Here is a 121,896-nt window from a genome sequence, read left to right on the forward strand (position 1 = left end):
GCTTCTCTTCATCCCAAGTCCCCACTCCTCACCTTGAGCTGGTTTAGCTTTAGCAGATCACTGTCCATGATGGCTGAGGTGCCAATGGCACTCAGCAGCCGTCGCTGCTCAGACCGGCGTTCCGAAAGCACACGGTTAGTCCCCTGTGAGAAGCAGGACAGAGAGAAAGTAAGTGACAGGAAAAATGATGGGAAGAGGATACCAGTGGGACATATGTCAGGGAAGAGCCTCACCTGAGTGTCCACCCCTTCCAACTGCCGGGCTGAGACGGGGCACACATCCAGGTACCTGTCTTTTTCCTTCTTACTGATGGGGTAATAGCCTTCGCTGCGAGCGGAGCCCGTCTGGTGCTCACGGGGCCCATCCTGGGGCCGCCGCTTGCGTTTTGGAGTGCTCAGGTTGGTGAGTGCAGGATGTGTTAAGGAAGAGAATGGGTTCCTCACTGGGCAGATCCCTGTGGCCCTACCCCGCTCTGTCCTTCTTGTCCCAGCCCAAGGAAAGGGTAACTGACTTCAAGGAGGTCCCAATCCTACTTGGTGTGAGGACAGAAAAATGCACAGGAATAAGTCTCACATCACCTTTTCTGCCAGAAAAACTCTGCGAGGCAGAGAAGCAGCAGGAGTCACAGATAAAAGGGCAGCATGGCAGCCTGAGAAATACCCAGGCTGAACATGGCAAAAAGAACTGGACTGGGAGAGAAAGAAGTGCAGACACCAGGAGTGATCTGAGGAGGACACTGCCGAGCTGTGTGACCTCAAGAAGTCCACCCCCACTCCCTGGGCCTGGGGCCTGTCTTTCTATCCTGAGAAGGCCACCCTCTGGGGTTCAGGATATTGGTGTGATGGACCCAGTGGGTGTCGTTTAGCCAGTCGGCCCCACTCGTCTGCTGCAGCAGCCGTTCATACGTGAGTCGTAGGTAGCCCATGTCCTCCAAATCCAGGCCCGAGTTCCAAATGTCATACAGGATGGTCATCTGCTCAAACTCACTGCGGGGCTCAAAGGCAGGGGGTGGTGGGGGTGGCGGGGGTGGCCGCCGACGCCGGGTGTGGGAGCGGAGGCTGCGCCGCCGGACGGCCCCCTCCCCATCACTGCTGCTGCTGCTGCTGCTGCTCTCAGATGACTCAGATTCCTCCTCTTCCTCCTCCTCCTCACCTTCTTCTCGCTGCTGCTGCTGCTTCTGCTTTGGCTCCTCTGCCTCAGCCACCACCACCTCAGGGGCCTCCAGGACCTCATCCACTGGGGAGCTGAAGAGGGCTGCAGGGGCAGGAACTGGTTCCGGGGGTCGAGGGGCCAGCGTGGAGGGTGGGGGCTTAATGGCCAGGGCATAGTTGTGCTCCAACAGGATATGACTGAGCAGGGGGCCCGGGCGGTCTGCCTCATCCGACGTCTCTGTGGCCTCGGAGTCATCGCCAGTAGGCAGTGCACCCAGCCCACGCCGGGCTGGTGTCAGGGCCAGGTCGGCCAGCACTGTCAGGTCCACTTCTGTCCCTGGCTCAGCCTCTTCTTCTTCAGTGGAGCGTCCTCGGCCAACAGCCCGGGTCCGACCTCCTCGGGCCGCCTCCTCGGGCCAGCTCTTGACCAGAGATGCATGGTCCAGGGGCAAATTGCGAATGGTCCGCTCTACGCCCCGGGGGACTTTGCGCGAGATGGGGCCAGGAGATTTGACCTGTGGTGGGATAGCTGGGGAAGGCTCTGGGGCTGGCACCTCCTCCATGGCAGAGAAGGAGACGGTTTTCCGGCGTTTCTTGGGTGGGGGCAGGAGGAGGATAGGAGAGGAGGGGCGCTCGTAGGGGCGGAGGGCAGGGGCTGGAGGCCCAGCTGGTGGCTCTGCGGGAGGCTGGGGCACACTGGGAACTGGCTCTTCAGTGGAAACTGGAGAAGGAAGCACACAAGGAAAGGGAGGTCAGCTTCTCGGCTCAGTATCATCAGACTGAGATTTGGTATGGGCAGGAGACTGGCCAGCCTCACCAGGGAATCTACACCCCAGCTGCCTTTCAACAAGTTCTACACTCATTCTGTCCTCAGTTTCCGACAGACACTCCTCTTCGCTCAGGGAGCACAGTTCCTGCCTCTCACACCTGCAATGTCCTCAGCACTATGGGCTCCTTTGACAGGATGGAGTTTTGTACCTGCTCATTCATACATTCCACATTTAGAGAGAACCAGTTATGCATCAGGTACAGAAAAAGCACACTGAGCAGACACTTCTGAAACCCTCACAGAGCTTACGGTCCAACAGAGACAGTTATACAAAACAAATGTACAGCTCGAACTGTGGAGAGTGGGAGCTCTAAAGAAATAAACATTTGGACTCTAGCCTTTTTACCAAGACTGGTGGTGACAGAACTAGTCAACGACTAGGCACATAGACCAAGACAATTTTTGCCAGCAGCATTTAGGATGTGATGAGCTAGATCTGAATTACAGTATCCATTATTTCAACCACAATCAACATTATCTTTTTAGTGTGGTAAAAAAGATACAATGTTAAGAAGCTGAATTTTGTATTAAAATATTTTATAAAATTTGCCTTCTTCTCCCCTGCTCCCCGCCTCACCCCAAACTGTACTGAAAGTGAAGCTGAGATCTAAAGATGAGGAGTGGGTTGGGGAGGGGATATACTATCTTTGAGAAGGCCATACTGTCTTTCCCCAGCTAACCGCCCCCAGGACAAGGAGTGCATCCTCTCTCTGTTGGGACCTTCCAAGTCTGCTGCTAGGTGGGGGGCTCTGAACACTGGTCATGATACAAATTAGTCCTTTCCCTGAGGAAGACCCAGTCCTGCAGACCTGACCAATCAGACAATCCCTGTGAAGCCAGTCCACACCTCACCCTCTCACCCTAGGTTCTGGCCACCCAAATAGGCATGGCTTTTCAGGCCCCTGGGCCTTTACTTACATGGTTCCCTTTGTTTGAAGTGCCTCTCTCTCCTTACCCATTGGGAAAGCTAACATACAGCTTTTAGACCCAGTTTAATGCCACTTTCTTTGTGAAGGCTTCCCTGACTTCTTCAGAAATTGGTAATTGCTAGTCTTCAGGTTGGCTGCAGCATATTAATGGCTAATATTTTATGCTAAGCACTAATTCAAGTCTTTTACATGTATTAACTACTTATTTAATTCTTACAACGACCCTAGGAGGAAAATACTATTATTAACCCGATGTGACAGATAAGGAAACTGAGGCAGACAGAGGTAAATAACCTGCCCAAGGTCATACAGCTAGCAAATGACAGAACAAGACCTGCACTCTGGGAAGCTTGAGTTGAATCAGTGCTCTTACCTACTGCCCTATACTGCTCTGGACATCTTGCAGTGGAACTCTGTGGTTGCACATCTGGCTCTACCACTCAGAGTTAGAGGGCAGCCAGAACTAGGCCTGGTCCAAGAAGGCAGTGATCAACATGTGTCCACTGCCTTAACAGATGTTCCCCAAACCAGCACCCTGGGCAAGGCCCTCAGCCTGTGTTTCCTCAGGATCTGGATACCATGTGAGATCTACTCTGAAGCTAGCAAGGTCCCAGGGTGTTTGTCCCAGGCTCTCCAGTTTCTGTTGAGTCCTCTCACCAACTCTCCTCAGCATCTTGGGGCAGCCTCCCCATCTGACCCATCCTCCCAACCCAGCTCACTGTGCCCTCTGGAAGCCTGGCTCTTAACAAATTCCCCTCTTGGCTCAGCTTCTTCACACAAATTTCCTTGTCCTAAAGGAAACCTGGCCATCCCTTTCATTTAGGGAGACAATCTGGGGGGTACCCTCCCAAGACACACAAGTAGCAGAAACAACTGTTTCTACAACATGACCTGCCTCGCTCTCTGCCCCCCTCATTAACTGATGGCTACTTGACACAAGTCAGCCCAATAAGAAACTTCCTTGAGAATAAAGATCTAGGACAGTATATCTGTCTGTGGGGGGCAAGCACTCTCTGCTAGAATGGAAAAGCAGAGGAAGCCCATTTGCAGGAGAAAAGAATGAACCGGATCAGAAGACAGAAGAAAACCAAGTCCTAAAGGCATCCAGGTCCCTATCTTTGCCCACCAGACAAGCCCTTTCTCCCAGGCTCCTGCCATTAAGCCACACAGCCCTCTGCCAGTTACAACTTTGGTAACTTGGATTTTCCCATCATTCTCTAAAACCAAGGACCTGCCTTAATGGTTCTCTCCTCTCCCACCTCTGCCATCTATCTTGGGGACTTTGATATCCCACCTGTTTACCCAATTTCACATATCCAGTGACCTTCATTTTCAGTTACCCTCCATCGGTCACACACTTGACCCTGTCACCCTCTAGAATAGCTCCACTTTGGACCCTTACACTCTGATCTCCTACACCCTGACCACAATTCCCCAGGTCCTTTCAGTTCACTCCACTGCACCTTTTCAATTTCCCATCCTTCTACCTCTCTCCATCCCATCACCCTCTTCCTAAATTAACTTCTTTCTTTCTTATGCCCAAACTGCAGGGATCCTTACTTTGTTCTCCTTTCATAGCACGTTCCACACCTTTCTACCACCTCCACCCTGTAGATCCCCAACCTTGAATCTACCCAACCACCTATCTTCTCTCCTCCTTTACCCTAGCTCCCAGCAGGGCTTCTGAGTTGCCAAGAAACTTAGTCAGCTTTCATCCTCACTCCCCACTCTTCTCACTTTCCAAGGCTTCTCCTTCACCTAGCCCCCTCAGGCTCAGAAAATGTCCCATTTTCCTGCCGCAGAGTGAAAAAGGACACCTTCAAGCATGAAAGCCCACATCTCCCCACCTCCCCATTTACAGACAGATTTGCATCAGACCTAGAGTCCATCTCCCACATCTCCCCAGGTATGCGAATCCAGCAAGTATCTATCTCCTAGTTCATCCCTCTTCCTTCACTGTACAATCATGCTCAAGTCTCACCTACTTTGAAAAGCTAACCCTCCATCAACCCTGCATTCTTTTCTTGCTGTTTCTCCAATCCCAGCTGAGTGACCTTGATTATCTCACTAAACATCAAAGTCCTCATCTGTGAAATGGTAGTAAGGATGTTGTGAAGACTGAATGAGAAAATTAAACTGCAATGTACTAGGCCTAGAGCCTGGCACAAAGGCTCTCAATAAATGTTAAACTGTTAACTATAACCTCTAAACTCCTTCTTTCTCTTTCATAACAAGAATAGTCTTCCCTTCCAGAAAACTGGTTACCTCTGTTGCCTGTCCTCAATCCTTAACATCCCTCAACTTGGCTTCAGTCTGATCCATTCTACTGAAATTGATAAGGTTACCAGTGACCTCCTAACAGACAAATCCAACACTTTTCCTATCTTACAACTACTCTTACAGCTGCTGATACAAACCACTCCCTCCTTTTGAGACTCCGAGCTCCCTTCCCGTATTTCTGATCACCTCTTTTCAGCCTCTTCTGGCTCCCCTTTGCCCATCTATCTCATAAAACTGTAAGGCTCTGGCACCCTTCTCTCATTCTGTACATCCTTCTAAGGTACGTAAGTACATTCACATCCATACTTTCAGTACTCTCAAATATCTATCTCATTTCCAGTCTATCATTCTTTAAGAGCTTCGGATCTATCGATCCAACTGCCTTCTGAATGTTTCTACCTGGAGGTTCCAGAGGCATGTCAGATTCAAGCTCAACTAAACACATCAGCTTTCTTCCTACTTCTGGTTCTCCCTGACTTTCCTTTCCTGGTAAGCAGTTTAACTAAGTAGCTCTATCTCCTAAATTTCTCTTGAATCCTCACTCCCACTTCTAATCCCTTGCACCTCAATGAAACGCCCATGCTTTAGTTTATGACCTTCGCTTACGTGCATCCCTTCAAACGTTCTCATGGGTCACTCTACTGCTTTGCTAACTTGCCAAATCCCTCGCCCTCCTGCCAGAATGATCTTTCTAAAATACAAATTTGATACGTCCCACACTTTCTTCCTACCCTAATGAGAATGAAAGAGCACTAGATTGCTGCTCTCTGACCTGTGACTCCATCAGCTCTTCTGCTACTAATGGGTTCAGGAGAGGCTCCTCAGAATTAATGAGAGCCTCAACTCCTCCTCTCAAGAAGTCCGAACTAGAATGGAGTGCACTAGTGAGAGATTTCTTCATGTGGTCACTACCTATCTCAGACCACAGATTCTCAATAATGTTCAAGAGTTCTCTGGAAGGCCATGTGCATCTTTTAAGTGTATCTTGAAAACTGAGTTATTAATTCCACCATAAGAACACCCTACTTCAACTTACCACCACTGCTTGCTTTATTTACTCACGGCAACAGCCTTAATCTTCCTCTATCAACTCTGGTCCTTTTCGAAGTTTTTTCTGCACTACCTCTTTTCAGAACACAAATATAATCATGTCTTTCCACTACCTTTAAGATAAAGAGTAGAGTCCTACCATGGCCTACTCACTTTGCGTGGCTCAGCCCTTGCTTGCCTCTCCAGTTTCAGCCACTCCAGCTTCCCATCCTTTCAATCCTCCAGGTTAGCTTTCTTTTATGTCTTCCAACATGCTATTTCCTCTGCCTTAGGGCCTCTGCACATGCTAATCACACCCTCCTGCCTGCTTTACCTGGATTTCAGGGCCAATGATGCTTCAGCAGAAAACATTTCCCCACAGATGTGCTCAGGTTCTCAGAGCACCTTGTACTTTTCTTTCACGGTGCTTATCGGTTGGTAATCACAGATTCTGAAGTATTTATTACTCAACTGTCTCTCTCTATAGACTGTAAGCTTCATGAGGGCAAGAACAGTGCCTATTGTCCATAGACCATGTATCCTTTGCACCTACTATAAGTACTCAATAAATGTCAACTGCTTGACCAAACAGTTCACTCAGCAGGAAAAATTACGTATACATGATACAAAATAACAACTGAATGTACAAATCTGCAAAGGAAAGTAAAGCTAGAATTAAGGTCTGGGTTAATGTTTTTAATAGTTGTTTTCTATCTATTTGTCCATTTAATCAAAGTATACATTACACATTAAGAAATGGGCTTAAGAAAAATTATAGGAGCAATTTGTTAAATTGGGAATTTTCTCCTTAACTTACTTGGGAAGAGACCATTCTGTTTTACTTTAGTAGCCAACCACCCTGGTGTGGCTCTGTAAACCACTTATGGCAGTGCAGCTGGAGTACATTAGACCATAAATGTCTCCTGGGGAGAAGTGACAGGAGATAGTGACTTTTGTCCAACTTTGCATGTTTTCCAATAAAGTCACATACTTGCATGCAACTAATAAATGCTGACCCCACTGTTCTCACGGACACACACACGCACAGATCAAATCAACAGCTCCACACCACCTACCTGCAGGTATTGCTGGAGACTTCTCCTGTTCGGGGAGTGGTGTGACTGGGGAGCCTGCCACTCTTTCTGGCTTGGACTCCTCCACAGGTGCTGGCAGGGGCACAAGGGCATCTCTAGGGGGTGGTGATGCCGAGGGTATGGTTCCTGGTTGCTCTTCTTCCTCTTCTTCAGAGGAGGATTCAGATGAGGAGGAGGATGGCGATGAGGAGGAAGATGAAGAGGATGACGAAGATGAGGAGCTGGACGAGCTGCCACTCTCGGAGTCCGAGGTGCTATCATTTTCACCATCTGAGTCAGCATACAGAGAACATTTGGAGGACGAATCGCTTTCCTCGTCCTCGCCTGGAAATCCAGAAGGGGTAATCAGGCGAAGTGGGAAGGTCCCTCACTTGGTCAAGCCGTGGGTTCATTCACTGACTCAGTACTATGGATGTGTTAGGCTCTGTGCTAGGTCCTGGAAGTCCTACCCTTAAGGAGTTGGGTAAGCACACGATTTGTTCATAGTGAGATAAATGTCAGTGTAAAGGGCTGGGGAGCATGGTCAGGGAAGGCATCCCCATGAAGGAGATACTGAAGTCAAAAAAGAGAAGTAGGAGTTCATCAGGCAGGCCTGGCGGCTAAGCAGGGATGTGAAAGGTTAAGTGAAGAGCGGCACTGGGAGACTGGCAAGCAATCTGCTGTAACTACCAAAGCTTTTCTCAAAGTGGGTCTTATAGACACTGACTGGATGACTAACTCTGTAAAAGAACTCTAGGGTAAAATAAGCTTAGGAAATGTTACAAGCTCTTTGTGCCTTTAGGAGATAGTACACTGGAAAGAGTCTAAGAAATTAAGAGGTTTTGTAGTCTTTAAGAAACATAATTGGGTAAATTAAAATAGAAAGTAGTGATGGCCATGGAGGGATCTGGAGAATGACAAGATGGAACCAAACAGATAAGCAGGAGCTAGATTATAAGCAGCCTAAAGTGTCAGGCTGAGGCCACTTTCACCTTGTGGAAAACGGGGAGCCACGAAAATACTTTACAGAGGAAGTAACAGGGTCCAGTGTGTATTTTAGGAATGATAATTCCATCAGCAGGCTGGAAAATGGATTGGAACGGAGAAGGATGAAAACAGACAGGAAAATCAGTCAAAATTGCTGCAGCCTGTACATGATTAAGGCAGGAGAGCAAGAACAAAGGAAGTTGACAATTTAAGAAAAATGGAAGTGGTGAAACTGACAGGAGTTGGTGACCAAGTGATGTGTAGGGGTCTGCACACCCTCATTCTCAGCACATGACCTTGCCCTCTGCTTTACTGAAGAGGCTCTAGGATCATCATTCTCACCATTCTGGATTCTGCAGAAATGGCACCTCTCAGAGGCATTCTTTCATCATTAGATATAAAAGTTAATTTTTCTGCAGTTCCCCTACCTTTGTCACTCTCTACCCTTGTTAATCTATTTTATCTTCTTTAAAGCACATATCTATTTCAAATGTTATTTATTTGTCCACTTGTTTGTCAAGTCTCTTCTTCCCTGCCAACTGATCACAAGCTCTGCAAAAGCAGCAATCACATCTGTCTTGGACACGAATGTGTTCCCAGCACCTAAAACTGTGCCTGGCTCAGAAGAGGAACTCAATATATATTCCCAAACAAATGAATGAAAAGAAAGACTAAACCATGTCCCCAAGCCTCAATGTGGAGAAACAAATGGGTGTTCGACTGAGAACAGAAATCATATCTGGTGACGGCAGCTACAGGGAGGGGAAGAGAGAGGCACAGTTCAGTGGCTGAGCCTTACTTAAAGATGTACAGTACTTAAAGATGGGAAGGCACAGTCTGGTAGCATAAAGAAAGGAAAAGCAGGAGAATGCAACCCCTTATCTCGAGGACTTGGGAAAACAGGCTCTGTTGGGTAGTCTTCAGGGGAGAGCCTTGTTTCAGTAGAAGAGGTAAGGAAGGGGTAGCATTCTGGGTATTGATGTTGTTGTTTACAATGGGCCAAGGGTTCCAAAGGATAGGGCTAAGAAGTTGCTTTGGGGGAGGGCAAAGATGGCCAATAAATCCAGCAGGAAGGTTATGTGAGCTCAGGAAAGGGCTAGACAGGTGGCTGAATCCCTTCTTCCCCAAGCCAGAAACCTACTCTATTTTATCTCTACTTACCATCTGATGCCTCTGCCTCCTTCTTTGCAGTATCAATGGCTTCCTCATGCTCTTCGTCTTCCTCATCTTCCTCATCATCATCTTCATCCTTAAGGAAAAGGAACAAATAGAGACTAACAGGAAAAGGATAACTGGTCCTCTAGAAGGCATAGCTACCTGCACTGCAGCCCAAAGGGAAGTTGGCTATGGGGACAGGAACTCAGGAAGCAGGCTTCTGGCAGGGACCAAGTGCCTTGTCTCCTTACCTTTTCTGAGGAGGACTCCTGTGATGCCTCCTCCCCCTCACTGTCCAGAGCAAAGGACTTGCGGTGTTTGCCCTGGGTCTTGCTTCGCTCTTCATCTCGCTTAGGGGGCTTGGTCCCTGGACGTCCTGGCTCTCCAGCCTCCTTCTCTCGCTCAGGGTCTAAGCCAAGGTGAGTGGTAGTTAAAGCAATTTACCAACAGCAGTAACAGTTACTGCTGTTGATCTTCCTGACAGTCCCACAGATGTTTTATAAACAAGAACTTGAAGCTCAGCAGAAAAACATGAAAATCTCAGAGCTAACCAATGTTTTATACAGCTTTAAATATATCACATCCATTTTATTTCTCATCATTTTCTGGGTTGGGTGGAAGGGGCAGATGATTTGTTATACCTGGCCCAAGAAAATACTACTTAGGCAAACGGGTTGCCAGGCAAGCAGATCGGACTCAGTAAGAAGGTTTCCCAGCCATATAAGCTGTCAACCAATAGTTCAGTCTTAGACAAAATGGTAAGAAGGTTACAGGAAAGCTTAAGCATTAAATGGTAAACATGGGTAGATGACCTATTTAACCTCAAAATTCTGTGATTTTAGATGTTAAAGTTATTATTTCTACTTTACAGGAGAAAACTGAAATACAGAAAACTTAAATCAGCTTATCAGCCTAAGAACCATAACTAAAATCTAGGGACTACCCTATCTGAAGCTTCACATAATCAGAACTGCTTTATAACCCTATAGTCAAATCTCCACTTGTCTCCTTGCCTTTAAGACACCTTTACCCCTTCATCCCTGCTTCTTACTTTCCTATCAGAATTAAGCAGCCTCTACCTTTTCTCCTTCCACCTGACCTCTCACTCACCATCTTCATCTTCCTCCACGGGAGTGGAAGGCCGGGGCCTCTTTTCCTCACTGGCTTCTGAAATTTCTGAAGGCTCTTTTCGCTTTACCTGTGGGGTGGAAAGAGATGGAGCCGTTTTAGAACTCGAACACTCATGGTTCCCAACGACTCCTACCCCAAGGACATACTAGGCAAGACCACAGTTCTGAGTACCTTGAAAGAAGGCAGCCGCAGGGCCCCTCGCAGCCCTGACCCAAAGGCGAAGGCCTCGATGCCTGTGGTACCTCCGCTCTTTGCCCAGTCTACAAGGGACAGCAGGCCTGGCTCTTTGAGCTTTGTCTTCTCTTTATCTTCCTCCTTGGCTTGCTGTTTGGCTGCATTCTGGAATGGCTGCAGGCAGTAGGGGGACTGAGCCCCAGAACCTAGGTGCTCCCTCCTACCTGAGAACTACTCCCAGGCCCCAGAATATAGAAATGTATCTACTCACTCCTCCATTTGATGCACATCTATGCCACACTTCCCTTGCACCAGCCCCTGCATTTCCTTAAGTCTGCTTGTTTACAGTCCATCAACCTTAGGAAGCAGCTACTATTCTCCCCACTCTACAAATGGAGACACTGAAGATTAAAGCCCAGAGACATTTAAGGGCCTTGTCCACCACAAACACTGGACTCAGGACAAAGCTTTTCAGACTCTCAGGCTCACGCTTTTCTACTGTTGTGTGTGCCCCCAACTCCCTGGCCCAACTAGTATCCCACCACATGCCCACAGTCTCTCTCCACTTGCCTTGATCATCCCTCTTCTCTTTTGAGCTGTGTAGCCTGGAGGAGCAAGAGATCTATTTCCACCAATGGAGCCCCAGGTTTCCCCACTGCCAGGCACTGGCCCTCACCTTGGCCTTCTCTTCCTTGCTCTCCCACCACTGGTCAAAAGCTCCAAAGGCCACATTTTCCACCATCTTGCGGTTGAGGTCTCGCTGCATAATGCTCTTCATTTCCTGGACTAGGGTGGCCAGCACACGGCCCACAGTGCCTGCTGACGGCAGGGCTTTGCCCTCTGCTAGCTCTGCTTCCTCCCTGGGAGGCAGCCGGGCCTCCTCTCCTGAGACTGAGGAGGAGGGCAGGGGCTCGGCTGCCATGGGCAAAGGCAGGTGGTAGGCCTCCCGGGAGTATGCCCCTCGGCCTTCTTGCCCTTGTGTGTATAGGGCATAGGGTAAGCCATAGGCTGCCTCTTGAGGGGGTGGGAATGGGAGGAAGGCCTCCCCAAAGGCTCCACCAGGGGGACCAGCTGAGGCAGCAGTCAATCCCTTGCCTTGTCGCAACTGGTGGAGCCGAGTTAACATCTGGGTCTGCATCTGGAAGGACATGGGCATTCCTCCCCACTGAGCCCCAAGTCGATCCATGAGCTCCAGGGAGTTCACAAAATCATAGATGTGGGGAGGTGGTGGTGGAGGTGGCGGGTATTCAGGGGAGTGGTCCTGGATGGTGGGAGGAGGTAGGCAGGCTGGTGGGGAGGATAACAACAGAGAGGAGGAAGCCAGGTAGGGAGGGGTGGAGGAGGGTGGAGGAGGAGGGGGTGGAGGCTGTTGAGGGGGTGTTGGGGCTGGAGGAGGTGAGCCACCCCTGTCATCATCGGAGATCTCCATGTCCTCTCCAGAAGAGCATGGAGAAGCCTGTAGGGGTGCAGAGGAAGGTCACAGAAAGCTTCTGCCTGTTCCCTGGGCTTTTCCTCAAATCCCTGTTTTGTCTACTTCCCTTTCCTCTCCCCCTGGGCCCGACCCTGCCTCCCTGATCCCAGGCACCTCTGCTGGCTGACCCCAACCTCACCTGGTTCTGTCCGTTGGCCTTGGGAGACTCCCGAGTAGCCCCTGGTTCCCCACTCCCTGTAGGTGCCACATCCTCGAAATTAGCTGGGGCTGGAGGGGGCGTGCAGGGACCATGACTTGACCCAGAAGGCACCTCGATCCCTGTGTCTCTAGCCCCAGGGCCTGTGGTGCTGTTCTCTTCCTCTTCCTCTGTGTCAGAGGCCAGGAAAGAAAACTTGGAGCGCTGCTCCTTCAGCAACATCTCAATGCGAGAATCCAGGCTGCTGTGTTGAGCGAAGGGCACACTCTCATTGGTGGTCTCTGGGGCTGGGGAGCCAGAACGAGCAGGTGAGGCTGGGCGGGGGGAAGTCCTAGCTTCTTCTCTCTCAGGGCTGGGCCCCCCAGCACTGCCACCTCCACCAGGTTCTGGAGGCTCTGGGGGTGGAGCCTCTGAGGCAGGAGGCCGATAGTCCTGGTCAGTGGGCCTGTTGGGCTCAGGGGGCAAGTAGGAGGTGTAGGAAGGTGGGAAGCGCTCAGCTGTATTTTCAGCAAAAGGCGCCCCAGGGGGGTCCTCCCGAGTTGCCCGGCGGGGTGGGTAGGAAGGATGGCGTTGGTAGCGATTCCAGCTTTCGTAATATGCTGGGTAATTTGAGTCAGAACCACGAAAATGAGAGGATGAGGAAGAAGAGGACGATGAGGACGACGAGGACAACGAGGAGGAAGAAGTGGAGGATGTGGCAGTGGCTGCAGTGGTGACAGAGATGGCTGCAGAGGTGGTCGTGGGAGCCGAAGATGCAGAGAAATGGCGGCGGGAAAAGGAATCTTGGTAGCTGTTCTCTGACCGCCGGGGCTTGAAGGAAGTTGAAGTGGTGCTGGAGAAAAAGTGCGTGAGTTAGCTGGGTTCAGCTCTGTGTCACCAAACCCTAGAATCCCAGTTCTCAGTATCCAAAGCTACTCTACACTGTCCTGCAAAAAAGATCTAAATGGTATTGGGTACTTAGCTGGAGTGAGTTCCCTGAGAATGGGGATTTGTTGGCTGAATCCACAGAGAAACCAGAACAAATTATTCCCGACTTCCTCTTAGAGGGACTCTGGGTTTCTTCTTCCCAGCGACAGCTCTCACAATCTGGGGGTCCCAGAGAGTATTTACTCTATACCTGCTGGAGTAGGCAGAGTCCTGAGAGTAGGGGGTGCTCCCCCGAGATGTGTAGGGGGTTCCCTGGGAGGACTGAGGGGTGAACTGGCCAAAAGAAGATGGGGTGTCTTGTCGGCTGCTGGAGAAGCTTGTGTCCTGGGAGCAGGGGGTGCCATTGCCAGGCGTGCCCACCACAGCAGTGCCTGCTGGGTAGGTAGCAGTGTCGGAGGAGGAGCGGCGGCGGGATTCAGTCTAGAGGGAGAGAATGGAGCACTGAGAAAGGAAAAGAAATCAAGTACCACTTAACAACTCACCTTTCTCCAAATGAAGAATCCCAGTTCCCTGTCTTTTGAAAGCATCTAGGAATCTTTTCTTGGCTCTTCCTATACTTAACAGTGAAGTCCAGAACCTCCCAAAGACTGGTCCTGGCACTCAAGTACCATGCTCACATGGCTAGGGCTATGGCAACCACAAGCTTCTCACCGTCTCGGTGGCTGCACCAGAACCCTGGAACTTCTCACTCAGGGCCTTGCCCCCAGTGGGCACCGTCTGAGGGGTATAGGAGCCATTGACTATCAGTTCATAGTACTTCATTCGTTGTTGTCCTGGAGGAAGAAAGGGAACCAACAGAGTAAGATGGAGAAACAACTCCTTCCTAATTTGGTATTCCCACATCTTCCTCAGGCCTCAATTTGAGTCTTGGGTTTGGGGATTTCAATTCTTCTACTTTCTATCTTTTTAGGGACCTTCTACCTCAACTCCATTTAACGTCTACTACAAATAACATATAGTATGACACTTCGCAGTTTTTTCCATAAGTGTTACTACACTGGATAATCACCGGGAGGGAAAAGCATCAGTACCCCTACTTTATAAGCTTAGAGAAAACTGACCTGCACAAAGTTGGTCAGTGGCAAAACTAGAATCCAAACCCAGGTCATCTGATACTAAATCCTTTCATGCTCTTCATCCTATAAAACTAATGTTACAAAATGGCAACCTGAGGGCTAAATCCAGCCTACAGTTGTATTTTATTTGCCCTACACAATCACTTAAAAAAAAAAAAAAAAAAAAAAAAAACTGGGAGGGTGCAGGGGGAGGGGAATGCAACATTTTAAAACCATGAGATTCCACATGAAAACCTAGATTTCTGCCTTTAAAAAACCCAGATTATTCAGCAATATTAGTTCTCAATCTCACTTGCAAATTGGCTAATGCCAATTGACAGCCACCTCCTTTAGATGGCACTGCTACAATATCCCACAATCTCCACCCCTTCCTATTGCTCCTGACGCAAAAACCGAGAGTGCTTCCTTCACTCACCTATACAGGTCCCTAATTCAAATTTAAAAACCCCAAACTCAAAACCCAGTATCTTTGGGAATTCAGTATCAAAACCTGACCTGAGATGAGGCCATTTACTATAGTTTTTATTCTTCCTATCTAGTGTGATCCTTCACAAATTTTCTTACAAAAATAGTCATATGCTAGACTATAGGGTGCTGCCCAACCCTATCGAAAATACATATATGTACCATAATCCCTTCATAAAATTCTGATTTTATAAACTCATCTCACTCCAAGAGTTACAGATGAGGAATCATGAACCTGATCACTTGCCTGGCCCCAACAGGCATTTGCGTGTACAGTCTCCGCTGAAGCCCAACTTTGACAGCAGGCAAGAGAACCCTCACCTTTGATGTCGAGTTGCGCATGGATGATGTTGCCCATGACAGAGGTAAGGTGGAGGTTTTTGACTGTTTCCTTGGCTCCCCGAGTGCTGGTAAAGAGCACACGGGCCAGGCCCAGGTGCTTGCGAGTACGGGGGTGAAGAAGAATCTCCACCTCTTCCACCTCGCCATACTTTCGGCACATGTCCTTTAGGAAGGTCTCCCGCACGTTGTCATTCAGCCTTGCAAAAGTCACTTCCTTTAGTGGGATCTGTCCGATATAGAACTCATCCAGCTGTGGAGAGCAAGAGAGTTAAGTCACGGATCTTAATACTGACCACTGTTCCTTTGTCCTTGGGGAAATTTTAGAGCAATCCATGAAATCAAGAGAAATAGGACTGGGTAACTGAGAGGTAATGGAATGGGGAATGGGACCCAACAAGAGATATATATCGGTTTTGACCCTTCTCTTTCCTGAATTCTTCTCTCCACCGAATAATGGCAAGAACCAGGTAAAGAAATGTACAAACTGAGAAATAAGTACACATGGAAGGAACTAGCTGTAGAGAAATAATTCACTAACTCAGCTTTTACTACATGATTACCATGGACTAGGCACTAGGAATACAAAAATGGACAAAAACAGACAGGACAGAAAGACATACACGATCGTAACATGACACAGTAAGTGATGCAGGGTGTTTGGGAGCCCAGAGAAGGAAATCCTTGTTCAGAGTAGAGATAGGGAAGAATTCACATACATGGTGTCATTTGTACTGGGCTCTTTGAAAAACAGAAATTCACCAATATGACAAGGACTCATTAGAGCACAAAACTATTAAATAACTTAGCATTTCCTAGAAATTGCAAAGCATATGGTATGATGAAACACAGGTGTGTGATATCAAGGCAAAAGATGAAGCTTGATCAGATCAGTAATCATACATGTCGATGCACAAAATCATGGACATGGCAACAAAAGTAAAATAAGAGAACAGTAAAACCAAAAAGACAAATAACAATAGGTTTGAAAATGAAATAGAGGAAAATGGAAGCAAGGAAACCAAGTGAAATGAATATAACAGTATGCATTAAAGAAATGGAAATGGAAACAGAATTAAGATAAAAAATGTATTTAAGAAAAAGGGTCAGAACTTTGTGACAAATAAAGGGTAGGAGCCTCATAGGATGATTCCTAGGCTCCTAGCTTGTGCAGCAGATGGAAGGGAAAGCAGAATTAAAGGGGTAAAGAATAATTTGTTTTAGATCTCCTGAGTTTGAGATGTCTGTGGGGCTCCGGATGGAGCTGTCCCACTACCAGGCATATAAGTCTGGAGCTCAAGAGACTAATCTTATCTGGAAACAGATTTGGAAGTCATCAACATTTTGGAATAGTCAAAGTCGTGGGTATGAAAGAAGCTGTCCAGGGAAAGTGTACAAAGTGAAAAGAGGGATGAGAGAACCCAGCAAATGACTTAAAAATGAAGAATAAAGAATTACTGAAGGAAACTAAGCACCATCAGTTTTCTAGCCTCAACCCAGGGTCTGACAAGTATCCTGCCTAGCCAGGGAAATGGGAATACTCTGAAGAAACAAGATAGAGAATGAAATGGCCAAATGAGAGGTGAGAAATAGAGGACTCCAGGGATGGAGTCCCTGGCCTTGTCACTCCCTTTGTTGAGAAACTGGGGCATCACACCAGGGCACTGTCAAGCCAGGCACTGTCCAGGAATACATAGTGATAGGTATACCAGCTAAACCTGAATTTATGTTGTCCTTCAAGAAGTCAACACCCCTGCTTGGGATACCTCATCTACACCTTTTTAGAACATAAACATACCTCCTATCCAGAACAACTCAGTCTCACAGCCTCAGAGATTGTTAGATCTGGCTGTGATCCTTTCACTCGGCTACATTAAGATTAGACTGCCAGGACAGATCCTCCACACCCTCCAAGGGCCACCATACCAGACTAGCAGACACATACCTTAAACTTAGGGACTGGGAGGGAAAAGTCTCTGTTTTTGGACCTGACATGGCAACGGGGGTCTTGGAGGTCTTCGACTGGTATATACTTTGAGTCCTAGGAAGGAAAGCAAGAACAGAAAGATAGCTCAAGGTGAAACCACATTATTGAGCTCTAAGAAGCCCATTTGGAGACCCATATACAAAAGAGTTTGGGTTTGGTTGCCTACTTTTTAGAAGGCAGGCTAAGGGTATGGAAGTTCTAGATACTGAACAGAGCTAACAGGAGAATGGGACCTGGAGTTCCCTAGATGGCAAGGAAAGGCTTGGGGCACTCACGTTGACACTGAAGTGGATTCCATCGTAGCGGTACACCTTTTGAGAAGGCCTGCGCAAAGCAGGGTCCAAGGCAGGATCCACGATGAGCTTGTAGTTCCGCCACTGGAAGCTCGGGGCCTTCTGCCCATCTCCCCCACCTTCCTGATCCATCTTTGCTCATTTACACTGTTAGGAGAGAAATCCGCAAGGAGGTTCAGGTCTTAGGCCTGACTCTCTTGTTGCCCCTCACCGACTAGCTCGGACTCCAGGTTCATCATCCCAGTTTCCACACCTCATCGTGACCCGTGGCTCCCCCAAGTACACTCTTTCACCACAACATCTCATTCTCTCCCCACCTCCCAACTCTCCCCTCAGACCCACAGGCCCATCTCGTGCCCCCGCTCTCCCTAGCGCGCGCCCCACTTGGCCTCAGCACAAGACCCCTCCCCCGCCCCCTGGCAGGCCCCGCCCCCTCCCGCCTCCTCACCGGCCAGCGGCCCGGGCCAAGCCCGGCTCCCGCTCCCACACACCCGCTCGCGTCCCCGCGCCCCGATCTCCGGCCAAGAGGCGGCACCTATGCGGGGCGTTGGAAACACCGCGAGACCGAGCCCGAGACCCAGCTTCGGCCCCGAATCCGGGCAAGGAGGTGGGGGGAACGCGCGCCGCTGCCCTCTCCTCCCGCCCCGGCGCGTTCTGCCCCCCCAACTCCGCGCACGCGCGGCGCGGCCCCACTCACCCGCTCGTGTAGAGCGGCTCCCCCTCCCCCCACCCCGCGCGGCACCTTAGTGGCGCGAGGCGGCGGCTGCGGCGGCAGAGTGAGACCCGGCCCCGCAGCGGTGGCGGCGGCGGCGGCGGCGGCGGCGCCCCCCCACCACCACCTCCCCGGCGCGCGCACCAAACACCACCGCCACCTGCGCGAGGCCCAGCGGGCAGAGCGTCGACATTCGCACTTTCGTCACGGGCGCCACCAGGAGACCCACGGGGCCGAGGATAGCGGTTTCGCCTCGGCCGACGCCCTATAAGGCTCGAGGGTTGCGGCCCAGGTTGCCTGGAGATGGGCCGCATTCCCCGGAGAGTGGGCTTCACCACGACTATCCAGCTGCTCTGGCCTGGGGTCGTTGACGAATCGGCGGCAACGAAAGCAGCAACTAATCCCTGAGGAAAAGGGGGCGGGGCGGAGGGGAGGAGGCCTGCCAGAGCTGGAGAGATTTGAGTGGTGCGTTGAACGGGCGCAGATTCGTCAGGCGGGCGGGGCGAATGGGTGGACCGGACCTCCGGTCCTTTGCTCCTCTTGCCTGTCCCTTTCTTACACAACTAGAAATATAAGAGGCTGCAAATTCGCCACAGGTCCTGGACCTAGCCGTTGCTTCCCCTTACCCGCCTTGGTTGGGGTCAAGAAAATAACTCCTGGGTAGCCAAACCCTGTTGGCAGAGTCGGCCACTTTTACTGGATATTTATTACTAGCACAACTCAGGGGACTGCCTCATTCTGACCCAGGGAAATTGACTACAGCTCAAAGCTCTTCTCGGAGTCCGATGAGAATTTTCGGCTAAGCATACGGGCCTGAGCAATTTTGAGAAGCTGGCCTCGCGAATCTGCGAATACGTCTGTGGGTGGAGCCAAGGCGGCGTGCGCAGAGGGGCAGAGGGCGTGGTCAGAGCGTGCGGAGCCCGGCGTCGCGGGGACACTTCCTGTAGAGCCCACCGAAACCCAGGCGGGTTGGGAGGGTTGTCCCGAGGTGGAAAAGTACAACCACAGGCGGTAACTCAGGTCGTTTCCCTGGCGCTATACATAATGTAGGAAGCGTTTTCCTTTCGTTTTCCCCCTTGGGCCGCTAGCTGTTTAAGATGCCCACCAGACAGATGGGGAAACTGAGGCCTCCAGAAGCTGCCGCATTTTGGTTGTACTCGGCCCACTATTAACGATTGATTAAATCCGAAGCTGTCTTAAAAGTTCTATAATAAACCTGGTAGAGCCTAAAGGCCATTGAATGGGTCTTGTAAAAACCGAACTACGTTTTACAGGAACTAGGGTGGAGTGGTCTGTTCTCCAGGCATCATGATTCAGTGCCCGCCCTTTTCAGCCGGGTCAGTAGAGGGGGCTATGCTTACCCAGTCCTGCCACTCGAGGGCAGCACCAGTTCAGGCTTAACACCTGGGACCCTGGGACCAAGGTCGCCCCGTCGCTGGGCATCCTTTATCTTCGTCTTGGTCGCAGGGTATCTTGGTCTCTGGGTAATGGCATTCTCAGGAGGCTCCTCTGCCAGAGCTGAAGATGCCTGTAGGTTTCAGATAACTATTTACAGCTCTTGCTGTATGACCTTGGGCAAGTCATTGACCTCTCAACGTTTCAGATTCTTCCTCTGAAAGGGGTATTAACTCCTGTCACACGGAACTATTGTAGCCATCAAATAACATAGGAAAAGCCCTTGGAGCCTGGTTCATGCAAATTCACCATTTTAAGTAATAGGAAAAGAGAAAAGGAAGACTTCAAGATCTCACACCATAAGAATAGAAGAGAGAGGACTGGGACCCTTTAAATGGATGATGAGATCGTATTCCTTTCTCTTGTCCCAGTTTAAAGGTACTGGCTTCTTAAGTCAAACAGATTTCCTATGTGATGGTAAAGGTAGTTGTTTTCACTGAGTAGTTGTGTGGCTCTGGGCAAGATCCTCAGCCTTCCTGGGCCTCAGCTTTCTTGCCTCTGAAAGGGAATGAGAAAGACTTGTCTCTTGAGGTGGCTGTGAGGATTAAATGAGATAACCTATGAAAAGCCTATTAGTATGTAGTAGTCACTCAAAAAAAGAAAAAAAGTAAAACATGCTAAATCCTTAATGAAAGAGATAGAGACCCTGAGCTCAGGAACAACAGTGCAAAAGCCTTTTTTTGCCTTGTTGTAACATTCTACATTCAGAAGCTACTGGCCCCTGTTAGCACCAGAAAGAGGTCAATACCTGGAACCCACTCTCCCACACCCCTGCCCCACCCCCAGGTACACATGCCTCTACTCAGCTCTTAGGAACAAGTCACCTGATCCCAAGGAGGCCTCCCTTTCACCCTATTCACAGCCACAGGGACATCTGTGAAAGAATTTATTATACAAAACAAGGTGCATCAAAAATTCAGTGTCGGAATAACTCTGTATTTCAAGGGCTAGGACAGGACCTTTTAAAACCTCACCCCAACACTGGCCAGGCAGTTGGGCTGGGCGCACAGGCCCTAAGTCTCTAAAGACCCCCAACCCGGCAGAGAAGAATGAGAACCAGATATAGAAGCATTAAGTGTGGGTCTAGAGAAGTTGGACAGGCACTTGAACCTCCAAAAATAGGGAGGCTCCTCCTAGGAAAGACTAGACCTATGCTGGGGGAAGAAACACGCAAATCCTTCTCTATAGCAATTAAGAGTATGGAACCCTTCAAAATCAGGATGAGGAAAAAGCTTCCCAACAAATGCCAACCATAAAATAGATTCTACAAAAATAAAGCAAGAGTTGGCTGCCTTTTGGGGCAGTTGGATGGGTATGTAACCTGACCTCAACATCCTATATAGGTGCAAGTGGCTAAGGATCAGCACCAAAGGTCTGACCGGGGTCTCTCTGCCTCCCCTCCACCTACCACATGAGCCTTAGACTGAGGACCTTCCATTTTCTCCCTTGCTCCTCCAAGCCCTGGTATACAGAATTTACAAAACCCATGGGACAGGCTGACAGGGAGAATCTCTTGGAATGTGGGAGCTGCCCCAAGGCCCAGCCCAAAAGACCCTGAGGGCAGGAATCTGGTCTCTACCTGAGAGTAGCCACAGGAAATGGCTCTAGGCAGGGTCAGGGAAGTGGTCTGGAGACCTGGGGTCTGTGGCTGACCCCTGAGGGAGGCAGTGCTTTTCCGCGGTGGCTAACACAAGTCTCACACAGCCTGCAGCTCCCCCTGCAGGCGACTCAGCTCCTCTAGCTCCTGCTTGTGGCGGTCTGTCTTGTGTGCCACCAAGGAGCGGTAGAAATGCAGAGCAAAGGCCACGAACACAAGTCCCACGGGTACCATAATTGCTGTGGAGGCCATGGCTGCTTGCCAGCCTGGTCCATGGGCCCCACCACCACCACATGCTTGCCAGGATGAGCAGGCCTCAGGTGGCTCAGCCTGTGGAGGGGCTACAGAAGAAGAGGGTGGCTTAGAAGCTGGACTAAGGGAGGTAGCCACTGGTGACAGAGTCCCAGGCACCTGGGAGGCAGGTACCATGGGGGCTGGCGTGCCTAAAGGGGCTCCAATGGGCACAAACTTGACCCAGCCAACCAGAACAACTTCAGCAAGAAAGAGGAAGGTGCCCAAGGCAGTGGAGAAGCCCCAGGCCAGCTCCACATAGCGGTGGAGTCGCTGGTGTGGAGACTGGTGGACAGAGTTGAGGTTGTGGATGTTGCTAACGGCTTCAATGTGGGGCAGAAGACACGTGGAGACCATGAGTGCAAAGAGGTGTACAGCCACTAGTATGGTGGTACAGGCACTAAAAGCCACCAGCAGGCCTGGCGGGTATTCGTGGTTGCTCTCCAGTTGTACCTCCACCATGGCCACCTGTGGGGACAAGAGAGGATGGATTGAGTGTTCATAACCTCAACAGTAGCAGGCAGGGTTTTTGCCTGTTGGCAAACATCACTGATGTATCCTTAGGACCTGGAACAGTGCCTGGCAGAAAAAAAGTCTCCCAGTCTTTCTTGAATGCATGAATGTCCTGGGCCTTGGTTTCCTCACCTACCTATCAAGAGGGCTGGATGACATGTTTCTGACCATCTTACCTTATTATAACATAGGGGTTAAAAAGCACAGATTCTGGCCGTTCGTTCTCAAGTCTACAAGCATGATAGTCTTGAGCAAGTGACTTAGTTCTCTCTGTGCCTCAATTTCCTCATTTGGAAAATGAGGTTTTCATAATAGCATCTATCTCCCTTATAGGGTTGTTGTGGAAATTGAATGAGATAATACATCAAGTGATAAGAAAAGTGCAAGGCACTAGTAAGAACTAGGTGTCTGCTGTTATTATTAGAGTTACTGAAGTCCAAGACCAGAGTTTGCATATTGGCATACTATGAACCCAAGCCAGCTTGCAGACATGTTTTGCCTGGCTGTTCATACAGTGTGTTTCTTAAGTTGCCACCCGCTTCTATATCTGGAAGTGTATCTTTCCCTTCTAATAAAGCTTTTCTTGTAAAAAAAAAAAAAAAAATTTAAGTAGAATTAAGTTGCCAACTTTGAAAACTCAAGAGATTTCATATAAATATCCCTATTTCCAGATCATTTTGAAATTTTGAAAGATCTAGTTACACCAGGCCCACATTCCTGCATAGCAACTATCAGCTAGAGTGGAGTCATGACTGCTTCCTTTGAACAGGTCATGGGGTCTCTTTATAACTACAGTCCCCACAGAGCCAACTTGGCATCCATATTATTTGCCTGGCCTTTGCCAACATTGAGTTGATGATCCTATTCTAGACTTGTATATATTTGGACTCTAGAACTAGACTGCCTAAGTTAAAATCCTGCCAGTTATTTGTGTGGGACCCTGGGCAGGTGTCTGAACACCTCTGATCCTCGGTTTTCTCATCTGTAAAATGGACATAGCTGTGGTGCCTACTTCATAATAGAAAGATGATGTACATAAAAGCCCTAAGCACAGTGCGTGGTACTTGGTGACAGTTCAATACAATTTGTGTTACTCTAACACAGGCCACCTGGATTCCAGAATGTGGATCTTTCCCCATGCCTTGTTCTTGCAGAATCCATTAGATTGCTTTGGGGCTGAGGGAAGGAAGAATGTGCAGAGCATGGAGAGCGGTGGAAGACAGGATGAGTATTTTGGGAAACTGGGCCAGGCCTAGTCCTGGTTTCTCCCATCGCCTGACCTGGCCTTGCTCTTCTCTGGCAGGACTAGAGCCAGTCCTGCCCCTAGAACCTACCCATCTGGCCTCTTGATCCTGTAGAGAAGATTCTGGCCCTTAAGCTGTCACCCAAGCAACATGCAAGTCCAGCAACAGGTCAGATTGGCCCCTTGGGAAGAGGATGGACCATGGGGCTTGGGGGTAGGGGACTTCCCTCAGCTAGGTCCATGGGACTGCTTTCTTCCCTCTGCAGTCTGTACAGGTGAATGGAAGCCAACCCCCTGTCCCTAGCTGACTTCACATCAGGAAGGGTGGGCTGGCCTGTGGATTTTAGGCCCCCACACAGAAAACCACAGATTTAGGATGACTATTAGGGATACTTTCCCTCATTTCAAATACAGAGGCTGTGGCATGGAGAGGGGCAGAGACTAACCTAAATCACCTAGTGCTGTGACTCTTTTATCCCCATCTCAATTTGACTCCAACAAGAGCACAGTTCTATTAATGCAGGAAGGAGGCAAAAGAATTAAAAATGTTAATCAAGCTACATTCAGAGACTGCAATATGCTGATCAGCCCTGCAGCCAGGCCAGGAGGGCACCTTCAGAACACAGAAAGATTATTAACAACCCATTCTCCACATCTCAGAAGGAGAAACAGGCAAGAGTCATTCCCTATGGCTAAAACCATGGGGAACCTAAGGATTAAAACCTGGGAACTCCCAGCAGGCCTTTCACTCTACATATTCACGTATATACTCTTCCCCTTCCTCACTGTTTGTCCATATCAGGAAATGGGAACTAAAGAATGACATATCAATTGAATAGCCTGAACACTCAGGGTCCCTCTCAGTGCCTTTTCTGTCTCTCTCACTGTCCCACTCTCTGCCTCTGAGAGGAGACCATACTCTGTCTGTGGAGCATTATCTTTTTTCTAATAAACTTTCCTTTTGACTCCAACTTTGGTGTGTGTGTGTTGAATTCTTTCCACACTCTCCACCAAAGGACCCTCTTCTCTTGGTGCGGGGCTTGGTCTCCCCCGCACTTGGAGAAATTTGTCCTGTCCTATATCACTATGAGGACTTCTCTTCCACCGGCCACTTTCTCTTTCTTCTGTCATGATTGTGGGGAAACCCTGGACTAACAGTACAGTGACGTTGAGTCCTAGTTTATTCTATATCCTTCATCTGCCGCATACTCTTGGCAGAGCCACTGTCCCATTCTGGGCCTTGATTTTCATACCTGTCCAATTAACAGGTAGTCTGAACCGTGTTTAGTGTGTGTCTTGCTCTAACATGCTTGAATCTATGGTTTGATAACAAGAATCAGCTCATTCTGGGCCAGGTATTTGGCAGGCTACAGAGGGTATACCCTCCATGATCTCACAATTTCCCATGGACCAAAGAAAGTGGTGGAGGCCTGTCTAGGGTCACACAGCTGGCCCCAAGGAAGAAAGAACCAGGACTTGTGTCTGCTGACTCCTTACTCTGGGACCTCCCTCAGTCCAACTTCCTATGAGGCCTCCTCTGGGCCAACGTTAGCTGATAACATCTTCCCACACCCCCAGTTTATCAGCCTAGGAATCATGTATCAGCTTTCTAATCAGCTTCTTTCCCTAGAGGTTTCCTCACAGGCATCTTCTCAAAGCTTTCCTGAATTACATTGAGCATCTTTTGTACTTGCTAGGGACTACCTGCCCTCCTTAGGATGGGCCCACCTTCATTTGGGTGACTCCAGTTTATTCTGACATGCCCCCACCCCAGCCCTGTTTATACAGCCCCCACCCAGCTCAATTTGCCTTTGAACCATGGGGATCTAGTAATCACTCCTCCTTGGATTATGCTTTTGAGCTTCTTTGCCCCATCCTTGCTATGTAACCCCCTTGGCGATTTTTCTACCCCCAGGACATAGGTCCCCTTTAATACCTTTGGCATTTGTTTATCCTCCCTGTAGCCCAATTTATGCCAAGGGTCTGTTTACACACACAACCATTAAAAAGGGACTTGTGCCCTCCCTTGGGACCTTGTTTGTTCCCCCTTTTACCACTTAAATCCCAACTTTCCCTTCCCTTTGCCTGCCTCCCATCGGCACTCATTTGCCCACGGCCCCGTGCCCCCAAGTGCCACACCCCACGCCCAGTGCGCCCCTTCCCTCCCCTCACCATGGCGAAGCCCGAGAGCAGGGCAGACGTGCGGCTGGAGGCTTTGAGTTTGGCCCGGCTGAGATAGAGGCGGCGCCAGCTGAGCGCCCGCAGCGAGTGCTGACTGGCCCCCATAAGGTCCAAGTAACCGCGATGCACGAATTCTCGGTATGTGGCGGAGCCTGCAGGGCTCTCGGCCTCTGGGTTGAGCGGGGCCTGTTCACCCACGTCCCCCTCGCCGCCCTTCATCCTGGGGGCTGCAGCACCAGACAGATTGGGAGGTCACCGTGGTGCTAAGTGGCCTCGGGGTCTCCAGGAGGGCCAGCCCGGGCCAGGGGGAGACCCCATCCCCCGACAGAACCGACCAAGATGCGGAGATGCGAGCAGCGGGCGCCCAGGAACAGGCGGCCCAGGCGGAGCAGGAAGAGACGTCTGTAGGGAGCCCTAGGGGCCGAAGTGGGACAGCAGAGGCCTAAACAGGAACTGGGGCGGAGGCGGAGTCGGGGCAGCCACATGATGGGGTGGAGCTGGGGGGCCGCAGGCAGAAATCCTGAAGGACCCCACGACCCCAGTGCACCCAAAATGTCATCCAGGAGTCCCAGCCAGGAACTGGGAGTTCCTGGGCCTTGGATCACTCCAAGTGCACCTGGACACACTCAGCTCCAACCCCATAAATTGTGAACTTGCGGAAGGTGAGCCCATTCGTCTGTGGGGACCACAGGGCGCCCTGCATACTCAGTTCCGGAAAGCCCAAGGAGGTCCAAGGCTCTCTGATCCATCCAAACAGCTCCTCCCTCAGAGAGTCCCAAAGGGTGAGCACCGCGATCATCCGCACCCCATCCCCGCCCACAGACGCCGCACACACACACACAGGAACTCAGCGGCCCCGGATGTAAGATTTTGAGTTTTATAGCAAACCGTATTGTAGATTTGGGGCCCAGCCCGGCTGGGTCCCCCAGTTGTCCCCAGCCAGGCTGCCTCCTCCCCCTCCCCCAAGCGGCCCCATCCTCAAGCCTTTCTCGTGATCCCAGGACCTCCTCCTCGGCCTTGGTCCTCCCAGTCCCTCCCCCCACCCGCGCACCTCCCAGTTACCTGAGGTATGTGGATAACCCCCTCCCCTACATGGTACATACCAGCACCCCCACCCCACCCCCGCCGCCTCAGGCCTGGGCTGAGGGGCGGGCCCTGGCTCCCCAAACCCCGCCCTCACACTGGAGGAAGAGGCAGGGCAAGAGTGTTACTAAGTTCCCATGGCAACCAAAAGGGGCCATTTCTAGCCTTAACGGTGGCTTTGGCCCGTGTCCATTGGCTGCTATTTCCATGGCAACCAGGAGTGGCAGTTCCCTGGGCAAATGGGATACAAGTTTCCATGACGATGAAAGAATGGGAAATGCCAAGCTGGAGGAGTCCCATCATCCCCATCGTTGGGCTGGCACCCCACCCCACCCCACCCCACCTCAGGTCCAGTGGGTGGAGCTGCTCAATACAGTAAAGCAAGAGAGAGCCTGGGAGTGGCATAGTCCAAACTGGGCACCCACTGGTCCAGTCTCAGTCCAAGCTGGTCCTGGCCCCTCAATGTGGCTCCCCTAGGTCCAAGGTTCCCCAGGTTCAAGTAACACTTCAGTACAGATGAATGTTCAAGTATTGAGCGGGGAGGCAGGCAGGGGGCTGGGGTACCCCTCACCACTCCCCTGGGCCACGCTGAACAGCAGGTAGGCCAGCGGGCCCCCACTCCTCTCAATAGCTGCCATTGTCAGTGACTTTCAAGGAGTCAGGGAAGGGGAATGAACTGAAATCTGGGGAGGGAGTAAGGAGAGGGGTGACCCCCTAAGGGGGTACTACTGCCCCCACCTGTTCTTGTCCCTCCCCCAACCCCTCACTCAGCCCTGGCTTTCCCTGATTCCCCAAGTACTCCCACCTCTGACACCTGGGATCCCCAGTTGCTCGTCTGGTTTCCCTTTTTGCCCTCCCCACCCCCAACCCAAGTATCTGGTCCTTTCCCTGCACCCTTGGTGGTCTGCTGCCCCCCCTCCCCCAGCCCAGCCTCCACCTTCCCCAGCCCCTGGCTCCCAGTATCCTGATACCCTTCCCCATTCTCTCCTCCTCAAATGCACCTTACCACCCTCCCACCATCCCTTTGGCTCAGCACCCCAGTACCTCTGACCCACTCCTCCCCAGGATGGACAATGAAGCAGATGGAAGGGAGAAGGGATGGGAAGGAGACCCCCAGAAATATCAGTGCAGGGGGTAGAGAATGGGGAGGCAGGCTCGAGTCCCTGGGCAGGAATCCCAAGTCAGAACTCAGGAATCCCAAGTCATGAGGTGGGTGGGTAATCTGGCCTCCCAGCAGGGGAAATGAAGGCCTGAGGTCCAGGCTCCTGACGAGTCCTGGGGGAGGGTGGGGGGCACCCAACTAGCTGTCCTTGAGAAGCAGCTTCTCCTCTGGGCAGCGGAAGGGGCCAGGGGGCCCAGCGGCTGCCAGCCGAGCACAAGCTTCAGGTGAGAGCTGACGGCAGGAGCGCAGATCAAGACGGCGTAGGCGCGGGCAGCGGCGGAACAGCGGAAGGCAGTGGTCAGTGAGGCGGTGGCAACCTGGGGATGGGGCAATGGTAGCCAATACCAGGAGAGTTAGGGGGTAGGCACTGGTCATGTGGACCAACAGGCTAGCAGGATGAACAGATGGGACCATGCTTACCAGCAAGATTGAGGTGTACCAGGGTCTCTCGGAGCGGGGAGGTGGGGGCCGTGAGGAGGTGGACGCTAGGATCTCCGACATGGGCGCAGTGGCTCAGGTCCAGGGCACTCAGCTGGGGTGCATGGCGCAGCAGGAGCCGCAGGGAGGCATCTGTCAGCTCCAAGCCTGCCAGGCGCAACTCTGCTACCCCCTGCAGCCGCCCACGGCTCTCCGTTTGCCCTGGGCAGGCAGATAAGAGGTCAGCACTACCCACTACCCCATCCTTGCACCTAGTACGCATCCTGACCAATTGTTTCCATGCTCACATTCCTCACCACCCCTGAACCTGCTCCCACTATAAAAGGGCACCTCGACTGGTACTCTCTGCCTGGCTTACTCTTTTCCTAAACACCCCCACAACCTGACCTCATCTCATCTGTCCACTGCTCGCAATGCCTCCTCAGTGAGGCCTGCCATGATTATTCCACTTAAAACTATAACACTCCACATACTTCTACCCCTTCTCTGTACTGTTTCCCCCTTTCTCCACTATTTGACATACATATTTCTTTCTCTCCTCCTACTAGAATGTCAATTCCAAGAAGTCAAGAATTTTTTTGTCTTGTTCTTACTCTAACCCCAACAAAAGGGACATAGGTGTTCAATATAATCATTCATCTAACAAATGACATCCCAGGCTGCTCTCCCACTTCCCTCTCCTTCCAGGATGGCACAGGTCAGCAGTAAAGTAACCAACTGGATTCCTTTCTCTACATTCCCTGTCACCACTCTGAGCCAACACCACTACCCTCAACTCCTGCCCCAGCCTCTGCACTCATTCTAGTCTCTCTTCTCCTTCCTGGAATCCAGAGAGCCATTCTCAAACACAAGTGGGACAACACCCATTCTTTGCTTAAAACCCTCTGAGGATACCTCAGACAAGTCCAATCTCCTTGGTAAAACATTCCAGTTACGCTAAGATCTTATCCCTATCTCAGCTCTTAACTCCTCTCCCTCACCCTCAAACTCCACAGGTGACTTTACCCTGACGGACTCTGCCTATGACCACCTGTGCTCAGTCCTCTGCCTAGCCAGTGTGCCTGGTTCCAGGTCTGAGCTCAGAAGCCTCCTCTTCCCCAATCTTGAAGACAGAAGAGCTCGCACTGCTCATCTCTGTACCCAAAGTTTCCCTCTTATTGTATCTACCACATTCCTGCATTATGGTTAAAAAAAAAAAATGCCTATGGTGCATCAACAGTTTAGGTAGTCTAAGGTAGGGCCTCAGAGTTTATTTTCCTAACAAGTTTTCTAGTGCAGGAGTCCCCAACCCCCAGGCTAGGGACTGGGACCAGTATTAGGCTGGGTGTGACCTGTTAGGAACAGGGCCGCACAGCAGGAGGTTAAGTGGTGGGCGAGCGAGTGAAGCTTCCTCTATATTTGCAGCCGCTCCCCAGTGCTAGCATCACTGCTTCAGCTCCACCTCAGATCATCAGGCATTAAATAGATTCTCAGAGGAGCACCGGTCCCTTGTGCCAAAAAGGTTGGGGACCATTGCTCTAGTGATGTTGATGCTGCTGACCATGCTTTAAGAACCATAGCCCTGGGAGAAAAGTTCTCTGATTATCATTCCTGTTTACAGATGAGAAAACTGAGGCTCAAATCATTAAGCAATCTGTCCACGGTCACAGGATTATGGAGTAACAGCTAGGATAGCAAGCCTCAGTGACTCTAAGTCCAAACACTTAACCACAATGCTGTCTGCCTCCCAGGCACCAGCCTAGCCCCTAGATAAATTAGATTGGATGTCACAGACTCATGAACATAGACTCCAAGTGTTTTATGGAGTCTGCATAGTGCTAAAAATTTTCTTCATGTCTAATACTACAAAAAGGACATTTTAATAAAGGAATTTAGACACTGAGTTTTTCCTTAAAAAAACTGTAAGATCCGGCATTACAGGGCTGCCCCTTTCACCTGACAATGACTGACTGGAGTTGGGTTGATAAGTGCTACTTCCTAATGTCCTGCACCAAAGCCTATCACTTGTTACCTGCCAGGCCACCTCTGTGGGTACCTGATTAGACAAGCTCTCCTTATATATCCTTGGAGAAGCTAAGAACCTGGAGAGGGAATACATCTACAGATCCCCTCAACCATGGGCCACAGCTAAATGCCATTAGAGGGAAGCAGGGAAAAGGCACTTCTGGCTTGGGTGAGGCAAGGGGGCATCAGTGAGGATTTCGCTGTGGTGGCAGCATTTGAGCTGGGCCTTCAAGGATGTGACTGTGTGGAGAGATAGGAAAAGAGTACACCAGGCAGAGAACAGCAGAGGCAGAAGCAAGGTAGAAGAACTTTTGCTCCAGGAATGAATCATGAACCAAGGAGTCAAGATCAGAAAGGTAGGTATAGAGTGCCAATTTGCACCACAGGCTTCAAGGGCCTAGAAGGCTCGTCTTTGCAAGCTCCTGATAAATGGGCTTAAATTGAAACGAATTCAGGCTGCCAGCCAACAAGCACTTTCTCACCTCATGGAATGCACTGTTCCCAATTCCTACCCTTACCCATGCCCAAATCTTCCTGGCTCAGTCGAATTCCAGTTAAGAGTGGGCAATAGATGACTACTCTGGTCTGGTTTTGCCTGTGACTGGCAGTGGTCACTAAACCCTTCTGAGCCTCTGGTGCTTTGTCCAGCAAATGCAAAAAATCCTAGTCGCTTCTCTACTCCAAGACTACTGTGAAGTGGGTGGGGTGGGGTAGTGTGGGTAGGAAGAAGGGATACATGAAAGAGCTATGAAAGCAAGGTGCTGGGGCAAGCACACAGTCCCTGCCCTCACAAAGCTTAAGAACATAGTGAGGGGGAACAGATTTTAATCAAATGATTTCACAACTGTACAGTGCTATACTGGGAAGAGACTGCTCTCAAAGTTTAAGAGGGACTCTCAGTGGGGGAAAGGATCATGAAGGGCTTCTAGGAGGAAATGGAAATTTAGATTGATGCAAAGATGATTAGGTGTTAATTAGATGAAAGAGGATAGAGAATTCTAGGCAGAGTGGGCAAAGGCCTTGGGGTTAAAGGGAACTTGGCAAGGAAGTTGAGGTGGCTAAAATGCAGGATGGCACAGGTCAGCAGGAACCAGACCCCACCGGGCCTTAGCGACTATGGTATCCAAAGAACACTGAAGAGCAATGAGAAAGTTTATAGCACAGGAGTGACATGGTTAGACCTGTCCTTCTGGATAGTTCCCTGGCTTCAGTATGGAGAATAGACTGGTAGGGGCCAGAGAGGATGCTATTGTGAGCATCCCATCTACTTGCTAGACAAGGAGCCTCCAGACTTCAGTGCCCTCACTCCATACCTCTGTATGACCCCGAAAGCGACCAGGCCTCTGCCCACCTGACCAGCCTTAGCTTCCAGCATCCCTCTCTGCCAATATGGGACTCCTGCCCCATAAAACTGCTTACTCTGCCTTACACTCCCTTGAAAAAAACCTGTCTCTTTCAGGACTCAGTTCAAATAGCTCCTTTCAAGAAGGGCTTCTCTCACTGCCCCCCAAATCCCAGTCTTTACCATATCATGCCATACCTATTTCTGATTCTTCTGCATGACTGGGGTGAGGAATGGAACTGATTCAGTTTGAGGTCTCCAGGGTCCTACACAGGGCCAGGTCCAGAATATGTGTTCAACATATTCTGGGCCTGACCTGAGGCGAAGAGGTGGCTGGTCTGCCTGGGGAGATGATAACACCACCTCCTCGCAACTTTCCAAGTCAATTGGCTCTCTCTTTCTGCTCTTTTCCCTTAGGAATATCTTTGTCTTTTTACTATAGGGCAAAGGAGTCTTGGAGTCAAATCTATCTTTCAGCCATATTTTTACTGGATCCACACATGACTTTTAAAAGAATTTGAATTAATTTCCATTATTTAAAAACCAGGATATTTCAAAGAAAAACACATACTCTGGTTCCTCTTGACAAACAGAACTGACTGGCCACTGGGGGCCCACATTCTTCTACAGCAATTGCCACTGCTCCCTTTGGAAGAGGCTCTTCAGTAAAGCCCATCATACCCAGAGACTTATTAGCTCATAGTCCCTGGCTTCTCAAAGAATTCTGTCATCCGTCAGTCTTATAATTATCTCCTCCTGGAGAACAGGGACTAATTCTTTAACCTGTTCCCTCTGCTTTTAGCATAGGGCCCAGCACATAGCAGGTGAGTGAATGAATAAACAACAGCCAAGCAGGGCCTTCCTATTTAAACTCGAGTGTTCTATCTTGACCCTTTCTTCAATCCTTTAACACCTAGCATGAGTCAAAAGAGACCTTGGAGGCCTCATACCCCTACCCTTACCCAACCCATTCTACAAATGAGCCAACAGAAGCCACACCTGGTTTGGTGTCTGGCGGAGGCAGCAGCAGCTCACGGAGCTGGGAGTCTTTAACATCCTCGATCCAGCGCAGGTCCAGGAGCCGCAGGGCCGGCAGTGGGGCTGAGCCCAGGGCAGAGACAGACAGCCAGGAGCAGCCGGACAGCACCAGCTCCTGTAGGCCTGGGGGTGGTCAGAAAGCTGGTGCTAGGAGGACTGCCCCATGTATATCCCCCTCATAGCTCTAGCCTGACTCACCACCCCACCATACCTTGCAGTCGGTTCAGAAGCCACATGAGTTGCTTCTTGGAGACTCCTGTCCAGCTGAGGTCCAGGGCTCGAGGTTGGCGACGAACCACACCACTAAGCATGGGTGGGGTGAGTGACTTCCGCCGGCTCAGGTCCATTCGAGGCCACAGACGCTTGTCATAGCACCTGCCAGCCACAAGAGGGGAGACAGAGCCCTCAGCTCTCAGGGAGTCCACAATCCTCCCCACACTCAATGGTTCACGGGTTTTCTCTTGGTCCATTCAGACAGCAGGGGAGTGGGGGTTTGCAGGAAGCTCCAGACTGCAGGCCAAGAGCACTGAGTTTAGGGCTCAAGCCCATCACTGACTGGATGCAAGACCCTGGGAAAGTCCATTCCTCTTCCTGAGCCCCAGAGGCCTCATTTAGAAAACAAAGATCATGATCCATACTTGGCCTGCCCCACATGGCTGCTGTAAATCAAATGAGGTCACTCTGGTTTGCGGGCCTTACAACTTATATTCTGCCAAAGACACACAGAAACACCCTACATGTTGTATTTGATATGATACCAAAGGGATCTATCAGCAACCCAACCCCTACATTGGACTGATTGCTAAGTTTTGTTGGCTCGTCAGCACTTCTCATCACCTCTACTAATTTCTGCCCTTGATCCATCCACATCTGCCCCATTCTGATAGCCAGCTGCCCAAGGCTTGACTTATAGCCCTATTTGGTCTCTTATTTGATTATTGTGTCTTTCCAACTAGAATGTCGGCTTCACAAGGGCAGACTGGCTTTTCCCCTTTGGTATCCCCAGTACCTACGACTATGCCAGGTGCACAGTAGGTTATCTGTTGCACATTTGTTGAATGAAAGAATGGTGCCACACTTCCACAGAGCAACCCCACAACACACTTCATTTACAGCTTTTCATTTACTCACTCAGTGTTTATGGAAGACCTGGCAGTTCCCAGGTATTGAAGCTATAAAGACAAATGAGACCTGAACAAAGTTAGACAGGTTTCTTGATCCCAGCATTTCTAAGAGCCTTGACTAATCCAACATGAAGTAACTGTAAAAGGGCTTCCCAAACTTATTTTACCAGGGAACCCTTCCTCACCTCTCCCAGTGTTATCTATTAACACTTTGAGGTACACTAAAGTTGCTTGAGACTCCATCTGAAAACTCTTCTTACTGTAGTTCTCAAAGGCATGTCAAGAAATTCCCACTGGACTAAATGAACTATCTCAGAAGTAGCAGGAGTGGGGAGGGGCCCAAGAAGCTGAATCTTACCTCCCGTCCACACCCCAATTCTTTATTTAAAAAATTTTTTTGTATTGATTTTTTATTTTATTAGTTTCAAGTATACAGTGCATTGGTTGGATATTTATACAGTTTATTAAACAATCCCTCTAATTGCTCTTTCTCTCCTCTGGCTCTCCACCTAGCCATTACATTAATGCTAACTGCATTCCCTATGCCATGCTCCCCATCCCTGTGACCATCTATCAACTCTTAATTTGTCCTTCTTTAACCCTTCACCCTTTTTTCCCAGTCTCCCAACCCCGCTCCCCTCTGGCCATCATCAGATTGTCCTCTATGTTTATGAGTCTGTTTCTGATTAGTTTGTTCTTTTTGTTCCTTAGATTTGGCATGACCCGCACATGCCAAATTATAAATGTGCAACAGATAACCTACTGTGCACCTGGCATAGTCGTAGGTACTGGGGATACCAAAGGGGAAAAGCCAGTCTGCCCTTGTGAAGCCGACATTCTAGTTGGAAAGACACAATAATCAATTCTAAAGGGCTTTTTCTTCAAGAACCCTGGGCTGGAATAGTGACCCCAACTCCACTCATTTGCTATCCACTGATCTGCAGAGAACATGAGTTTATCTTTAATTTGATCCCTCTTTGCACTTAAAACCAGCATTGTTTCACATAAATATATTAGCCTTAGAAACAGAACAGTAAAAACAGACTAGGGCTATTAAATTCTAATCAGGTGTTGCTGTGGCTTTAGACTACCACCTAAAGACATTTTGTTAAACAAGGAGATAAGTGTTAAAGATACAATAGCACAAAATAGAAAGACATACTTTTCAAAATTAATGGAAAGACTAAGCCATGCTTTTGTGCCACTTAAAACTACCAGGCATACTCCAGTGAAGCTGGGTGACATTTTTGGGAATGCTGGAGGCACAGATATAAATACTTCAAAATCCAACAACTCCATTTCCCTCCTCTTTTGGCCTTCTATATTCTCCTGGTTCCAACCACTAAACCAATTATCATTTGTAAATCTCTCTATTCTAAAAAGGAAAAAGAAACAAACCACCTTCAAACCCAACTTCTACCCTAGGCCCTACCCCAGGTCCTACCCCTTTTATCTTTCACTCAGTAAAATCCGGCTCCATCCAAATCCTTTCTCTGCCCACTCTGACCCAGTCTTGAGTCCAAGCTCAACTGCGGCCACCACCTTGAAGCACCTCCTGGACCTTCCATGGCTAAAAGGGAACCCTTGCCCCTGGGAGCTCATGCAGTCCCTCAACTGTTTCTGTATCATATTACATAAATCCCACACCAAACCACCTATAGACACACAATGTTGTCTGATGCCAATAAAGTTTGGTAGATGTTGTGGTTCTGCTGCTGGAAATGCCAACCAACCCAAATCCTTCAAGGCTCAGTTCTAGTGCCTCCTCTTCCAGGAAGTCTCCTCCTGACTCTTCTTGGCTGGAACTAATTTGTCCCTTTGCCCTTCGATGACCAGGACACTGGGTTTAAACCTCAGAGTGGCAGTCAACAGTCATTGAGGGTCCTACTGATACCATGTGTCCAGCCTCCACTGGGCACAGAGCAGTCAGAAAATGGGGGAGACATAGCCAGTCCACGGTAACTGATGAGACAAAGGACATAAGAGATCAACTAGAATAGGACAGAAGCCCCCAGAGAGACTTTAAGGAAGCAGTAATTATTCTCACAAGGGGAGGAGAGGAAGAGGGTGTACATTCCAGATCAGGAAAAACTGGTATCCAGGTCCAGGACACAGGGAGAAAACAGCTCTGAGGACCCAAGGCAGAAGAAACAAAGGGCAATTTGTTATCTCATAATAATGAGAATGATGACGATGATGACTACAGCACCAGTAACTAGTATCTATCAAGAATTTACTATGTGCCAGGTACTGTTCTATGCATGAAGCATATAACTTCACAACAGCCTTAGGAGGTAAATACTGTCATCAATTCCTTTTGAGAGTTAAAGAAAATGAAGCTCATAGAGATTAAGAAATTTGTTCAAGGTCCCACAGCTACCAAATGGTAGCAGAGCCAGGGCTTACATCAAGCTGGTCTGGATTAAGAGCCTGAACTCTGAGTGGGTTAGAAGTAGGGGGTAAGGCTGCAGACGAGGCCTAGAGTATGGGTGCCAAGTCAAGGAAGGCTGGAATGCCAGGTTGGATTGTCATGGCCACAGAGCCCAGAGGTAAAGAATGTATGCACTATGGGGATCTATATCTCAGCTCTGCCACTTCTGTGCTGAGTGACCTTAGGCAAGTCACTTGTCCTCTCTGGGCCTCCATTCTCTAAACCATAAAAGGAAGTAAATGCAGCATTTACTTCAAAGGTTTGCTGCAAAGATGAAGGGAGACAGTAGAGAGGAAGTGTTTAGAGCAGTCACTGGGGCACTGTTCACATCCAAACGTCCAATAAGACTATGAAAGTTCGTTGTGAAGCAACAGGGAGCCATGGACAGGTTCTTTCTACGCTGGGGAACGACACTGAGGCAAGAGGCAGGAAGAACTAAGAGGCCAAGATATACCATCATCAGGAGGGCGGGCGGACGTGTGTGTGTGCAGGCGCTTTATGTTCAAGTTCCCTAATCCATCCACTTTATCCTTAAGTCTCTTCAGCCAGACCCTGAATGAGTCATCCCCCTAATAACCCACCTGCAAAATCTGGGCTCCCTGATGCCACCACTATTCACTACTCTGTCCATCTCCAAGACTTACTCCCAACTCCAACTTGCCTTGACCCTGTGTTCAAGTCCGTTCCTTGCCACCCTCTGTGCCAATGTCCTCCAAAGTTCAAGCCCTCTTACCCGCAACTCAGCAACTCTTCCATGCTTGTTCTGCCTGCCCTCTCCCCCCTTGCTCTTCATATATCACTTCACCTACATATTCCAAGATAGAAGCCACCAGACAGGAAAACCTGCAACTTCCTGCTCTCCCACCTACAAATTTCTCTCCAACTCCACCCTCGCCACCTCTTTCTACACTCCATTCTGATTTCCGCACTGTCATTCATTCGACAAGTATTTTGTTTAGCACCTACTACATACCAGTTGCCAACTTAGAAACTAGGCACACAGCAACAAACAAACAGATCGAGTCCCTGCCTTGAAGCTGATGTCCCTGACCCCTTGTGACCTGGCTTTGGTCTCCTCACTCCCCTGTAGCACAGCCAAGGATATCAAGGCCTCCTTGTAGAAAAATCCAACCGCCAATTCTGGCCTTTGATCTCCCATGACTTTTTGCCAACATCTGACACTGTTCATCATCATTCACTCCTTCTTCAATCCCTTTTCCTTAGGACATACCTCTCCCCTCCATCTCCAAATCTCTGGCTGCACTTTCTCTAACTCACAAATACTGACATTCTACCTTCTGCCCTCTTCCTTGGAGCTCATACCTATAGGTTGAAAACTCTCAAAATTGTATCTTTCCCTTGGTAGATCATTTTGCCTTCCAGTTCCAAGAGAAGATAGAAGCCACTAGACAAGAAAACATAACTTCCTGCTCTCCCACCTATTTGTTCATGGCTGTGTCCCTAGTTTATAAACTTGGATCTTCCTTTTGAGCATCAGACCTGTATATCCCGCTGTTAGCTCCTAACTGGCCCACAGGCCTTTCAAACCAAACAAGTCAAATCTGAGCACTTCACTTTTCCCTAGAACCTGCTCTCTTCCTCCAGTATTCCTGAGCACGGAGAATGGCACTATTGCCCATACAGGCTTGTGAGCCAGAAACTCAGCTGAGTCACCCTGCTTCCTCATAGCCATTTAGTCACCAAATCCAAGCTATTCTGTTTCTTAAAAAGTTCTCTACCCCCACTGCCCATTTCTGCCCCTAGGCCTGACAGTCTTCTGATTATTCCCACTGTACCTCACCCTACAGGCCTCTGCTCTGCTTTACCCTTGTCATCTTATCAAAAGCTGGTATTTTATTGATTAGTACCCTTCAGGTTCTATGCTAAATGCTTTGCAAGGACCACCTTATTTAATCCTCACAAGGTATTAATATGAACTTCAGACTACAGATGAGAAAGCTGAGAACTTGATAGGTATAGCTGTTCACCTATGGTCATATATCCAGGAAGTGCCAGAGTCATAGCTGATGGAACTCATGAGGACCAGAGTCCAGGGACCAAGCTGGGAGTCACTGTGTAGTCCAGCCTCTGGCACTTCTGGTCACAAGTCTCTCCTTGAGGCAGAAATCAAGTCCTCTTCAGTTCTGAATCCCACATGCCAAACACAGGGCTGGCCTTGAAGAGGCCTCAGCAAACATTTCCTCAACTACCACATGAAGCACGGGTGGTGATCCCCAGCAACTGTTATAACTATTTGCTTCTATGTTGCAGGTTGACTGAGCGAGCTCTTCTAGGACACAGATCTATGGTCTGAGGATGTAAAAGTCTGTACTTCCAGTAACTATAACTGAGTGAATAATAATGATTACAATTAAAAAACTGGGTAGTTTCTATTTCTCAGGTACTGTCTGTCCTCAGTTCTTTAGGTGTAGTAGCTCACAAAAAAAACACTACGAAGTGTTCTTGGTTCTCCTGGTTTAACGAATGAAAAAATGAGGCACAGACAAGTTAAGAAACTAGCCCAATGGCACGTATGGCTCATTAGAAGAAGAATAAGACTGAACCACAGGCAATTTACCTCCAGAGCCCACAATCCCATCCTCTTAGCTCTACAGCCTCCACAGAGACCAGTGGGCATGACCTAGCACCCAGAATTCCAGAATGCAAAGGAAAAGGACTGGAGTTGAAGTTCAGCTACTAACTTACACTGTGATTTCAGGTGTCCCTCATTCCCTCATAGGGTGCTATTATGAAGAACAAATCAGCTAACATTTGCAAACCAGCCAACAAGGTGCCTGGTCCACCAACAATAAGTGCCTGGGAAAGAGCCTGATTTACTCATTTATAAATTATTTCTAGGGCACCTACAGTGCCCTTTGTCCTGTGTTGGGAACATGAAGATAAAACAGACACAACATCTGTACCTGATTGGAACATGTTTATGAATAAACGAATGAAGGCTCATCAACATGCAGAAAGTCTCTACGTGCTCTGTGAGGGGAACGGAGTGCTGTACAAATTTAATTTGGGGGAGAGAATTTGTCAGGGGCAGGATCAAAGAGGAAGACCAAAGGCTTGGGAGGATGACTGACATTTCTGAACAAAGTTTAAGAAGCAGTGGGGAGACGGGAATGGAAAAGCAAAGGGAGATGGTGGTGGTTCTGGGGCATGAAGAAGTTACAAGTGGAGTCACGGGGCCCAAGTACGGCTGCCTCTAAGAGGGCAGGGGCCACCTCAGCAAAGAGCTTTCTTACGTGTAAATGGGACCGATAAGACTGTCCTCAGGAGTAAGAAAAGCAAATGAGATGATACATGTATAGCGGTCAGCACTATGCTTGGCACATACTAAACACTCATAAATAAGTTATTAAGAGGAAAGATTCTGGAGCAAGAAGACCTCTGGGTTCCAATTTCTGGTTCTACTGCTTCCTCTCCACACGACCTTGACCTCAGCCTCATCTGTAAAAGGGGAAACCTCACAAAGTTCAGCTCAAAAATGGAAAGCAGCCTGTGCATAGTAAATACAGAAGTATCATGCCATAATATATACATACTACAGAAGTTTTATCAACACAAGAACAGTGACCAAGGAAGATCAGGAACCAGTTGCAGGTCACATAGCAAGTGAAGAGAGTGTCAGCATGGAACCTAGACCTGTCCAGGCCACTCACCAGCGGCTCCAAGTCCGGCAGACTCGCATGCAAACACACAGCTCCCGGGGCCCGAGGTGCTGGAAGACACGAAGCCAGGCAGCACGGGGCAGGGGGTGGTCGGATCCAGCAGCCAAAGGCAGGGTGTCAGGCTCAGGGCTTCGAGGTGGGGGCCGTACCACATGCCGTTCTAGCTGCGGGGGCCGGGGTGGTGGGGCGGGGCCCAGGGGCCAACTGAGGAGGGGCCCCCCACTGCCTGGGCGTATAGCCCGCCGCCCTCCGCGGTTCTCCTTCTCCCCTGAGCTGCCCCGGGCTGGCCGTCGCCCATTCCGGGCCTCGCCAGGGGCCTCATCCTCACTCAGCGATGAGCCCGATGAGTCGGAGTCTGAGTCCGAGTCCGAGGACGATGAGGAGGTGTCAGGCACCCGCTCCAGCAGCTGACACATCCGCTTGAAACGCTCCAGCTTCTCCCTCTGTGGTGATGGGGACGGCACCGCTGGGCCCTCAGCAGAGGCCAAAGGTGGCTTTGGTTTCTGCAGGGAGACAGAGGGAGACTGTTCTAAGGCCTGGCACACACTTTCCCACCGCCCTGCCCCTGGGGAGTAAATAGCCCATGGGACAGTCCTGAGTTCCAGCCCTGACTGTGCTCCTGAACTATGTGAGGCATCAGCCAAGCCATGACCCTCTCTGAACTTGTTTCCTTATCTGTCACGTGAAGGTGCTAATTCAAATAATTAAATGCCTTATGGATTTTAATTGCTTATGAATTTCCAAAAACAATGAGCTATAGAAAACAGTAGGAAATCTAGTTTTGAGTACTGGCTTGACTATCAATTCTGTGTGACCTTGGGAAGCCTCTGCCTCATCATCTACAACATGGGATGCTGGCTTAGATAATTCTAAGTGTCTGTTCAGTAACATGAGAATAACAAAGATCATCTGGCCCCAAATGGAACACTCCATACTCACTGACTCATCACATCCTCGTAGTGTTTGAATGGAGTGGCAACCTGGGTCACTTTTTAGATACGAGAAAACTGAGGCTCAGAGAGATTAAGCACCCAAGGTTACAAGCTGACAAATGGCAGAAGTAGGATTTAAATGCAATCAGGCAGACCTTTGCATTGTATCTGTGCAAAGTGACATCTGAATTCTAGCTTTGCTGTGTGACCTTAGGCAAATCTTTTAACCTCTTTGGGCTTCATTTTCCTTAAATTGAGGTAAATTTTATAATTTACAAAGCTCATTTCATTTCATTAAATTTAAACAGTTCTGTGGGATAGGTGGATAAGGAAAGCAGTATCATCTTCATTTCAAAAATGAAAAACTGACTATCAGAGCAGCTGACAATTTGCTAAGACCACACAGGGAGTCACTGGGCAGGTATATGAACTTGGTTTTTTCCCTTTAAGGTTTGGAAAGATGAGGTAAAAGGGTCAGATAATACCCTCAAGTGTTCTTGGAAAGTCAGGGTCCTGGCTCCAACCCCATCTCCCCCTCCACTCTTCCCAGTGGTCCAGATGCCCACTGTGGCCAAGTGAGGCAAGGACAGGACAAGGTCAGCAGGAAATGACAGATCTCTGTCTCCGGGATGGAGGGTGCGGCAAGGAATGGTGGGAGGGGGAGGGAGAGGAAGGTGATCCCCGGCACACCTCCCAGTTCTCGGGAGGGAGCCCAGGGTGGCAGGACGAGAAAGCCTGGCTTGGATTCAGAACCCTGGGGGGCAGAAGGCCTGGGCCGCCTGGGTCCGATCCTCGGAGGAGGCAGGCATCTCCACCCACCTTCTTCAGGTGCCTCTCTCGGCCTCCTTTCACCTACCAGGGCAAGGGGGAGATATGGGGAAAGGGAGGGAGACCCCATTAGCCATTCACTGTTCACAAAACTAAGATCCATGTCCTCCTCTTAGACTACAATTCCCAGAAGCCCCCACCTCAAGGAGAATTCCGAGCATGCTCACCTTCTAACCAGTGTCTTGGCTCACTGAGCATGCTCTCATCTCTTTCTTCCCCCTCAGGCCCTTTCCAGCCCCTCCTTCCTCCTTTGTAGCAGCTTTGAGCATGCTCATTCCCTACTTCCTAAAATACCCAGGGCTCCCAAAGATTCCCTGTCCAGTGCCAGTTGCCCCTCACCTGTACCTCTCCTCCACATTGAGCATGCCCCATCCTCCCCCTAACACCTAGAAAACTGCATCTCTCAACAACCCCTCGGGGTGGGGGAACCAATGGAGCACTGCCTCTCTGGCCCAGGCTTCCCTAAAGGGGACAGGATTACTGCTCCCAGATTCCCTTGAGCTGGACCTAGTGAGGATGCTCCCTGGCTCACCTTTTTCCTTGGGGTAGGGGGCTCATTCCCTGCCTCCCTCTCCTTTCTTTTGGGGGGCCCAGGCACGTCTTCTGGGGGCGGCCCAGCAGGCAAGGGGCCCTTGCGCCTGGGCGGGGGTGGTGGAAGCGGCGGCTCCTCCGTCAGCTTCCATCCACTCCCCAGGCTGGCACCCTCCTCGCCGTTGTCAGCCCTGCGGCGTCCTGGTCCCTCACCTGAATCCTAAGGAGATGAAAACTGGGGTGAGATTCTGCACAGCTTCCCAGCCCACTGCCTACCCAGAGCCTAGCATCCAGCCCCGTCCCTGCCCTTACCTTGCTGGTCCGGCCTTCCTGGGTACAGCGAGGGCACTCCCAGCAGTTAGGGATTTCAGCGTTGATGACACCCTCAGCCTTCCCCATCTGTAGGAAGAGGGCAGGGAGTGGATGTATGGTGTCAGTAAACTCAGAGAAAGGGTTCCCCACCTCCTTGATCCCTGACATTCTCCCCTATCCCAGACTCCAGGGTCCCCAGGGCCATCACCTTCAGGCAGCCAGGGTGGACGATCTCGTTGCAGATTGTACACTCCATGAGGCTCAAACCAAATTTCTCTTCCTCTCCCTCCACTGTGTCCTCTTTCCCAGCCTCCCCACACAAGAGGCACACAGCTGTATGTGGGAGCACGGGCTGTTGGGGGAAAGGGGGCATCAGGGACCCCAAAAACAAGCAAAAAGAGAAAGACCCTTCCTTCTGGGAACCGTGGCCAGCTGCTAGAGGCGGTTCAGAACCTATGGGCCAAAGTGGGTCAAATCTTGAATTTTTTCCTTTTTTGGCAGTATGACCTTGAGCAACTGATTTAACACCCTATGTCTCTGTTTCTCCATCTGTATAATGAGGCTAAGAATTTTCCCATGCAGGACTACTCTAAGACTGAGATAATGCAAGAGAAGCATTCGATACATAGTTTATCCTCACTGTTGTGAATGCTGTAGCTGGATCCAGGGCCTTTGTGACCCTGAAATTGTATCTGGCTTTGGAAGGGAGAGAGACCACTGGCAAATATAACAATAATACTCAGAGCTGGAGAGGACCTGACAGCAGCCTGGGATAATTCTGAGTTTGCTCAATGGGCAGCCCAAGGGTTGCTCTGGACCCCACAAAGAAGCTAGTTTGGGCAAGATATCTGAGAACACTAAAGGCTGGTCCTCGGGATAAGAGAGCAGGCTTCGGACAACATGACTCTGGGAAGGATGGTAGTAATACTGAGTCATATCAGGGATGCCGAACATTGTGAGACAGACTCTAAGAAGTAGTAGGTAGGAGAAAGAAAGAACAGGAAAGGAGGCAAGGACTGAAGGACAAAGGAAGACAGGGGCTGTAGGGTGAAGAGACCAAGTAGGAAAGAGTGGCTAGAGGGGAAAATGTAGGTGGTGGTGTAAGGAGGGGGACGCAGGATGCGGCTGGCTGCTATGGCTATTGGGGAAGGGCTGCTCTCTGGACAGCTGGTTAGAAACCCATGTTCCTCTGATACCTACTGTGTGCCAGTGCTATTGTTTACAACTCAGCAAAAGAAATATTTTACAGAGAAGTTACCTTGAGATTCAAAGTGATTTTGCTCAAGGTCACAAAAAAGGTAAGCCTGGCCTCAAATCCAAGACCACTCTGGCAGGTGAGAAAGAGGCCAAAGAAGGCTAAGACGTATTCACAGAGGCCAGCTCTGGAGGTGGGTCTTGTGCACAGACACTCTACAGAGAAGAATGAGAAGGGCCAGGCTTTCTATGAGACTGTGTCTCCGAAAGTTAGGAAAAGTATGAAGGTAGGGACTAGGTTAGATTCTTCAGTGTGTCCTAACATTGCCTCCAGCTTGGAGCTGAAGACAAAAATCAGCCTGATGGATGTTTGAACAAACAAGTGAATGACTGAGTAAACAAACAGCAACTCTACAGGACACCCTAAGAATCAGCCACCAGTCACCCCAGAATGGTGCTTAGGCCAGTTGGGGAAGAGCACCCAGAGTCCCAAGGTGGGGGCAAAACTCACGGCAGTGCACTGCCGGAGCAGGCACGACTGCTTCATGCGCCCAGGCCCCCCGAACTTCTTCATGTCTCGGCAGAAGTGGCAGTCCCCGCACTCAGTTCGCACACAGGCCCGGCAGCGGCGGCAGCGGGTTCGGCGTCGGCGCGCTCCGGCCCCCGGCCCCCGGCTGCTCGACGACATTGGGGGCGTCAGCAACGCCGAGGGCTGTGGGTAAATGGTGACAGGGTCAGGTGGGCCCAGTGGGGCCCTGACCTGGGAAACTCCTGGCAGCTCCCCCCATTTCTAAGCAGTCAGAATTCGCCCTCCTACCTAGGGAGACAAGGAACAAGGTCACCTCTCCTGCAAGGGGTGGGGGTAACCACTCTCTCTACTCAAGGCCTCTCTCTCCCAAGCAGCTCACCTGGCTGGCTCCTCTGGGAGCCTGAGAACTGGCTTCCTGACTTCACTCCTCTGACACTTCCTCAGAACCTCCTTGATTAGCCCAGGGAGAATTAAAGGGACACTAGCCTCTCCACTGACCGCCCCACATCAAAGCTTCTCGGAAACAGGGGCTCCTTGTTGTGGAGTTATGTTAGAAGGTCACAACTCTTCCCGTTATCCAAATGTACTACACTTCACACTCTCCCCAACCTAAAATTACCCAGATTTACCCCCAAGACACCCACAGATTCCTGGGTTGAAGCTTGCTTTCTTTCTTTCTTCCTCCTCTCTCTCACACACAACTACTACCCAAAGCCTCAACATCTTCACCAGATCCAATGGGATCTTTACCCCTTCCATCCCTAAAGATTCACTCTGCTGCCCAACTTCCAGGGCTCTGAGACGCTCCCCACCATGCAGCTTCAGAGTTGCTCCTCCACTCAATTCCTCTGTTCTCCACAGAGCTCCCTCTGCTCTAAGACATCCTCCTCTTGGATCTCTCAGGTCAACCTGGGCAATCTCCCAGATTCCCTGGCTTGGGATTCTAGAATCCAGCCTGACATCTTTACAGAACTCAGGATGGGCTCCTATGTGTGCTCCCACCCCCAGCTTCCCATGCTGCTTTCCATCCCTAATTGTCTAGAATCCCTCCGGCTCCCCTTGCCATGGAAATCAGATTCTCCAAGATCCCACAAGGACTCAGCATGCCCCGAGGGTCTCTTCATGACCAAGTCTTACTCCAGCTTTCCCATTTTCAGAGACTTCTAGACCCATCTATGGGGGTGGGGAAGGGGGCTCTCAGCGCTCCAGGGGAGGGGCCTGGAGGGTGGCGACTGCAGGTGGGGATGGGGGTCTGCAAGGGGCAGCAGGGTCTAGGAAGGAAGGCCAGTTTCCCAGGATTGAGAGGTAACAAGATGAAGGACTATAGATGAGTTTGGAGCAAAGACAGGGTGAGGCTGGGGGCGGGGAAGGTTGAGAGAGCCCGGGCTGAGTATGCATGGGAGTGGGAGCTGCCCAGGTCTGGGAGTGAGGAGGAGCCGAATGAACCCACCTCACACGTGTCCCGGGAGCCATCTCTCCCTTCTCGGCAGCTCCCGGCGGGTCGGCGGCCATCGGCGGCGGGGGGGCCGGGCGGCGCGGGGCGCGGAACGCTCTGAACGCCGGGGTCCACGGCCCCCCGAGGGCGCTCGGCCCCTCCCTCCGGCGGAGGCCGGGACGGTGGCGAGTGGAGATAGGGGGCGCCGGGGGCGAGGCCCTCCCACGGGCTGCGGCGCGGCCCTTCCAGGGGGAGGTCCTGCTCTGGGGGGCTCAGTCCCTCAGCCCCCCCAGGCCAACGGGGGCTTCTCGGGCGCAGGGTGCTGAGCTTCTGCCCGGGCCCCACTCAGTCCGGGGTCCGAGTCCCAGCTTGCCTTCTCCCACCCCACCTCTCCCCAGCGCCCCCAACCCTTTAACTGGCTTCGTCTTGGCCCCCACTGCCCAGGGGTCCAGGGCCAGGCCTGAGCCACCCCACTGTTTCCGGGGTTCAAGCCCCGCCCACCGCCGGTTCCCGGGGAGGGGGGGGTCCCTGTAACCTGCCCCCCTCCCCTGTGCCCGCCCCTGGACTGCGGACCCTTGCCTTACGGCTACCCGGCGAGCGAAGGGAGGTGAAGGAAGCTGCGCCAGCCCCGCCCCCCCAGCTTGCGCGCGCCCCCGCCTTCCCACCCCCTCCCACCTCCAAACCCTCAAGAGATAGGGATTTAAATAAAATTTGAATAAACCCTCTTCCTCAAGCAGGAGAGTGGAAGGAAGGGATGGAAGGAGGCAGGGAAAGGGGGAGGGGGCAATCGCGGTGCCTCAGCCCCCCTGGTCCCCTGGCCCCGCGCTGCTTCGGCCCGGGGCCCTGACCGCCTCTCTCATCCTTCCTAAGCTCCTTCCTCCTTCCTCCTCTCTTCCCCTCCCCTCCCTTCTCCTCCTCCTCTTTACTCCCTCCTTCTTACAGAGGAACCCCGCCCCCTGCCCCCTTCTTCCCCCACCACTCCACTTTCCAGGACGAACACGCGCAGAGCACGACGGAAGTCGTAGTCCTGTAGACACGGGTGCTACCGCGGGAACAATGGAACGCTGGGGACAGCGGGGACTACGAACAAGATGGCGTAAGGCGTGCCAAGCCAGGAGCCGAGCTTGCCGGGAGTTATAGTCCAGTTGCCCTGAAGCTCCCCGTTGCGGAGCATACAGAAGGAGCGGGAATGGTGACTACAAACAAGATGGCCTTCTCCCCCGACCCGACCTCCTTCGCAGGCACTCTCACGCCCTCCTGTCCACAACTCTCCGCGTGTGTGGTACCTGACGGGAGTCGCAGTCCATCTGCTGCCATCCCGCTGCCATTTCTAATCGTCAGGAACAATGGAAAGGTGAGAAGGAACGAGGACTACAAGCAAGATGGCGGAAGAGAGGCGTACACCTGACTAGTAGTCGATCTTACGAGGTGCGATGGGAATAGTAGTTTTTTTAGCCTTTTAGTGTTCCTTAATAATGACGGAACCGGGAGATAAGGAGACTACCATAAAGATGGCAGGCTACTTAGCGTCTCCTTGTGGCCTTATTCTACCACTTTGGGCAACTCGCTCTCCTGTAATAGCGAAATCTCCCTCTCCCGGCGGCGCAGAGCCTGACGGGAGTTGCAGTCTTCCTGGCTCCTATTCTCTTCGGTCGAGACAATGGGAAGGAAAAGGGGCGGGGACTACCGGCAAAGATGGCGGCCGAAGGAGAGACGACGACCCGGGATTTGTAGTCCACGCGCTAAGGCTATTCCCTGCGGAAATGGGGGAAAGGACTACAGTAAAGATGGCGGCCGACCATTCTCCCTCTGCGGCAACACCTGCTGGGGAACGTAGTCCCTTCTTTTAACTACTACAGAGAAAGGAAGTGGGCTGTTGAAATGTGCTTCTCCGCGGACACGCGAAAATGCGAGCCGACGGAAACCGAGTCTTTCCTCCTCCTCCTGCCACCCCCTTCTCAACGACCTGCCGGGAAATGTAGTCCCACACCTTCACTTGCTAGTGGAGGGAGAAAATTTCTGTCACTAGTGGGGACCAGTGCAAGTGAGGAGAAGTCAGGACGATCCCAAAACATATAATGTCCACCACCCTATGTGGCGAAGACTTAATATTTCAGGGCACGGCTCTTAAAGGAAAGCAACGGTAATCAGTGTTGTCGCGACAAGGGAGGCGTGGTTCTGTCGGAAAGTACCGTCATGGTGTTGTCCCTTGGAAAGCTTGTACACCTCACACCCGATCCTTATTCCCCTATACCTCGGGGAATCAGTTATTTTCCCAGTCGTGAGGGCTCCAGGGAAAAGGCTCTGGAGTCAAAATCCCCGCTACTACGTGGGAAGTCACCAAACCTCTGTTTTCCCATCTGAAAAATGGGGATAAAGATACCTACCTCAAAGCAGAGTTAGGAGTGTTAAGATAATGTTCACGAGAGTGCCCAGATCAGGGCATGACACGGGACACGTGTTGGTAGTTCCTTTTTCGAGATTCCTTCCAGCCCACTTGTTCTGGGATCCCATGAAACCATCATGCCGGAAGGAGTGCGCTCCTGTGAGAAGAAAATCTTGGCGGGCAGGCTATCCCAATTTGAGCCGCACCCTCCCCGTCCCCCGCTCCCCCCCCAACCCGCCCCGCCGCGCGCCGTCCAGCCGCCTCTCCTCAGCTTGGTCCTCCAGCGTCCACTACCCCAGCACTGCTCCCAGGGGGCGCCCATTTTCCACTTGACAGTTCCTATTTCAACCTGAAGTAGGCGCTGTATACTGCCTGGCCTCGTCTCCAGCCGGCCTTGGAGGCATCCCCTTAAGACACCTCAGCCGCCAAAGCAAATGGTACTGCTTCCCACTTCTGTGCCTTCTTACCCGCCTTCTTGATCTTCCTTCTCTGTCTGGAAAACTACTCACTTTTGACTCCAAGGACTTCGCTCTCCTGTATTTGAGAGGAGAAGGTTAGAGGGCCCTGGGGAAGACTTGGTAGGTGTGGTTTTTCTGTCAGAGGAAGTTAACGCTGGCAAGTATGGTGTGAAGTCCTAAGTTTGCAGGGACTGGCCTCAGGCTGAACTGAGAGCCTCCTTCTAGCTCACACTTTAGCCGTCAGGAAATCCTTGGTTGCCAAAGGATTGTCTCCTGTATGTCCTCACTGCTTTAGCTTCGGCTTGCACGATTACTTCAGGGCTTCCTCTGCTTGTGCTGCCCTTCTCCTCCTGTTGGCACCCAATTAATTATTCATCCTTCAGATATCTGTTTAAATGTCACTGTCCCATCGAAGCCTTCCTGTAATTCTCAGATGAGATTAATTTATTAACTCTTCCACTAGATTGTTTTATGAGGAGTTCATGTCACATGTTATGTGCTTTCAGCATCTCATTCCATCTTCAAGAATCCTGTGAGGTAGAATCCCACTTTATAGATGAAAAAACTGGAATTTAGAACAGATGAGTGGTAGAGTCAGGATTCAAACCCAATACTCCAGAGCCCATCATAACTACTGCAACATCCACATACTGATCAAATCCAGCCCATGTGTGCATTTAGTTTGGCATAGCAACAACGAATTTCTCATGCAAAAATAGATTTCCACTTTCACTCAAAATCCTGAAATCTAGCAACGATAAGCCTTCATTCCTGAACAAGAAACAGCTGGAGCTGAGCTGTGGCTGACCCTTTTGGATGAGACATGTATTTCACAGTTCAACACAGTCCCCACCTAGCTTGCTTCAGTTCTAATGTAAGCATTATTGACTCCACTCCATTAACCAAGACAACCAAAATAAGCCTATTGAGGACCAAGGCCATTTATTATACTGTATAGCACTGCAGTGCCAAGTACTGTGCCTGTACCCACAGCTGGGTAGGTAAGGCGATGGCAGAGTGAGATCGCATATAAAGATAGAAAGAAAACTTTTACTTTTCACTTTATAACCTACTCTACAGTTTGAAAATTTTATAATGAATGGATATTGTTTACATACTTAAAACCTGAGTTGAAAAATACTATAATCCAGCCATGTTGACAAAAATGATTGACCTTCTCAGACAGGTGAACTCAGGGAATATAGCACCCGTGAGCGTGGTTTCATTTGTACAAAAATGTTTGTTTTCTGACAACCTTACTTATGCATTTTGTTTAAGAACCTTTAGAAGGATGGCTCAAGAGGTCTGGTTTCCTATGTGAGGGCCTGGGCTGTGGGGCTGCAGACTAGTTTTAGAAATGGGTCGGATCATTCAGGCTCCAATGAGGAGCTGCTGAAAGGAAACGAGGGCACCTGCCTGTTTTCATACCTATCTGCAGCCTTGAAATGAGCGCACTGAATTCAGGAATCGGAGCAGCCCAGTTATCCTGAGGTTCCTTTTTAACAGTGCCTGTTCTTCCTCCTAGATCTCTGTAGAAGTTCATAGCTTCTAAATCAGTCAAGTGGGCTAGGTTCTCTTACAGTAACAAATAACACCCAAGTCTGCTGCTTGCTCATGCTGCATGTCTAGCTTGGGTTAGTGGGATGGTCTGTTCATTCTGGTCACTCAGGGAATAAGGCAGAGAGAAGGGGCTCCATCTTGATTTAAGCTTCTATGATCGCTATCCAACCATGGATGGATGAGGTGAGGAAGACTTGGATTTTATAGCTTCTGCTCAGATGTGACACATGGCAGTTCTGCTTGTGTTGAATTGACCAGTCCATAGCCTTATGTAACTTCAAAGAGGCAGAAAATGAAACTCCACGTGCCTAGAATGCTTGTGAGCAGCATGGCTTCCTGTGGATCCTGGGGGAAGTTAGGGCTGCCATATAGAAGATTTCTGGGCAAGCACCCACTATAAGACACTCACTGAGTGAGTTGTTTTGTTGTCACATGGTATAGCTATATCCACATAAACTGGAGAGGAGTCTGATTTATGCTAAACTATGGTGGGCAAGTGAACAGAAAATGCCTCTGTGAGAGGTTGATGGTCAGCCCTGGGGCCAGTATTCACAAAAAACAAGGCTCCCAAAACACTGCATAGATCTGTCTCAGAAGTGAGATGCTCAGCAATGTATGTGGCTACAGAATATATATATATATAATCATAATTAAACATTTTTAAATACTTTTTAAAGTTTCCCATTACATTACCGTATGAACTAGAGAGAAGAATGGATTCCTCTCTAAGTAGAATGGAAAGAGCATGATCCTTTCTTGAAGAAGCCAACCAAGAGATGAGTCGAAATAAAAATGATTGTTGGTTATCATTGAAAATATTTAAATATCAATCTAAGACTAAATAATTAAGGAAATCAGGGTTTCTGAATAGAATATACTATAAATGCTATAACAGTAAACAAAATAGTAATATAACCAACAAAAATCTGTATGTGGGGGAAGAGAGTGAGAGAAATATTAAGAATTAACTGGAAGTAGCTAATGTGGCAGGAAGTCAACTAGCCATAACTACTTTTAAAACGTGTGGTTAATAATAATGAGTCCATCCTCCATGTTTTTTTAAAATCTTTTTTCTTAATCTTAAAGAAATCTTACAGGAAATATATTATTTGTAGTGAAGAAACATTTATCTGAAGTTCCACTGTTCTTGTAGTCACATCCATTTCTTTTTCTCTTGTTAAATTTAAATAAAGTTAAATGTAATATTTTTGTTTTAAAATAGGACATATAGTATAAATTGATTGTTATAAATTTTTTTCTATTTACCTATGAGATGACTAGAATGATGTTCACCAAATGTTAATATAGTAACAGCTATTTCTGGTGGTAAAATAGGGGGGTTGGTTTCCTCTTGGTTCTTTTCTGGTTTGCTCGAACTTTTATAATGAACAGGTATCATTTTAACAAAACAATAAAGTCATTAGTTTTTTAAAGGTATATTTTTAAGAATGGAATTGCAGACTTGAATAGCCATTTATCTGAAGAAGATATACAGATAGCCAATAAGCACATGAAAGGATGCTCAATATCATTAGTTATTAGGGAAATGCAAATCAAAACCAAATGAGAATACTACTTTGCATCCCTTAGGCTGAATATTATTTAAAAACAAACAGAAAGAAAATAACAAGTATTGGTCAGGATGTGAAGAAATTGGAATTCTTGTGCCTTGCTGATGGGAATGTAAAATAATGCAGCCACTGTTGAAGGCAGTATGGTAGGTCCTCAATAAATTAAACATTAATTTAATGTGTAATTAGTTAATTAAACAATTAAACATGGAATTACTATATGAACTAGCAATCCCACTTCTGCATATGTACCCAAAAGAATTGAAAGCAGGGACTGGAATAGATACTTGTGCACCCATGTTCATAGCAGCATTATTCACAAGAGCCAAAAGGTGGAAACAAAGTGTCCATTGATGGATGAATGAATGGATAAATAAAATCTGATATATACATGCAATAGGATATTAGTCAACCTTAAAAAGGACTGAAGTTCTGATACATACTATGACATGGATGAATCTTGAAAACAGTATGCTGAGTGAAAAAGCCAACACAAAAAGGACAAATATTCTATGATTCCGCTGACATGCAGTACCTACAGTAGCCAGTTTTATAGAAACAGAAAGTCGAATGATGGTTACCAGGGCTGGAGGAGGTGGAATGGGGAGTGTTTGTTTAATGGGTACAGAGTTTCAATTTGGGAAGATGAAAAAGTTCTGGAAATAAACAGTGGTGATGGTTGCACAGCAATGAATGTACTTATGCCACTAAACTGTACACTTAAAAATGATTAAAATGGTAAATTTTATGTTACACAAATTTTACTGCAATAACAAACCACTGTACTGTAATGTGGGAGGAATGTAATTGCAACAAGTTTTCTAGTTTAGAATGGATAGGGGTTAAATTATGCAATGAACTTAGAATATTTCCTGGAAACTTTTCAAACATATTTCAGTCACTTTTCACTTTCTTGTAAAAGTAGAATAAATAGATATAATTGTATAAAAACAACTAGTGGGGAATGATTTTGAGCAACATTGGTTAGTGAACAAAGCAAGATGCAATGTGTGTGGTTTGCTACTGTTTGTTTTTAAAAGGCAAAAACCAAACATATGTATTTGATCACAAATCCATAAATGTCCTCGAAAATATTCAGCAAAAACAAGTAGACATGGTTGCCTCTGGGGAAGGGAACTGGATGGCTGGGGAACAGACATGGGAGGAAACCCTTTCACTGAACGGATGCCTTTGGGCCCCTTTGAATATTGAACCAATCAAATGAATTACTGGTTCCAAAATGACTGCATTACCTTTGTAAAGAATCACACACAATTATAAAATATCAAATGATGTTAAAATCTTTCTGGAAAATTCTGATATGCTGGTTGAGGACCACTACCACTAGATTGAATAAGTGGGTATTAAGCACCTCTTGTATGACAAGCCCCATGCTAGGCAGCTATGATGCAAAATTCCTGGCTTAATTAATCCAGGATGAGGAGGGAGCCTCAGGTTTCTGTCTGTCTAGAAATAAGGGTTTGGGATTTATTCTCCCCATAACCTAGGATCTGTAAGACCATGGCCTCCTGCCCAATACTATCTCTTTTCCAAAATACCACGGAGCCCTCAACATCTATGTAATACCTCCACCAGCTGCCACTGGGCTTCCTTCCTTCATCCTCTTTGAAATGGACAACATTCTCCATCCCTCTAGGTCCAGGACAGGCCCTAAACTCCAGCTAGTCCTTCACAGATATTAGGAACCCCTGAGGGCCGAGATTTGCTGCTGCCCTAAATTCTCTCTTCCATGAGAATAACCTGAAAACCCCTTGCTTTCTTTGGTTAAGCTGGGGTCAGTGATCAGCTGCCTCTCATAGTGACTGCCTCCTAAGCCTGATTCTATTCTTTCCTCCTTTCCTTCTTCTTTCCTTCTTTTCTCTCTCACTCTCTTTCTCTTTCTAGCTCTCTCCTCTCCCTCTCTCCCTCCCTTCCTTCCATCTTTCCTTCCTTTTAACCTTCCTTCCTTCCCTTTTTTTTTTTTTTTTGGCTTTTTCATATCTATGGTTATCTTTCCCCATCTGAAATGTTTTTCTTGTTACTGTTTTTCCTAACAATTAAAATACTGTCAATAAGCAACAGCTTTAGAATTTGTGTATTATTTCAACTTTTGGCATATAATTTTTAGCTTCAATTCACTTCAATTTTTAACTATTATCGAAAAATTTGAAAACATAAAAGTAGAACAGTATAATGAACCCCCATATCCATTTTAACATTAATCCACTTTAACATTAATCCACTTTAACATTAATCAACATATGACTAATCCAGTTTCACATCTACCCCCACTCATCCCTCTCCCCTATCCTCATTATATTATTTTAAAGCAAATCCCAGACATCAGAACATTTCATTTGTAATAGTCTTCAGGATATATTGCTAAGATACAAGGAATCTTATTTAACATAACCACAGACATTTGTCATATCTAAATAAATAATGGTAATTTTAAAATATCTAATACATAGTTCACATTCAAATTTCCTGAATTATCTCATAAATGTCTTATGGTTGGTTTATTGAAACCAGAAGTCAAACCAGGTCCACATATTACATTTGGTTGTTGAAGTAGGAAGCTTCTGACATGGCTCCAAATGATTCCTGCCTCTTGATATTCTCTTCCCCTTAATGTAGGTTGGACCTAGTGACTTGTTTCTATAATAAATAGAGTTGGCAAAAATGATGAGATGTCACTTCCAAGATAAGACTATAAAAAACTGTGACTTCTATCTTCTTAGCACTCTTTGCTCTTCTCAGCTTCTCTGATGAAGCAAAAACATCGTGTTGTGAGAAGTCTACATGGGAAGGATCTGAGAGCAGCCTCCAACTAATAGCCAGGCGAGGACTAAGGCCCTCAGACCAACAATCCTCCAGAAACTGAGTCCTGCCAATGCTGTGTGAATGAACTTCGAAGCAGATTCTTCTGCCATATGAGCTGACCACAGCTCTGACCTTGACTGCAGCCTTTTGAGGGCATCTCAGCCAAGATTCCTGACACGTAAAAACTGAAATAATAGATGTTATTTTAAACCACTAGATTTGGAGGAACTTGTTACATAGAAATAGATAAGTAATCCTGCTGTCATCTCTCTTTAATCTACAGCAGTGCCCTTTTTTTTTTGGCCATGCCTGGTTCTGTATGGAAGACAGAATTGCATGTATTGTTCACTGTCCCTCAAAATGGGACCCAGAATCCCCTGGGAGATGGCCCCTCCTAAAAATGCAGATGCCTGGGCTCCTTGGGGCCTATTGAATCTTTGAATCTTTATTTCTAAGAACATCCAGGGATTCTTTTGTCCATTGAAGGCCGGAATCAAATAGACTTGGTTTGGAGACTTGGCTTTACCACTAGCTGTGGGGCATTGTGTGACCTCACCTCTTTAAATCTCGATTTTCTCATCTATAAAATACGATTTTCATAGTATTTACCTTGTAGGATGTTGTGCCTGGCTGCATCCTTTCCCACTCTCTTGATTCATGAGTTTGCTCTCTCTTTTGTGAGAAAGAGATTGCGTTGTAGATAGATTAAGAAAAAATTGGGCCTACGGATGGTTTCACATTTATCCTTACACACTCAATGTTACTGATAAACATGTACACACTCAAGTCCTTGCACAGGAGAGCCAACTTGGTCTTTCAATTTGCCAAACAAAAATTACTTCTGCATGTTAATTTTCACATATCTAAGACAACAAACTATTTTCATGGGAAAGTCAGCTCAATTCTATATAAAATGTTGAAGATTCAAGAAATTCTAGAGAGTCCGAAGTGTTAAACACCATTTTGTTTCACTTTGTGTTCTAAACTGTCTGGATTCTTTCTGCAAATTGCTACTGAGTCCATGTAATTTAATTGTTCTTAATTTTTATGCCATATATTTCACATAGTTAGTCCTTGTTTTAGTTATCCATTTTTTCCTAAATTTACTGGCTTAAAACAACAACAATCATTTATGATCTCTCATGGTTTCTGTGAGTCAGAAGTTCAGTCAAGGCACAGTGGGGATGGCTTGTCTATGTTCCACCATGTTTGGGGGCTCAGCTAGAAGACTTGAAAGCTGGGGGGCTGGTATTATCTGAAGGCTCGTTCACTCACATCGATTCTGGCTATTGGCCAAGGGTCAAGCCTACCAGCCAAAACGCCAACACATAGTCTCTTATGGAGCCTGGGCTTTCTCACAATATAGGACCCGGGTTCCCAGAGCAAGTGTCTAGAAAGACACTTCTTATGATCTAGCCTCATAAGTCACCCATCACTTCTGCCACATTCTGGTTACTAGCAAGTCACTTGAAGGCACCCATATGCAAGGGCAGGGGAAATCAGTCTTCTCCTTTTGAAGGAAGGCATGTCAAAGAATATGTGGACATATATTAAAATCATCATGACCCTAATAAAAATACCAGTGGAAGCACAATCCATCAGTGTCCTGTATTGGGAGAGAATGAATGTCCGTGACCATGAGCAATATTTAGGTGCACTTATAGTAAAAAAAAAAAAAAAAAAGAAAAAGAAAAAAGAGAGAGAGAGAGAGAGAGATGTATTTAAATTTATCAGTTTATTTTTTACATTTATGGGTATTGTGTTTTGTGACCTGTTTTTGAAAGTTTTCTCTTAGCCCAAGCTTTGAAAGTATTCTTCTATGGGGATTTATCATGTCCACACTCAGTGCCGCGAAGCAGAGGGAGACAAGCACCTCAAAGTCCCCCACAACCCATCCCCTCTTCCCCACAGGTGCAGCGGAGGCTGGGCAACTTCTGACCGTAGGGTGGATCCTCCCAGCTCCCTGGAGGCCTCGGTGCTGTGGGCAGAGCATCTGCGGCACCAGTAGCAGTGCGTGCGACCAGGTCTTGCTTTACACAGTGTACAGAAATGGCACTTCTTGTTCTCTTATGCTTCCTGGAAGCCATAGAACTTAGAGGCTTTAAAAAAATAATAAAGGACAATGAAAAAAATCTATGCTTTTGCTTAGTAATTTTAGAGATCTCTTTCACATTTAATACACTTTGAAAAATTATGTCAGAAAAGGATTTGCCTAAGGTCAGGTTCCTGAAAAACAGAGCCCAAGATGGGGGATTCTTGATCAAGTAAGTGACTTGAGGAATGTTCTCAGGAGAATGAGGTCATCAAGATAGAGCAGTGAGGAAAAGCCGAGCAAGAGTATGGTCTTGGCTGGCAATTAGCTTTGATCTAGAGAAAGCTTTGGAGTCCAAATTGTATCACCAAGTTAGTTTCACCTGGAAGGGATCTGCCCTTTATACAGCTATGCCGGTCTGTTACTGGCCAAGGGCTGCCAGGGGAGGAGTGCTGGGCGTCTTGGGGATGAGTGTACTGTTGGTAAAGGGCACCAACAGCACGCAGTAGATAGTCGTGTGTCCACCACCGCACTTCCTTTGCTGTAAACTGGACTACAGTTCACCTTTGCACTGTTCAGATCTACTTGCTTTTCCCATGAAGTTTGCTCCATTCAGGTACAGCTTCTCCAAGATTCTGATTGGTCACAATTCTTGGGTAAACTTGGAAGAGAATTAGTTCTAGAGCCTTCCTCTACTACTTCCTCTACTACTCACTCATTCTAGCTCTCCCCTTTCTCTTCTACTCCTCTCTTCAGCTAGTATCTCTGCTGGTCTCAATAGCTTGTCTAGTCGGTTGACTCTGACCCTCATCCATGAAGGGCTGCATCCCTAGTTACCATGCTCCATCAGGCTATGGTTACAGTACTTGCCCATTTACAAATAAAACTCAGCATGGGTATCTGGAAATGTCCCAGTGGACCACCTGAGTACTAAAGATATTCCTACCTGCCACCATTCCATAGCAGCAGCCCTAACTCCTGGTAATGACCAGGGTCTGTTGCCCTCGCCAGTATGGCAAGTCCTTTCCTTGCCTGTTGGTCTATTGGCACAAGGAACCAAAGTGACCAGAAGGCAGATGTAGATCAAAATTCACTGAGACTCTAGCTATGTCCCCATTAGAAATGTCCCTCTCCACTCTGGGAATTAGGATCTCTAGACCTACAGGGTCTAAAGTTGGGGGGCTGGAAGCACAGATTCCCCACGGAGGTCACTGGGAGTAATGGTAAGCAGGGCCACTCCCACTTCTACTTCTCGGTTCCCAGATTCATATACTTATGTTCGGGGGCATAGCACTGTAAAATAGCTTTGGGTTTGAGGTGTATACCTCACCCTCTCAGCCGTACTTCCGGAGGCTATTCTATCACCCTGAAAGGACGGGAGCTTCTCGGTAGTGCAGTAGATAGTCGTGTATCCACCACCGCACTTCCTTTGCTGTAAACTGGACCCCTTGGTCTAAGGGAGAAGGAGGCAGCTGTGAGTCATTAGCAGCCAACACTCACACCAGTGGGGGGATAAGTGCAGTGTGGGAGATAAGGTCTGGGTTACAGGATACATTACAGGATCTAACTTAAACTTTTCCATATAATTTTCTAGCTATCCCAAAACTCTTTATTTTAACAGTTTATCCTCATCCTCCCTCATTTTAAATGTCTCTTTTATCACATCCTAAATTTTTATGTATATATGGGTTTATTCTTGGTCTTTCTACTCTGTTCCATTGACCTACTTGCCCAGTTCTGCATCTGTATCATACGATGTTTAATTCGGTACAGTTTTAGGGTAGTTGTTTGTTATTTGGTAGGGTCTACTCATCTTATTAGACTCTTTATTGGGAAGTTCACTTCTTTGGGAAGTTCAGGTTATACAGTGGGAATTTAGTATATAATTGCTGAATGGAGTATAGCTCAGCTGGCTCTAACTCCACTTTCTCCCGATTTTAAAACAGCTCCACAACCTCCCATCAAACGCTGCTTCTGGTACAGGGCTCATTATGCTTTTTCCTTTGGTCCTCCTCATCAAGTCTAGGGCCGCTCAGGAAGCACAGGTAGGGCCTGGCTGGATTCCAGAGGCTAGAACTAAGTTAGGACATGTGAGCAGAGCACTGGCTGATGTGTGTCTCCCACTTGCTCCTCATGGTGTCCAACTATGTGCCCCATGTATGGGGACAGATGGTGGTGCTGATATTGGAACAGCAAAGGAGCTTATATCTGAAGACAGCAAGGAATAGCTTGGACATTGGAGCCAGTCCTGAGTTCAAGGCCTCTACAATTCATTGCATGATTTTTGACAAGTCGCTGAACTTCTCTGTACATTGTCTGTAAAAGTGGAGATAATAACCGCAAAATCTACTTTCTAGGGTTGTTACAAGGGTTAAACAAGATAATGTCTATTATAAAGTGACTAGTAACATAACAGAAGCTAAAAAATATGATTCTTTTCCTTCCCCTGCATCTCATCAGCCAAATGGGAATGATAGCCCCTTGTCAGATAATGCTGGAAGGAGCCCAGGGTGATAAGGGCTGTGGAAAGGGCTCCTAGACTAGAAAGTGTCAAGTCCCAGAGACTGGAGATAATGACAATGGTAAAGGGCCCTGGCTCTGGAGCTTTCAAATCCTAGCACTGCTCCCTACTGGCTGTGTGACCCTTGCTGTGCCTCAATTTCCTTATCTGTACAATGGGGAAACAGCGGTAGCCACTCTAAGGGGCTTTGTAGAAGAAATATGAGTCATTATACAGAAAGAGCTTAGAAAAATGCCAGGCCCCTGGTATGCGCTCAAGAAATGTTAGTGACAATAACGATGAAGAAGGCAGAGGCTGTGTGCTCCAGGAGGGCAGGAACCCTCTTGCTCTTGCTTATCACATCCCAGTCTCTGGAATATTGTTGTGAAGGTTCATGGAATTCATGAATGGAGCAGGCTGTGCTCCTCACCCCGCTAATCCCTACACTTAGGGCCTCTCTTCCATGCACACTTGCTACCCCTTCAGCCTGTCACCCCATCCAGAGGAGGCACTGATGTGGGCATTCCCTGGGATGAGGGGCTCTTCCCAGCCAACGAGACTCCTGGGCTTGGCTTCGCAGAATCCCATTCTCCTTTCCTTCCTTCTGCTCCTTTCCTTCTTTCATCCAACACTCACTGAGGTGTCTCCTTTGTACATGGCCTGGTGCTGACAATGTAGAGATGATAAGTTCCTGCCTCTTGTGATATGAGGGAGAGAAGCTAGAAGACTGAGAATCACCATGCAGCGTGATCAGTAAATGGGCAGTGGGAACATGGGGGCTGTGGGAGCATGGGGAGCTGTGCTCCCATGGGGGGCAGAGGAGACAAGGAAAACTTCCCAGAGGAGGTAAAAAACGAGTCAAAGTTTAAAATATGAGGTTTGTGTCAGGTAAAGGAGGAGCAGGAAAGCTTTCTACACAGGGAGAACTACATGAGAAAGGCCTGGTGTTGAGCAGGCATTATAAGTAGACTGAGGCAGAAGTGGGGAAATGCAAGAAGTGAGACATGAGGCTGCATAAGGGACTGGGGGTTGAAGGCCTTGAAGGCCAGGCTACGGAGTTGGGACTTTTCTCCTGAGGGCACTAGGGAGTCAAGAAAAGGTATGAGGGTGGCAGGAGAGTGGAAGGTGACCCTTGCTTGTCTCTATTCTATTTCACCAAGCATCAATCTCTGTTCTCTACTGCCCTGAAACCTGCTGAGCATGCTCCCACCTCAAGGCATTTGCATGTGCTGTTCTCTTTGCTTGGAGAGGAAAGGGTGAAAATTTGCATTCAGGGATGGGATGAGCTTGGACTTAATATTGGATTCAGAGTGAGGATCTGGTGTGAAGTTCATGTTTATTTGTTCTGAATGGGCCTCATTCTGTGACCTGCCAGATGACCTTGGTTTCATGCTTGAGTGTCCTGGAGGATGGACAGATCTCTTGGAAGCATATATATGGCTGATGGGGATCGGGCTCCAAGTATGGGGTTGTGGGGCATTGAGGAGACATCATGTATCATTGAGAAAACCTCTGAGGGGCCTGACTGGGGCCTCGTAGAAGGGGTAAAGGCACTTGGTGGGTGCAGTCAGTGAAAGCCTAGAAGGTAGGAATTATCCCAGTTTCCAGATGAGGAAACAAACTAAGGCTCAAAATGGTTAATTTGCCCAAGCTAGTGATGAACAAAGGCAGGATTTGCATCCAAGTCTGCTGATTTCTAAGTTGCTAGAATTCCTCTGGCATCAGCTTCTGATGAGATCAAAACAGAGTTCAAGATAGGTGGGCTGAAAGGTGGGGCTGGACAGGGCGGCAAAGCTAATGATCTCTGCCAAGACAGATGCCTTGGACAAATAGGATAGCTGGGCCTGGGATGGCGGCCAATTCCTCCAGCTGTGAAGGTGGCAGCTGGGGATCCAAAGAGAGAGAGAGAGAAAGTAAAGCCCTCCAAAGAAGTGGGAGGTGGCGGGGTTGGGTGAGGGCGAGTCTGCCCTCTTGGGTGAGGCCTGGCCCCACGTACACCATCCACCTGTGAATAGCACCAGATTGAGTATCTGCCTCCTTCTTCCCCTCCTCCCTTTCTGCCCTCCTGCCCTCCTTCTCTTCTTCCTCCACTACCTGGCCTGGCCTACGCCTCAGTGCACCCACTCAATGGGCCTAGTCTAATCCCCTGACATCACTACCTGCCCAGCACAGGTCCTGCTTGGCAGCCACGGCAGCCCCCAGCCTTGGAGATCCAATTTAGGGATACTCCACCTCGGAACCCACTTTTCCCTCAACCTCTTTCCTCCTCAACTCACAATGCATATTGAGGACACCCCAGATCCAGTCCCAAGCTGGGAAGAAGGAGTCTAGGATCTGTCCTGGTCTTTCGGTGTAACTCCAGGTAAGCAGCTGCCCTTCTCTGACCCCAGCTAATCATAGCAACCTATTTTGACTTCTTCTCAGTACTCAGTACTCAGTGCTCGGGGCAGGGGTCTGTTGCTTTAGGAAATTTTTAAAAAATCAGTTCATACATTTATTGTCAGTCTCCCCCACTGGACTGTGCGCCCCATGAGGAAGGCATCTGGCTCACCTTATTATCTACCCTGGTGCCAGCACACAGTGGGGCTCCATCAATATCTGCTAATGGCATGTATACATGAGTGAATGAATAAACAGATGTATTTCCTGCCTTAGCAGGAAGGGTGTGGGCCTTTTCCTGCCACACTAGCTCCAAACAGGGGAGGAGGGTAAAGCAGTATTTGAGCCATCAACTGGATGAAAGCGGGGTCTGACAGACCATTCTCTGACTCAGTAGGTGGGCAGGGGCTAAGAAATGAACAATGATCTCTAGTGGAGAGATTGAGGAAGCTCTGGAGAGGGATCATACCTAGCACCTGTCTCTCCACTCTCCCCTCTGCTATAAGGCTTTGGGCAGGGAGGACTCAGATGTGTGTCTATGTATCTGTGTGTGCTGTGCCTGGGCAGATGGCAGCCACTGGCCCAAGATCTCCCAGGATAGCAAAGACTGAGACATAGCTAGATCTCAAGACTCCTGACCCACAGCTGCATTTGTGTCTGTGTGCACACATGTGGCCATGGTGTATAAACACCTATGTATGTATGTGTCTGCTCTGTACAGGCACCTCTGGCAGTGCCTCCAGCAGTGGCTATGCATTCACGTCTGTGCATCTGTGTGGACACATGTGTACTTGTCTGTACGGCTCCTCCTGTGTAATGTTTGTAGGCCTGACTGGTTGTATGTGATACAACATTGTGTAGGTATGGAGTGTCAGTTCCATGAGGGCAAGGATTTTTTTCTGATTTGTTTCCTGCTCTATCCCAGAACCTGGAACAGGGACCAGCACATAGTAGATATCAATACACACTTAAGTGAATGAATGGATGAAAATGTGTTCACATGTCTGGTGTGTGTCTAGGTACTGACTCGTGTTCAGATGTGCGCATGCTCCTGTGTCTGAGGGTGCACTTGGGTGTGGGTGATGTTGCTCACAGGCCAGCCCTCCTGTTCCTTTTCCAAACTCCTCGGGAGCCAGGGCCCAATGCCTGATTCCCTATGGGGCGGAGCAGGGAGCCGCCTCCTCATGGGAAATTGGATCCCAAGGACGTGCTGAGCTGCAGGGAGCAGGGCGGCCCCTTTGTCCCCCATAATCCTTCCCTGCCCTTGCCCCCTCCTACCCAACAACCAGGGTTTAAGGTTGAGTTTAGGGGCTGTCGAGGACTACCATGTCACTTCAATATCTCCTTCCCTGCCTGTCACCTGCCTCTGGGGTTTCTGTACCTCTCCCCTACCTCCTCCTGCTCCCCTCCCCGTGTGACTACTTCCCTCCCTCATGGGTGGCCCTAGGGCTCAGCCCCAGATATAAAGCTATGAGGGACAGGATGAGTGCCCTAGAATGACCCAGAGGCTGTGGAGAGGAAGGAGCCAAGGAAAGAGCATGAGCTGTTGGCTGGGTGAGTGAGGGAGACAGAGCACCAGGGCCCAGAGATCTCAAGGGTAGGGGGTCCTGCCTGAGCCCCCTGGCCCAGCTAACTCATGTGCCTGGCTGCCTTTGCATCTACTGGGAACCTCCAAATTCTTACACACAGAAAGCTTCATTCATTCATTCATTCATTAGAATAATAGTTATTGAGTGCCTATTTTGTGCTAGGTAGTATTCCAAGCATTTGGGGAGAGAGCAGTGAACAGACAAAAATCTGTGGTCTCATGGAGATTTCATTCTGCGCACAGTCAGTACATGTAATAAGTAAATTAGAATGCCAGTGTGATAGAAGGTAAATGCAATGGTCCAAGTTTGTTGAGTGAATGAATAAATGAATAAACAAATGAATGAATGAAAGGGCCTTCATTTTCAGCCTTCCCTCAGTGCTGAACTTCTGGGAACTCGAACGTAGAAAGGAGAACAAAGGAGGCCATCTTGGTTTGCCTCTCGTCTCCATCGCTCCCTGCTGGAAATCTTAGGTGACTCCTCTCTTCTCTGAGCCTCACACCATTGTTGGAAACATAAACTGGGCTCGACTTTCGAAAGAACAATTTGGCAGCATTTACTCAAATTTAAAACGAGCATACCTCCAATCCAGATATTCCCACTTTCAACAGTGCCCAAAGAGGCTGGAACGAGGTTGTTCATGGCAGCATTCATTCATTTATTCATTCAACAAATATTTATTAAGCTCTGTGCTAGGTGCCAGGGAACCAACAGTGAATGAACCAGGTGAGGTTTCTTCATTCCTGGAGCCAACATTCTAGGGGGAGAGAGAGCAACAAGCACATAGACAAATAAACGAGGTAGTTGCAAATAGCTAAAGTCTCTGAAGACTTTAATCAGGGAGAGGGAAGGGCTTTTGATCTACAGTCAGGACAGCTTATGTGAGTTGAAGCCTGAAGAACAAGAAGGAACCAGCCTTGGGAAGATTCGGAGAGTGGGCCTGGCAGGGTCCAGCAATGGCAAAGGCCTGAGCGGGGAATGCTGCAGAACAGACAGGAGGCTAGTGCAGAGGAGCCAGGCCTTCTGGGCCGCACCGAGGACTTCAGCTTTCGTGAGGTGGGAGCCATGGAAGGGTTCAGAAAGAAAAGGGATCTAGCTGGACTTCAGGGGTGCAGAAGGGAGGCAAGCGTGGAAGCAGAGACCCATGGGGAGGCTACTGTAACAGTCCAGTGAGAGGAGCTGAGTGCTGGGACTCAGGTGGTAGCAGTGAATGGAGGGAGCAGTGGTTAGGCTCTGGATACATCTTTTCATCTTTTAAAACTTTTTATTGAAAATAAATATACGTCATAAGTGTACAGCTCAATAATTTTCACGAAGTGAATATATCTTTGTCATGAGCACTCAGATCAAGAAACACAGACCTGTGTTAACTTTTAAGGACAGAGCCGACAGGGTTTACTGTGGGACCGAATGTGGAGAGGAAGAGTAAAGAGGATCCCACGGTTTTCACTCGAGCAAGTGGAAGAATGAAGCGCTCTTGCTTGAGATGGGGGAAGACTGAATCTAGAGTTGAGTATTGGATATTTTGAGTTGAAGATGCCTTTTAATATCTAAGGGAGAATGCCAAGCAGGAAGTTAAATGCATGGGTCTGGAGTTCAGGGGAATGTTCTGAGCTGGAAATAAGCTACTTTCAGGGTGATTCTGTCCTGACTTGGATACACAAGATTGTTGTAGACCACAAGAGCTGTACCCATTTGAGGAGCTATTATGAGGAATGGATTGGCAGGCTGGGTCAGGGACTTGGTGCTGACCTCTGATTTCTTCTGCCAGCCTCCCTCTGCCTGCTGACCCTGCTGCTGCCAGCCCTCAGTCCAGGGGCCCCTATTTCCCCAGCTGAGCCCATCAGTCAGGCCTATAGCCTGGCCCTCTACATGCAGAAGAATACATCAACACTGCTGCAGACTTATGTGAGTGACACTGGGCATGAGCATGAGATGAGGGGAAAGGGACACTGCCTTCCTGGCCTAGCTCTGGGTAGGGGAAACAGAGCAAGGCCAGGAGAAAGCTCCTCCATGGGTTGGAGAGTACAGGGGTTTTGTTAACTAGAGACATACCCACATGAACGCCGTCATTGATGGTTGGAAATGTTGGGCAAGTCATTCTTTTTCTCTGTCTCAGCTTCCTCATCTGCAAAATAGGATGGTGCTCCTGCCTTTGCTGACCTCTCAGGCCTGTTACAAGATTCAAAGGAAGCGTGCAGAGGAAGACCCTTTACAAGGTCATAATTATTTCCACAACCACTTTGTGTTGTGTGCCTTATGCCATGCTGGGCACTCTATCCTCCTTATCTTAGTGACTCCTCAAAAAGTTCTGAGAGATGGAATTATAATCCACTCTACAGATAAGAAAATTGAGTCTGAGAGAGGGTGAATAATTTGCCTGATGTCACACAGCTAATAACTGGCAGTGCCAGGATCTTAAACCAGGTCTGTGGCATTTGATGCCAATTCCTCTCATATCACCCAACTGTCCAAAAGTTTTAACTGGCAGCCTGTGAGCCATGTCTCACTCACAGATGTTTTCTGTTTGGGCCATACAGTGCTTGTTCAAATTCTTAATATGAATGCCTGTCTAAAACAGGCACAAGGATCCTGTTGACCAAAGCTTCTGCTTTCTCCCGCCCATCTTAGTCCTGCTTACTTCCCTGAGTTACATGATCTGGTCCCTGAACCTCTGGAGTTTGCAACTCTTCCACTGGACTATCTTCCAGGCTCATGTGAGGTTACTAAATCTAGTTTCTAGTCCCATAACTGCCACCATTCCCTGCGAAGCTTTGGGCACCCTGAGATCATTTCTCCCACTGTAAAATGGGGATGTAAGACTAGGTGATTTATCTGTGTACACTAAGATTCTGTGGGTCTAGGTTTGTGGAGGTTAAGAATTTTAATGGAGAAGGCAGTCAACTAAATTTAATAATATTAACAATTATTTATCAATGATTATATTGAAATTAACAAACTACTAAATGCTATAAATAACAAAGAAATATATAGGGCTGTAACTACATTGTCAATAATATATTTAGACTGAAAATATAATAAATAATATAATCATAGTGTTCATGATATTAATATATTATTAATGGTGGCTTATTATGACTTTATTGTATGACAGGTGCTGTGTGTTAAGCACTTTATGTATGTTACTTCGTATCTTCACAATTAATACTGCCACATGAGAATTATTAAAGCTGTGATTCAAAATTGTACATGGAGGAAGCTAAATTGGAACCTAATAGAGCCCAAGCTCTGTGCTAGGACATCCCACCAACTCTCTGAGGGGTAGTGAATGAAAACGCCCCCTGGGAATATGCCGGTCTCACAGAAGGCAGATGTGAAATCAGAGGAAGCCTCAGAGTACCCTTTCAGTCTCCTTACTCCTGTCTCTGTCCCTTATGCAGCTCCAGTACCAAGGCAGTCCTTTTTGTGACCCTGGCTTCTCAGCCCCTGAACTCCAGCTCAGCAGCTTGCCTCCTGCCGCTGTCTCCTTCAAGACCTGGCATGCCTTGGATGATGGGGAGCGGCTGAGCCGTGCCCAGGGGGCCTTCCTGGCCTTGACCCAGCATCTCCAGCTTGTGGGGGATGACCAGAGCGACCTGAACCCTAGCAGTCCTATCCTGCTGGCTCAGCTCAGGGCTGCGAGACTCAGGGCCCAAGGCCTGTTGGGCAACATAGCTGCCATTATGACTTCCCTGGGCCTGCCCATCCCCCCAGAAGAGGATATTCTTGGGCTTGTCCCCTTTGAGGCCTCAGCCTTTGAGAGGAAATGTAGAGGCTATATAGTAACACGGGAATATAGGCACTGGACAGATCGAGCTGTTAGGGACTTGGCTCTGCTCAAGGCCAAATACCCTGGATAGAGGAGGTAGGACTTCCTGTCAGAGGCTGCAACACTTCTGTCATAATGGACTCTTTTCTGCCTCGCTTCTTGGCTAGAAAGGACACTCATCTTGGCTAGCAGACAGGGCTGTGTGCCATGTATTGGAAACATTTCCTAGGAACCAGGCCTCAACTCCATATTGCCTGGGCCTGCCTGCTTAAGTCGTATGGCCTCCTTTCCAGATCTGGGACTCCATGGATATCATTTCATGACTATGAATCTAGTGGTACTGGTTGCCTACTTCTTGGACGGAGAGAAATGCCTCTTTGAAGAGGCTTCACTTCCCACTCTACAGGAAGAGGACAGTTGGTTTCCTTCCTGGGCTCTCCGTGAGACCTTACCGTTGCTGTAATTTTTGGAAAGGTCAAGAAGCTGCCTTCTTGTCTCTGTCTACCTCACTTTCTATATGAAGATATGGACTTTGGAGCAGATAGGCCTCTCTTCTTGCTGGACTTCATCTCCTCCCCTAGTCCACTTCTTTGCCTCTGGCCACTGTTCTCACTTCCCATCTTAAGGGGCTTCACTTCTTGATCTATGGAAGTTCAATTCTTGAAAAACTAAGGATTCATGTCACATCTGTTTGCTGCTCAGGACACATCCACTTCCTGTTCTGAGCTAACAGATGGATTCCTGGCCTGGGACTCTCAGGAATCTCCTATTTATACTGTAGCTTTTAGGTATGCCTGGGTGATTGGGCTGTATCTCCTATTCTCTTCAAAGGAGTCTTCCCATTTTCAATAACTATATATACTGGTAACTTTAGTGTTCTTTTTATTTTTTAACATTTTATTTACAAAAAAATTAATTTATTCTCAGAAATAAAACTCTTTTAAGGTGTCAATTGTTTTTCCCCACAGACCTGGCCTGGGGTGGGGTGGTGGAGTGCAAGGATAGGGTGGAGGGAAGTGAGGGGAGGGAAAGAATATCAAAGGGAAAGGGGGCCCAAGGGATGAGATGGGGAAGGGAGAGAGCAGCAGGTGGAGTGACTCTGGGGGAAGGTGGCTGAAATCCGGAGTAGCCCTCCCACAGCAAGGCCAGGATGAAAGGACAGAGGGAGGGAGAGACAGAGGGAAACAGAGTGACAAGGTGTCCCCTCAGTGAGATGAGACTGAGATGTACACATGCTCACAAGGGGCCAAGAGGAGATAAGAGAGAGTGAAAAGAGAGACGAAGTGATCCCAAGAGACAGGTAAAGGGGGAGACCATGAGAGACGGACCGGCCCTAGCGATGGAGAAAAGAGGGGGAAAGCAAGAAAGAATATTATGGACATGGAATGTCACATACAGAGACAAGAAGGTTCCCGAAGGAGAGACTGAGGGCGTGTAAAGAAAATAGAGACGATGGAGACATTCCGAGCACAAACACTGACAGAGATGGAGAAAGACGAAGAGGAGGTGACAGAGAGCCTCAGACCGCGCCTATGCTCAGGCCGGGCCCCCAGGCACCAGCTGGCTCAGGTCTGCCTCTGTGCGGCTCACCCACTCGCGGTAGAGGCCGCACACGCGGAGCCCCAGCACCTTGGCTGGGAAGACGCCCGCGGCGGTCGAGGCTGTGGCAGCGGCAGCGGTGGCGGGCTCGGGCCGCGGCCCGCGCGGCTCGGCGCCCAGCGCGGCCAGCACCGCCTCCACTGCGGCGCCCAGGGCCCGGGCCTGGCGCGCGGCGTCCTCAAGGCGCCGCAGCAGGCGCAGCGCGCGCGGGTTCAGCTCGGCCTGCCCGCGGCGTACGACATCGAGCAGAGGCGGCAGCGCGGCCAGCGCCCCCGCGTCCAGCTGCAGCCGCTCGGGCGTGGTCAGGCCCGCATGGCCCGGGGCCGGGGCGCTCAGGCCTGCCACCGGCAGCCATGGAGGCGAGAAGCCGGGGAGCCCGAAGGGGTCTCCTTGGTGCTGCACCTGCGGAGACAAGGCCATCAGTGGGGCTTCGAGAACTCCTCTCCTGGGGCTTCAGTTTCCTCATTTGCAAAGGATAAATTCCTCCTAACAGAGCTGCTGTGTTTGCGATAATATAAAACAAAAACCCCCCAAAAGTGGGCTTTACACCAGTGCCTTTGTTTCCTCATCTCTAAAATGGAGATAACACCACAATTAACTTCAATTTCATAAGGTAGTTATGAGCATGTTAAATGCTTAAGGCAGGTCCTGGCCCATTGGAAGTGCACAATAAATGTTAGCTCTTTAATTAAAGCTATCTTACACACTGAGGTGCAAATCCTGTCTCCACCATTTACTAGCTGTTCAGTTTCACATAAAACCATTTCCCTTCTTTGAGCCTCAGTCTTATCTATAAAATGGGAGAACAGCTCCCTGTCCTGCCTTCCTACCAGGGATCTCCTGAGAACCACATGATAGTGCAGGGACCAAGTCTGTTTCATTCCCTCCTCTCATACCCCGCCAACTGTCTGGCACACAGCAGGGGCTCCATAATTGTCATGTAAATGCATGAATGAAAATTAAAGGTGATTTGTAATTTATGAAATCACCATAACAATACTATTTAACCTTTGCTTACATCTTGCCTCTGGTTTAGGCATTATGTTTGCTGCTTTAAACACACTATTCCTAATCTTCCCAATAATGGGTGTGATGATGATGATGATTTTGTAAATGAGAATGTTGGGGCTGAAGAGGTACAGTGACTTGCCCTAGGTCATCCATCTAGGAAGGAGCAGATCTGGAATTTGAACCAAAGTTGGTAGGACTACAAAACTAGTTCTATTATCTCACTATTTATTGTCATTATTTTAATGTTATCATTCCTGCCCATGGTCACAGCAAGATGGCAGGCCTACAGTCTGTCTTAATTCAAAACTATACCCTCCCTTCACTACGCCAAAGTAACTTAGGGAAATATCTTCTTTCGTTGGCAGGGCCTTCTGCCCAACCAAAGATGGTGAAGGATCCCCCTCCTTTGCAAAAGTCCCCTCTTACTATGGAATTTTTGCCCCATATTGAAATCCTTTCTTGGTATCTCTGCATAGCACTGGTAGAAGAGTTCATAGCTCATATTGTTCAACTGCCTCCTTTTACAGCTGAGGAGACCAAGGCCTGTGGAGGTGAGGTGACAAGATTACATGGACCCTAAAACCTAGGTTTCCTGACTCCCAGACCAGAGTTCTCTTCACTCTCAGGTTGCCTCTGTCTTAAAGCGCCAAGGAAGGAGCCTCCAAGCTGAGGTGGATGGAGAGGCATTTGGGGCACAGAGATGTGTCCTCCAATGTGTGGCCAGGGGCAAGTTACCAAACACTTTTGGAGCACCAATTTCTGCAGCTGGAAAATTAGGTTGAGAAAATGGGTGGTCGAGAACCCCTGTGATCTGCACTTCCCCATTCCCTAGGCCCCTGGCACCCCCACATCCATCCCCACTCACATATTCCTGGAGCAGCTGCTCAGCATATTTTGTGAGGAGGCGGGCAAGGCTGTGTGTCTGATGGATCTTGGCCTCCAAGTGAGGAAGGGGTGAGATTGAGGAGTCAGCTTGGGGGTCTTCTAGTGGGAAAAGGGGGAGGAATGAGGGCAGCCCAACTCCCTACTCCTTGACCACTTCCTTCTGGCTGGTTCAGGTGGCTCTCCCTTCCTGAACCCAGAAGCTTGCTTGGCTCTGAATCCTCAGCTTTTAAGCCAGGCAGGCTGTGTCCTATTCCGGTCGAAAGGAAATGAGGCACCAGATTTGCCAAATGGTTGTGCTACCTATATGTGTTCTGTTCTCAAATCACTCTTGAAATCCTATTAAAGCCAAATTCAGGTACTGCCTCCTTAGTGCAGCTGCAGAATGGCCTCTCTTTTAAATTAACTTCTTCATTCTACTTAAGGCCATTTGTTCATATTTCCAACGCAGTTCTTTTAATGGCTTTTTTATCTGTGTGAGTTGGCCTCAGCTTGGGGGCCCTTCGAGGGTATGGCTCACATATCTCTGTACCTCAATGATTGTTGGTGGAATTCACCATCACTGAAGCAGAGAACTTCAAATCAGAATGCGCCTTTCATCCCATTTTACAGACTGGGAGACAGAATTTACATTCTCTCCCTGAAGGCCCTATTAGGCAAGGCGCTGGGCTGGGAGCCCGGCGGCATCAGTGAATCGGCGACCAGCCTTACCTAGTACAAACTAGAGGGTGGCGCCCTGGGTGGACTACGTTTCCCAAGACGCCCAGCGCAGCGCCCAGGGCATGCTGGGGAATGGAGTCGTGGCCCGGCAACTACCGCCCCGCCCCCTGCCTGAGTTTCCCACCGCCTATCCTTATCCTTAGCCTTGACTTTCCTCCCCTGCTGTCACTCACTATTTCCTGTGACCCAAAGACTTCCTTCCCTAATTCTAATTCTCCCCTGGCCCCCAGTTCTGAGTATTTCCCAGTACTCAAAGAGGAGCCTGGAGTCAAGCCCCAGCCACGACCCCAGTCTTCCCTCAGGGTGTACTAGAACCGGTGATCTAATCTCTGAGCCCACGTCCCTGAAGGCACAGCACCAGACCTCCTCTAAACTCTAGCTCTAGCGCCTTACCGCAGCTCACCCACAGATCACCGCTTGTTACCTGGCACTGGGGCCCTGCTTTCCTTCGCTCAGCCCGCTCCCTTCCCGGACCCAGGGGTGGCAGTGACCCAGATCCCAGCTTCCAGCCCTTCTGACCCCTGTTCCCCTTGGGCACTCGGCATATGCCCTTCAGCCCCTTACCCAGACTTCCCTCCCTCTGGCTCATGCTGGCCCCTGGTTGATCCCGGTTACCTCCACGCCCCCCTTCCGAAGGGGAGTCGGGGGTAAGGGTAGGGGCGTGGCTGGGGCGCAGCCAATCAGGGCTCAGACCCCAAACAACCCCCCAACCCCGCCCCAGGCAGGATTCCTTGTCCCTGAGCTCAGCTCCATGCCTGCGCCGCCTAATCCGGAAAGGGGCCTGAGGAGGGCAGCACTTTGTTCACAGAGTGGACTCGGGTCCTCAGTACTGGGGGCGACTGGACCTGGGAGGCAGCACTGCGTCCTCCCGGGAGGAGGAGGCTCAGGCTTTGATCTGGGGCAAGGCTTGGCGCGCGGAGAAGGCTTTCCGGAGAAAGCTAGGAAGATAGGAAAGGGCGGAGTTGGCAGGACTGGAAAGTGGTGCCCCTCCCTCTTGGCTGGGGAGAGCGGGGTGCGAGAGTGGCCATGATGGGGACTCTTAGGCTTGGGTCACACCTGCCCAGACATACACTTCCCGGCCTATCTTAGATACTTTGGGCTCTCTGTCTCATTGTCACATCTACTAGGAGGGTGACAGATACACCAGCTCACTTCACCTTACTAGGCTCAGTAAGAGAAACCCTCTGACATACCTGCTTCTACTGCATACAGACTTTCATTTTTTACACAGGAACAAGCTTCAGAGACAGGTACAGGGGGTCATACTCACACATCGACCCTACTAACCTGATGTAAACAAACGCTCACTCTGTCCGAGGCTCTGGGACTGAGATGATCCAGATTTGGTCTCTGTTCCTCTAAGGAGCTCACAGTATGATGGGGAGACTGTAGAAACAGCAGGTAATGGGGTTTGTGAGTGAAGGGACTGGGAAAGAGGCTTGTATGTCTGTCTGTGAGGATATTGCCAGCATAAAGGGAGAAAGGGAGTACTGGCAGAGGGCACAGCAGGTGCAATGAAGCCGGACTGTTGATAGGGGCCACAGTTGTGTACTTATTAACAGTGAGTATTTATTGGGTATTTACTATGTGCGAGGCATTGTTCTAAGAGCTATATATTTGTTTAACTCACTCCCATGTTATAGTTGAGGAAATAGAGACAAGTGCTTATCCAGGGTCATCCGACAAGCAGAGCTGGGATTTTACCCCAGCAGTTTGGCTCCAGAAATGCTGTCATAACCATCTTCCTACACCTAAACCCCTGTGGACATAATCACACCAAAACACACAGACACAATAGTCACACCCTTGAAACACGCACACATAGCAACACAAATTTAGACATATCATATCTTCTGGCAAACACAGCTTCAAATAAAATCAACCAAGACATGCTCATTTGAAGTAAACTTTTACTTGAAGTGTAATATACATAGGTACAAAAGTACAGCTCCATGAATTTTTAGAGTAAATATGAGCAATGAACCACCACCAGATTAACAACAGAACGTGATGAGTTTCCAGAGCCCCTTCTTAGCCCCTCAAGGGTGACCACTATCCTGACTTCTCACACCATAAATTAGTTTTGTATTTTTGGAACTTCATAGAAACGAATCATATAGTGTATACTGTTGTACCGGACTTCTTTCATGAGACTGTCTCCCTTGTTAGATGTAGCCAGACATCATTCCCCTTGCTGTGTCCAAGGCGTGAATAGGGTATAACTTCTTTTCCACTCTCCTTTGATGGTTGTTTCCAGTTTGGGGGCTATTTTTAAATAGTGCTATGAACATTCCAGTACATGTCTCTTGGCGCTCATACCTACGCATTTCTGTTGAGTGTTGCTGACCTAGGAACAGAACTGCTTTACCTTAGGGTTGGGGTGTATGCTGGGCTTTATCAGAAAACGGCGTTTCCCAAAGTGTCTCTACCAATTTACTCTCCCCCAGAAATATGAGAGGTCCAAGTTACTTCACTTCTTCGCCTACCCTTGGTATGGTCAATCATTCTCATTTTAGCCATCCTGGTGGGTGGAGACCCACTCATATGCAGTGTCTAGCACGTACTTGACACTTGGTTAATTGTTGAATGAACGCCTGCGGGAATAGTTGGACAGTGTAGAACGAGATAGCCTGGCGAGGGTGGAGAGACGCACGCACACACGCAGCGTTTCAGGGACGCTCACGCGCAGCGGACGCACACCGGGACACAGGCCCTCTCGCGCCGCTGGCGCCCACGTGGTCTGAGCGCAACCTTCAGCTCTGCCGCGCGCGTCCAGTCGCGGAGCTGCCCCCAACCTCCCTCTGGGCGGCGGGCAGGGGGCGCTGCGCGTCCCGGCGCCCCAAAGGGGCGGGCCGGGGCGGGGCCGGGGCGGCCGGCTTCCAGGCCTGGACTCAGGACATCCGCGCCGCCTGGCGGCTCCCGGGACGGGCCGGGGCGGGGCGCGGCGGCAGGAAGCGGGGAGGGGATTCGCGGAGGCGTTGGGGAGCGAGGGCGGGTGCGGCCAACTCCCAGAGGGACGGCAGGCCGAGAGAGCGGCGCCCAGGCCTGGCCCCGAGCCTGAGCCCGCCGGACCAGAGGCGGCCCAGCCGCGGGCTCGGCCTCAGCCCCAGCCCCGCCAGCATGGCCGGCCGGACCGTGCGGGCCGAGACCCGGAGCCGGGCCAAGGATGACATCAAGAAGGTGATGGCGACCATTGAGAAGGTCCGGAGATGGTGAGCGCGGTCCCGGGGCCAGGGGCGGGACAGGGCGGGGCCACTTCAAAGGCGTCTACCTTCCTTTCGCCAGCAGTAGCCTCAAGTGTTAGGCGTGCCCCACCCCCCCGCCCCAGCTTCACCCTGGGTCTACAGGGCTCTGTCCACCATCTCCTGGCTATACCCTGGGGTCTCCAAAGCGTGTTCTTCAACCATGCCCTCTCAGAGAAGACCATCCCCATTTATGCTCCGCCCTCTAAAGCTTTGACACTCTTCCCGCAAGTATGTGCAGATCCCCAGCCAGGCCCATAGCCCTGAGCCCCCTGTATATCCCAGGGGTTTGAGAGCCAGGACCCCAAGCCATACTCTCTCACTGGAGGCACCCCTCTGTATGCCCTGGGGTCTGCAGGGCTCTCTTTTCTCCTCTATGCCCCACTAATAAAACTGTCCCTTCCTTCGTGCACCACCCAGACCTCTGCAGGTATCCCCAGATGTGTCCAGCTGCTGGGGGGCTTTCTCTTCAGGCCCCTCTGACCCAGTCCTCCCACCCTCTCACAGGGAGAAGCGCTGGGTGACTGTGGGAGACACTTCCCTTCGTATCTTCAAGTGGGTGCCAGTGGTGGACCCCCAGGAGGAGGTGAGCAAGCTCCCCCACATCAGACCCTGCATCTGTGCAACCGCAGGCAACCTCCTTCCCGAGCAGGAGTCCACCTCCAGTCCCCACTCTTTCGACCTCGAATGCAGCAGCCCAGACAGGTGTTAACAAGTATGATAACTCCTCCCCTTCTCGCATTTTCCTGCTCCAGAACCTGAAGTTCAAGACCTAACCCAGTGTGCACCACCTGTGTCCCCTCATGCAGGGACTTTTGCTTCTCTGTCCCTCAGTTTACTTGTTTGTAGAGTTGGGGCTTTGCAAGTGGTAAGTAGAAAGCTGGCTCTGACCCTTATCCCTCTAACCCCCAGGAGCGACGGAGGGCAGGTGGCGGGACAGAGAGATCCCGAGGCCGGGAGCGGCGGGGTAGGGGTGCCAGTCCCCGAGGGGGTGGCCCTCTCATCCTGTTGGATCTCAATGGTATGTAGAGATCCTGAGACTAAGGGAGTGGGAGTCTGTGGGATTGAGGGAGGGTACTGAGGGCTTCAGACCCAATCCTCTCGACTTTTGTTCCCACAGATGAGAACAGTAACCAGAGTTTCCATTCGGAAGGCTCTCTGCAGAAGGGTACTGAGCCCAGCCCTAGCGGCACCCCCCAGCCCAGCCGCCCTACGTCACCTGCTGGACCACCAGAAGGGGTCCCAGAGGAAGCTCAGCCTCCAAGGCTGGGTGAGGAGAGAGGTAGGACCAGGTGCCTCCCAGGAGCCCTCCCCTCTGAGTCTTGTCTTCTCCAAAGTTGAAGCCATCAGCTTACCTCTTTACTGTATTACTGTAAGCGGGGCGGGGATTTGCTGAGGCGTTGGGGAGCGAAGGAGGGCGCGGCCAACTCCCGGAGGGACCGCAGGCGAAAGAGTCGGCGCCCAGCCCTGGCGCAGAGCCTGAGCCCGCCGGACCGGAAGCGGCCCAGCCGCGGGCTCGGCTTCAGCGCCAGCCCCAGCCCCAGCCCCAGCCCACCACCATGGCTGGCCGGACCATGCGGGCCGAGACCCGGAGCCCCGCTTCTTCCTGTATTACTGCCTCAGGAGGCCTTCCTGACTCCTGTGGAAGGTCACTGCCCTACCTCTCGTGACTTCTTTCTTTGACTTATTCGGACCTGTAGATAACTTATCACTGTCAGGGATTTTCATGGAAATTTAATTTTTTACTACCTAAGTGTCTTTCTCCCCTACTCCCACCTCATGTCAGCTTCCTGAATGTTGGGCTTATAGTGATCTTGTTCACTACTGTATCTTCAGAGCACCATGGGACACATAGTAGGTGCTCAATAAATATTTGTTGAGGAATGAATAACAGTGATAATCCTGAGTCACTAATAATAAGTGATAATAACACTTATTGAGCTCTTACTGTGTACCAAGTACTCTTCTTAGCACTTTATACATGTTTTATCTCATTTAAACCCCACTACATCCTCTGAGGGTTATTATTACCATTTATAGATGAGAAACTGAAACACAGAGAGGTAAGTTGCCCAACAGCCAGTGAGCCAGTGTCTTGGGCGTGAGTCCTCCTCAGCTCCTCTTCCATATAGTCAATCCCCTGTCTGGTTAGTATCACCTCCCAGCATTGTCTCCCTCCCTCTCTCTCCCCATGCTCTGTCATCTGTCACCCTCACCTGGCTACAGCCTCCTCATAGGTCTCCTTTCCTCCTGTCACCTCCACACAGCTTCTACAGCAACCTTTTTCTAAAGTACAGGTTTGATGGGGTCATTTTCCTGCTCAAAGCTTTCAGTGGTTTCCTATGGCCTTCAGTTCCTCAGCTTGGCACTCATTGTTTCCTTTTGGGAACACCATGACTTGGGCCTATGGACTGTGTCTAGATCGTGCCGCATACTTATGTACCTTTACTAACATAAAAGCAAAAACGCGTTTATTGAGTACTCACTATGTGCCAGACACTGTGCTAAGGGCTTTACTTGTATTAACTCACTTAATCTTCACAATAGTCTTATGCGGTAACTACTGATTTATCCACATTTTACGATGGGGAAACTGAGGCCCAGAGAAATTAAGTACGTGCTCAAGGTCAGGATTTGAACCCAGACAGTCCAATCCCAGAATCTGTGCTTGCTAAGCATATGTTCCCTTTGCCTAAAATGTGCTCCACCTCCGCATTTGTCTACCTGGTCAAATCCTACTCGCCCATCGAGATCCTACCTAAAGGTCCTCCCTGTGTCTTCTTCCTGGGTTGCAGCCAGGTGCCCGGCTCCCTCCTTGGTGATCCCATAGCCTGGGGGCTTATGCGACTGGTGTTTGTTTCCCCCTGTCTATGCTGTGGCACAGAGCAGTTGCTCAGGGAATGTCTGTTAACTTGACGTTCCAGATTCCGGGGGCATAACTGCAGGTGGCACTGATGAACCCCCAATGCTGACCAAGGAGGAGCCTGTTCCAGAATTGCTGGAGGCTGAGGTGAGAGAGGCCAGAAGGCTGGACTCGGGTCTTGGAGGGAATGGGGGCTCTGAGGCAGCCAAAGGCTTGGGGGCTGCACTCCTGAAGTCCAGGTGGGAAACATAGACCACAGACACAGCTAAAGCTTAGAGCTGGGTTCTTGGAACTGAAAAGAAAGGGTGTTTTAGAAACAACGTCCTGTGGTCTGGAACGGGACTGATTTAAGACCATTAAAAGCCTGAAAAGATCATGATGCTCCTCCAAGTATTATTTTTTTAAATCCTAAAGTATACAATTAGCTTAAGAAAGTCCCCCACAGACTTCTGACTTTTCCCACAAGGACTACCTTGATGCATTTCCCAGAAATACCAAATGTCAACTTCTTTCCCCCAAACAGTGTATTGTTTCTGGTGCCCTACTTAATCTGCATTCTGGGTTCCTGGCTCTGATCTAGACTCCTGGGTCCGGGAGGGGAGTGGAGTGAAGGCTTTGGAGAAGGCAGAGGTTAGGAGGCTGCACTCGTGGGCTTGGGTGGAGCTCATGCCTGTCCGCCCTTCCTCTCCAGGCCCCTGAAGCTTACCCAGTCTTTGAGCCAGTGCCACCTGTCCCCGAGACAGCCCAGGGTGACACAGAGGACTCGGAGGGCGCCCCCCCACTCAAGCGCATCTGCCCAAATGTCCCCGACCCCTGAGAAGCCGGCCTGCCTGTCCTGTTGCCCCAAGGGCCCCTTTAACTTTTTACAAATAAAGACCCTTTTGTAATTTTGTGTCATGTCATTTCCCCGTCAGGGCTTGGGAGGGTCTTTGGAGACAGTTTTGTCTCATACTCCATTTCTCAGATGATGTCACCGAAGCTGTAAGAAGACCTTCCTGTAGTCACACCATGAGTCAGACGTGGAATAGGGGCTTGAGCCAGGACCCTGCCTCCCCAACACTCCCTCCACTTTGCCCTGTTCTTACCTTTGACCCTTCCTGACCTTTAGCCTCCTTCTCTGGGAATCCCAGGACCCCTCTTTTTCCTGCTCAGCCCTCCCCTGCACCCAGCAATTACCAAAGCTCTAGGCCCATGATTCCTATTCATACCTAGGAAAACAGAGGCCCAGAGACACTCTCGGGCCTGGGATGACTTGACTGCTTTCCCGCTCTCAGAAAGCTAAAGCACCGTGCCTCCCTACCTCTGCTTAGCCATCCCTCTACTGGAAGCCCTACCCATTCTTCTGGTTGAGACTTACTTGTCCCCAGCTCAGTCACCACCTCCTCCAGGAAGCCTTCCCTGACTCTAGGCACTGTCAGTTTCCCCTCTTTGGGGCACCCACAACCCCCAGTGCTTCTTTTCCTTTGTCTCGGCATTTATCAAGCTGTTTGGGATTGTTGGTTTGTATATCTGTCTTGTTCACTAGCCTGTGGGCTCCTGAGGGTAGAACTTGGTTCTCAGCCTTGCCTAGCACCATGCTGGATATAGAGCAGTCATAGAAACTGATGAATGAATGAATAAATGAATGGGCTGAGGCTATCTAGGAAGGCTTCTCTGAGGAGCTAGCATGTGAGCTGGGCTCTGAAACATGAACCTCAGTGTGGTAGATCTGAAGTCAAAAGTCCTGGTTCAAATTCTGGCTGTGTTATTAGCTTTGTGACTTTACTCGGGTCATTTTCCCTCTCTGAGCCTTAGTTTGTTCATCTGAGCAATGGGGACAAGAACTAGGCCTAATCTGCCCCAGTGGGAACCTTCAAATAATGTAAGGCACCTTCACTGTGCTTACAAGAGAGTCAAGGTCAGGTATATTAGCCCTATTTTTATTTTTAACAAAGGAAGAGACTGAGGTTCAAAGAGAACCAAATTGGAACTTTATAGAACTATTGAAAAATTTAAGAGTGTTTCATGATAGCAGCTGCAGTAGTAATAGTTGAGCCAGGGCTGGCTGGGGAAGCCAGGTGTGCAGTGATGTGATGTATTCATTTTTTGTTGCTGCTGAAATAAAATACTGCAAATTTAGTGGCTTAAAATGACACAAATTCATTATCTTTCTGTCTGGAGGTCAGAAGTCCAAAATCAGTCTCACTGGGCTAACATCAAGTTGTCTGAAGGTCTGGTTTCTTCCATAGGCCTTGTAGGGGAGAATCTGTTTCCCTGCCTTTTTCAGTTTCTTCACTCTACATACATTCCTTGGCTTGTAGCTTCTCCTTCCATCTTCAAAACTAGCAGAGTAGCATCTTCTAAACTCTCGCTCTCTGCTTCCTTCGTCAAACATCTCTCTCTTGCCTCCCTTTTTTAAGGACCCTTGTGATTACATTGGGCCCACCTGGGTGATAATCTTCCCATCTCAAGATCCTTAATTTAGTCACATTTGCAAAATCTTGTTTGCCATGTCAAGTAACATAGTCCAGGTACTGGGGATTAGGGTGTGAACATTTTTGGAGGGTTATTATTCAGCCTCACTACTTGTAATAATTTCAGCCATTTTCTAGGTGTGTAGGTCATCTCATTATTCCCCTCAACCATCCCATGAGGTGATGAGAATGCTCTGTAAACTGTAAAGTGCCTTGTATGGGTTCGTAGTAGAGTATTATGGCCTAGAATTCAGTCTCTGGGTTTGAATCTCAGCATCTCACTCATTCACTGTGTTACCTTGAACCGGTGACTTAATCTGGCTGTGCCTCAGTTTTCTCATCTGTAAAATAAGTATAATAGTAACCAGCCTAATGAGACTTTTGTGAGGATTAAATGAGGCAATCCATGGAGAGTGAGTGGCTTAGCACATAGTAAATGCTCGATAAGTGGCAGTTGTTCTTCCTATTACCCATTTTACAGATGAGATTACTAGAATGTGGGCCAGAGACTGCCTGTCAGTGAGACTGGGGAGGAAGAGTCCATTTCTGAGTAGACTTGAAAGGCTAAAGCTTGAGTTTTCCTTTATTCCTGTCCATCTCCTGGTCCCAGGCCCCAGCATCTGTCCCCTAGCCCAGGCCTATGCACCCTCCCCCCCAACTTATGACCTGATTTAAAAGCTACCTTTTCCATAACCCCACCCCCGATCATCACTTTGCCATGCCCATTCCCACCCACTCCCAACGTCCAAACTCTCTTTTTGGAAATTCTTCCACCCCTGGCTCTAGGGCCCTGGCCCCCACTGCTACCCCATTCTCTTCCACTCTGTCACTCTCTCCTCTTCCTGATCCCTTGAATATCTCTTGCCCTGGCCTAGCTCTTCTCTTCATGAACACGCTCCCTGATGGGTCCCATTGACTCCTTGAATGAATGGTTCCCAAGTCTCTGCCTCCAAGCCCTGCCTCCAGACTCAAAGAGCCAAATGCCTTCACATCTCCACTGTGATATCCCACAGACCCTCAGCCTCATCTTTCTCCTAACTTTTCCCCACTATCCCCTATACCCAAAATGGCCCCACAATCCTAGGAGTTGGTCAAGATGGGAGCACCCTAAAGTCAGTCAACGTCACATGTACCATCATGTCCTGTTAAGTCTCTGTCCTAAATAACCCTCCCCTCTGCCTCATTTCTCTAGGGCTGCACTGTTTTCTGGGTGCCTCCCTGTGGGTTTCCCTGTTTCGTTCTTGCTCATCCCCAGTCCATTCTCTACCCAGCAGCTGGGCAGTCTCAGAAACCTAAATCTGCCCATGATGCTGCCCTGGGTTAGAACCCTTTAGTTCTTATTACCTGCAAGACTGGAGCCCACACTCTGCCACTTCCACCCACCCCTGCACAGCTACTCTCTGAACTGCTTATAACCCCTCCCAAATGCACTCCACTGTTTCTCACCTCTAGGGCATTGCTCATTCAGTTTGCTCTGCTGGGAGGTTAAGTCACTTGTTCAAGGTAACACAGTGAATGAACGAGATACTGAGATTCAAATCCAAAGCCTGAATTCTAGGCCATAATACTCTACTCTCATCTCCTCTTCATCTGGCAGATGCCTTCTTGTTTTTTAGACCTCTGCTTCCTGATGGGGTCTTCTCTCCTTTCCTGCCCGCTGCCCCATCCTTTGCCATTTTGTGGAGTGCTGGGTATTGCCTTGTGAGGGTCTGTGTTTGCTTCAGCACCGGACTTTGAGTTACACAAGGGCAGGGGAATTTCTTTATTCATAACAACATGTATTTATTGTGAGCTCTTTGCTGCTCGCTTTTCTAGGGATACAGTATAAACAAGATAGAAAAAATCCCTGCCTTCGTAGATCTTACTTTTGGTAAATTATATCATATGTAGGAAGTTATAACTACTTTTAAAAAACTTATAGCTACTTTAAAAATATAACCTTAAAAAAAAAAAAAGGAAGATGGGGGAAAGAGTGGATTGTGATTTTAAATAGGGAGATCAGGGGAGGCTTACTGAGAGACATTTGAAGAAAAGCTTAAAGAAGGTAAGGGAGAGAGCCATGCATATCTGTGGGAAGAGCATTCCCAGCAGAGAGAACAGCCAGTGCAAAGGCCCTGAGGGGGAGCATGCCTGGAGGCTGGAGCAGAGGGAGGGTGGAAGGGAGTACAGCGAGAGATGAGGTCAGGTCAGGAAGGGCCTCACAGGCAAGGCAGGCACATAACCTGTCATTCAAACTTGGAGAATAAAAGAGAATGATGTCTTTATAATTATGCCCAGATAACAGGTGAAACCTGGATAACCAGAATGTATGGTCATTGACCTGCATGGAGGCCATTGTGAGGACTTTGGCTTTTATTCTAGGGGAGAAGAAGAGCTATTGAAGGGGTCTGAGCAGAAGAGTGACATGATCAGACTTAGTTTTTTTTTTTCCCCCAAATACTTTATTATAAAAAGTTTTAAACATACAGCTAAGTTTGAAGAATTATACTCACCACCTGGATTCTATAACATTTTGCTGTATTTGCTTTATCACATATCCACATCCATCCATCAGTCTATCTTATTTTCTTGATACATTTCAGAATAAGTTGCAGACAATGGTATACTTCTCTCTAAACACTTCGGTATCCACAATATTGACTAGAATTCATTATTTATTTATGTTTCTTTTTATTTTCTCTTGAGGCAAAATATCCATACAGTGAAATGCAGAGGTGTCTACTATGAGTGGGTGAGTTTCAACAACTGCATACATGTGCATAACCCCTTATCAAATACATCGCTACCCTCCCTGAAAGTTTCCTGTTGCCCCTTCCCAGCCCCGCTTCCCAGAGGCAACCATTATTCTGATTTGGGTTTCGATTAGGTTAACCTGCAGTAGAACTTCGTATGCGTGGAATTATACAGTATGTACTCTTTTGCATCTGTTTTCTTTCACTTAGCATAGTGTTTTTGAGAGTTGTCCATACTGTTTCTTGGGTCAGCAGTTCGTGACTTTCTGTTGCTGGGTTGTATTCCATAGACTTGGATTTGACTAGGATTGCTCTGTGGGGTGGACAAGAGATGTGTGTAAGTCCTCTCCCTGTTTCTAGCTCCTTGCACAAACCTGTCAAGCATGTGGCTCAGCACTGGGTGAGATGGGTGGCCTTTCCAAGGGACTTTTCTAGAATGTAGAGTCTGTGGCATCAATCCTCCAGAAAACTGGGGAGACAAGACTATATCAGGGACAGGATCTAGGGTGACCATGCATCTTGCTTTGGCCAGTACATTAAGTTCCATGTTCTGAGAAACCCCTCAGTTCTGGGCAAACTGGGATGGTTGGTCACCCTAGCAGTATCCAACCATTGCCCCTTCTTCACCCCGGACTATACTCCATTTCTCCTAAGGACTGATTTTCCTAAAACTCTAAGCTGGTCTGCTCCTCCCCTGCTCTAAAACTTCCCAAGGCTCCCCATCCCATTGCCTGGAAACCCAAAGGATATACAGGCATACCTCAGCGATATTGCAGGTTCTGTTCCAGACCATTATAATAAAGCAAGTATCACAATAAAGTGAGTGTTAATTGTTCTGCGGGTGGAGGGTCTTGCCTTCCATTTGTAAAAAAATGCAACACCTATGAAGTGCATTAAAGCAAGGTATGCCTGTGCTCAGCCTACAGCAGTGATTCTCAAACTTTGCTGCACATTGGAACCACTGGGGAATTCTGATGCCTGGCTTCTACCCCCATTTTCATTGGTCTGGGAGGTGACTTACTTGGGCATTGAGATTTTTAAAAGTTCCACACATGATGCGAATATGCAAAGTTTGAGCTCCACTGGACTATGGATATGATTTCCTTGGCTTACATGGTGTTGAATATGCTGCCAACATTTAAAATCAAGTGATTTCATATAAAAGTCTGGATTCCCAGCTACCTTTGACAAAGCAGAAGGTCTGAAACGTTGTGGCTGCCTCCAAGTGTGGTAATCACTAGGGGGTGTAGAGCACTAGCTGCTCCTGGAGATGGAGTGTGTGTGCCCCAGCTGCCACAATTCCCACCATTCTTTAGTGTTTTACTCTTCTCATTTATGTTCATCTGCATGGCCTACAGGCTAATGTCTGAGCTCTGCAGCCAGACATTCGAGCGAGGCTTTCCAGGTGCAGGCCTCTGTTCACCTCTTCAGCCTCTTCACTATTTCAGTAGACTCATCTCCCTTCCTGCCCTCCAACCACATTGGCCTCATGGTTCCCTTTCACACTTGCCTTTGCCCATGCAGTTCTCCCATCAAACTCATCATGGCAGACAAGACACTGCTCAATTTGGACCCTGTCCATCTCTCTCGTCCCTCTCCTGAGCTCTCGAACATAAAACATACAGAACTTCAAACACACAAGTTGGCCAAGTTAGTTCCCATCTTAGCACTTGCTGGTGCCTTGCTTGGGAAACTATTCCTTTGCTTCCTCTTCATTCCTGGCTGATGCCTACTTATCTGTCAGGCCTTGGCTTAGATCTCACTTCTTTAGGAAGGTTCCCTGACCCTCAGATTAGGTCAGGTCCCCAGTTAGTCACCGTACTTCCTCTTTTGCTTGATATCTCACTTCTGCTCAAATAAGGTCACATTTGTTCATCTCTGTCCTCTTAGGGCCTAGTATAGTGCCTGTTAAATAATAGTTATTCGTTAATGATAAATGAAAGAACAAAAGCAAGCACACTTCTCTCCCTCTACTGGCAAAATGCTACTCTTTTTCTGGTTACATTCCTATTATAGCATTCAACTCTTTTCTCCAGGAGTCCCAAAACCTCCCTGAGCTCAGGTTCATCTCAGAGTGGGCCCAGTGGGTCCTCAAACCCATCCTGTGGTTGTTTTCCCAGTTTCAGGATGCATATTTTTAACAGGTATACTCAGCGACAGGCAGAATCTCCACATAAGTTGTCTGGGTCTCTGCACCATTGTGAAGGCAGCGCTGTGTCTAGTTGGTGACCCAGGGCCCCACACAGGGCAGAGCACAATAACTTACTTTTCACTCTTTTACATTTGTCTATTGATTTTCAGTTGGCAGTGGCTTTTCTGCTGGTCCCCTCCATTGTACCTCCAATCAGCTCTGGGAGGCAGCTGTGGTGTAGAGAAGGGTCAGGCCGCAGTATAGGAATAGAGGTTTCCCGGGTTCAACTGATGTATACCAACTGTGCGATCTTGGGTACATCACTGCCTCGTCTAGATCTGAATTGCCTCATCTGAAACATGGACCCAATAATCTTTTCCTCTCCTTTGCGGTCATCCATCTTTGAACCATGTAAGGAACAGCGTGAACCAGGTGCAGAGCCTGCACCTGAACAGCTGTATGTAAACTAAATTTTTGTAAAGTATTATTTCCAACCTTTAATTTTTAGACTCACCGGTAGCATCGCTGGCACGCTAGGAAACTTAGGAAATATAGTGCCAAAGAAAAGAAAGTTAAACTGTCTTGTAATCTGTTAATAACCCAACTTGAGATTTTAATGTACCTATTTTAAAATATTGTGAGACGTTTGGGATAAATGAAAGCAGCCTCAGATGGGGCATCTTGATTGGATTCAGTGGCTGTGTGACTTCAGTCGCCTTGTCTGTATGTAGAATGAGACCAAAGGGCCAAGCTCACCCCACAGCCTGTGTGAAGCTACGGGAAACAAAGGAGGGCAGCGCGCTGGAAACCGCCCAGCGCGAGGAGGGCGCGCCGCGGTGCGGTAAGGATTAAGGGCACCGAGGGCCGGGGGCGGGCGTCCTAGAGAGGGTGCGGGCGGACTTCCGGCGCCGGACGCCCTCACGCCAAAGGAGTGCAGGCTCCCGAGCTGCCTTCTTTGGCGTGACCTGCGCGTCGGCCGGAGCGCTCGGTTAGCCCAGCGGGACGGCGCGCCGGAAGCTGCCTGGCTACGGCCCTGCCTGCGCCGCGGCGGCTGTGAGGCGCATGTCGGCGAGGCTCCTGCCGACGTAGTCCCCGCCCCCCACACCCCAGTTCCGGACTAGCAGTCTGGATGGTGGGCAGCCTCTGAGCCCCTCTGGGCGTGAGTATCACAGGGCTGACTGAAGACAGTCGGTTTCTTCAAATTACTGGCACCTTGGAATCCTCAGTATCTCCATTTTACAGTCAAGGGAACTGGGACCCAGAATAGCTAAGGCATGCTTTCCTGCTAGCTTATCTAGTCCAGGCAGAGGCCTAATTCACAACCACATCCTTTGAGTTGTAGCGCGGCTGCTCCAGGAGTCTAAGGACATTTCTGATAAGAGCCACCATTGAGAGAGAACTATGTGTCATGAGCGGTACCTGTTTATCTCTTCTCACCCTTATTGCAAACTCCTGAAGCAGATGCTATTATCCACATTTTACAGGTAAGAAAGTGGACTCAGGGCGATTTTCTCCAGTCAGTGCTGGTCAGTGGCTGAGTAGGGAGGACTGTAAACACAGGTTTGTCTGACTTGTCAGGCAGATCTGTTTTGGGGAATATTAGCTAACATTGAGTGCTTACCACTAAATCCTTTCACAAAAGGGCAAAAGCTTACCACTGGGAGATGATTGGGGTGGGACGTGTCACAAACCTAGCTCAGTTAAATAATAGTGGTCCTGGTTTAGATGTCTTTGCATTCCTTCATTTACCTCAAGTAGCAAGAATCATATTTAACATCGTTCTTTTTAGGAACAGCTTTATTGAGATATAACTCACTATACAGTTCACCCATTTAAATTGTATGATTCAGTGGCTCTTAGTGTATTCACAGAGTTGTGTAACTGTCACCACCGTCAATTTTAGAACATTTGCATCACCCTCAAAAGAAACCATACTTAATAGTCACTCCCCATCCAAACCTCCCACCTCCAGCTCTGAACTATCACTAATCTACTTTTTGTCTCTCTAGATTTGCCTATTCTAGACATTTCATATAAGGCCATGTGTGGGTATTTGTGAACAAGATCATTTTTTTAAACAAAGCCCAGTCTCAAAAAAACAAAGAAAAAAGTTCAAAACAAAACAAAATCCAGTCTTTGAGCTCAGAGCTTTGGCCTGTAACCATAGGCAGTTCAAGTTGAATAGCATTGTTTTGATTTTGTTGCTATTCTAAGGTAAGCGATAGATATTTCTGTTTTTTAAGGTATTTCCTTTTTCAATAAATCATTTCCATTGAAAAGTGAGTTGATATTTTTAAAAGACACGATTAAGTATATAATAATAGAAGTGGGTGCGCAATATGCCCAAAGGTTGGGAAGATGGGATGCGAATGAAGTTTGGAAAACACTAGATTGATTTGAAGTTCTCCAGGACATAGTTTGAAAACCATCCTATTATTCCATTTCAGTCTCCTACAACTCCTGTGAGGAAGAGTATCATTTTACTGATGAAGAAACAGATGCAGAAAAGTACAGTAACATCCAGGGTTACTCAGCTAGTAATAGAACCTAGACTTAACCTAAGGTCTAATTCCAAAGCCTGGAAGTAAAACTGGGGCTAAGGAATGGGCTAGCAGGCTTGAGAGAAGGCTATAGCCACTAGACAAAAATGTGGGCACCAGGCTAGTTGTTTCAGGTACAAACTATTCAAATATTTCAATTAACGTAATTTGTGACTCTAAACAGAAATCCCATCTCAGTCACTGAAAGGGGCTTTCTTCCTCTCTTAAGGACATACTAGAATGCAGGAGGTGTTGCCTGGGTTTTTTGGGGGGGTGTGTGTGCATGTGAATGCGCTTTCGTACATGGTATTGGTTCTTGGGAGAAGCTTGATTGCTGTTGGCATCATTGTCCAAGCCCATAGTAATCCCCTAAAGTCCATGGCTTCTGCCCTGTACCACAGGGGTCCCCAGCTCCCAGGCTATGATGGGTACCAGTCCGTGGCTTGTTAGGAACGGGGCCACACATCAGGAAGTGAGTGGAGGGCGAGCAAGCAAATCTTCATAGGTATTTGCAGCCACTCCTCAGTGTTAGCATTGTCAACTCAGCTCTACCTCAGACTATCAGGCATTAGATTCTCATAGGAGCATTGGTGCCAAAAAGGTTGGGGACCGCTGCTGAACCACATGTGGGGCACCCGAATCTCTAGGATGGCTGAGACTCCTTGTATATAGGGTCCCATGTTTCCTGGAACATCAGGCAGTCACATGCTGTCAGGACTGGCTACTTTCCTGGAGCACAGTCACACGTGCACCAGTACTTCCTCTTTCCCCTTCCAGGCCAGGGGACTTTTCTATCTCCTGTCAACACCTTTCCCCTCAAGCCCTTTTTTATCCGTTCCCTATGGGTTTTAATAGCACGTTAAACTCAGAGCCCATTTCCAACAAAACTAGTTTCCTTTTCCTCAATTGCAGAGAGAGCTTAATTTTTAAACCTTAACTTTAAAAAATGTAGCATATAGAAGACATACAAAACAACCAAATCCTGCCATACTGTTAACAATTATTTAACTCAGTCCTCTTCTTTCATAGCTACGCAATTCAACTTGAACCTAAACTTGAAGTTAACCACACCTGTCTTCCTTAGGAGGCAGTTAGGGTCCACAGAGAGTCACAGCCCTAACTTCAACCTTGCTCTAAGAGTAATTTTGGACTACATAAAACAAAATAGCTAATATTGAGCCAGATGATATTCTAAGAGCTCTACATGCATGATTTCACAAAACCATTTCAACAACTATGAGGTAAGTTCTATTTTATGTCCAAGAAAATGGGGCCATAGAGAAGTTAGATCATTTGTCCAAGTTCCCACAGTTAGCAGACAGTAGAAGCAGATTTGAATCCACATAGTCTGATTTCAGAGTGTGTACTCAAACACAAGCGTTCAGATGTGGATAATTTCTTTCAGCATTTACTGCAGATGGTAGCATTCTTATACATTGGCACCCTCCTGGAGCTATTTTTAGCTACTTGGGAAGCAGAATTGAGAACTCTCCTTCCCAAAGAGGAGTCTGAGCACCCTATGACCTGGATCTCCTGCTCAGGACACTTTTCTCTCTCCAACTCCTGCCTCTCTGGGCATGAATTAACGAACAGCTGTTCCCCTGACCCAGAACTGCCACCTTGAGTTACTGCTATGTGTCCACATTGGGCTAAGTATATTTACAGTTCCTCTGTTCTTTGCTACAACCCAGCAAGGAATCATCCCCATTTTACAGACAAGTAAACTGAGGTTTAGGAAGGTGGAGTGACTTTCTCAGGATCACACAGCTAGTGAATGGAACAGTAATTGGAACCCGGATGCCCATGCCTGAGTCCCCTGCTCTGTTAACTGCTTAGTGGCCTTCCAGAGTTGAGAGCCACATCAGTGAGTTCCTGGGAGATGATGACTGGCTGTGGTACCCAAGCAAGTATCATCTCTGGCTTCATTTTTTCATATGCAAAATCTCTTTTTTCCCCCTCAATTTTCCAATGAAGGTAGGCTTTTTAATTTCAATTTCAAAATTAAAGACGACTGTGAAGAAGGTACTCTTATAAAGAAAAGAATCTCATTGTTTTGGGGGGGGCGGGGCCACATGATCTGCTCTAATGAGACCTTTCCTGCCTAGGCTTCTAGAGCAGCAACTGGGCTGAAGGGCTTAGAGTTTGGGGAAAAGTAGATGGGGATCCTCGAGCCTACATGGGGAACAAGGACATGATGGCAACAATGGCTGCCAATTACTGGGTCTTCACAACACACCAGGCCCTGGGCTAAAGGCTGTGTATATGTGCGTATTACATAGTGCATACACATGCACGCATACACTAGAGGTCGTGCTTTTATCTACTGCCCTACTCCTCTGAAGTTTTCTTAGAGGTTGCCTCATCCTACCTCCTGATTTAGAGGTGAGGAATCACATCTGTTCATTCCTCAACAGTCACAGAGATTCTGTTCCAGGCTGGGCCCATGCTGAGCTCTTAGAAAAGATGGCAAAGTCTAATTCAAGGTGTTAGTGATAGGAATTCCTAGGTAATGAGAATATAGTTATTTTTGCTTATCTGTGTTTCTTTCTACAATGCACATATACTGCTTTTATAATAAAAATCAGTTCCCTTCCCTCACAATATGCCTCTGCTTGTATGGTACTCTTTCTCCAACTTAACTGATTACATACCTCAAAACTCCCATGTTAGGAGGAATTCCAGTTTAAGAATTCAAGACCTTGTACTAGAGAGGTGTCCCCCTAATTCAAGTGGCAGCCACATCTGCCAGACCTTTCTGAATAAAGGAACAAATGTCATAACACCCTACTTTCCTCCTCTCAAGTCCGTGATCAATACAGGGATTGGTATCTGAACCCAATTTTCCATTGCAGTGATTCAGAGGTCAGTACTAGGCCTGAGTATTTAGACAGGCACAGAGCAAATTTGATTGTCACAATTTCTGAGGATGCTACAGGCATGCAGTTAGTAGGGCTAGGGAATGTTGATCATCCTGCAATTTCCCAGGTATCCCACACAATAATTGTCCTGCCCAGAAAGCCAGTGGACTCCCATAGGCTGGCCTGATGGCCTCTGAGGTGTTTGAACCTGGAAATACTGCCTAACTGGGTCATGCATACCCAGCTGATCAGATCTAATCTCTTTAAGAAGTTTGAAAGCCAGACCCAGAAGTGAACTGAAATGGCAGGAGCCACAGGAGCCTGTCAGGAGTCTGGTGGGATCACTGTGCTAGGAGTGAATGTGCCACTTCTAAGGAATAAGGTTATTCCAGGGACCCCCTGACTTCCATGGGTCTCAAAGGCATAAACAATGTCCCAGGTGTCTGTTAGGCTCCACCATCAACACTAAGCAACTAGATGGGATATAGAAATCTATGAAAAATCCTATAAATGTTTTTCCTTTTACCGATAGTCATTGAATAGGCAATAAATGATATTTTAAATGCTTTAAAATGACTTCCTCTATTAATGAGTATTCTGTATATCCTTATGATCTTGAAATGTTTTAGGATTCATTTGCATGGGTTATTTTGGGACAGGTAAGATGCCCTCCAGGAAGGATAATCTTCCATGGGATGTTTGCTGCCTTTTTAATTTTACAGCTCCAAGTCCCAAAGTCATGAAAGGAATTTTCATATTTGTATATACTGTATCTGAAATTCTCAGTTGCTTAAAAGTTGAACAGAAAGAAGTAAATACCCATATTTAAAATTTTTATAAGTAGACTTTGTGATTGGGGAAGGATTATACCCCTGAATAATACCTAGCTAAATATTTCATTCGGTTTATAATTGTCAATTAAAAAAATTAAAGTTCTAGGCTCAGAGAGGGAACAAAATAGGCTCAGGGTCACACAAGTGACCCTGTACAGCAAGTTTGTACAAAGCTAGAACTACAACTTTGGTTCCTTCAAGCTCAGTGCTCTCTCCACTTTTCTTCTTCCCATGACTGTTGACTCACAAAACTATGGCCAGTGATAAGACTAGATTAGTTTAAAAGTGAAGCTGATAAGAAAGGTGAAGCAGAGGTTATAAGGCAAATTTTTAAAATATTTTGTTGTTGTATTAGTATTCTATTGTTGTAACAAATTACCACAAATTTAGTGGCTTACAACAGCACAGATTTATTATCTGTATGTCAGAAGACATGGGTCTCACTGGGCTAAAATCAAGATGTGGGCAGAGCTGTGTTCCTTCTGAGGCTCTAGGGGAGAATCCATTTTCTTGCATTTCCTAGCTTTCAGAAGCTCTCCAGATTTCTTGGTTCATGTTCCCCCTTCTCTAACCTGAGAGCAGCAATGTCCATCTCTCTGATCATTCTTCCACAGCCGCATCTCCCTCTGACCATAACCAGAAAATGTTCTCCAGTTTTAAGAACTTCTTGTGATTACACTGGACCACTTGGATAATCTAAAATAATCTCTCCATCTTAAGGTCTTTAACTTAATCACATTTGCAAAGTCCCTTCTATAATGTGAAGTAATATATTCACTAGTTCTGTTACCCAACTCAAGGGATTCGCAGCTTGGAGTGTTCAAGAACAAGGTGGTTGTGGTTGTTAGTTTTATTTACTTGCAGCAAGTAAAGGAGAAGGGATTCATATCCACAGTTCTGTCTCTCCTAAGGGAGGCTTAACCATTTCATACATACACTATTTGGTTAATTACATGTCGATTTCTTCTTTGTATCTGGTTAGGTTCACATCAAGCTCATCTGGTTACAGTTGCCTCTACATAAAGTGCTGTGCTACATTTTAACATTTAGCAAAAATAGCGGTTTTTAGTAAGAACCTCCCAGGCCTTGACCCTTGTCCTGTCTAACAGTTCTGGAGATTAGAGTGTGAACATTTTGACATTGGAGCAAAGGCCATTATTCTACCTACCACAGTTATGAATGTCATCTACATGTATAAACATTCATAGAAAAATATACAGCTTAACATATTATTAAACAAAATACCCTCATAATCACCCTCATTGTCAGAATCTTGGCAAAACCTGTCCCCCTCAATTCATGTTTTTTATTTGTATTTGCATGAAATATTTTTTTGTCCATCTGTTTATTTGAAACATTTTTGTCACTTTACCTTATGTGTGCTTCCTATAAATTGCTTATAGCTAGATTTTAAAAGTAATTTAGTCTGACATGATCTGTCTTATGATAGATTAATTCAGCCTGTTTATATTTATTGCAATAACCAATATACTTTTTTCACTTACTATTTTTCATTAATGTTTTCCTGCTTGTGTTTTTTTTGTTGTTATTGCTGCTGTTGTTGTTTTTAGCTTTTGTGGGCTTGGTCAAGTTTCTGTTACCTCTCCCTGTCCAGTGATAAATTGATAGTGTTTATCTCCTCTTTCCTGACAATCATAATTCTTAAATTGTTGTATCAATAAATGGTAATAATCCTACTCCTTCACTAAAATGTTTTACTTTCTCACTCTTCCATAACCTCCTGAAAGATGATACCTTTAGAATGCTTTTAACTTCTCTGTTCTCCTCACTCCTGAGTTTTACTAAGACAGCTTACAATTTTGTGTTCTAGTGTATTATTGGGTTTTACATTAAAGTTAATCACTCTGCAAGAGTCCTTAGTTAATACTTAAAGGACAAATCCCCAGTCTATCCTCTACCATTTAAACTGAGCTATATATATTGCAGGATTCATTGCTCATTGCTCACTTCCGCTACCTCACTTCTTCATCTTTTATTACTGTGAGCTCTCTTAATCATTACTGAGAGAATTTCTTGAGCACTTCCCTCAAAAAGAGCATGTACATGATATATGAACTCAATCTTGTATGCCAGATGTCTTACTTCTGCCCTGGTTGGGAAGTGACATGGTGGCTGATCTTGGGATATATTCCTTTTCTCTTAGTCTGTATTCTACTGTCTACTAGCTTACAGTATTGCAGAAGGGTGGTTTTAAACTAATCTGATTCCTGTTCCTTTACAAGTAACCTAGTCTTTCTGTTCAGAAGCTTGTAAGTTGTTTTTTTGTTTTTGTTTTTTTTTTCCTATTTCTGAAATTCAGGAGTTTCATCAGGGATGTCTAGATGCTTTATCTTTATTCACATGAGTCATTTTAATCTTCAGACTCAATTTTCCCTCTCAATCTGTTACTTTTCTTTTGGGATTCTTATTATTTGCATGTTCGATCTTCTAGATCTGTCCTTCAAATATACATTTATTGGTATGATATCCTTTCCCTTATATTTTTGATGTGTTGTAAAATTTCTTTCAGTATCTTTGAATCTTTTATTAGTGACTGTTGCCAATTACCAAGTATGTCTTCCAAGTATGTCTTACCAAGTATGTTCAAATGATAAATCCAAGCATTGAGGAAGTAACCATAGAATGAGTCTGCGGGCGACCTGGGCCTACTGAATTGGCCTGTAGTTAAGATTCCATCTTTGAGTTTTGTAATCCTCTACTTTGATTGGTGGACCAAGTGGCATTTTGAGTCCCCAGAAATAGGTGTTCATTTTGAGCCAACAGCTAATAGTCCTGGAGAGATCTGTATATTTCCTTTGCCCCAGTGCACAGACACTCTAGTAAATGGCCATAGGTCCTTTTGGGGAAGGCCTGGAGAAGGGTTTATGAAGATCACGTGCAGCAATGGTACAGAGTCCTTCCTCAAAGAGACACAGTTTCACCTTCAGTTAGCAGGCCCTGGGTCTGTGAGTGACTGTGAGAGACTGTGACTCTCTACTGTGGCAACTTAAGTCAGAATTTTGGCTACCAGATCTAGGGTTTCTACCTATTGTGTAGGTCAAGCAGGAGAGAATGGTGGAGTAAAGACCTCCAAAAAGTCATTCCTCTATAAAAGCAGCAGGAACTCTGGCAAAAATTGTCAAAATCAGCTTTTTCAGAACTCCAGAAATTAACCAAAGGCTAGCTACAATCCAAGGAGCATTTATTCAAGAAAAACAGCTGTATCCTAGTGAGAGCGGGAACTTTGTGAAGTCTTAACTTGCCCTAGTCCCAATATCCTCTTGCCAGGTCCACAGAAACCTTGAAAACTAGAAGCCTCAGAACTAAAGGAGCTGCGAGAAACAGTGGCTTAGCAGCCTCTGGAGGAGGGAAGAACATGTTTGAAGTTCTACAAGCGCCCCATCCCCAAAGAAGTGTCACTGTTTGACCTGTTCGTTAACTCTCTAAAAAGCTCTGTTCTCAAGGTTCGTCTTTATTTGACCTGACTCAGAACTCTCCCTGTGCTAACAGCCATATCTTTAGGGATGTGAAACATTCCCTAGTTGAAAATAATCACTGGCAATTGTTGAGAATTACAGCTGCCTAAAGTGGCATACCTATTGGGGTAACAAGAAGCTGACAAAAAATCTTATAAGGAAAAACTAGGGAATGAGATGTTCATAGATGGCTTTGAAAAGCTCTGACATAGTCTTAGGAATTTCTAGGTCACAGGCATATGTAGGGCTGTGCGCTTACCTAGGAAAGACCTGAGAAGACCAAAAGCTCTCACCTCTAGCTGACCTTGAGGCTCTGTACAAGCAGAAAGTGAAGATTAAAGCAGTGTTGCACACACACACACAGCCCCTCAGAAAAGGCTAGGAAACTTATTGGTCGAAGGCATTTAAGGACATCTTTGTCCAATTATTAGTTGACTACTAAGCAAACTAATCGAGCAAAGACTTCAGTGACTGCACAGACAAAGAATACAGTCCTTACAGAATTAGTCTAGGGAAGTCACTAAACAAAAAATAGCAACAACAACAATAAAACCTTGGAGGTGTGAAATTTGATTTTCAGAATTGCATAATGTTTAAGATGTAATTTTCAACAACAACAAAACAATACGAAACACAAACAGGAAAGTATGGTCCATACAAAAGAAAAAAAAGTCAAAAGAAACAGTCCATCAGAAAGCCTTTAAGTCAGCTATTATGAATATTTTCAAAGAACTAAAAACATGTCTAAAGAATTGAAAGAAAGCATGGGAACGATGTCTCACCAAATAAGATTAATAGGAAGATAGACATTTTATATAAAATTAAAATATATAAATTTGTATTTTAATATGTAGTTTAATATATTTTTTATTTTTTAAAAACATATAATACCAAATACATACACCAAATAGAAATTCTGGAATTAAAAAATACAAAAGTACAATAACTAAAGATTGACTAATGAGATCCAATAACATATTTTACCTGGCAGAAGAAAGACTCAGCAAACTTGAAGACTGGTAAATTGAGATAATTTAGTCTGAGGAACAGAAAGAAAAAAAGAATGAAGAAAAATGAATAGTGCCCCAGAGACCGTGGGACACCATCAAGTGTACTAACATAGACATAGTGAGAGTTTCAGGGAAGAGAAGAAAGAATATTTGAAAAAATGTACAAAACTTCCCAAATTTGACTTTAAAAATTAATCTACACATCCAAGAAGCTCAACATAGGATAAACTGAAAGAGATATACATCTAGACACATCATAGTCAAATGGTCAAAAGACAAAGAGAAGGTAAGGGATTTTACAATTTGGATTTCTCAGCAATGTACCTTTAAGGGTGAAAAGAAAACCAAAAAAAGAAAAAAGGCAAAGAATACTGAAACTTCAGGAGAAAAAGCAAAGCATCATGTATAAGGGATCCTCAAGATTAATAGCTAACTTCTTATCAGAAACTATGGAGGCCAGAAGACACTGGGGTGAAATATTCAAAGTGTTGAAAAAATGAAACATATATAATTATTTAAATTCTGTTTATCTGATCCATCAAGAAGATATAATTATAAATGTATATGTACCTAACAGCAGAGCCCCAAAATACATGAAACAACAGAATTGAAGAGGAAAAAAGACAAACAATATTTTGAGACTTCAATACCCTATCTTCAATAATGACTGGAATGACTAGATACGAGATCAAGAAGGAAATAACTCAATCAATACTGCAGCAGTATATCGCCCATCTATTTCATTCCTAAGGATACTGATCGTCAATTACGCATTGCCAAAGGTCCCTGCAAGCCAAGAAATCAGATTGTCTTGTCCCAGCTGACCTCTACAGTTGATGTGTCCACCTTTGTCTGGATCCCATCAGACCAAGTTCACAGGGATTAGGGAGCCCATATGAGTGGTAGTATCCACTACAGCCATTCCTGGCCTACAAAGAAGAGTAACCAGAGAGCTTTTGAAGGATAGAGGTGCTTCTTTTAAAGCCTTAAGCAAAGGAAGTGTCTTCTGGATCCTATCACAACACGGTAGACAGGTTGCTCATGACAAATGCAGTCTATCACACTAAGCCTTTGGATTCACTCTACTATGATGTCAGGAAAACTCTGGCAACTCAACTTCACTAACTATAGACTACTATCAAGTCCAAATTTCAGTCAACCAAGAAACTTCTTAGAGCCAACTTCAGGTGCACAAGCTAGCACATTAAGTCCGGAATTTCTAGTAAATGCGCCCATATCAGTGAATTTAGCCCTATCTAGTGTTATAGTCTATTCTCATTAGTCTAATACCCTTAGTATCCATTCTCACACACTTCCCCAGGTATCGGCCAACATACTAGCAAAGTATTGCTATTCTTTTTGTTTGTAAGCTCTTTCTTCCTGGATCATAATCTGTACCTGTCCCCCTGGAATATGCTGAAATTTGACCCTAAAGGCCTGGTGGCAATAGGGTAGTTGTAGATTTTGAATGAGTATCCCCTTTCAAGGCATTTTCCCTAGGTGAAGGTATTGCAAAGGAAAGCTAGTCTCCCTCAGACACAGGAGGGCAAGCTACTTGCACTGGCAAGGGAGACTCAGAATGACTTGGAAGTTCAATATTGTTTGTTTCATCTGGGTCCAGCCAAGATGTACCATTTCAAATTTCTGGATTCATTTTTTCCTGCTCAATGTCCTGGTTTTACCATGACAGATTTGATAAGACTGTGAATTCAATTGTCATTATAAACCAGCAACCTACAGAATTAAATTTTGTGTTTGACTTTTAGCAATATCAGCTCTGTGACTACTGAAGAGACTGTTTTAGAACTGTCTTGTAAGCATTTGGTTCTCAGATTGTGGCTTGTGCTAAGAGTTAATAGACCTGAGCTTGTCATTTTCCCTCTAATCACTCAAGTACACTGAAAAGAATCCATGCTACAACATAGTCCTTAGTCATTGCTACTGCCATAGCAGTCAAGGGCAGCAGCCATTTGGGTTTCCAAGGCAGGTACTTCAGTTGGCCTTTCCTCACAATCAACCACAGGTGACAGCTTTATTAACTGTGATGCCATTGCATGCTATGGATTACTAGCATCCCATTTCTCATTGTCAAGGAGCTCTGCACTGTGCTCAAGCCTAAGGGTATGACCAAGTTAATTGCAAAATCCTATCTTTGTAGAGGTTTCTCCTGAGAACACTCCCAGTGCCAATTATCATATCAATCAAGGTCCAATCAGGAGACTGAAGCCACAATAGAAAAGTTTAACATAAAAAATTATTAATAGGGGGTTGGGATAATAAGGAATTGGCTAATGAGAGCTAAAGACAATTCTAAAGAATACAGAAGTAGCAGATACTAAGATCAGCTACTATCCCTAGGGCTGAGATAGAGTGCACAAGGATGAGTGCTTTCCCACCAGGCTTGAGCTCCAGACTTCATATGAAAGGGCAGAGAAAGTCACTGACTGCCTCACCAATGAAACTTCCTAGAAATTGGCCTTCTGGGGTGTTAGGTGAAGCTGCTAATCAGCACTGCTGGAACCAAGACTGCAGGAAGCGTACTCCTCAGGAGCCCCGTGCTGGAGAGAGCTTTGCTGGTACAGAGATCAGGCACTGTACAAAGTCATGCCATTACAGGAGTCAGATGCTGGAGCATGCATACTCAGCAATAGCCCAGTGCTGGGGAAAGCTGCACCAATACAGGAATCAAGTGCTGTCAACGTTAGAGAAAGTGCGCTCTGTCAGAGCACAGTGTGGGTGAAAAACAAACTGGTGCTGAAGTCAAGTGCTGGAGAAAGCTTGCTCTGCAGAAGCTCAGTGCTAGAGAAAGCTGTGTGAGGGTCAAGACAAGTGGATGAAAGTGCAAAAGGAGTCCCAAGTGTCAAGAGGAGCCTACTCATTGCAAAGGCAGTCTGTGGTCTGGGGTTTGTGTTGTCCACATGAGGGTAGATAGGAGGCAGCAAGGTAGTTGCAAGCTGGGGGCTGTGAGCTCCCCAAAGGACTCCTGGATCACACTCTGGATCACATCTAGGCAGGGAACCACTGGGTGTGCCCACATACATGTGCTGTTTCAAAACTGTTCAGTAAGATGAAAAAACCTTAAGAAGACCAGAACCAGGAAGAGGTCCCCTTCCTCTTTAGTGTCCCTTCAGTGCCCTCTACTGACAAAGCTTAACATAATGCTCAGTGTAAGGAGAAATGCAGCGTTACCTCAGAGCAGATACAGGAGGGTGTATTTGGACCCGAGAGGCAATAAATTGAAAACTGACATAGTGGCAGAATGCACTTTGCTCTTTGACCCGTATACTGGGGGCCAATATGGTAGGAAGTGCTAAGTGAAATCCCCTAGAACTTCCCCCTCCTTACAAAGACAGCAAACCAGTAAACATGCCACATCCCTGGGAGAAGCAGAGATTCTTGCCGCCATCAAAGAACTGAAAGAAGCAGGGGTAGTGAGACCACATATCTATTTAACCTGCCAGTTTTCCCTGTGCAGAAGTCAGGTGGAGAATGACAGTGGACCATCATGAACTTAATCAGGTACTGATTCCAATTGCAGTTGTCTCGGATTTGGTATCTTTCCCCTGCTATTTGGTAGGCAGCTCTTGACCTGTTTTGTGAATTCTGCTCTGTCATGATATAGTCTGCAGAGACCTTGATCATCTTAACATTCCACAGAACATCACACTAGTCCACTATATTGACATTATCGGACCTGATGAGCAGAGAGTAACGAGTACTTTAACTGCCTTCATAAGACATTTACAAACCAGACAGTGGGAGATGAACCCCAGAAAAGATTCAGAGGATCTTTTGTCAGTAGAGGGTGCCACTTCTGTGAAGTTTCTGGGGATCAGTGATGTAGAGTGTGTAAAGATATTCCCTCCAAGGTGAAAGATAGGCTGTGCCTTGTACAACCTACTCCCCACAAGAGAGGCCCAATGCTTGGTAGGCCTATTTGGAGGCACCATATCTCATGAAGAGAGTCATCTGTGCAATGCCAGTTATGAACAGGGATTGGAGCAAGAAAAAGCTCTGCAGCAAGTTCAGGCCGCAATACATGCTGCCCCACCACTTGGTACTTATGATCCAGCAGAGCCAGTGATACCCAAAGTGCCCATGACAAATGGGTGCCATACAGAACCTCTAGCAAGCACTGACAGCAGAATCAAAGCACAGACTTACAGGATTTTTGATAAATGTAGTCCCTTTTTCTATAGTCAACCATTCTACTTTTTAGAAACAGCTGTGGCTTGCTATTGGAACTTGGTAGGGACTGAACACCTAAACAAATGACATTGGGTGACCATGCAACCTGAGCTTCTCATCATACATGGGATGTTGTCTGAGCAACCCAACCATAAGGTTGGGCATGCACAGCAGCAGTCTACCATCACTTATAAAGAGATCAGGCTTGGGAAGGTCTAGGGGTACAAGCCATTTACATAAGCAGGTGACTCCTGTTGCATTGTTTTTTCTCAGTCAATGTCTGTGACTTCTTGGGGTGTCCCTTATGCCCAGCTGACTGAGGAAGAAAAAACTGTAGTCTGTTCATAGATGAGTCTATCTGATATGCTGGTATGACATGACAGTGGATAGCTGGAGCACCACAACCCCACTTGGGTGAATTTGAAGGACAGTAGTGAAGAAACATCCTCACAGTGGATAAACTTTGAGCAGTGCATTTGGTGGTTCACTATATTTGGCATGAAAGTTGGCCAGACTTATACTAATACATGGGCAGTTGCTAATGGTTTGGCTGGATGGTTAGGGACTTGGAAGGAAGAGTTAGAAGATTGGCGATGAGGAAGTTTGAGCTCTTACAGCCTTTTTTTAAACAGCCCTCAAGCAATTTTACTTCAGTTGGAACCATTACACTCAGAGGGGGCTTGGCTTGGTCTTCTCTCCTCTGGTTTCTGAGTCCCCTTAGATGGGCCGTTAGTTTTTCTTTAACTGTTCACTATTTTATTTAGCCTTAAGAATCAGAACAGAATATTAGGTTCTCTCAAATAGAGGCAAGTGGTTTAAGACAGCAGTTTCTTCATGAATAGGTCAGAGTATTAGTTTGCTAGGGCCGCCATAACAAAGTGCCACAGACTGGGTGGCTGAAACAACAGAAATTTATTTTCTCAGTTCTGGAGGTTAGAAATCCAAGATCAAGGTGTCAGCAAGCTTGGTTTCTTTTGGGACCTCTCTTGGCTCATAGATAGCCATGTTCTCCCTGTGTCTTCCCTCTGTGTGTGTGAATCTCTCTCTCTCTCTCTCTTTTTTTTTTTTTAATGAATCTCTTCTCAGAAGGACTCTAGTCCTATTGGATTAGGGTCTACCATAATGACCTTACTTAAACTTAATTACCTCTTTAAAGACCCTCTTCCTCTAAATACAGTCACTTTCTGAGGTTCTAAGGGTTAGGACTTCAGCATATAAATTTTGGGGGAGTAGGCAAGGGGAAACAATTCAGCCCATAACAGCCATTACTGAACAAAGTTAAAGAACAATATCCTTCTGCTAAGAATTAGAGGAAGCTTCACTTAGGGCTCCTTAAGTGCAGGTAGCAGTTTTTTCAAGTCAGTCTACCTGTATAGCTTGCTTCTAGGTCCTCAGAGGTGAGCAGATGATGTAGGCTCCGCTAGAGCTGCATGTCGGGGGAGGAGGAGGAAGCCCATTAATTATACCCCTCTACTTGAGTTCTGGGCCATGTTACTAAATTCCAGAATTAATGATTCATCCATCCATGGTCATTGGCAGCACTGGACCATGACAGGCCTACCCTTGTAAAATTTGGAATGTGGAGGAATAGAGCAGAACCCAAGTTCTAGCCAGCAGGCACACTCTCAAAGGGGGACAATGTCTTTCCTAAGTATGTCAGGAGGTGGAGAAAGGTGGGATTGTATACCAGTGGTCCTCCCTCTACATAAAAAGAAACATTAAGAGTGGAGAAATGTGTTCTCCCCACCAACATTGTGCAAGAGGGCTGGCATAGCCCTTTCTTGAAATAATTCCCATATTCTCTCCAGTTGAGCTCTTTCATGAAACCAAGTGTATTTGTTTTTTCTGCTGTATAACAAGTGATCACAAGCTTAGCAACACCCATTATCTTCAAGTCGTATAGGTCAGATCCTGTGGGCTTGGTTGGGTTCTCAGCTTAGGATCTCATAGGGCCAAAGTCAAGGTGTTGGCTGGGCCGGACTCCTATCTAGAAGCTCTGGGGAAGAATCCACTTCCACTTGAGTTCAGGTTGTTGGCCAAATTCAGTTCCTTGCAGTATATGACAGTGTCGGATGTTTTCTTGCAGACTGTCATCAGGGGGCAACTCTTTAGAGGCCTCTCTATTTCTCATCATGTGGGTCCCTTCATTTTCAAGCCAACAAAGGCTTGAGTACCTCTCATGCTTCATGAAATCTTTAACTTCTAGCTGGAGAAAACTCTGCTTTTAAATGGCTACCTGATGGGGGTCATTATCTCCATATCTTAATATTAACTGACTTGGAATTTACATCTGCAAAATCCCTTCATAGCAGTACATAGATTAGTGTTTGACTGAATAACCAAAAGGTGGGAATTTTAGGAGGTTGTCTTTGGAATTCTGCCTGCTACTCAAAGAATTCCTGTCTTTGCTCCAGACCTTGAGAGAAAGCAGGCCCTCTCTGCCATGGGGTTCTTAGATCTTAGCCTGGCACAAAAGGCAAAAAAGTGTGGTTCATGCTCTCTCCTCTAGAGAGACCATGGTCAGCTCTTCAGATGGTTCTTAAATTCTTAGCAATTTTGTGTGAATTAGAAAAAGGGGCTCTTTTCTTGAAACAATTTACTGCCATCTGTTGGAAATTTGTTGTAATAACTATACAGATCTCTACCAGCAACTGAATGGCACCTCCAAGTGTTGTGAGTGCATAACTTGCACAACTATGAGCAGTGGCCCTGACCCCAGTAGGATCAGATATACCCTCTGCATTCTAGCCACTTGCCCACACTAGTTGTCTATGGAGGCATTTTCCCCCATCTATTGATGATTTGGGAGAAATGTGAAATAAAATTGCCATCGGTTGGCCTGAATCAGGTGAAAAATTAGTACTCAGGAAAAAAACACTTTTGCCACTGGTCTAATCTACTCCATTTAGTTATATCCATAAGCAAATATCCACGTCCTTCCCAAGGAGCAAACCCCGAAGAAACAGCAATATTAATGAGTTCAATTTATAAGCAGAGACCACAGCAACAGTAGAGGTAGCAGCAGGCCAGTACACCTGTACCCTAATATGAGACAAAGACTAGAGAATAACTTTTGTCATTATGCACCCCCAGGACATAAACTATGATGATAACCATCATGATGATCATTGGGGAGAAAGAAAGTTTGGGGTTTAACAGCTACTTCCTGCTGATCAGGGACTTAGATCAGGGTTTGAGGAATGAAACTGCTTTGCTCCTGGCTGTAAGAGTTCCCTAACATTAGAGTTATGTTTTAAAAGGAGTTGTTTGAATCTCATGCTGGGAAAAAGACATTTTGAACAGCAGAGCATAAACATTATCCCTATAATGCACATTAGAAAAAAGATGAGCAGACATTTGTAATCCAAACTGGAAGAAGAACCTTGGGGAAGCCATCTGAAAGGATCATAGAATAGGTCAAACTTTAGTTCTTTGTCAGAGACTTGTTGGAACCTAATTTTATCTAAGTGGGTTTCGACTTCTGCAGAAGTGTTTATATAAACTCAACTGATGAGTGGACCACTGCATAAACACCTCCTTGTTCAGCTAACAAGTAATCTAAAGCAATCCTATTGTTTAAGGCAGTGGTCCCCAACCTTTTTGGCAGCAGGGACTGGTTTTGTGGAAGACAGTTTTCCCACAGACCGGTGGGGGGGGGGGAGTGATTTTGGGATGATTCAAGTGCATTACATTTGTTATGCACTTTATTTCCATTATTATTACTTTGTACTATATAATAAAATAAGTATACAACTCACTATAATGCAGAATCAGTGGAAACCTTAAGCTTGTTTTCTTGCAACTAGACAGTCCCATCTGGGTATGATGGGAGACAGTGACACCTGAAGTGTGTTGCTTATGTCCAGTCTACTCTATAATCTCGTTTTGGTTGCTGTCACTGCAGAGAACCCTGCTTCATAAAGATAGGATGCTGGAAATGGAAGCAGGCTTTTCAGTGCTTTTGTGGCAATCTCAGGATAGTCCACCTTGACTTTAATCCAAAACATGTGGAGATGTGAAGTTGTCTCAAACATATTTCTAAGGCCACTGTCATTATCTCAAGCAGTTGATCTTCTAGCACAGACAGAGTTGATCCACCTGGCTTATTCACAAACGGGTCATGGATCCATTCCTTCCCAGTTTGGGCATCTTTTGTGGTTGGGAAGTAATGCTCAGCCTCTTGAAAGCTGAGATAGGTGATCATGCACCAGCTGGGAGAAAGAAAGCCCCAGCTCAGTCTCTTTCAAAATCTCTGCTAATGTTTGAAACATGTCAAAAATTCCAATGTTCACTTATCACCTCTATAATTCTAGTTTGGCCTTGAATGCAGCCACTTTATCTGCCAACTTGAACACAGTTGTCGTTCTCCCCTGAAGTGACAGGTTGAGTTGGTTAAGCAGATTGAATACGTCACATAATAAGCAAGTTTTACAACCCATTCTGTGTCACTGAAATGTGCTGCCTGTAGTGACTGTTTTCGAAAAGAAATCTCTGGAGCGGCTTGTAACTCAAAAACTCTGGCCAGTGATCTGCCTTTAGAAAGCCACCTCACTTCTGTGTGTGAGAGAGGACGTGTGTGCTCTGTATCCATCTCCTCACAGAGCTGCATGAACAGACACGAGTTAAGAGCATGTTCTTTAATGTGGTTAATTTTAATCACATCCTGCAAAACGTTAAGTTCTGGTGACATTTTTCGGCTAGCTAGCATTTCTCTATAGATGACACAGTGTGTAGATTCTCATTCAGAAGTGACCTCTTTCACCCGAGGAGTAAAACCAGAAAGCTGTCCAGTCATGGCAGCTGCTCAGTCCATGCATATACTAACACAAAATGACCAATGCAAGTTCTCCTGATATGTGATCATTCAGAGACTTGGATAGTTCTGCTGCTGTGGCTGGCAACAAAAGTGCACATAACATATCCTCATGCATATCCTCCTGAAAGATATATCACACAAAAACAAACATTGTTGCCTTGTCAACTTCAGTAGACTCTTAAACCTGGATTGCATACCGCAGCAACTCATTAATCTTCTCTAACAATTGTAGCTCAGTAGCCTCTGCTATTTCATCAGTTCATCAAGTTATGGTGCTAGCCAAAAGAGGAACACGTGCCACCTTTGGAACTGCAGCCTCTCCTAAAAGTTCACTACAAATGTCCTTAGCAGCAGGCAGGATCAACTTATCACCAATAGTAAAGGGCTTCTTAGCTTTAGCAATGTGGTTAGCCAGGAAGAATGATGTTCTCAGTGCAGACACATTTAGTGAAGTGCTGGTCTTCAATAATTGCTTCTGTTCTTCATGTTCACGTTTTTTTCTTTTGAAAAACTCCAAAGGCTTGTCTTTTAATGCAGAGTGCTTGGTCTCCATGTGGTGAAGCAGTTTTGAAGGTTTCATGGCTTCACTAGATAGCCAGTCGCCACATATTATACAAAGCGGTCTTGGAGTATCTGAATCACCTGTTGCAGTGAACTCATAACTTAAGTAGGACTCTTGATATTTTCTTTTAAATGCATCTTTCTTTTTTGTTGACAGTCTTAGAGTCTTCTGCTGTCTCACCATTGGATCTTTCCCCTTTTTTGAAGAAGCTCTCCAGTGACGTTTGTTTTTACTCATTTTGGCTAGGGTTAGCTTACAGGCTTACCAAAACTGTGACTGAGACAAGTGCGCAGTGTGGGAAAGAGGCACGGATGGAAGTGGTAAATAAAATAATAGGCAGGCCACACGTGGACTAAAATAAGTGTTGGATTCTGACTTAAACTCTGCCACCAGATGCAGCTTAACTGTCATTTGCCACTCACTGATAGGGTTTTGATGTGAGTGTGCAAGCAATTGATTTATTTTGGTCTCTGTGCAGTCAAACCTCTCTGCTAGTATTAATCTGTATTTGCAGCCGCTCCCCAGCGCTAGGATCACCGCCTCAGCTCCACCTCAGATCATCAGGCATTAGATTCTCATAAGGAGCACTGAATCTAGATTCCTCACATGTGCAGCTCACAATAGGGTTCGTGCTCCTATGAGAATCTAATGATGAGGCAATGATGCTAGCGCTGGGGAGCAGCTGCTTTGCTCGCTTGCCCGCCGCTCACTTCCTGCTGTGTGGTCCAGTTCCTAACAGGCCATGGACCATTACAGATTGGGGACCCCTGGTTTAAGGACCCACATGCCAAAAACTTTAAGGTGGTCTGGTGGAGTCTTAGGGCTTGATGAGTAGAATGGCCAAACAGCTGACTCTGTGGGTTAAATTCCCTAATATCAGGTATTTAATAAGAGGTATGTCTATGAAAACAAAAGAAAAAAGTTAATAATCAGAGCAAATTATAAACCAGTTTCTAAGTTTGTAAGAATTCTTTTATAAAGTAATACTACCATCCAGAGGTAGAAAATACCATATTATACATAAGACATACAAACACAAACATATCACAAACAGATCCAAACACAAACAGAATTACTAATAATTGTAGAGAAGACACAAGATTTTTTATTTGTCCTTGATAATTTTTAAGGAGTCTGGGGAAAGGGGTAGGGTATCAGGCATGAAAGGACCAATTTTGAAGAATACATCTCAAGGGATTTCAATTGGAGATATTACTTATATTTCCCATGATTTTAAGAGAATTTTTATTTAATGTGACCAAATCAGTGACTTTCCACTTTATTCTTTTTTAAGAAAAAATATTTTTTGTTACACAAAAAATCAGATTGTGTTACTTTCTTGCTTAAAACCTTTCAACAGTTTTCTGTTGCATTTTGAATTAAATCTAAACTTATGTCCCACAATTTAAGCTAGTTAGGGGGAGGAAACATATTTTTAGCATCTAGTTCCATGAAAAATTCTCTAGAAATAGTAGCTAGTTTCATTATTAACTTAATTTTTATCTCAGTGTAATTTCTATACCCCAAAGAGGAGTCAATTAACCCAAATGAGTGCCCAGCAATAAAAACTCCTTTCTTTATCTCCACCTAAACTTTGCTGTGGTCTTTCAGAAAAAAAACACTCCATTACCTAGTCACATAGAATTTTTGTTAGAGAATATGATCTTTTGGATCTGTGATCAGTACCTCTTAGATTTGTCTTGTGTTCTTAACGAGGTGTTTTGGAAATGTAGAGATTTTCTGGTAGTTACTTGCTCTTGTTTTTTCATTTTTTACCATTTTATTTTTAAAATGTATTTTAAAAACCTTTTCAATTACAGTTGACGTACAAAATTATATTAACTTCAAGGGGTACAACATAGTGATTAGACATTTGTATAACTTATGAAGTGATCACCCTGATAAGTCTAGTACTCATATGATAGCATAGTTATTACATATTATTGACTATATTCCCTATACTGTACTTTACATCCTTGTGACTGCTTTCATATTTCACAATTTGTATACCTTAATCTCTTCCTCTTTTTCACCCATTCCCCCAACCTGGCAGTCATCAATGTGTTTTCTGTATCTATGAGTTTTTTCTGTTTTGTTTATTCATTTTGTTTTTTAGGTTCCACATATAAGTGATATCATATGGTATTTATCTTTCTCTATCTAATTTATTTTATTTAGCATAATACCCTCTAGGTCCATCCTTGTTATGACTTTCTATTTTATATATGTATCACTTCTTTATTTGTCTATCGATGGACACTTAGGTTGCTTCCATAGCTTGGCTATTGTAAATAATGCTGCAGTGAACATAAGGGTGCATGTATCTTCGTAAGTTAGTGTTTTGGATTTCTTTGGGTAAATACCCAGGAGTGGAATTGCTGGGTCATATGGTAGTTCTATTTTTAATAGTGGCAGCGTCAGTTTGGAATCCTACCAAAAGTGCACAAGGTTTCCTTTTCTCCATATCCTCACCAACACTTGTTGTTTGTTATTGATGATAGCCATTCTGACAGGTGTGAGGTGATATCTCATTGTGGTGTTAATTTCCATTTCTCTGATGATTAGTGATGTGGAGAATCTTTTCATATGTCTACTGGCCTCTTTGTAGAAATGTCTATTCAGGTCCTCTGTCCATTTTTTAATCATAAACTGTTTTTCTGGTGTTAAGTTGTATGAGCTACTTATATAGTTTGAATATTAACCCCCTACTGGATGTATCATTTGCAAATATATTCTCCCATTCAGTACATTGTCTTTTCATTTTGTTGATGATTTCCTTCACTGTGCAAAACTATTTAGTTTGATGTAGTCCCATATGTTTTTTGTTGTCTCCCTTGTCCAAGGATACATATCCAAAAAAAATATATTACTAAGAGCAATGTCAAAGAGTTTAGGGCCTGTGTTTTCTTCTAGGAGTTTTATGGTTCCAGGTCTTACATTTAACTCTTTAATCCATTTGAGTTTATTCTTGTATATGGTGTAAGAAAGTGATCCAATACTTTGTTGAATAAAAGTAATGACAGTGGACATCCTTATCTTGTTCCTGATCTTAAAAGAAAATCTTTATCTTGTTCCTGATCTTAAAGGAAAAGCTTTTAGCTTTTCACTGTTGAATATGATGTTAGCTTTGGGCTTGTCATAGATGGCCTCTATTATGTTGAGATAGATTCCCTCAATCTTCACTTTTGAGAGTTTTTATTATACATGGATATTGAATTTTGTCAAATGCTTTTTCTGCATCTATTGAGATGATCATATGATTTTTATCCTTCATTTTATGTGCTGTATCATGTTAATTGATTTGCAGATATTGAACCAGCTTTGCATTCTAGGAATAAATCCCACTTGATCATGATGTATGATCTTTTTAATGTATTGCTGAATTCAGTTTGCTAATATTTCATTGAGGATTTTTGTATTTATGTTCTTCAGAGATATGACCTATAATTTTCTTTTTTTTAGTGTCTTTGTCTTGTTTTGGTATCAGGGTAATCTTGGCCTTGTAAAATGAGTTTGGAAAATTTCCCCCCTCTGCAATTTTTAAAATAATTTGAGAAAGATAGATATTAATTCTTTGAATGTTTGGTAAAATTTACCTGTGAAGCCATCTGGTCCAGGGCTTTTGTTTGTTGGGAATTTTTTTTTTTTAAGTACTTGTTTGATTTTGTTAGCAGTTACTGGTCTTTTCAGATTTTCTGTTTCTTCCTGATTCAGCCTTGGAAGATTGTCTGTTTTTAGGAATTTATCCATTTCTTCCAGGTTGTCCTATTTGTTGGCATATAATGGTTCATAGTACTTTCTTATACTTTGTATTTCTGTGGTGCTGGTTGTCACTTCTCCTTTTTTATTTCTGATTATTTATTTGGGCCCTCTCTCCTTTTTTCTTGATGAGTCCAGCTAAAGGTTGATCCATTTTGTTTATCTTTACAAAGAATCAGCTCTTGTTTTCACGGATTTTTTTCTATTGTGTTTTCATTTTCATTTGTCTCAAATGATTTTGATTTCTTCCTTGATCTTATTGTTAATACATTCATTGTTTAGTAGCATGTTATTTAGCCTCCATGTATTTGTATGTTTTTCAGTTTTCTTCTTGTGAATGATTTCTAGTTTTATACTATTGTGGTCAGAGAAGATTCTTGATGTGATTTCAGTCTTCTTAAATTTATTGAGACTTGTTTTATGGCCTAACATGTGGTCCATCCTGCAAAATGGTCCATGCAGTTGAGGAAAATGTATATTCTGTTGCTTTTGGGTGAAATGTCCTAAAAATATCAACCCATCTGGTCTAATGTGTCATTTAAGGCCACTGTTTCCTTATTGATTTTTCTGTCTGGATAATCTATCCATTGATGTAAACGTGATGTTAAAGTCTCCTACAGTGAGTGTATTTTGTTTATCTTTCCCTTTATGTACGTCAATATTTGCTTTATATATTTAGGTGCTCCTCTGTTGGGTGTGTAGATGTTTATGAGAGTTATGTCTCTTGTTGGATTGATTCTTTTATCATTATGAAGTGCCTTTCTTTGTCCCTTGTTGTTTTAAAGTCTATTTTGTCTGCTATAAGTACTGCTACCTCAGTTTTCCTTTTGTTTCCATTTGCATAAACTATATTTTTCCATCTTTTTACTTTCAGTGTATGTCTTCTGATCTGAAGTGGGTCTCTTGTAAGCAGCATATGTATGGGTCTTTTTTTTTAATCCATTCAGCCACTCTATGTCTTTTGATTGGAGCATTTAGTCCATTTACATTTAAAGTAATTATTGATAGGTTTGAGTTATTGGCATTTTATTGTTTACTGATTGTTTTTATAGTTTTTCTGTGTTCCTTTCTTATTCTCTCTTCTCTTGTGTGTTGATGACTTTCTACAGTGTTGTGTTGGGATTCCTTTCTATTTATTTCTTGTATATCTCATGTAGATTTTGGCTTGTGGTGACCATTTACTTTTTAAATACCAAGCTATGTTTTTAGAAGTTTATTTTAAGCTGATGGTTGCTTAAGTTTGAATACATTCTAAAATCACTACAATTTTTACTCACCTTCTCCACATTTATGTTTTTAAATGACTTTCCACTTTCAAGCTAATTATTGTGGGGCTTTGGTATCTAAACTTGAAAAACTCTCAGACCCTGAGTTTGATCCCAGTGGGGACGAGCTGACAACCCAGGCTCATCCTTGCCAGCGCCAGACACCTTTTACCCACTCAAGGTGGGGAGGGCTGTAATCAAGCAAGCATTTGCTCAGTACAGTCAAAACTAAATGAACAGCTACCCCGAGTCAGGCCTGCTTGACTGCCGCAAGTAACCCTTTCAGGGTTTGCTGAAGAATGGCAAATTATAGAACCTTTAATTTAAAATAAAACTCATGCAAAATAAGATTGACACACATAAATACAGTAGATTGCTCTTCCACATAAAGAAATCCAAGACCCTGGGACTTGAATCTGACCTTTGAGGACCTCAGTGGTTTAACCTTTCTTCTAATTGTCTCCCTGGGATGAGACCAAACCCACAATCCTAGTGTTGGGACTCTAATTCAAGTCTCTAGGGCGGAGGGGGGGATTCAAACATACAGTCCCCAAAAGATTTTTAGACAATTTAAGCTGTCTAAATACAAGCTCGTATTAGCAAGGTCAGCCACCGGAAAGATGTGTGATCCAGGGCTGTTTCATCTCTCAAAAGTGAAAGTGACACTGAGGAGCCTGGAGTGCAGGAACCCAGCAGTTGAAGCTCGAGACAATGTGGTCTAGGTGTCTGCTCAGGGTTGATTTCGAGTACCCTTTCCCTGACCCCACCGGGGGCTGCACTGCCTTGGGCAGGCAGTCACAAGAGAACACTAAAGTCCCTTTGTGTTGCCAAAATTGTTACCAAGCAAGGACCTGCTTCCTGATACACATATAGGAGCCAGTACTATGGCACCTGCTTTTTTTTTTTTTTCCAAAAGACTCAGAACAGTTTTTATTTTTGTTTTCATATTTTCTTTCTTAATCACAAACATTTTTGTTTTATTGTTGTAAATGTTTTTTAGCTTTCTCTTTTATCTAAAAAGTTTCTCCTGTGTGGCTTTATTGTAGAGTTCTGTCCTCCTCCTTTTTTTCCTACTGTATTGAAATATAATAGACAGTTAGTTGCTTATATTTACATTGTACAATTCAGTGAGTTTTTTTCAATTATAGTTGGCATACAATAATATGTTAGTTCCAGTTATACAGCATGCTGATTAGAGATATATATATAACTCACAAAGTGGTCACCCCACTAAATCTAGTATCCCTCTTCCCTTACATATTTATTACAACATTATTAACTATTTTCCTTGTGCTACACTTTATATCTCCATGTCTATTTTGTAACTATCCATTTGGACTTCTTAATCCCTTTGCCATTTTTCACTGTCCCCCCAACTACCCTCCCATCTAGTAGCCCTTAAAATATTCTTTGTACCTATGAGTTTATTTACATTTTTGTTGTTGTTTGTTTTGTTCTTTAGATTTCACATATACATGAAATCATATGATATTTGTCTTTCTCTATCTGACTAACTTCATTCAGCCCAATACCCTCTAGGTCCATCAAGGCAATATCTTTTTCCATCCCCTTCCTTTTGTTCTGTGTGTGTCTTTTAATCTGAAGTGAGACTCTTATAGGCAACATATGTAGTAATCTTATTTTCTTATCCATTCAGCTACTCTATCTTTTGGGTGGAGCATTTAATTCTTTTCCATCTGAGGTACTTATTGATAGGAATGTTATTACCATTCCTTATTCATGTTTTTGATACACGTTTTTTCTTCTTAAACAAGTTCCTCCAACATTTCCTATAATACTGGCTTGGTGTTGATAAATTCCTATAGCTTATTTTTGTCTGGGAAGCTCTTTATCTGTCAGTCCTTTGACTCTAAATGATAGCTTTGCTGGATAAAGAATTCTTAGTTGTAGATCCTGGGTTTTCATCACTTTGAATATTTTGTGCCAAGCCTTCTGTCCTGCCTAGTTTTTTGTTTTGTTTTGTTTTTGTTTTGAGAAATCAGCTGCCAGTCTTATGGGTGTTCCCTTGTAGATAACTGTTTTTCTCTTACTGCTTTTAAGATTCTCTTTTTGTATTTAACCTTTAGCATTTTAATTATAGTGTGTTTTGGTGTGGGCCTCTTTGGATTCATCTTTTTTGGGACTCTCTGAGCTTCCTGGGGTTGTATGTCTATTTCCTTCATTAAGTTAAGAAAGTTTTCTATCGTTTCTTCAAATAGCTCTTCAACTTTTTGTTCCCCTTAAGGTACCCTTATGATCCAGATGTTTTTACATTTAATTTTGTCCCATAGGCTCCTTGAATTATCATTTAAGTATTGGCTTCTTTGTTCTTGCCATTCTAATTGAGTGTCCTTGGCTTCCCCATCTTCTATATCAGTGGCTTGATCCTCTTCTTTATCCACTCTGTTGATTCCCTCTAATAGATTATTCATCTCAGATAATGTCTTCTTCATTTCTGACTGGTTCCCTTTTATAATTTCCATTTCCATTTTTATGCTTTTTTTATCTCTTTGTTAAAATTCTCAGTGAATTCATCTACACTTCCCATAAGTTCATCGAGCATCTTTATAACCAGTGTTTTGAACTCTGTATCTGTTACATTGCTTGACTCCACTATTCCTGGATCTCTGTTCTGTCCTCTCATATGGTTTCTGTTTCTTTGTCTTCCCATTTTGGCTGCCTTTCTGTGTCTGTTTCTATGTACTAAGCAAAGCTCCTAAGTCTCCCTGTCTTAGTGCGGCTCTGTGTAGTAAGTGTCCAGTGGCACAATCCTGAGAGGGGTTCAGCTACAGACCAAGTTTAGTTCCAGCCTGTGCCCCTCTGGGGCCACCTGTTAAGAATCAGCAAGCAACCCACAGATGCTGTGCTTTTAGTTGCCTCAAAAGGCCACACCAGAAACCGAGGCCAGCTGCCACCAGTGTGAGTCTAGGCGCTGCTCAGCAAGAAGAACCTGACTCGTGAGGATACACCTGGATGTGACGGGGGTGGGGTCGTGAGTTGGGGGAGGTGGAGTTTCAGGGAATCCTCTGAGCAGAATGACCTCTATTATCCAGTTTGATCATGTCTCAGCTATGGCAGTGTTGTATCTGCACACTAGGAAGGGGGAGGGCTCAACAGAGGAACAATGGATACCATAGGAACTTCTGTCCAGGAGGGTCTTCCGAATCTTGGGTGGGGTAAGGAGGAGAGAAAACACTGCCTAGATTCTTTTCTCTCTGCAGGATTCGGGAGTGAGAGTGACAAGGAGAACCCTCCATGAGAAAGGCCTGAAGACAGAGCCTCTCAGGAGGCTCCTTCCCAGGAGGGGCCTACGGACAAACACCCGACCCAGCGCTGTGCCACCGCCGCCGGACACCAGGGCTCCTGGGGCAGGAGGCAAGGCCCCTAGGGCACCCAGGACTATCCCGCAGGGGAAGGGGAGGTGAGCCAGCTCCCCCGGCAAGGTGAGGCCCCCAGGTCTCCCTTGACCATCCCAAGATCTAGCCACCCACTGGTGCCCTGAGGGTGGAGAGAGCTTCCTTGCTAGACAGCCACTGCAGGAACATCGGAAGCCAGCGACCCTAGCCTGCCCCAAATCTAGGGTCACAGCACCAATCTTGCTCACCACTGTTTGTGCACCGTGAGCAGCACCACCTGCACCCCACACGTTCGGGAAGGGCTTCGACATAACTCGGACCTCACCCAGCGCCTGAGGATGCAGCACAGCCAGAGACCCTGGCAGTGCTGGAGTGCAGGGAGGGCTCTGGGCTGCAGGGCCCACCTCCTCCAGCCCCAGCGCTCCCACTCCGGCTCTGGTCCTAGGGGTGCACGCAGGGCCCAGCGCCTCTCCCGTGGGAGAGGGTAGCACCCATGCGTCCTCCCAGGCTCCTGCTGGCCTCCTACAACCCTGGGCCTTGCCTGACAGCCTGGTCACGCAGAGGCCCCCGCTTGCATGGAGACCCTGCGGGGTACCGTCCTATTCCGCATCCCACCCCACCCCACCCCAACTCCCACCCACTACCTAAGCCCTTTCCAGAAAACCCACGGATGCCAGGCCTGTAGGTGGGGTTACCAGCATCACCAGAGGAGGATCAGCAAGAGCTTCTACCGGTGCCAACCTCACCAGTCCCCTGGGAATACATATGGGCAAGAGGCTTTTCGTCCAGTGTGCCCGCCTGGCTGCTTTGTGCCGTGGGACCTGCGTGGAGACAGGGAAGATGGCCTGGGCTAGCCAGGAGGCCCAGAGGCTTCAGGCATAGTAAAATCCCCACATGGAAAAGGCCTAGTACCTTTTGAGTGATTCTAAGGGCTTTCCCCAAGTTCTCCTAACCGACTTTCGTGCTGAGCCTGTCATACTAAGAAATAATAACATCTCCCATTTATTCAGGGCTTACTCTGTGCCAGGCTTTGTGATTTATGGGATCATCTCATTTGATCCTCACAATATCCCTGTGACGTTGGTATTGTTAGTAGCATTTTACAGATGCCAAAACTAAGTCTTGAGGGACTTGCCTAAGGTCACACATCCAGTATATGGCAGAACCAGCCTCATTCAGACCCAGGTCTGCCTGCCTGACTCCACAGCCTGCCCTATTACATGGCTTCTCCTGCTGGTACCTGCTGGTTTGACAGGGCATCCATTTACAGAGCATCCATTTTTCTCATGGTAATTATATAAAACTCTTTTTTATACTGGGGTGAGCAGATACTCCCTACAATGAAAGTTACCTTTTGTACCAGTGCTTGAGATGCAACCTGAGAGGTCATAGAAATTTCATGCTAAGGCCATGCTTTTCAGGCTCTGCCCATGGAACCCTGCAGTGACTGACCTCTTCCCAGACTTCTGCCTTTAGGAGGATGTTGGCAGAAGAAGCTGCGCCCCAGGACCAGCTCCTCTGTGGAACCCTCCTGGGGGCCAGGGAAGGTTAAGATTGTCTCTCCACAGTGCCGCCCCATTGGGTTGCTTGGGGAGTTCATCCGGTCCCTCTGGGCTAAGGTTTCCAAATTCCCAAGCTTCAAGATTTGGGAATGAAAAAGCGGAATTCTTGGGAATTCCCGAAGTCATTTTATTCTGTATTTTTCATAACTTTATGTATTTTTTGTAAGTAAGAAATACACATTTAGTAGTAGTTACAAAGAACTGTAGGCTACAACAAATATTCTAAAATCAGAAAATACTGGAGGACATTATTGGATAGTATTTGAATAACAAAATCTTTAAATTTTTAACAAGATTACCTGCACTACACAGAATCATGTGTTGAAATTGCCAATTTAAGGACTTAATTATTTACAAAACTTATAAGTTCTTGGAACATTCATAGGATTTTCATAAGAGATACGATGCATGTAAACTGATTTTTATTTGTGAGAATGACTCACTATTAACAGCAGACTGGGCCACAAATACACTTTTAATATGGCAACAGCTAAAAAAAAAAAAAACAGCGCTGGATTATGACAGCTTCTCTCTTATATGCTCATGTTCCAAGTTCCAGAAATGTCTACCTTCACCTTGGACTCTGTGTGTGTTTCTTTCTCTTGGTTTCTACTTGATGTCAGCAGATTCCTTCAAACCACGAATGCCTCTGTGTTTATTGTTAAGCATTAATTTTCACAGGAGAATTATATTTTTCCATTTTCTCAATTTCTTTCTCTTTCTTTCTTTCTTTCTTTCTTTCTTTCTTTCTTTCTTTCTTTCTTTTCTTTCTTTCTTTCTTTTTCTTTTTTTTTAGAGTCAAAGAGAAAGTTTTTTAAAAACAGGGGTGAGTTTCCACAGAGTATGGTTTCCTTTCAGAGGCAGAGAGAGGCCCAATTTCTTGACCGATTGTTCTTGGGACTCCAAAATGTATTTCTGGAAAACATCAGGAAGGACTTCCTATGTATAAATATTCTGCACTGAGCAGGATTGGCAAGGCAAGTCTGCTGCAGAAATAATTACCTAGCATGTTGTCAAGCCCAGTCACTGAAGCTTCATGGTTTCGGGGGCTCAGAGCCACAAGATCCAGTTATGGATCCTAGCCATGCCATTTCCTGGTTGCGAGACCTTGGGCAAATCATTTTACTTTTCTGAGCTTCAATTTAATGGATAGAATGATGTTTGGGAAATAGTATACTTGCTTTGTGAAGCAATAGTATAAAAGGTTAAAAGCATGGTTTTGGAGTCAGAAAGTCTGAGGTTTGAATCCATTATTTACCACCTCTTTGATCTGGGGCAAGTTTTAACCACCCAGAGCCCCATTTTTCTCTTCTATAAAAGGAAGAAATCTATTTTATAAGACTTACGTGAGTTAAAATGAGATGACATATGAAAATGCTTAACATAGAGCACGGTACATTGTAAATACTTGATAAATGGACCAGTGTAGTTATCTACTGTATCTACCTCACCGGGCAGTTGTGAGGATGAAAGGGAGGCTATGTTGTGGAAGTGCTTTCTAAGCTATGAAATGGTATTCACACACTTCTCTTTTCTTCAGAGATGTGACTGTCAGAAGCTACTGGCAGACATTAGTACTATCTCCAAGTAAGGGGTCTGAGGATACGTACTCATATCTGTAGCAAGTAGCTGTGTTGAGGAGGCGATGTCACTATAATTACCTGGAAAACAGGGTTTAGTTGCAAACAAGTAGGCAAACTGGCTTTGTCTGACTTAGGGCAAACTTGGGAGACAAGAAAAAGCCAATTTTCAGGAGCAGGCTTTGGAGAAAGGACAATGTTATATGGAACCTGCTCGTTGTAGGTTTGTTTAGTAGGGATTGAACAGAGGAAGAGAACATGTAATAGAAGGTGGTAAGGGGGCTCTGACTGTTGGCTGAAGCCCTATTACTGGCTGAACTTAGGAAACAATCCTATTAGCTAGAGCCAGTGCATCCTGCTCCTGTGCATGCATCTCTGATGCTCATTCATTCCCACACATGGATCACAGGGCTTCCTAAGATGATTTCTGTAATCTTGACAGCAGCCGCATAAAGTAACTGTTAGCACTAGTCCTGTTTTGCAAATGGGGGCTTGGAGTTGGGAAAGTTAAGTCCATTGCCCAGGGTCACTCAGCCTATATGTTGTGGAGTCAGGATTCAGACAGAGTCCAAGCCCTTAAGCACTCCCACAGGCTGCCTCAACTTACCAGGACCCAGATGCTGAGCTTGACCAGGAAGAAGGAAACACCAACATGTGAGATTTAGAGCCTCGGTGGCCTCCTCTCTTGCCTTTGGTGACAGCAATCTCTCTCAATATCTCCTACTTTTCTGGACACTTTCTTTGCTTCCAGGAATGTTTTTCTCTGCTTCTCCCTTAAGTCCAGGACCTCTGGGCCCCATTCTTGGACTCTCTTCTCTTTCTTTTGCATTGGTTTGTGAGGGATCTTCATGCCCACAGCTGCAGCTACTCATTTTAATCCACACTGTTCCTCTGAGCACCAGTCTGGTCCAGCCAACTGCCTCCTGACATCCCCTTTTGATCCAGCCTCCCGATTGAATTTATCATCTTTCCTTTAACATCACTCTCCCCGCAAGTTCCTTTTCCTCTTTATCATGGCCTCATCATTTCAAATTCTGGCATAGTGGTGGGGATCCAAACAGCCTTCATAGGTGAAGCCTCTGACATCATTTCTTGGAGCTAGTGATGGACTATTGGGTGTGTGCTCTGCAAGCTGCCAGCAGTTTGGGGGTGAACTTGGAGGGTGGCATTCACCATTTAATCAGCTGTCCACTAAGTGCCTGACAGTGTACCAGGTCCAAGAGCAGGGGTGGAGGACACATTCATGGATGAAACAGACAAGATCCCTGGCTTCAGGGGGCTTTCAGGCTACTAGAGAAAATGGACATTAAGCAATCCTCCCAAAATATAGACTCTTATGAACTGTGATAAGATTCATGAAGGAAAAGTTCAAGGTGCTATGAAAGAATATACTAGATCTATATCAGGTTGGAGGTCAAAGGCCATTTTGAGAAAGTGACAACTACTATAGTCCTGAGAACTGAGTTGAGGGGGAATAGAATTCTGTATAGAGGCAACAATAGGTACGTGCACAAAGGCTCAGAGGTGGGAAAGAACTTGGTATGTTGGGAAAACTGAAAGCTAACCTGTGTCAATGGAGCCACGTGTGCTAGGGCGTGTGGTCAAGGTAAGATTGGGCAGGCTGGCTGGGGATGGTGGCAGGTGCCTTGTGGGCCATGGTAAGGAGCCTGGATTTCTTGGTTTAACTTTTAATTTGGAAATAATATCAAAGTTACAGAAAAGTGAAATAATAGAAAGGATATCTATAGAGTACAATACAGTTCTCCACTTCACTAAATTTGACATTGATGCATTACGGTATCTAATTAACCACCCATTTTGTCAATTGTCTAAACAATATCCTTTATATAGCATTGTTGTCTCTAGTATCCAGTCTAGAAATGATGTATTGCATTAAATTGTCTTTTCCTTTTAGTCTCCTTTAATCTGGAATGGTTAGCCTTTCTTTATCTTTTATGATATTGACTTTATGGAAGAATGCAATCTTCCCTTTTAATAGAATGTTCCTCATTTTGGGTTTGTCCGCTATACCTTCATTATTAGATATGGGTTTTGCATTCCTGGCTGGAAGACTGCATAAATGTTCTTGTGTCCTTCTCAGTGTGACACAAGAGGCACACAATGTACATCTGCTCCTCCTTGGTGATTTTGTCTGATTTTTCCAATCTGTAGTTATTATTTTTCTCTAGTAACTGATGAGCAATCAGGAAGATGTGTTAGAACTATGCCTATATCCTATTCTACAGATTAGTAAATAGGTAAGATTAACATCTCTTGATGATCCTTGCCTGAATCAAATCAATCTTTATCATGATGGTTACAAAATGATGACTTCAACTCTAGTACTCCCTCCACTTGACATTATTCTGCCCGTTTATTTATATATTTATTATTAATAGGTACTTTTGGATTTCTATGATTTTATAGCTATCAACCTTAATTATTTTGGAGCTCAAATTGTCCCAGATTTGCCCAGTGGGAGCCGCTTAATACTAGAAGCCTGGATTGGTTATAGAATTAATTGGTTATAGAATTAATCATGCCACTCCATCTTTGATGGAGTGGCATGATTAATTTACATATAAGACCACCCTGACTGCTGTGTGAGAATGCATTGTAGGGGTACAGACAAGGAAGCAAGAGGACACACTAGGAGGCTCTTATGCAGTCTGGGTGGGAGATGTGGCTTAGACTAGGGCAATGTCATATAGGATAGAGGGAAAATGGATGGATGTTCGAGAAACTTTGGCAGTAGATTTAGCTGGACTTAGTGGTAGAGTGACTGTGTGAGCAGTCAGAGAGGGAGGAGTCAAAAATGACTCGAGTGGCTGAGTGGATGGTGGGGATGATTACTGCCCTGGGGAAGATAAGCAACGTAAGGTGGTCAGTGGGATGGGTTTCTGTTTTAGACAGTTGAGTTTGAGATACCTTTGACATCCAAGTGAAGATATCATGTGTCTAGACAATTGGAGATATTGTTTTGGAGCTGGAGATAGAAGTTCAGACCAGAAAAAAATTTAAGAGTTGTCACATATAGATGATTTTTGAATCCGTGGTCCTGGATAAAATGCTGTAAATGGAGAATTCTGTGAGGAGAGAGAGGGGCCAGACTGGGAATCCTGAGGGAGTTCACTGTTTGGGGGCATGGGAGTGTATGGCAGGAGATGGCAATGAAGAAGTCTGTGAGGGCCAGATCATGTGGAGCCTGGAATGTAGGGCCAAATCCTGATGGCTGTGAGGAACCATTGAAGGACTCTGAGTAGGGAACTGACAAGGTATGATTTGAATTTTAGAAAGATTGTTCTGACAACGAAGTAAAGATGATTGGGGAGTCATAGCAGTAGCTAATGCTGTGGTTCTTTCTAAAGTAAGTCTGCTTGCCTCTTGCTACTGGAAATTGCTTAGAGGATCCCTGTGCCTGAAATACCCTCTCCTTGTTCATCTGGGCACAAAAGAGGTGATCAGAACATCTACCTCAATCGCATTTATCAGCCCCAGATAATGTGAGAGCAGACCCACATCTCCCTGCCTCTTTTTGGCTGAAGCCACACAACTTGCATCTGGGAACTTTTCCCAGCCAGGAGCAATGTAGGTGTGAGTGTGTTGGTCCCTGAGGATTTTAGGGGTCTTTTTGGGGACTGTGATCCTCTTCCCGGTATGCTTTGAGTTCCATATGATATCTGTCACTCAGGCAACTGTGTATTGAAATAAGTTTGTTGTCCCCTCTCCACCCCTGCACGTGCAGAGGAAGATGGGTTCAAGTCTGGATGAACAAACATCCTAGTGCATCTTCTACTTATCAGGAGTGGCACTGTGCAGGAGACCTGCAATCTGCCTAGAGGGTGTCCACAGCCCATTTGGAGACACAAATAACCAAAGGCAGAAATTTTAAGATACCAGAGGGAGGGACAGATGCTCTGGAAGCCCAGGAAAGGGACAATTGTTTCTAGTTGGAGAAATCAGGAAAGATACACAGAGAAGGTGGCATTTGAACCAGCCCTGAAGGTAGAGATGGCTATTTTCTATTTCACAAGAGAAATATTTGATTATTCGGTGGAAAAGGAGAAATAAGAAAAAAATCAAAGCCCTACTACCTCATATTTTATTGACATTGTCAATACAATCATTACCGGTTGCATAATAAATATCCCATTAGGCAGATACTCTGTAGTTAGTCCTCTTACTGTTGGAATAATTAATTCTAGGCTTGGGGTCTGTAGCTGGGCAGTGAGGACAGAAGCAGTTAGGGACCAAATGCAACTTAGGATCAGTGCTTGAGCCCATCTAACTCATTCTTTCATTCAGCAAATGTTTATTAAGGACCCACCACATCCCAGACTCTGAGGATACAGTGATGATCAGGACATGCTTCCTGTCATGAAGACCTTAAGTCTAATAGAGAGATCATCACAGGTGGAAAGAATTTATTGCAGAGCACGTGTGCCACCATAGAGGCACAGTATGTATATGATGCTGACAGAGACAGGAGCTGAAGGTAGCTAAAACCTGAGTAGATGAGCACACTAGGCAGAGCACGAGCAGTGAGAAAGGGGAAGACTAAGGACACATGACAGAGGCCAATTTCACATGGAGCATGGCTACATATTTCCATAGGCTGGAAGGTACACCTTTCCTACTCTTAGGTTTCTAGATGTTTGTTCTTTTCTATTTCAAATATTTTCTTTCTCCCATTTTTTTTTTGGTGGGGGGAGGCAGCTGTTTGAATACTTTTCTAAAATCTCAGCTTGCATGCTTAATTTATTTTATTTTTCTCTTTTTGACACTAAAAGCATTGAATGCTATTAATTTTACTTCTGCAGATAGCTTTGACTGTATCCTATTTTTAAATTACTTTCTTAGTAGTTTTTTAATTCTTGATTTACTTCTTGTCCTAAGGGTAATTTGAGATGCTATTTATGTGTTTCAATTTCTAAGTGTGTGTTTTATATTATTGTTAGTTGAATTGTGTTTTGATCAGAGACCGACTTCTAGAATTTCCACTTTTCAAAATTTACCAAAATATTCTCTGTAGCTTAGTATTTGTTGAATTTTGTCACTGTCCATGAAACTTGAAAGGAAGGTATACTATTTGATTTCAGGGTAAAATTGTATATGTTTATATCTTCTATGTCCCTATTTATTTTTGATTATTTGTTCAGAAAATGTATTAGAATATTTCCAATAAATCTGTTTCATGTTTCTCCTTGTGTTACTAAATATTTCATTTCATGGATCTTTGGTGTTATTTAACATATAAGAGATTTAAATCCCTTCATTGTCAATTACACCTTTTTAGAAAATGTGGTTAAGTGCTCACATGCTATAGTCAAAACAGCCTAGATTCAAATCCTAGCTCTACCACTTATTAGCTTAGATTCTTTATCCATAAAATGGAGGTGATAATGGTATTTCCCTTGTACAATCGTTGGGTTAAATGAGATAGTGAATGTAAAGCATTTAGAATGCTACTTGGCACATGATAAGTGTTCAGTAAAGACAGAATCTGCTATTATGACTATTATGTTGCCTGGCTGACCATTACTGGCATTTGAGTACTCAGTTGTGGAAGGAGAAAAGGTCTTTAGGAACCTCTTGCTTTTTCTCTATCCGGTACACATTTGGTAAACAGAATGCTTCATATAGAAAATTAGAAGTTATTTTGAAAAATAGGAAGAAAAAAAAGCTGACAGCTCCTCAAAATGAACACAAGTGACATACTTTAGTTTTGATGGTGGGATCATTGAGTCAGCCCATTGGCATGCTCCAACTTTGCCTGGGGAGTGGGGCAAGTGGGATGGAAGGAAGAGAGAAGGCCTAAGCTTTCCATAGATGTTATATCAAATCCTGTGGCCACCGCCACCCTCCCTGATCCTCAGACCACTT

The 121,896-nt window shown here is 46.5% G+C and overlaps 6 protein-coding genes and 1 long non-coding RNA gene across 15 annotated transcripts in view; 2 read left to right on the plus strand and 5 right to left on the minus strand.

Annotated features, from left to right (window-relative positions):
- Positions 1-17,785, minus strand: part of SETD1A (SET domain containing 1A, histone lysine methyltransferase) — a 20,784-nt gene extending 2,999 nt beyond the window's left edge. Inside the window, 17 exon segments of the mRNA XM_039884447.1 lie at positions 33-143; positions 234-406; positions 835-1,872; positions 7,295-7,636; positions 9,440-9,527; positions 9,685-9,842; positions 10,544-10,631; positions 10,736-10,912; positions 11,415-12,001; positions 12,004-12,043; positions 12,045-12,194; positions 12,349-13,198; positions 13,484-13,713; positions 13,945-14,066; positions 15,156-15,426; positions 17,119-17,214; positions 17,436-17,785. Of these exon segments, the coding sequence (XP_039740381.1) occupies positions 33-143; positions 234-406; positions 835-1,872; positions 7,295-7,636; positions 9,440-9,527; positions 9,685-9,842; positions 10,544-10,631; positions 10,736-10,912; positions 11,415-12,001; positions 12,004-12,043; positions 12,045-12,194; positions 12,349-13,198; positions 13,484-13,713; positions 13,945-14,066; positions 15,156-15,426; positions 17,119-17,214; positions 17,436-17,585 (4,671 nt within the window). The 5' untranslated portion in view covers positions 17,586-17,785.
- A 2,704-nt stretch (positions 17,786-20,489) lies between these two features.
- On the minus strand, positions 20,490-26,024 carry ORAI3 (ORAI calcium release-activated calcium modulator 3). The gene is made up of 2 exons (XM_039884474.1): positions 25,437-26,024; positions 20,490-21,976 (listed from the first exon to the last, which is right to left on the minus strand). Exons 1-2 carry the CDS (start codon positions 25,662-25,664, stop codon positions 21,317-21,319), a joined length of 888 nt encoding a protein of 295 aa, XP_039740408.1. The 5' UTR covers positions 25,665-26,024; the 3' UTR covers positions 20,490-21,316.
- A 276-nt stretch (positions 26,025-26,300) lies between these two features.
- On the minus strand, positions 26,301-48,099 carry FBXL19 (F-box and leucine rich repeat protein 19). Of its 5 annotated transcripts, none has more exons than XM_039884449.1 (11): positions 47,896-48,099; positions 44,056-44,256; positions 42,559-42,702; positions 42,351-42,437; positions 42,040-42,258; positions 41,370-41,531; positions 39,739-40,250; positions 32,724-32,887; positions 32,474-32,635; positions 28,111-28,329; positions 26,301-28,007 (listed from the first exon to the last, which is right to left on the minus strand). In XM_039884449.1, exons 2-11 carry the CDS (start codon positions 44,230-44,232, stop codon positions 27,829-27,831), a joined length of 2,025 nt encoding a protein of 674 aa, XP_039740383.1. In that variant the 5' UTR covers positions 44,233-44,256; positions 47,896-48,099; the 3' UTR covers positions 26,301-27,828. The 5 variants fall into 5 exon arrangements, with proteins under 5 accessions (XP_039740383.1, XP_039740382.1, XP_039740384.1 ...); XM_039884448.1 differs by lacking the exon at positions 47,896-48,099 and adding an exon at positions 45,524-46,427; XM_039884450.1 differs by lacking the exon at positions 47,896-48,099 and adding an exon at positions 45,524-46,425 and having other exon boundaries at positions 41,499-41,531.
- Positions 48,100-63,784: 15,685 nt separating this feature from the next.
- Positions 63,785-66,666, plus strand: LOC120620484 (cardiotrophin-2-like). The gene is made up of 3 exons (XM_039885560.1): positions 63,785-63,862; positions 64,565-64,714; positions 66,208-66,666. The coding sequence occupies exons 1-3, from the start codon at positions 63,785-63,787 to the stop codon at positions 66,664-66,666; spliced, it is 687 nt and encodes a 228-aa protein (XP_039741494.1).
- Positions 66,667-67,557: 891 nt separating this feature from the next.
- Positions 67,558-71,728, minus strand: CTF1 (cardiotrophin 1). Of its 2 annotated transcripts, none has more exons than XM_039884480.1 (3): positions 71,352-71,728; positions 70,051-70,166; positions 67,558-68,576 (listed from the first exon to the last, which is right to left on the minus strand). In XM_039884480.1, exons 1-3 carry the CDS (start codon positions 71,374-71,376, stop codon positions 68,112-68,114), a joined length of 606 nt encoding a protein of 201 aa, XP_039740414.1. In that variant the 5' UTR covers positions 71,377-71,728; the 3' UTR covers positions 67,558-68,111. The 2 variants fall into 2 exon arrangements, with proteins under 2 accessions (XP_039740414.1, XP_039740413.1); XM_039884479.1 differs by having other exon boundaries at positions 70,051-70,169.
- Positions 71,729-73,578: 1,850 nt separating this feature from the next.
- BCL7C (BAF chromatin remodeling complex subunit BCL7C) lies at positions 73,579-121,213 on the plus strand. Of its 4 annotated transcripts, XM_039884477.1 has the most exons (7): positions 73,747-73,999; positions 74,537-74,615; positions 74,942-75,050; positions 75,150-75,311; positions 76,954-77,039; positions 82,031-82,076; positions 112,737-112,842. In XM_039884477.1, exons 1-6 carry the CDS (start codon positions 73,908-73,910, stop codon positions 82,070-82,072), a joined length of 570 nt encoding a protein of 189 aa, XP_039740411.1. In that variant the 5' UTR covers positions 73,747-73,907; the 3' UTR covers positions 82,073-82,076; positions 112,737-112,842. The 4 variants fall into 4 exon arrangements, with proteins under 4 accessions (XP_039740409.1, XP_039740411.1, XP_039740412.1 ...); XM_039884475.1 differs by lacking the exon at positions 82,031-82,076 and having other exon boundaries at positions 73,579-73,999; positions 112,737-121,213; XM_039884478.1 differs by lacking the exon at positions 112,737-112,842 and having other exon boundaries at positions 82,031-82,910.
- On the minus strand, positions 81,996-85,259 carry LOC120620073 (uncharacterized). Its single transcript, XR_005657737.1, has 2 exons — positions 84,344-85,259; positions 81,996-82,390 (listed from the first exon to the last, which is right to left on the minus strand). It is a non-coding gene; the product is annotated as an uncharacterized LOC120620073 (long non-coding RNA).
- Positions 121,214-121,896: the final 683 nt, after the last annotated feature.

The sequence above is a fragment of the Pteropus medius genome, unplaced genomic scaffold (assembly GCF_902729225.1).
Source record: "Pteropus medius unplaced genomic scaffold, Ma_sr-lr_union100, whole genome shotgun sequence".
NCBI classification, from domain to species: Eukaryota; Metazoa; Chordata; class Mammalia; order Chiroptera; family Pteropodidae; genus Pteropus; species Pteropus medius.

Bases quoted from the DNA above. Each gene is read 5' to 3' on its own strand.
- BCL7C (XM_039884475.1), top strand. From the start codon at position 73,908: ATGGCCGGCCGGACCGTGCGGGCCGAGACCCGGAGCCGGGCCAAGGAT. The intron at 74,000-74,536 runs GTGAGCGCGGTC...ACCCTCTCACAG, and splicing joins ATTGAGAAGGTCCGGAGATG to GGAGAAGCGCTGGGTGACTG. The intron at 75,312-76,953 runs GTAGGACCAGGT...TTGACGTTCCAG, and splicing joins AAGGCTGGGTGAGGAGAGAG to ATTCCGGGGGCATAACTGCA.
- CTF1 (XM_039884479.1), bottom strand. From the start codon at position 71,376: ATGAGCCAGAGGGAGGGAAGTCTGG. The intron at 70,170-71,351 runs GTAAGGGGCTGA...TTTTCCCACTAG, and splicing joins CCAGAGGGAGGGAAGTCTGG to AAGACCCCCAAGCTGACTCC. The intron at 68,577-70,050 runs GTGAGTGGGGAT...TTGTCTCCGCAG, and splicing joins AGCAGCTGCTCCAGGAATAT to GTGCAGCACCAAGGAGACCC.
- FBXL19 (XM_039884449.1), bottom strand. From the start codon at position 44,232: ATGTCGTCGAGCAGCCGGGGGCCGGGGGCCGGAGCGCGCCGACGCCGA. The intron at 28,330-32,473 runs GTGTGGCTTCTG...CTGCCTGCCCAG, and splicing joins TCCGCCAGACACCAAACCAG to GGCAAACGGAGAGCCGTGGG. The intron at 28,008-28,110 runs GTAAGCATGGTC...CCCCATCCCCAG, and splicing joins GGTACACCTCAATCTTGCTG to GTTGCCACCGCCTCACTGAC.
- LOC120620484 (XM_039885560.1), top strand. From the start codon at position 63,785: ATGCTGCAGAACAGACAGGAGGCTAGTGCAGAGGAGCCAGGCCTTCTG. The intron at 63,863-64,564 runs GTGGGAGCCATG...GCTGACCTCTGA, and splicing joins AGGACTTCAGCTTTCGTGAG to TTTCTTCTGCCAGCCTCCCT. The intron at 64,715-66,207 runs GTGAGTGACACT...TCCCTTATGCAG, and splicing joins CAACACTGCTGCAGACTTAT to CTCCAGTACCAAGGCAGTCC.
- ORAI3 (XM_039884474.1), bottom strand. From the start codon at position 25,664: ATGAAGGGCGGCGAGGGGGACGTGGGTGAACAGGCCCCGCTCAACCCA. The intron at 21,977-25,436 runs GTGAGGGGAGGG...TTGTCCCCACAG, and splicing joins TGCTCTCGGGCTTCGCCATG to GTGGCCATGGTGGAGGTACA.